This window comes from Rissa tridactyla, chromosome 4 (assembly GCF_028500815.1).
Source record: "Rissa tridactyla isolate bRisTri1 chromosome 4, bRisTri1.patW.cur.20221130, whole genome shotgun sequence".
Taxonomy (NCBI): domain Eukaryota; kingdom Metazoa; phylum Chordata; class Aves; order Charadriiformes; family Laridae; genus Rissa; species Rissa tridactyla.
Genome location: NC_071469.1, coordinates 28,367,946 through 28,474,955, shown reverse-complemented (window position 1 = coordinate 28,474,955; position 107,010 = coordinate 28,367,946). Strand labels below are relative to the sequence as shown.

Sequence of the window (107,010 nt, the reverse complement as noted above, 5' to 3'; positions counted from 1 at the left end):
CAAGAGAAATGAAATGCAGTAGTAACAACCTGTGTTGCAGAGATGTGTATAGCAGCAGACGAAAAGTAATCATGAAAACAAAGGAAGAGGGGCCCAGGAAGAAGGTAAGAGACAGCTTTGGTCCGGGTAGGGATTTAGGCAGTCCTGTCAGGACAAAACCCCTACCTTTTGTTTGCCCTTGTTATATTCAAGAAATAAGGCTTTATGTACCTTCTTTGTAAACAAGAAAAATAAAATAAAATAAAAATATAGCACTTCCTCAGCCTTTTTTTCTTTGAACTAAGAGAACCACACGCATTTGTACCACAGCTACTGGTCTTGACAATCCTGGCTCAGTCCCAAACAGGGACCAGAGTTTGGTGACTTCTATTCCAAGCAGAATAGAGAATAAATGTCCCAGAGGAGTGCATAATCGAACAAGAGCAGCTGCTCTAGGGCATGATGAAAGTGTGGCAACAGAGATGATGAAGGGAGAGGAGCCTCAACTGGAACAGAAGGAAAGGGTAACCTTCCTAACAAGTGAGGCGTATTATGACAGTGTACATGAATGTTCACAGGTAGGGCACATTCAGGCATATTCTCGGCCTGCAGGAGTCTTGGTAAAAGCCAAGACGATGCCCTGTCCACGTTAGTTATGAAATAAGATATGTGAATATGTAATAAAGCAGGTACTCTCAAACCAGGAGGCTTCTGGGTAGCTACAGATTTGGGCATCAGACAAGGAGGTACCCATTCAGTCTCTGGGGGAAAAGAAAAAAATAAAAAATGAATGAGAAGTCTCTGGGCTAGAAGATTTAGAAGATATCAGGCAAAGGGCTATGAGCCACAGAAGTGATGACGAAACTACTGATAAAATGAACTATGCTTTATAAGAATCCAGGGAACAAATGGCTGGAACTGGAACAGAAAAGATAAGGCAAGGACTGTTAGTGTTAATTTCTTTAACTTCAGATTTGCTCTACTGAAAATAGCTAACTAGTAACAGAAACATTATGGTCTCAGGCAGAGTGTCCTCATGGTTGTACACAACCAAATTTTGTCAGTCATGTCTGTATTTACTTGTCTCTCAGTATGGACATATTACAGGCAGGTTTACAGAACTGTATATGCCAATGAAACTCCCTCAGAAGCTCAACTATGATGGGCCCAGTATGATATTAGAGTGGCAGAGAAAAATACCCTTTTCCCTACAGAGAGACCCAGTGAGGAAACAGAGGTCTCTGAAGAACCTGTTGACTGAAAAGGGTACAAATTAGCAGCTCCAGGCCAGCTAAACCTCAATGGATGTAGGAGCAAGAACAACCACTTAGAAGGGAAAATTAGTACGAAGAGAAATGTCAAGGCAAATAGATTTAAAGAAAAGGGCAAAAGGGAAAAACTCGGATCTGAATAATTTTTAAAACCTTGTTGCCTTTCCAAAGGATGACCGCTGAAGGCTAGGAACTCTACATGGGTCTTAACCAGTTGGATCCTCTGGGAAGTATCTTTGATAGACCTGCTAAAAAATAGCATCATATTTACAAACAGATATAGCAGACAATTACTTCAGTGTGGTACCATGTACTAGGGTGAGGTTCTTTGTTCTTTCCCGTTTTTATAAATATATCAACACCAATCACTTGTGATTGACTAATGAATAAAAAGTCTAAAAAAGAAAATGTAGATGCATACAGATTATTGGTTTTCATCTAGCCTCCAAATTAGTTACTCAGCAAAGTAATATTCTCAGCTCTCTACAGCAATCTTCTTGCAAACTAAATGAAGGTGTTTCTACAAAGAAAGAAAAAAAAAAATGCAGACATCTACTGTCCTAATGTCATTTGATCTAGAAGTGCCTTTTTCTTAAGCAGGAAAAGAGCTCCTATCACATTTTATTTCTCTGATCCTCCCTAGAGATCGTCAATTAGTTTTACTTGAATTTGTTCTCATTTGCAAATTATGTTAAAGGAGTGGGACTGTCTTAGGAATCAGAGGCAAAAGAAACATTTTCCTACTTAAATTTTAAGTTTCCTTCTAAACGAGAAGGTTAAGAAGCCCATATGCAAAGGACTCTTTCTCTTCATTCATCCCAATACTCATGCCATGGTTTCTCCTCTCAGTTTAGCTGCCTTATCTTCCACACTTTAGCACAACATGATCAAAGGCTTTTTTTGCCCATCTATCTTAGAGCTTACAGTTAGACTGAGACTACTTGAGCACAGTGACCAAGACTTAGAGAATTCTTTTGGTTTTCCTGTTACGAAGTATGTACATTTTCATGTCGCTCCCCACTCTGGCAAAAAAAAAAAAAAAAAAAAAAAAAAAAAAAAAAATCAGCCTTTCCTTCATTTAGGCACAATAAACTTCCTAATGATGGGAGAAAAACAACTGCCAGATATTCAGTGACCGTGTAGGTGTGCGCCAGGAGGATTCCACATGCCAGCCCATTAACTTCAGTCTCTAGAGGAAAGAGAGGAGCTCCGCTTCAATATGCACTCAACTTTGCTCTGCCCTGACTTTCCTTAGTGAGCGTCACCAGTTCCTCAGGGGAAAACTTCAGCTGCTGAAAATAACAGAAAATTCGCTTGGTTTCCTCTAACCACACCGCCCAGCACAGCAATGCAAGGAAGCAAGGTAGGCTAACCTTCCAATCAAAGCGGTCTCTCTGTTCAACGCAAAGCACTGCAGATTATATGAACAAGATGGTCACTGTATTACAGAATATAAACATGTAGGAAGGTCTTGCTTGTTTTGCCAGCAAACTCCAAACTGTTCTCGAAGGAAAAGAATACAGAGGGCACAACTTGTCAGCTAGCAGCCCATCCAGCTGCCCAAGAAATACCTATGTCACATTTAAGGGGCATTCAGGAATTAACACGCATGCTCTGCCTTTGCCTGCTGTATGAACGTGCACAGCACTTAAATCTGTAGCTTCTCAGAGAACTTGCGCTTGTATTTGGCAACGTGCTCTTCAAGGTACTTGTCAACAAAGGTACACGAATATAGCCTATACTTTTTTAGGAAGTTCAGCAAGTCCCACCAGCTTTCCACAAACATTCCACTGAGACTTGCAGAGGCCTATGGACGTTGATAACCATTCCCAAAACAGCCTCTCTTCAGTCATTTTGAACAGTCCATCCCCAGTTTGAGTTCAAAGCAATGACAGGGGGGAGAAGTAGTCTGCAAGAGCCTTGCAATTTCAAAAATCACAAGATGTTTACTATGGTCCTGTGTGAGATCCCATGTTTTTCAGTACTCACCCAGCCCCAAGGCGCTCACTGTGCTGCACTGTTGCAGTGCCAGCCAGAACAGTAGACAGCCCACTGACACTTGTTGGGTGGGCCTCATTAAATTTTCCAGACCCTCAGTGAAAACTGAGTGGTAGTGGCTCAGAGTACACAAGTATTTGTATCAGCACTTTCAGTCAGCCATTCATTTTCATACTCATCCCCTTTCAAAGGAAGCATGTGCAGGTTAAAAGGATTACTGATACTTTACATCTGGTTCTTTGGAGATATTTAATACAGTATATAATAATTCCTGGCAATAAACAAAAACTCTAGGACAAGAGGAAATGGCCTTAAGCTGCACCAGGGGAGGTTTAGATTTGATATTAGGAAAAATTTCTTCACTGAGAGGTGTCAAACATTGGAACAGGCTGCCCAGGGAAGCGGTTGAGTCACCAGCCCTGAAGGTATTTAAAAGACATGTAGATTTAGGGCTTGGTTGAGTGGTAACTTGACAAGGTTAGGTTAATGGTTGGACTTCATGATCCTAAAGGTCTCTTCCAACCAAAACGATTCTATGACTGAAAAAAAGCAACATTCTTCCTGCCCTACACAACATTAAAGCCAAATACTGCATGGCTGCATCATCCACACTAACCGTTTTCAGCTTAGCCTGCAGACCACCGGGATTCCTCAAAATACTTCCAAGAGAAACACTAAAGACACCTACAAGAAGAAATTCCATTGTCAAGAGGCTTTGTGTCACTATACAGGAGCCCACACATCTATGGAAAAGTGTTTTAGAGGTCCACAAACTTAAAAAAAGGTTGAAAATATCATAAGTGTGGCAAATACTACATAAACAGAAACATTTTAGCTGGACTAATGAACAGGAATCAGTATGCGGACACCGTTACTAGATTTGCTGTGAAAGTTGTTAATGACAATAAGTGAAACGCCTTCTCAGTAAATTCTATTGATTTAAAGGATAATAATAGACATTTACAAAGCATCTGTATTATTTTGTTTCAAAGCATTTCTTATTTTCATAAAAGATGACTAAACTTATTTAGGAAGAAATCACAGTGATATTTCATGTGTTTCTCATTCAAAGTCTTTGTAACAACAGCATATTTTCCAAACAAGAGCATATTTTTCCCTGCTGTTCTGCAGAAACTTAGTATGGATGGCAGCATATTTATCTGTAGGGGAAAATAATGCAATACGGCAACAGAAACTAAGAGATCTGGTTAGAGAGCAGTGATTCACTGGAAAAGCCTTTGGTTGGTGCAGATACCAAATTGTTCAGAAGCAAGCAGGGTCATTTTATTACAAAAGCTGTTTTAATATTTTTTTACAGACACAACTTTTGTGAGACAGATGGGTGACAATAACTCCTCTTTATTCAACTTTAGTAAGAAGGTTTAAGGCTGTATTCAGTACTGGCGCCTTTCATGGCAGAACATGGGAAAAATCGGAGAGAGTCCAAACAAGGCCTCTGAATCTGCTGAAGGGATTAGCTACCATGTTCCAAGCCATCCAGCATGGAATAAAGGCATTGCGGAGCACTTGGAAACAGACCATAACTGTGACCAGGGCAACAGGGGAAAAAAAAGAAGAAGAAAAAAACCGAACAAACCACAAAAAATTGTTGTTAATAGTTCTGGTGGAATGGCTGAAACTGATTTCAAGCAACAACTGCCAGCTGCAAGGTCACCGTACCCAGTGGTCCTCAAATCACATCAGCAGACAGGAGCATCAGGACTAGACCTATGTGCAACTCCTCACCTCTTGCTGAACAGGAGGGAACAGCACAGGAAACTACTGGATATGCTCTGTGGATCTTAGGCGACCAGTGAACCACAGCTGCCTGGCAGGGGGGGCCTGTTGTGATACAGAGGCTTAGCTGAAAGACTGCACCCTGCTCCCGCAGAACCAATGAGCAAACCCGCAGGCTTGAGCGGGATGCAGCAGTAAGCTAACTCAGGCGAGCAGCTCTGAAACATTAACATTAGGATGTAGGACCTCCACCCCTCACCTTCAGGTGGGGAAAAAAAAAAAAAAAAAAAAACAAACAAAAACCAAACGCCTCCTTTAAAGAAGTTTCAAAAGTAAGTTTTGATCACACTTTTTTGTCCACAGCTTGTTAAGATGTGAATTTGAGCCCTGTGGAAGTAGAACCCTTCTGAGGGTTCGTGAAGGCGATGGTAGTGGGTTTCAGAAAGATTATCTCACAGTTCGAACTCGTTAATGAAAGAAATAAATTAACCAAGCTCATTTTTCAGGGAATTCTTGTGTAAACTGGAAATTTTCCAGTCTGTGAGCCCCGCATTGTGCTAACCCATAAATCACAGCAAGCAGGTTGTCTGTATAGTGAGAGCAGCCACGTTTGGAGATGGAGGCGGGGGGAGAAACCAGCATATGTTCATGGAGAAAAAAACCATAAAAGCAAAACAGGAAAAAAGAACACCTCCCTTGCCCACCACTGGAACAAAATAAAAGGCTTGGCCTCAGGCACTGGAACATACGCTGTCTGCAAAGAGCCCCCCAAACCAGGGGAAGGCACCTGAAACAGGTCAGCTTTTAATTGAATACAATATTAATTACCGCGTGCACCATTAACGGTTTGTGGGATTTGACTAATTAATGTAATAGTTTCTGAGTCACGCTCATTAAATATGAAAATTACGCCGGTGAAAGGTATCGGTTTCATTATCAATCTTGTATGGACAGGAGCGGGGGTGGGGAGAGGGTGCAGTGAAAAGATTCCCACCCCTAGTTATTGTGTTATTAGCGCTCTCAGAATAGGTTCAGGTGGGCAGGAGGAAGAGCCAAAGTGAAAAGAAAGAGGCAAGGAGAACAGGAAGCGTTGCCTAGTGTCATGAGCTAGTGGCTACAAGTCAGGACCCAAGAGCATCCAGGTCAGAGTGAACGTACACTTTTTCCTCAGTGGACAGAGCTGGCTGGCCTGCATGTAGCTCCAACTAGTTGTTGTCAGTTCCCACCATAATGCTTAGTTTCCTTCATCCCCCTGGAACAAGCATAATGAGAGAAACCGATGTCACATGGCGTACTTAATTCATTAACCCATGTAAAGCACGTGGCTGCTCCTTAGTGGAAAACTACAGGGAAGGTAATTATCACTGTTAAAAGTCAGCTCCAGAGTATAATTATACACTAAGGATATGTTGAGATTTACTGCCATGGGACACACGCCTCACATGGGGGAAAACTCTTACAGAAGGAGGATCAGAGACGTTACACCTCTCATTCCTATCCAGCAGTCCAGGGTAGGGGCAGCACTAGAGGAAACTGTCGTTGGTCCTGTATGGGAAGAAGAGTTGCCTGCATGCAGGATCTCTGGGGAAAGAAAGGAAAGAGAACATCAGTGCTCCAGGGTCCCCTTCTGCCCTACCCACCACAACAGAGCAAAATGCAGAGGTCACCTTCTAGACTGAAATTTGAGAATAAGTACACAGCTAAGACAGTGGGAGAAGAAAAAAAAAAACCTCAAGAGTGAGATAAGAGTCTAACATCACTTAGGGGGAACATTTTTCCAAGCACCATAGAGGAAGGTAGGATCGCCATCCTGTTAACAACAATGTATATATAAATGCTGCACCAGGAGCCTTAGGAGAATAGGAGAAACAGAGACAATACCAGTGCTATTTTTGTAGCAGCCCTCTTGATTGATTCTTAACATATTTGGCACCTGCTATGGGAGTAAAGAGGGGAAAGGGGATGGCCCTGTGCCAGAGCTGCACACCTTCACATTCATGCTGCAGGTATACGTCAGGCTGGAAGGCCCAGATACAGAGAACAGAAACCAGCAGGTGGGGGAAAAGCAAGAAGAGGACAATAGCACACATGCAAAACCTAACACACAAATTGCTGATTCTTCATAAAAGGCAAGGGAGGGAGAGCAAGCAGTAAACCTCTAAGAAAGAGGAAATCCCATCCACTAACTTAGGGCTTTTATCATTTTGTCTAACAAGTAACGGCTTTCTGATTCATTTCTTTCTTCAAAATAGATGCAGTGTTGTTTCTAAATAGCATCAGCTTGCCAGGAATCTGTGGTTGAGCCTGTCGGGAGCTGGTTACATTGTGAACAGCCTGTTCCTCTTTGGGCTTATAACACACAACCAAGAACAGGCTGCAGGCTCCTGTACTGCATCTAAGGCATTATCCTTTCTCCACTGTACATCTTCAGCCCAGACACTCAGACATAAATGTTCCTTCATACTCCAAGCCTCGTCACTCTGTACTGAGCAAGGAAGGCAGATAGTTACAATCAGTTCTGTTTCATATAGGAATGATGAGTGCCATGGGCTCTGTGAAAACTGTAAAATTTGGAGGGTCCTCAGTAGAATTAAATCCAAACTTTTGATTAAGATGATGGCAGGGCTCTTTGCAATCATATTAACAAGGCTACATTTGCTCTCCATAACAAGACAAGTACTCACTCATTTATGGAGCGAGCACAAGTTCCTCCTGTGATTTGAATCCTATACCAAACAAACAAGAACTCTTCTGGTCTGAAATAGTGCCCCATACAGATGGTATTTTCTGATCCTCCCTTCTTCCAGGTCACAGGGTTTCACTGACCACCTTCCCACCTATTTTAAAGTTGAGCTTTGCATTTTTAATCTGAGTTCATCAAAACAGACAGGGCACTGCCGCCCTACAAGCTACTCTGGAGCTGGCTGAAGGTTTTTTGGTATTTGCACACATGTCAGGGATCAAGAGAGGATTTAATTCATATTGCTCCCCCTCTTGCTTTGCTAAATGTAGTTAAGCCTATGCTTACAAAGGTCTTTGTAAGGACCCTTTATCATAGTAGTTAATATGAAAAATTTGGCTCAGGAAGCTTCTAAACTGCTGGATTACTAAACATTGCTGCTCTTCACAGAAGTATGCAATAGTGACATTATCAAACAGGACACCAAGCTACATAAATTTGTGGTCAGACTTTTACAGCTGCTTCATACTGCCATAATTCCCACAGATTTTTTGTCACAGGACACAGACAGAAAGTTTCACTACCAAACGCAGTTAGGATACTCTCCTCTAGGAAGCATGGTGAAGAACCATGCTCAGCCCCTTGCTTCTCGCTAGCACTGCAACAGCTTTTATCAGCTCACACTTACTTTTAGCTTCACTGACTGTATCCTCTACACACTAATTTGATCCTTTTCAGTTCCTCTCATTCTCCACAGCTTTTTTCATACATCTGTGCTGAAGAAATTGGGAGAAATTTCCAGACTGGAAAAGTAAAGGCTGGGATTCTACTGCAGCAGCCTTATTTGGAAAAAAGAAAACTCACACCCAACACAGAGCAGTTTGTGCTGGGGGAAAGCCTTTTGCAACTGTGAAAATACCCAGGTTACAGCTACATCATCAATATATATCATGGTGTTCTGTATCTCCCGTAACTTATTAATATGAGTTCAGAGTGTTTAATGAATTTAGCAATATATACTGTTGAGATATGCTGTCACTGCCTGTTTTCTCTTTCTATTTCATTTTAAATGTTTCCATAGCTCAAATGTATCTCTGAATGCAAGTCAGCGTTCCCAAGTGAACATGGCATTAGACGCTTTCAACTTCAGTTACAAGAGCACAAAGTGAGAACATGCAAGATAATACTCAGTTAAACTTTAAAGCAGGTGAGCGCAGCTATACTGAAGCTGCAGCAAATTAAGTTATTACTTAAATACCAGTGGGATGAATGCAACAGCACTGCCTTCCAGATCAATAATGTGCCATCAGACATCAGAAAGCGAACTACCAAAGAAAAGGAGGGGTTGATTGTTTTGTTATGTGTTTTTGTTGTTTTAGAGGGTTTTTTTAAAGACATCTCTTCCACTCCATCACACATCACAATTATAGGTATGTGTCAGCACCTGCCAACAAATATATTTAGGAGATAGTACTTAATTGCTGCCAGTACCTAATTTAATTGTTACAACTGCACAGACTTTATTTATGATACCAAGGCAAAGTGGCATTTATCTAAGCAAAGTTGTAAGTACTTTATTCATCACCTCCTTTTTCAGTACCAGACTTGAGTGGATAAATTCAGGCTGCCTTAGATTCCACTCAAAACATCATTCTGTGCCTCTCTGTATTAAACGAGGACAAGAATTGGTCAATGTAACACAGAAAGAAAGTGTGGTAAAGCTAAGGCAATAAACAGAGGTTTTTTTCTTACTGTAAGGACTTTCAGGTTTAAAACAAGCATCAAAGTTCTGCTTTTGTAAGCTTTAAAAGATGGACAGTTTAATTTTTTCCAAACAAAAAGGTATTAAGAAACCAGCAAAGGGATTTTTGAGTTTCTCCTTTATCATTCAGCCTAGCAGTTTTACTCACAGAACATTGCTTAGATGGTTCTTCTTGCTTGAAGACTTTGGAGTGGTTTCAGAAGGAAGTATTGCTGTCCCATCAACACGTACAGCACAGAGACCAATAGCAAGTTCTCCAGGGCACAGGAGTCAGTGACAGAATTAGGAATACAAGCCCACAGCTGTGACATTAAAGCTAAAGCAAGCACATAATTTTGAGCACAGGGATAAAAATAACGCCCTACTGTTGAATGATGCTTCACAAGCAGAAACACATCAAAATTACTGCTCTAGAGAATTTACAGTGCCAGCATCTGTGACAAAATCCCTAAAAGGAACATGTTGATAGACATACGAGGATTCGAGATGTACACGTACCAGGTCTGGTCTCCTACTTGCTTGGGCAAGCTGATTATTGGAATTTCAATATGGAAGGGATGTATCGATCGCATCATGCATTATGATTTATGAACTCACACAAGGAACTGTCTGTCCTAGCAAGACCAGGCAGCAGTGAGTGGAGCAGTATGCTCTATCTAAGCCAGATCTCTGGAGAGAAGCCTTCACGCTGCACAAACATAAGGTGTGAAATGAAATTTAAGACAGGGAAGCAAGCCAAAGCCAGTGGGTCTGCAGTCAGAACAGTTTGCTGTCCCATGCAAGCCAAACAAAGCACCATTTGCCTTTTAGTTGTTAGCAGCATGAGAAAAATGAGAGTTCATTTGTATCCAATAGCTTCCTCTGCTGGTGGGGAAACCTAGAGTAACAGCTCAGTGGAGCTAACACATTAGGAAGAAACTGATGCTTCTTTCAAATGTTTCACTTTTTTTGTAATGTTGTTTTGAATTGCCCAACTCATGTATAACCCTTTCCCTAGTAGTATTGAGTATCTGGGCAGAAAATTAAGAGAGAACGCATTCCTTTCCAAGTTGAAAGTCCTTGCACAGGGCTGACTGGCAGCACTCCCTGAACTTATCATCCAGCAGGAGTAATGAGTTCTCAGAGATTTGGGACATATGTTTCCTACCAAACTGAAAAGACAGATTTAGGGCAAGACTCCAAGAATTAGAGGGTAGCCTCCCTTACCAGGCACAAGGCAGCCCTTTAGTAAACAGAAAGAAGGGCACAAAGGCAGCTTATAACGAAGCCTATTCCCACTCCTGGCAGTAGCTATGTGATGGCCCTCTCATATGGAGCTTTCACTCAAGTCCGCTCTGTATCCCACAGTCTCACAGATAGCCACCTTTGGTGGCTGGGTCTATATGGAATATTTTCAGAGGGGAACAGGTGGGTGAGAGGACATTAAACACTACGCTAGATCTTGTTGCATGTTCCACAATTTTTTCTTCTACAAAATACCTATAGATGATGATGCTGTCTTTACTCCATCATACCAAAATGGGAGGGAAGCACAATGGAACTGACGGGCACTGTGGCACTCTCTCCCGCACACCGCTTCCTTAGCCACTCCTGCTTCATTCATTTCAACAACCCCACCTCCAAATAGCTTCAGACAGCAAATAAGAACATTGCAGATCAGTACAGATATCTGCAGGAACAGGTCTTCACATGTAGAATCCAAATCCAAATCCAAATCCAAAAAGCTCTCATGACAAATAGTTTACAGAGGGCACATAGTTCATCGTTTCTTCCAGCTGCATGTTTTCTAGAGATTTGTCCAGTCTAGTTTTAAATTTATGCCAAGCAGCAGAGATGGTATCACTTGTCTTGAGAAACTGTTTTTCTATCTCTGGTCCAAGATTTGTCTTTAATTCCAGTATCCCTCCCAAGACTTGCCAAAAAGGATCAAATGCTAATGGAAGCGTAAAACATTCAGCCTGTTTGCAGCTTGAATGCACTTGGCTCTCTCTCTCCAGCCCCCTGAACTGTTCTTAGGCTTCTCACTTGGACATACTCAGTTTCTTGATCCAGAAGAGGAAGTGCTGTGTCTACACAAAGACAAGAGGGAGAAATAGTAGCAGCCATTCAGGAAAGCAGTCATATAACGCAGACTCTTGATCCTGGAGACCCAAGGAATACCCCTCTCCCCTGTCCACACAACAATATTATCGTTACAGTAACATATAATAGCACTTTTGCATCCAGACAGGGTTGTTTTGCTTAGGTTCAGTAATCCTGGTCTTGCACACCACTTAAACTGTGAGGGGCAACACTACACGTCAGTACTATTCTGCTAGAGAAATGCCCAAGAATACTCCTCTGCTTTGGCCCCTATTTACTTAATTGCACACTCCACCCCCCAAAATGGCAGCCTCTACCCATCAGGATCCTTTCTGAGAAACAACAAGAGGCTTTACTGACTGTGTGCTGCTATACAAAGATACGTGGATCATTAACACAAGCAAGCCTCCAGCTTCACCATTAATCACTGGCTGGCTCCACGCCTGCATTCTGCAGACAGCCTTCACTGAAGAAAGTTTGCAGCTGGCCCAGCTCTGGCTGAGCTTCCTCATACTCACCAACTATCTCCACTCTCCATTTGTCAATTGTAAGTGATAATTTCTATTCAATCTGATACATATTATAAGAATATAAACAAATGCCTCTGGCTGTATCACGGCTGCAATCATTTCCCTTTATAGCCATCATTTATTACAGGCGGACAGGTGGCCATTTGGTGGAATGCCGAAGAGGCTATCACCTGGACAATCACCAGGAAACACACTCACATTTACATTCTTCCCAAGCAGACAGGCAAAAGAGGCGTGTGATTTCTGGAAAAACTTCACTACGCTCCGAAATTTCTTCCTGTCCCTGTAAGTCACAGGAGCAAGTCTGAATCTTGCCAGCCAAACCTGTCAATAAACACCAGATTTCAAGTTTAAACTTATTTAGGATTTTTGAAAATAGGGAGGGGGTCTGGGGAAGCTTTGCTCCCAGTTGTTTCATTTTTTTGATCTTACAGTTTTGATATAGGATACATGCTTTTTCTAAAGACTGACTGTTTCAGTATTGTATACATATGTATACAAAACACTGAGATGACAGCAGCTTTGTTGCTCAAATAGAGTTTGAAAGAAGGCTTATTATCTACTACTGCTAGGCACGTGTAGTGTTTCATTCCAAAAAAAAAAAAATAAAAAGACCTTGGAATTCATATGTAGGAATCATTTCACCTCCCTTTAAACCACTGTCACCTCTAAAACAGATATATGTCAGGTTACTTCACAACTCAGGCAGCACCAAGTCAGGACAGAAAGAGAACAGTATTGCAGTAACAGCATTTACAGAACATGGAATATAATTACCACATTTATCAAATTCTAGAACAACGATGTTAACATCAGCTCTTGCATCAACACAAAAGGACCTCAGCCTTAAACTCGCTCTGAAAGACTGCAATCTCACAAGCAGAGCACAGTCAGAGATCAGCGCGGGATATTAGTTCAGAACAGACTTGCATAATCACAGGCTGAGCAAGTCCCCACCAGCAATTCTGCGAGCAGGACCTGGGCTGCCCATGTAGGCCCTGGTACTTGTTAACTTGTTAGAACATAGGAAACTGGACTTTTGCACAAAGTGCTGCAAGGAGAGAGCAAGGAAGACTGGAGCAGAAGAGCCGCTGTAGGATCTTGTCATAGCTTATAACATTACTAACTATCTGTCATTTACATTGACTGTCACAGCAAAACGCACATTATCAAGTTCGTAAGAATAGACAAAACAAAGGTCCATCACACCAAATATCCTGTCTCACCAACAGCTAGCACCAGACGTTTGGGAAAGAGTCCACCTTCTCCAGGTACGCACTTCTAAAACCCAGTTCTTTAAGGAGTTCATAAGGCCAAAGGCTGTATTCAAACCATTACATTTATTAGCCATCAATGGATTTAAATACCTAATCTCATTTATGTTCTTGGCCACCCACAACATCCAGTAAGAATAAATTCTACTGCTAAATTCAACTTGATACTTGAGAGTATTTCCTTCTTCTGATCCTCATGTAGCACCCAGTGAAACCTAGAGACTTATTCACTTGTTTGTACAACTTTGTAGGTCTCAATCACCCGTTTCCCATCATGCACACACCTCTCTCCAGTGCTTCCTTCCCAATGGGTACAAATGAGAGTTCCTTTATTATTGCCCAGCACAGTAAAGTTATTATTCAGTGATACCACAGCCTGTCAGCAATGTAGTCACATTTTAGGGCACAAAGGCAGGCACCAGATTTTAGATGTCAGTGCCCAGTGACTCTATTTGCAGACCTGGGCAAATCCCTTCACCTCCTTTTACTTTTACTTCTCTACCTCCGAGCTAGATATAACACTTTCTTACTTTAGGATCATGATCTGGAGTTACACTATAAATGCCTGCAAAGCATTTTATGAACATGAATAAAGGTAATCATAAATATATTAAACGTAACTCCCAGAATTTCCACAGTGTCCTACCAAAGGTCATTTTGATAAGAGACAGGTACAACTGAAAGACGTTAGCTTGCAAAGAGAGAAGAAATACAGCAAACACATTTACCACTTCAGCATATGACCTGGAGATGGAATCAAGTCAGCTTAGAGAACAGCTTCACACAAGCAGATGGCATGTGACTTTCAGCATGATAGACGCCTATGAAGGCACTGTAATAACGTTCCTGTATATAATAACATAGCTGTTCTCAGCATCTTGGGATGATCCTGTGAAACAAGCTCCCAGGATAAGCATGAAGCATGAGTAGGTGCCATCTGTGATCATGTCACTTAGTGGGGAATCATTGCTGCCAGCATGCTCAGCAGAGCCTATTGCACATCAATGCCCATTGCTAAATGGACTTTTTAAAAAGCAGGAGATGCAGAAAGCATACAGTCTGCCCCCAACCTCCTGAGCCACAGAACAAGCTCTAGGCTTGATGCACACATAGTGTTGCTGAAGATACTTTTCCACAGAGGTACGCTATTGGTGTCTGTCGTTTCATCCACCAGCCAACCTGGGATATGCTAAGGAGACTTTCAGTGCATAAATAATAATAAGTCAGTCAGTATCACCCTGCGGAAACAACTCACTGGGTGCTACACCTCCCTTATGCTCAGCAGAGGTATTTGCTTTCACTTAAAACCTGTGTGGGCCACTGGGATCACAAGCTCTTCTGGTAATTCTGTCCTCAGGTCAACTCATGTTTAGTCCTGCCACTACCAGTTCTCTGTCACACAGAACACTCCAAAACAAAGCAAGCTAAGCAGTCATGTACCATCTCTCCTAAATCCTCCTCTGGCAGCACCTCTCTTCCTTCAGAGCTGTGACACGCAGCAGTACCTCCTCATGTTCTCTTTAGCACCCATTTAATGAGCCTGTTGCCCACAAATTTACTTAGTCCCTCTTTGAACATGCTAGTGCTCTCAGGTCCCACAGCTTCCAGCAGCCAGGCACAGAAGCTCTTTCCTTTATCTGCTTTAAACCAACCTCCTTGGAGCACTGCCTTGTTCTAGTATAGTAGAATTCAGCAAGTAATAGTTCTCCATTTTCCTTACCTATTATCTTCTTCCACAAAAGCAATTTACAAAAGCACTTCCACAAAGCATTTTCCATAGCCTACCTTCACTGTGAGAGATCCCTTCCCCCAAATGGCACTTTTTACCACAGGGGCCCTAAGTAGAGTCAGGTGCAGCCAGGAGGGAGAAACAAGCCTCCTCTATTTCCCCTCACTCTGCCGTTCTGTCAGCTGCACACATCAGCCCTTGCCTTGCAAGACTGCTGAATTCCTTTCCCTAGAGGAAGAAGCTGGGACAGTGAAGTTAAGTGTCTTGACTGCACTAGAAGGGATATCTAAAGACACAGGTCCTGGGCTTTCAGTTTAATGCTTAACCCAATAGATGAGGCTGTCCCTTGTGCACGTGGCTGTGTTTGTGACCAAAGGACACTCTAGTTCCTTACCAGAGCTTAGAAAGATGCAGTGATTGTGACTGAGGATGTAGCAGTTGCATGCCAGAGATGAAGGCCCTGCTGACACTGCTCTTACAGTGGTAACTTGCTGAGGCTGTTGTACTACGAAGAACTGGAATCCAAAGGCCAGTTTGCAGCAAACTTTGGAGAAATTAGAGTGGTTTTGGACCCAGCAGTCAGTTAATAGATGTGCAGATATTGCACCAACAATTTCACTACCAAATTAAAGGGTAGGACTCTTCTTTTTCTGCAGAGGCCTTACAAATGAGGAGGCTCCAGCTTTTAAGGCAGCCAGCCAGCAGTGGCACTGTAGGCGAGAGTGGCATGTGGTGCCCAGAGATAAGTGAACAGCTAAGCCTATACTGCTTGTTGAGCAAAGTGCATAGAAGTGTCTCTGAGTAGGGACACACCACATCTAGATTGCTTTAAAAGTACTGGGGAAGCCTTAGGCAATGAAGGCACGTTCATCATGGCTGCTGCTCCATTGGCTGTTTAATAAAGCACTGGTCCAGTGTGCCTTAGTCACAGTTTGAATTTGGATTTTGCAGACAGGAAACAGGGCCAGGATCAGAGCCCTCTTTTGAGGGCAGTGACAACAGGGAATACCCAACTGTAATTAACCTGACTATTGAAAGGAACCTAACTGTCATTAACACAAACCTAACACTGAATAGAAATTAGTACTGGTAATCGATAAACAGTGAGTGGAGTTACCGGGCAGTGATGTGTGGACTCCAACGATGTCTCTGTGTCTCTCCGGGATCCCTGGCACAAGCAGCAATGAAGAATTTTCTCACCTCCTCCCTCGCTCCCACAAGACAGTTTTCAAAGCAGGTGGACTGTGTGTGTGGCTGTATGCTGTCTGCCTGCACGGCTCTCCCCAGCCGACAGAAAGGGGAAGGGAGGCATCCAGAAAAAGCTGGACCGTATGCCAGAAAAGAAAGCCCCTACCAAAACCATCTAGCCCAAATGCTTACAGATCAGGCAGGCTCACAAAAGCATCTCTGAGAGGTCATTGGTTTGGTTGACGGATTCATTGTCAAATTCCCTCTTTACCCATCCGAGCTGTTTTTCCATGCACTACCTGTGAAACGTGTATTTTTAATACACTGTTACAGCGCAGGACAAAGCAATCTAGCTCTGGCTGAGAACCGCTTTCCTAAAAGACAGCAAATGAGAGAAGCCATCCATTACAGCTGAGAACCCCATTTTGTATAGCTGTTTGATTTTCTCTCCAAGGGCTTTGTATCTGCCGCTTTCCAAATGTATTGTTTCCTCACTCTGATGTTTCAAAACACAATAAGAATTAATGTATTATGACAATTATTATTTTACATACTGACAACTGAAAGTTCTTGAAAGCCTTCCCCCAAATTAATTACCTTTGACATAATTACAATTTTGGGGAATGCTTCTGCTTCCTGTGGAAACTTCATATTTTTCATTAAAAAAAAAAAGATCTGCCATGGTGCTCTGTAGTGGTGGTCGAAGTCCTCACCAAAGCTTCTCAGCAGGGCAGTCAAGGTGCATCAAAGGAGACATAATCCACCAAAAAAGCCCAGCCTAGTGATAAGAACAGAAAGAGAAGCATGTGAGCTTTAATTCACAGAAGGAAGCATTTAACAGTTCAAATCTCCGTAGCTGGTAATTTTGGATTTCATTTTGCATGGAAAATTAAACCTTCCCCTCATACTTCCATGCTTTTCTCCAAAGATTTTCCTTCAGATCAAACAGCCTGTTTTTCCAGACATCTCAGTCTGCTACCTAGCTCTGAAATTCTTCTATTTCTGCAGTAATCTGTGACACACATGACTAGAGCTGAACACAATATTCTTAGGCTATCATTCTACCATTTTTGTGTTACCTATAGTCTATACATTTTTGATTCTGTCCTTAAACATGGGCTGGTAAAAAGTTAGGCTCTCTGCATTTCTAGTTGAAAAACTGATACTTAAAGATAAACATTTTAAAGCATGAATTAAAAAGACATGCAGAATTCCAAGATCGTTGAGTTTGTTTGGGCTTTTTTTTTTTTTTTTTTTGTCTGAGGTGATGTTTACAGCACAGAAGATCTGGAGGTGCAATGCCCAGATCTGTAAAGCTTAGGGTCTGTAAAACTGCAAAGCAAAATGGGGAAAAGGTTCGACTCTCCTTGTAACAAATAGCCTTCATTTAGGATAGTCCTAGCGCTGAACATCAAAAAAGGCAAGCTCCAACAGCAATTTGCTACACCGTTTGCCACCACATTGCAGGTTCATTCACAAGTCCACAAACTCTCTCTTATTTACAGGCATTTTCCCCACTAGGGAGAATATGTTGGATGAGAACAAACATATACACTGAGACCTTCATCTAGTTTTCACATATCTAAATGCGCTGTGTTTCACTTTGAACAGGCCACCTGGATTAAATAGAAGTTAATTAAACAATCCCTCATTTTTTGCTGTTTAAAACTTAAGACTTGGTAAAGGAGGGGTAAGACAGGACTTTTTATTACTCTTAGATGGTGCTAAGAGGACCCATAAATACATCTCTTCTTCCTGTGATCCCATTCATCTTGCTGCCTTTGCTACTCCTCTTTGCCAACAATCAGATCCCAGTAAACAACCTCAAGTGAAATTTGCAACTGTCAGATAAACATTAAAAATGCTTCTCTTGTCCTTTCCCATTGATAGTCCCATTAATATTGTAATAGAACAAAAAGTTATGAAAATGAATGCATGCTGGTTTTAGAAGTGAATGATGCAGACAGCTGCTGTGAAATATATACGCTTGAATATGCATAGACAAAGAGATACCGTGCACCCACAAAGAAGTGTGTAAACACTTACATATAATATTTTAAGATACAGGACTCAGTTCCAACCTCATGCTACTGTGCACTGTGAAGCAACTCCATTGACTTTTGTCTGGTGTAAATTCAACACAAGCAAAGTCAGAATTAAACTACCATGGCTTTTTTTTTGAGAAAAAATATCATCTCTACACAATTTTTCTGTGCTGTTATTTTTCTAATCTTTATTTTTGGTCAGAGGCTAGTATTACAATCTGCTTTTGTGTATTTAGTAGTTCCTCGCAGCATGCAAATCTCTGGTCCTATGTCTGCTGCTAATAAAGAAAATCTGTACCTCAAACTTAAGTGAAGGAGTATGAAAAAAAATCATAAACAATAAAGTCAAGCTCTTTTATGCAAATTTGCCTTTAGACACATATTAATTCAAATAGTATGCACTAAAAATCTCTAAAAACGAGCAGTCCAGTTCTGCCAGTCCCGCAATTAAAATGTGTCCTCTGTCCATCTGAACCCTCACTGAGATCACTGACAGTTTTGAAAAATGAGAGACTTTGAATTTGAGTCAGGTTCCAAAATAGTCACAAAACTGTCTTAAAACATTGTGAGGTACTGTTGTCTTTTATATATACATATATACATGTGTGTATATATATACATATGCATATAACATGTATTGGATTTTCCTATCAGGCTTTTACATTTTCTGAGCTTTTAACATTCTACTGTTTCAAGCTTTTCTGTAAAGATAAAAGCTGTGCATGCTTTTAATAAAATGAGAATTCTTCAAGGGAAAGCAGGATTTCAGAGGCTGGAGTTTTAGGAATACTCCCAGGTAGGGAGGCAGCTGTGATGGGTCGGTAACCGTGCAGGGAGGCTCCACAGAGACAAAGTCTGCCTGAGAGGCTTTCACTGCTTGAACAAGACCTTGGCTCTCTGAACAAAAACACGCTGCCAGTCATATTGTTCTAATTCCCAATTTAGTGAAATTTCATTGGGTCATTTCGTAATGTCAGGCTGCATTTATACTCTTCCAGTCATCCATTTCTGAAGTCCCTTAGTGTTACACACCTAGAATTCTCTCTCTTCTGAGCCTTGTACTTTTCAAAGGCAAGTCCTACATGCTTATACTTCCATATGCAAGCCAAAAGATACTAAACTGGGAACACCAACCGGATCTTTAGAACCCATGGTTCGCCACTGTTCAGGTCAACTGTCACTTTGAAATCAGAACAGAAATCAGTTCCTAGTTGACTTATGCTTATATTATGCAAAGGTAAAACAAAACAACAACAAAAAAAGGATGTTAAATTTGTAGTGTTTTCTAACATCATCGAAACAGCCTGTCAACATTCTCAAGTTGCCAACTGTCCTGAAATGTGGTGTAGTTTTACCTGTTAGGAAACACAATTGCAAAAGCAAATATTTTTTTTTACGTTCTCATCAAAGTCACAAAAAGGTCAGTCAGTCTTATCAGATTTCAACTGCTCTAGTGCCTTTTGAACTGAAATTTATTTCATTCATCCACTCTGAAATACTGATTATGGAAAAATTCCACTTCAGACTTCTGCTGTTTTAATCACAGATCACCGAAAAGTAATCAACTTCTGGAATTTATATTAAATTTTCTTCTGAGTGGCAGTCAAGTTAGGTATAAGGACTCCAGTTGGATGAAATTAAAAACTCACATGAGATTGTCTATGTTGCAAACTTTAGTTTAAAGTAGCTGAGGGCAAGGGACTGTACGGCAGTCACAAAATCTGGATAGTCAAGCGGTACTGTGTGTCCTTCCACAGACAACCTGTTCTACTAAGTTAATGTAAATATAATGACTACAGTTGCTCACACTTAAAGATTATTTCCCCAGGTACCTCACAGGAAATGTTCACCATTTTCTTGTCGCTTTTCTTCTTTGTAATTTATTGACAAATAATCTTTGGGCTGATGGTGCACTACCCTTCAAACTAGAACGTGGTCTTACAAACCTTACTGGCTACCTTTCACAAGTCGCCTGAGAGCACTAGATTTCAACAGCAACACTTACTGGAAGAGCATATACAAAGATGTCAAGTTCCCTCACAATTAAATATTTTTTTGGTAACAGTTTGTTCACAAAACAAGTTTCTTGTTCTAATTAATTTTGGTTTTGATTTGTGACAATTTATACAAAGGCTTTGCTCATATTTGTTAATTTAGGGTTTGAATAATAGCTTTTCTCCCTGTACGGTTACCTCCGTTTATTTTGTATACCACGTTACCATTGTTGCAAAAATCTTCTTTTCTGGTAAGGAGAAAGGTTAACTGCTTACTCTGGGGTCTTGCAGTTACCCCACAATTCACTACCAACCAGCTTCAGCTCCAAAATGGCTTTCTGTTCAAATGTTCATTGAAGCAGGTCAGTTGAAGTGTCATGGGGCACAGGATGAAAGAGCTTTCCACCGTCTTGCCCTTGTGCTGTCATTTGCACGAGGGCAGTAGGGCTATAAAGAGTTCCCCTCCTCAAATGGGATTTTATGCCTATATAGCATTGGTACAAATACGGAAAGAGAATGAGACAAATCAGTAGCAGTCTGCCGCTGGACATGCCCAGGAGTAATAACCATGAGACTCTGTCATGGGGGGACTTCGATAAGCAAAGGATTCACCATGCCTTTGTTGAGATGGAAATGCAGCCCACAGCACCAACACAAAGTTCAGGCTGAATCTGACACTCTGTTTGCAGTTCGTTTTTTCTTGAGCCTCAGGGAAACAAGCGTGATAGAGTAGAGACAGAGCGTAGGGCAGAGCTGGAATCCTTCTTCCACTTACCAAAGCACCATCAGAGAGCAAGCATCAAGGAAAATAAGCACTATGATGATCCACGTATTAACTTCCTGCCCTCCAAGGTCAGCATTTCTTAAACCATCCAGGACATTACATTCTCTGCACAGTCTCCAGCCATTTAGCAATGGATGGCAAAGGAATCTAAAGCTCTAATGGGATGAAGTGTCAAAGAGAGCTTTTTATTTAAAGAACTAGAGAAAAGAAAAGAAAAGAAAATGGATATTTTAACTTTTATCTCAGAGTTAGTTAATATTCACACTTAACTGCTGAACTGGCTAAATTCTTTTCTTTTCTTAAGGACCTTTATAAATTTCATCATTAATAAAATCAGACATTCAATTAGCAGGGAATTTCTGATTGCTAACTGAGATTTCCCCCCCAACAGTTTCTCTTTTTCACTCTCTCTAGTCTCTCTCTTTATTTTCCCCTCCTACCCCTGTGTCCCCCCTTCCCTGAAAAACCAGGGGAAAGTGAAAACTGACTCCATTAACCTCTGTCATTACCTAAATCCATCTCTTAATTAATATGAGTTAATATGATTAATCAAAATAATGAGACAAACCTATTAAATTAGGGTGTTTAAATTACAAATGGAAGTGGTAAAGGCAAAGGGGCTGATAACGAATAGCTGCAGTCAGAGATGGAGTTAGCTCTAGAAATGATATGTGACAATCACCAGAGAGAATCAAGAATGAGGGGAAATACGCAAGATCCATGTGAGAAAAATATTCTACATGCACAAAGAATGATGTTGTTCAAATGCCTGGTAGCATTTTGGAGGATCAGCTGTGTTAAGATAATATTTTAATCCCTTTCATGGTGGAATATAATATAGATAACACTATGATCATCAAATCTGTCAGCTTGCAGTTAGCTTCCATTGGGTTGGATGGTACAGATTGTGCCCAGTTAGAGGTTGCCACTAGCAGTTTGTTGGGAACTCTGAAGCATTTGCTAGTCATATTAACACCGCCCCACAGAGACAAGATTGCACAGGTTATACATGTCTATACTGGAGGCACACAGCCTGAGCAAAAGCCTGCAGTCACAATATTCCATCTCCGATACTGACTTTCTTTGTAAGCTGAGGCAAGCGCCATGAACTCCTCTGTCTTGCTTGGCTGATACACCATTCCTAAATGGAGTTCCATATTTTCTCTAAACTAGAATCTTGAAATCTGGCAAGCTCTGTCACTGCAGTCCTCTGAGTGCTGAAGGGAAGTTATGCCAAAAGTGACCTTTCCCCAAGAACTCAACGACAGTCAGAGTTTCTCACTGGACTTCCATGACTCAAATACCTGTTTGAACTACAGTTTTGAAATCTGTTTAACTCCCTTGTTATAGACTACCAATTAAAGTAAAAATAATGTCTTTAACATAGGTCACTGTAACAACAAAAGTGATAGACATTTTGGGAGGTGTTTATGTGGAGTGTGAAATCTTCCCTTCGGAGATATCCATTAGCAGTTTATATTTCAGTTAAAACTACCCACAAAGAAAACATACGTAGCACAGGACTGATGCAGATAGAAAACTGCACTACAAACTGCTGCCAAAACAGGTAAACATCAAACAGAAGGAGGTTAATAAATATTTTCTGTCATAAGGATCCCCTAAAACTAAAAAGAAGTGGGAAGAAAACAACCATGTAGATAGAACATTTCAAGACCAACCCCATATCTTGAGTATATCATTTGTGATCTCTATATAAAGTTGAGAGCACGCTAGAGGCTGTGGGGTTAATAAAACATATAATTGATGAAGATGCCTTGCAATATATGATTTATAGGCCACTTTAACTGCCTTTAAAAGGTTGCAACCGGCCAGGAAGTGCTCCAAATAGCAAAAGAAACCTCTCTCTCCATGGCACTGCACTGAAGTGGCAGCACGAGGACAGTGGAATAAAAACAGGAGAAAAAGAAAGATCCAGCAGGAAGTCAGCAAGGGAGGAATAAGCTCAGAGAAAGCTGTTTAAAGCTGGTTAGACAGGGGAGATGAGAGTAGCAGGAGAAGAAGGCACCAGAACCTTGTATTCGTAGCCCAAACCCGCTCTTTTTTAGCTGGCTTTGGACTGAGTTTTAAAAGGGGTTGGTGAAGTTATGGCTGGCAGCAACATTTTGTGAGCGCTGGTGCCTGACCTTTGGCATCTCAGGAGATGCTATGGAAACCCAAGGAAAAGAGTGCTGAAGCAGCTAAGAAGGAACTTCATTATTAATTATAATCTCATATTGGGCATTCTGCTTTATTTACATTGTCCAACTTTCTAGCTTTGTCACTGAAACAGGCAAAGGTGCAGTCTTTCTTCAGGAGTAAGCACAATTTCTCAAGTCAGCAACACAAACACATATAAAATGGTGGGAAGTTAAAAAAGCGAACAGAGAGTAGTAATAAACTGCAGTTGAGTCATTATTGCCATTTCCTTGTAGAACTTCAACATCCTCCATTAATGACTTCGTAAAAAGGCACGAGTGTTGAGAGTGATCACAAACATCCAAAGGAGCTTGGTAAAGAAGTTTGGAAACAGCATTTCCAGCACACCATGTGGAAAGGCACAAGTATTTGGAGGCTGAGGGGCTGAAAGGCAATAGGATGAAATAAAAGATTATCACAGATACTCCGTGCTTGGAGGAGTTAACGGGAGCTACCAGACTGTATAGTGCAACTGGTGTCAGCCAAACACAAAGTGTTTTTCAATTGCTGAAGTGAACAAATAAGTAATGTTTTGCAAAACACACTTCCACATAATTGAGCTGATGCTCATGTATCACCAGATAATCACCGCCTTCTTCCCAACCCCCTTGAAAGGCAGCACAACCATAGTGACAAGGTGCTATGCCATTTCTATAGCCAATGCCTAGCTTAATAGAAACATAGCTGAAGATTGCAGACACACTAGTTCATATTAAAAAAAAAGTTTTTCATTGCCACACCACACTTTTCTGAACAACAGTGTCCTAGAGCCATACCTGGGCCAGTACCATTTCTCACGCTTTTAAGTAAATTTCTTTTCCACCAAACACAAGTAGGTTAAAATATAGTCTTCTAGCAAGGACAACCTTCTAGACAGAAGGATATAAACAATGTAGATGGCATCTGATGGCTAGACCGTGGGCTAGGACAAAGTTGACATCTACTTCTGGGTGACAGTGGTAGCATGAGGAAAAGAATTAAAGTTCTCTTTACAAAACAAAAGCAGAAAATGAATTTTATTGTCTCTGGGCAGAAAATGTACTAGTGTGTTATTGTCCCTGTTTGGTGGAGGGTTAAATCAAGTTCTTAAAGTACAGTTTGGATGCCAGAGAGATTTAATTGCATCTCTGCATACACATGCCAGCAAGGATTCGAATCCCATAGCCTGTCCTCCCTCCTCGCCCAAAGGAAGCGCTTGGGACAAGACACTTGTCCTCAGGCAGCCTGCGTATTATAAATTGAGGAATAGCCATGTTCCTTCCAGTCCCCTGTCCTCTCCTACACTGTCAGTGCCTGCTGCTTGAACAAAAATCTCCTCAGAGGCACTCTAGCAAGTGCCTATTGCCCACCCTGATGCAGGAAGACTCTTGTTCTTAACATTTATCATTTGTTTATCAATTCATACTTCACACAAGTGTTCTGACCTTGGGTTCCCAATAAATTCTGAGCCTGTTAGGTTTCCCTCTGGATTAGGATTTCTTCATGTTACTGAAACAGTAATAAGCTGCTTAGTTTGTTCAGACTGATTCTGGACTGTGAAATGGTGCTAAGAGAGCACAGGCAGAAGCACTCTGATTTTGAAGAGGAAGGCTAAAAACTCTCCACCCCAAAGCCTCATTCAGGGCCATTCAGATGAAGGCTGTTGCTGACTAGTGACTTTATTTTTCATTACAATTTATCAGATGAGCATCAAGCAAAGGACACAAACACTTCTGGTTTAGCAAGGTCTTCACTAAGAGAAAATATTTAAAGAAAATCCAGCTTCACTTTACAGTGTTAGTTTCAAAATGCTGTACATGTATAGGCACAGCTGTTAATCTTGTTCACTTCCACAGGAGAGCAATAGAGAAGAGGGGAAATGGAAAAGGTTGCTGTTGCTCACTAAAAAATTTGGCAAAATCGAAAAGGTTGAATAAAGATGCTGTGATTAATTCCCACCCGCCTTGTTTCCTTAGAAGAAGAACTTCAATGTCAGATTTTCAGACTTATAAAACCCTCCACTCTTTTGTGCTCAACCTGGTGTACAGAGAAACGAGATCTTAAATTTCAGCTTAAACTTTAGAGTTATAGGATCTAAAGCTGGAGTCCGGAGGTAGGATTACGCTTCCCTTCCCGATATGCTCAAAAGATTTCCAAAAATTTTGCAGTTTCTTTGCAAAAACCACACCATGCAGCTGGCACTGACTAACCTATTATCCAAAAGCCATGAAGAGCAATCTGGAGAAAGAGAAGCCTCATCTAGCTGCCAGTCCTGCCGTCCTGTCTAGACCCTGAGAGTCAAGATACATTCCCTCTGTTTCCTCAACTAGCAATAGAAGACTGTGCAGCGGAAACATTTAACCATTATATGGATGGTGAACAAGCCACAGAAAGATCCAGACCTGTCTCCTATAGGCCTCCTGGCTTTGCAAGCCCCACCAGGAGTACAAAGCAGTTGGTCAGGAAACTCAGCAAAATCTTGCAATACACACAGAGGTGTCTCTCAGAGAAAAGGAAACGTTTTCAGAGACAGTTTTACTCCTTTGGAGTTATTATTTCTAGAATTACAAGAAGACCCTCTGCGTCTATTTCTTTAGGCTCTTTGATTGCAAGTCACTGCAATAGCTTCTAATTATCTAATGGTCTGTTTAAGCCCTGGCTTATTTGCCAAGACTACTGTCAAGGGGGCCAGTCAATGCCAGCCATGATTCTGATCCAGATGTCCACTAGCAATAGACTGGGACAAGCTCACTCCAAAGGCCAAACAGCTATTCAAGAATGCTTTCCAAGGAGTAGTGAAACTGGATGAAAACCAGTGCTGTAGAAGTGACCTTGCACTTACATGAAGCAATACTAAGTGTCTGGAAGGAACAAATCCTTCCAGTTACAAGCAAGTATAACAATAATTCTAGGAAGTGGAAGGTGGTGAATCAAAGATCTACTCAGATCTCTTTTGATAGCACTGATTAGTAGCCTTGTTCCAAGTAAGCAGAGAGGGGAAGTGGCCGTGTGTCTGAAACAAACAGCCCTAGGAGCTGCTCCAAAAAAAGGGCACTGAAAACAGGAAAAGTAGAGCAAATGCAATGGCAGGGCATGCTTACATACAAGCCAAAATCCCAAAGTTCATATCTGCACATGAAAGCACCACATAAATCAATCAGCAGCTCCATTCCTCCTCCACACAGAAAGCGAACAGGCAAAGAAAAGGGTGTGTGGCATTTTGCAGACGTGCGCTGTGTTCAGGAGAGAATGATGCAAACCTGCCAATCCTCCCTATGACTCCAAGTAAAATTCCTTCATTTGCCACACGCTGCAGCCCAAGTACAGAAGACACTTGCAAGAACTCAAAAGAGAGACATGGCTTAAGCAGCTGCCAAAAGTCTGCCCATGTTTGGGCAACTATCTAATTATCTTCCTAACATCTCCCTCTCTATGTACGTGTCAGCACGTAGTCCGTAGAATTGCTCGTGGTGTGGGGTTTTTTTCCTTCTGTTTTTGGCATAACCAGGTTGTTGGGAAATGCTCAATTTGTTGAAATCTACATGTTTTGCAGGAACTCACTGTCCTGAGGAAACCTTCGCTAGAGAAGGCTGCCTAATTTGCATTGGGCCACACAGAAGCCTGCATGTAGAAGGAGACCTACATGGGATATGAGAGAATTAGGCTCAAGTTCCTGGTCTACTTTTCTGGACCTGAGACTTGAACTTGGCTCTTCCCCACCATAGCTAAATGCCTTGATTGGTGTAATTTCTTCTTCTGGGAACAGTCTCTCCTGTTGGAACTTTTTCACTCTGTGCGAATTAATAAGTGCTTCTTTGGCAAGGGCTCAGTCCTACAGCTGCTACAGCACTAGCCTGTGGAAAAGTCCAACTCAGACTTGCTCCAGTAAATATTTGCAGTATCCCACATAAGAATCCTAACCACCTGGGTATTGTCTATCCTACAAGCCAGAGATTTTTCTTTTCCTCTGACAAAGCTTCACAGAGTGCTGATTCAAGCACACATGGAACAGAAAAAATAAATATGAATCACAAAATAATCCATTGGATTTGAGAAAGTGAAACATATCTGAGAAAAAGTCTTGGTCCACAGAGACTCTGGTAGGCTTTGCTTTCTACCACAGACACATCACTTTCCTCGCCAACTGTAAAGTTGCTCTAGGCAGGTTCATTAGCAAACAGCAAGAAAGAGCTGCCATTTCTTCCAGCCAAATTAAGATGAAAGAGGAGGGCCAATGGATGTAGAATGATCTGAGAAAGGCTTAAACATTAATGGTATTAAATCAGTGGTAGTGCCATTACTGAGAAAGACGGCAAGGGTAAAGGGCACAAAGTGGTTGCAAGGGTCACTGACCCTGGCCACAACCACGGTGGGAATGCAGGGGTACTGCCAGGAAAGCAGCACTAGTATTTACAGTAGGATCAGCTGTTGCCTTAACTCAGCAAATCCAACTCCACTGGAAGCACAAAAAAGGTGAAGAGGACACAAGCCCATGTTCATTATGAGAAAGAAAGAGGATGGTGCTGCAGTTCTTTTGTGAGGGGGACACATAAAGCCTCCCGGTTTTCAAAATCACAGTTTTGCTTAGTCTCCTGAAATCTTCTAATAGGAAATCTTACTATAAAGACCTCCCCTCAGCCTCCTCATACTGCTCTTCCTGCTCCCTGTATCTCATATCTTCTTGTGCCTGTTTGGCTGTTTCCCATCTTTGCCTATTAATTTTCATCCAAAGCCTCTAAGTATTTCCAATATTTCCCCTCCCTTGGATCCGCAAACCCATAGGTGCAACAAAAGGGGACACAGAAGAGTTTTTTCCTACTTGGACCTACTGAGACTTCCTTAGCACCCTTTTCATTTCCCACAACTTCCCATATTGACTCCTACCAGTAGCGAAGGCCAGAAATAGCCTACCTGCATTCTAGGTTGAGGAAGAGGGATGTAGGGCAGTATGGACGAATTAAAATCAAGAGCTCTAGGTGTCTGTTGAGGGACCAGAAAAAGAGACTGAGATACAGCAGGCTGGCTGAAGGTGGCAGGTTGGAAATATCATCTAAGCTGTTAACAGAAGGCTGCTTCTGGTGGCCAGAAACACACTCATGGCTTGGCAGCACAAGATGGAAGAACAATGGGTTCTTGCAAGTTATACACATATATATGGAGGGAGTGTATACATATATACAATACATCAACTCGTCATCCGGTTTGTTCTTTTTGAATGCTGGCACAGACAGACACAGCAGGGTTGCATACGACCTCAGTATGACGTGAGGACAAAGACGATGCTTAGTCAACGGGAAACTTTTCAGCATGTTGTTTGCTTCACAGAGTCATACTTAAGGGCAGAAAGACTGTGTGGATGCCCTCCTTTATATTTCAGGCCACAGAATTACACTTTGAGCACAATGGTAATGAGTTAAAATGACTCTTTCATTAAGGCACTGGATAGATGCTGAGAACATGCAAAACAAAATACATCCTTGCTAGTCTTTCCCGTATTCAATCCTTCTTCTATTGAAAGAAACATATCTTATTTTTAATATAAACTACACTTGCAGTTTTAATACAAACTGCTCTAGCTTCCATATGTTGGTTCCTATTGTTGTGAAATAGTCCTCTGACCATGGTGGGGAAAAAAGTGCACCTGGCATTTTTTTCTCCATGAAGGTACTTCTGCACTAAGTCACTTCTCACTGTTTTTGAAACTAAACAAACTGAGCTCTATTTGCTCATTCCATGTCATCTTGGTTCCTATGCTGCGCTCTCTTCAGTTTTTCTACCTTCCTTTAAAAACTCTAGTATAGCGCTATATGCTATATTTTACTATCAGTCTGCCAGTGCCATACATATAGGTTAAAAATCACTCCCACTCCCTGCTCCTGTGGTCAAGTCTAAAGAATGCAATAGCCCTTTTTCAATATATAGCTACAGAATGGAGGACTGCAAGGTACAGTACTTGCTCCCAAGTGTATTACTTTGTATATGAATGCTAATCCATCTTTAGTTAGAATTAGCTTTCCTCATGATACTAATCACTTTATATAAAGTTTTTCTCATTATTTGTTACCCTATCTTGTGACATTGCAAAACTTAAAACTTAGCTACGGTTTATAGTTACTTCCAAATCATGGACAAACCTGTTGAATAGCATTGAACTTGATATCTGTTCTTCCCAAATTCCCCAGACACTCTCTCATTCAGTGATACTTCCCACAAATGATGCCTTTGAGCTCTCTTAGCTAACCAGTTCTTTAATCCATTTAACAGGCACTTTACTGATATCGTGTAATACTAAAATTTTAGCCAGACAATCATGCAGTACCAAGTCAAATGCTTTATGAAAGTATAAATACATCACATCGATACAATTGCCTTTAACAATCCATTCTTTGAGATTACATTCTTGAGATCAAGTTTGTTTGACAAGACCTAGTTTCCATAAAGCTATGTCGACTGGCATTAATTATATCCCTATTCTTTAGCAACTGACTTCCATATCAGATTTTCCATTGCTCCCTTGTTCTTTTTTGACTTCTGGCATACAAAGACAGGCCGGGATATAGTCATAGTATGGTTGGGAATGGGAGAAGCACAGGAGAAGAGATGTATAGTGATGTAGTCACTCCCAAAGGCACCACCAAACAGTACTAATAGGAAATTACAGCCCTCCTAGCTGGCTTCCATTTCACATCCAGGGTGAACCTTCCCCAGGTGATCTCACAGTCCTTGAAACAGTGAAAAAATACCCAAATGGAACAAAAGCTAGTATCAGTAATTCAGAGATTTCCTAAAACCCTTGACTTGCTTATTTAAAAGGGTTTTCTCATTTTGGATGTTGTTTAACACTACCTTGTAGTAACTAATGGACTGGAAAGGCCAATGGATCCTCATGTGATACACAAGCACGTTGTCCTTTTCAGATATAGGGCAAAAATATTTTTTGCACATGTCAGATTCTGCAGAGGTTAAATATACTACACAAGACTCAGCAGGATTTTTGTCTAGCATGTACAGCTTTGGAAGTTGCTTCCCACCATGGGTTACATTATGTGATCTTCTACAAACAGAGAAGCCTGCCCATAAGAGATTAAATTGGTTTCATTAAAAAAGTAAAGGCTAAAATCACAGAGGCAGAGAGCTGAAAAGGGATTTCAGCTCTGAAGCTTTGTAAAACCTTTAAAGTTTTAAGCCAGCAAACAGGAGCTGATAAACCAGTATGACCTTGCAACAATCACGTAACCCAGTTCTATGCCTTGGGGGCCCCTTCAGTCAGTTCAGGACTTAAGACTCTCAACCAGCTTATAGGACAGTGGGACATTTAAAAACATATCTAAATACTTCAGGGTGCTCTGAGAAAGATACAACAGGACTGCAGGGTATTAGGGTTCATGTGCCAGACAGCCAAAGAGCTTGCTGCCAGATTCACGCCCTGAACACAGACCCATGCTCTGGACTCTAACGTCTCACCATGTTTCTCAATTTCCTGGTTTCAACAGGGCCTCAAAACTATTAAAATTGGTGTCATCAGGTGGCACCTGTAGTAAGCCTGAAGCCACAGCCTGCCCTTCCCACCTCTCAACTCTGTTGTCTCTGCAGCTTTTGGCAGTTTCCTGAAGAGATGAAGGAATTCAGGATCTCTATCAAAAAAAGGACTACTCTGCTGCAGCCGAATACTCAGTGGTTTCATGTCCATCTGTTACTATATGGCTATACAGTAAGGGTTCAAGAACAAAACCTTCCACAGAGTCAGAAAGCAAGAAAAATAGCGGGCAGGGCTACTTGGACAAGCTACAGGATGTCATTTGCAACCTTGCTTGGGTTAGCAACTTCTCTGTAAGCACCTATGAGTGCTTGCAGCAAATAGCCACTGCCAAGCTTCTTTCTCACCAACATGCTTTTTACACTCTCCACTAGTGTCCAGGGATGTGTTTTCTCCCAAGTGCCTCCAGATTCCCTCATGAACCACAGAGCAGCTTGGATCTAAGAAGCAAAAGAGTATACAGGGCTAAAGCCAGCTCTGAGCTTAGCCCTTTCCCCAGCACAAGCAGGAAGGACAGTGTTCTGAGCTGCACTATGTGGTCTGAAGATAGAGGATCAGTTACGGAGCCTAAGCACCCAACATTTTTCTCATGTAATGAAAAGCCCTTTTATCAATACATTTTATGTCAGCTTGTCTTCTATATACCCTCCCTCTGGTGGGAAACGAAGGCCTAATCAGTTCCCTACCAGTTACACAGTCAAAGGATCAAACTGTATTGAAGGATTCCCTTGCAAGATTGCCCAACATGATCATCCACCAGTAACTCATCCTGCCTTGCCATGGAGCTAGCTCTTGTAGGCTAAGCTGACGGCAGCAGGCAGACTAGGGCTTCCCTACATCTCTGTTTAGTGAAGCGGTGGCCTTTAATGGAAGCAAATGACAAGACAGTGGTTTTGAAAGGTCTCCACTGCACCTTTCAGTGTGTACTGGTCCCCAGAGTCACCAACATTCATTTGTTCTGTTAAATTTGTTCAGACAGAGTGCAGAATCAGGCTCTCCCAACCGTCTTCCTGCAGAGCTACAGGAGTGACACGGGCCAGACACATATCAGCAACTGGCACATACATTTCTATGAGTCTGTGCAATGATCGACATGGAATAGTTGTGTAGTCGCTTCACCCCCTTGAGAGCCTGGACTGCTCTTCACTCAGCGTCTGCCATTCTCACATGAAAAGGAAGATTGTTTAAAGCTATGACTTTGAAAGGCTCGTCCAGATTTCTAAGGAGTTTTGAGATGCGGCATTAGAACAAGTATGCACAAAAGAAACTAGCAGGAGGCTGCATACCCTGAGGGATGGCAGTGACAAAGGGCAGCATCCAAGTACTGTGGGGGTGACATGAGAAACTTCCCAAGGAAGACACGCAATCTCATTCAGCTTCTCCCCTCCCTGTCTCCAGGTGAGTAACTAAATACAGATGTAAGGCTGCAGCGCTCCTGTGTCGCGGGCTCCGTGGCTGCGACACGACGCTGCAGGGAGCAGGGCAGCATGAGCAGGCGCTGAGCCGCCCTCCCAGGAGGTGACAACCCCCCAGCGCCTGGGCCATCAGTAGCTCCCGATGTTCCCTTCCACCGTCCCTGCCGCTAACCCGCCTCTCCGCAGGGTAACTGAAGCCCCACCGGGGGACAGTCGCTGGGGGAAGCCCCCCCACCCTTCCCGCAGCTCTCCCGCCGAGGGGCAGCGGCCCGGCCCGCCGGGGGTGCGGGGCGAGCGGCGCGGCCGGACCCCCCCGCCCCGCCGGGCCCCACCAACCGTGAGGTTTTGGTGCCCCTCTGTGGCCGCATCCGTGAAGAGCAGGATCCAGCCCGCCCGGCCGCCCGGGGAGAGCTCTTTTGGCCCCGGGAGCCGGCTGTTAGAACAACCGGTTTGGACCCTCTGCGAAGAAGAAAGGGAGACCTCCGGTTCTTCCTCGGGGGCAGAAGTACAGAGCTGTAAGTTTGCTCTGTTTCTAAGCACAGGCGAGAGAACAAATGGCAATACCGAATATCTGTTACTTAGGAGAAAAGGCTTCAACAACTCCGTTTTTTATGAAGGGTGATGAAAGCTCCCTGTCCCTCCTTGACTCCTCCGAGGAGCCCTCCCACAGGAAGCATAGCAAAGGAAACCCGCTTTTTCCCTGGGAGAGGGGAGGGAGAGAGGGGAGGGAGAGAGGGGAGAACATATTTTTGTGAATGGAAGGCATTTATTCATCAGAAAAAGAGCAAGAGCCACCAGCATGATTTCCTTCAAATCCCTCTTTAAACACACATAGGGGAAAAACTTAAGGGAAAGCAGCATGAAGTTGTAAATTCTGCTGACTGAATAGCTGACTGAAAAGAGCTCCAGGAATTAAATGAGACAATTCAAAGGGAATTGGGGGGGGGGGGGAAGACACCAGTGATACATAAGACACTGTCTGGACAAAAGTGGAGGACAGAAGGAAGGAAAAGGGGGGCCACGGTACAATGCAGGCACCCCATGTATAGGGGTACAGATGTTCTAGTGTGAAGCAGAAGGACAACCATCCGTCTGCTGGGATTACTCCATGCATATTCACTGCTGGGACACACTATCAACTGTTTGGCAATACCAATTTTTGAAGAGAGAGAAAATAAAGCTAAATTCAGCCAGTTGAGTTATGACAACGCAAGAGGATGACCTGGCAGGTGACACAAAGCAAAGGAGAATGCAGGCTGCATATTAAGAAAATGTGAGCAGACTCTCCCTTGGTATGAATCAGTTTAATCCCCTTTATGAATGGCTGAAGATAAAGAGCCACTGGAGAAAACAGTCCTGGGCTGGTTTTATAAGCCAGGGTTTTGCACTTTTTATACTATTTATTACCTGAATCCCTGCGCCCTAATTCTAATCTAATTTTTGGCCAAACCAAGACTTTTAATGTGCAATGGGCTTCCTAAATCTATTCTCATGCTCTGCAGGGGAGGAAAAAAAAAAAAAAAGGAGAAGTAGCTTAGAAGAAAACATACTCCCCTCCAGGCAGAAAGAATATAATGAAATTATGAGCACCTACCTTCCAGCAATAGTAGGATGGAGATTACATTTTTACTGTTTTCAGAGTAATATGTATGTAACGTGTAACGTGCTCAGTACCTGCTCCTTGCATCAGCCAAATGCCACTGCTGCTGCCACAGGATGTGTAGAATAACCTGCCAATATCAGCAGTTTAAACTAACATTGGACTGTAAACTAGAGCAGCTGAAGTGCAGAAGTATATTCCCTTTTGGATTTTTAAAAATAATTTCTTTAAAATTCAACTTGAAAAGAGCAAGCAGTATAGTTTCTCAGTCGGCACTTTAAGTCGAACCACTAAATCCATATAACCCACTGTCCAAACTTCTAGATTCATGGCTTTTTAAAACAAGAACCTTATTTTGACAACAGGAGCCTTTTTTCTTAGTACAGGGAGATGTTTTCATTTATTCAACTATTTCAAAGTTCAAAGACTTGTTCACCGAAAGCTGAGAAACCAGCTGGGAGTTGATAAACCAGGAAAGCTCATTTTTCTTTTATAAAACATTAAGAAAAATAAGATGTGAGAGTGTAAATTAAGATAGTTTAAAAGACTGAAGACATGAACAAACAGAAACAATCTGTTCAATTCACTAAGTATAGATGGATTTTGTCAACTCAGATTTCAGTAAAAAATATTTTCTCAAGCTTTAAATGAAACTATCTTCAACAGTCTGGATAGATATTAATAAAAAAATTTAAAGCTATTTGTGCATTGTAATTGATTCCAATTTTAATCCAATTAGATCTTGACGCAAATTAATCTCCTGATAAAAATGAACCCATGATTTTCTAGTATAATAAAATGTAAAAATTAGGAGCTTAATTGTGTGCACATTAAACTATACCATTGCTTGATTCAAACTGGTACAGGTATAGTATATCCTCTTGGTATCATACTTAGCATACCAGCCTGTATGTATTTGCCAAAAAAGAAGGCAATGGTGAACACCAAAATAAAATTAGTATTTCCTTGGCTATTTAAAATGTAAAATTGCATGACAAGATTAAAGTAGATTAAAGATCACATTTCCTGTTTCTCAGTTAAGTCTTCGATCTGAAGCCACACATCCTTGCAAACTCTTGGAGTGGAAATAAAATTGGACAAAGAAACTGGATTTTAGCTACATTTGTTAATCCAAAGAACAAGAGAACGAATCTGATGGGTTACATTAATCCTCCTGGAGTTACATGGTGCTAAACAGTGAGAAAATTCCTGATTTGCAATGGATTTTCAAACTCCTGCTCAGGAAAACAGAAGTTTAGTTAGAAAAGCAAATACGGAGGCCATTTCCTTTTCCTTACTCCAGAAAACTGAGAAATCTTACTAAGTACCAACATTCATCCTCATCCCTGGCACATAGGAAAGACAAGGAAATACTTTTTGGCCCTGGCACTATGCACAAAAACACATTGGAAATTAACTTTCTGCTACCTGACAGGCTAATCTCCTAGATTACTACAGCTAAAAAGGATCCCTTGAAATCAGCTAAATGCACTTTTCAGATAGCTGGCATTTAAAAAGAAATCATGTTATTGCTAAACATTAAAAATACCATCATACCACTCAAAAAGACATGATTTTGATTAAACAAAGAAAAAAACCAATGAGGTACTGCATTTTTCAAATCATTCTGAAAATTTATAAATTATACTCTTCTAAGACTAGAGCAAGATAGAGAGAAGAACTTCCAGCTTCCAAAAATTTCTTGATTCTGAATCCTAAACTGTCAAACCTTTACTAGTCAACACGCTCAGTGCTGCTATTTTTGCTCAGTTCAGGATTTAGTATTTTAGATCATAATGAAAGGTTCAATACCTCATTTACAACCAGATGGAAATAATACTTTCAAAGAATTGTTATTTTTGTGTCCAAACTGTTATCTGTTAGCAGAAATCATTTTCATTTCTCCATAGACTCCAACAACAGTTGAACTTCCTAGCAAACATCCACCCTAACGAAGCTGGGGGATTTTGGGAATCAATTCAAGTAGTGGGCATCTAAGCACTGAAAGTTTGATTGTGTCTGACGGCATCAATCTTTCTAGTTTACTCATCTCGTTCCCTAGTGTGTTGTATCTGCTTTAGAGAAAAAACTGTGTTTTAAATCTGTTGAAATCAGCAAGCGTTAAATCCCCTTACCTTCTTCCGGGCCTGCAGCCTACGCACTGTCAGATAGAGCACAGACCACCACCTTGTGCGATGCCAAGCACCTTCTCATCATGAGGCCATGATCGCAGAAATAACAGAAATCTCTCCTTGAGGTAGTTCTAAGACAAGAGCATCAATGTGCTAGAGAAACAATAGCATACAGTAGCTACTCTTCAGGCATATTGGATTTTATGCCATTCTGTGTCTGAGTTCAATGCATTGGTTTGTGCCAGGCGTTATGGTGTCTCCAGCAGAGAGTGGCCCACCCTGGATTTCATCCCAGCTGAAACTACAGGTGGACATCAGCTCAGAAAATCAGGCAACTTCTTCAGAGCCGAGCAGATTCAAGAACTGACTCCGACTGCCCTGGCTTGCGGGAGCATACCCAAAAATTTTTTACTCGTAAGGATGCCCGATCAAAACAGTTTAGAGATGACTGCTCTATAAAAACGGACACCCAGTATCTCTCATTGGAGCCATTTACCTTTACTGCAGACTGAGATTCTTCACCTAGGGACCCCTTTGTCCATATTATCTACACGCAAACACAAGCCAATGCTTAACAAAAGCCTAAATACATTTGTTGGTGCTACTTTATTAGCAATTGCATCAGGAGTGTGATTGCTGGGAGCCCTTCCCTGTCTTTTCTGAAGACCGATCTTATGTTGTTAGTCTTTAAGACATTCTTCTTTCTTTGATGTTTTGTGTGATTTGAAAAACTGACTAGATGTAGTGATATCCTCGGCTAATATCATCCTTCTAATCTACTGAATAATCTATTGTTTCTTTCCCTTATAACCCTCTTACAGTATAAGAGGTTTATTTTCCTCTGTCTCTTTACCCCAATTCTGTATGTTTACAAGCCTCGTCCTTTCACTACATGTTTCAGCAGCTCTTTCTTAATTTTAGGCCTAAAGTCTTTGAGCAAACTGCTGATGGACATTTTATGCTCCTTTGCACTGTCTTCTCTCAGGACGTGACTGATCCATCCAGTCTTAATTTGACAGGTCTGTAGGATTCTCTTGATTCATTCACAGATGACTTAGTACTTCCTCCCACTGTGTCATCACTACATTTTTTTCAGTCCACATATTTTGATTTCTGTCAACCTGCTCCATTGGACTGATGACAGGAACATTGATGGGTCAAGGAAACACACAAACAGTTAAAGAACAGTAGGGTTTGTCCTGTTGTACAAGCTGGAAGAGGTGCACCTACCCGAGAGAAATTTGTTAGTTATGATGAATTTGAAGTTCAAGAATTGACTTTCCATGATATAGTTAGATTTGTTGAAAGGCCAAAAAGCTTCAGCTATGGTCAGGTCTACTAACATTTTATGGGCTGCCTTTTGTGTGTGCTCTTCTGATTGATGTGCATTTGCTGTTTCCCAGAAAGAACAGATATTCTCTTGGGGTCGTGGTTCTGGCTATAATCCATTTTGGACACCTGCCAGCTGCTACATTGGAGGAATTTTGTCTCTGAGGGTTCAAGCAAGGGAACAGAACATGTATGACAACAAGAAATCATTTTTGTCCCTTATTACAATGCAGGAATCATCAAAGATAGGGCAGTCATTGCAAAAACCCTTCCTGGGACCGATGCAGGCAATGATCTTGGGCTAACATGGCCTTTCCTTAGGTCCTGTGAGGAGAACAGAAAGTCTAACCACCCTGTCATTTCACTGACCATACTTTCCTCTCTGAAACCAAATCAATAATTACAGATAAATGCATTTGCAAACTCCATATTTCAGAATTCAACTTGGGACATGACAGTATTCTCAGATGGCAACATCCCATGGAGAAAACCAAAAATCAATGGATATGACCTTTATGGCCTCTATTAAGGACACTGGCTGGTTACATTCTGCATTTTAAATTTAATTTTGCAATAAAGTTAATATTTTAATGGCATTCCTTCTGAGACTATAGGGAATTATGGGACTGCTTTGCTTATTCTCCCTTGGGAATCTCAGACTGAGCTGTCATGTTCTAAATCATTTCTCACAGTCAGGCCCTATTAATCACCCAGGGTATTTCACAGCTGGGCATTTCACAGCTGGGCATTTTCGCAGCTGGGCAGTGACTGGCTTGAGAGCAGCCCTGAAGAAAAGGACTTGGGGGTGCCAGTAGATGAGAGGCTCAACATGAGCCGTCAGTGTGCACTAGCAGCCCAGAAAGCCAATCGTATCCTGGGCTGCATCAGGAGAAGCATGGCCAGCAGGTTGAGGGAGGTGATTCTCCCCCTTTACTCCACCCTCGTGAGACCCCACCTGGAGTACTGTGTCCAATTCTGGAGCCCCTACTACAAGAAAGATATGGACGTGCTGGAACGTGTCCAGAGAAGGGCCACGAGGATGATCAGAGGGCTGGAGCACCTCTCCTATGAGGACAGACTGAGAGAGTTGGGGTTGTTCAGTCTGGAGAAAAGAAGGCTCCAAGGAGACCTTATAGTGGTCTACCAGTATCTGAAGGGAGCCTACAAGAAAGCTGGTGAGGGACTTTTTGGGATGTCGGGTAATGGTAGGACTAGAGGGAATGGATTAAAACTAGAGATGGGACGATTCAGACTGGACATTAGGAAGAAGTTCTTCACCATGAGGGTGGTGAAACACTGGAACAGGTTGCCCAGAGAGGTGACGGAAGCCCCACACCTGAAAGTTTTTAAGGCCAGGCTGGATGGGGCTCTGAGAAACCTGATCTAGTGGGAGATGTCTCTGCCCATGGCAGGGGGGTTGGAACTAGATGATCTTTAAGGTCCCTTCCAACCCTAACAATTCTATGATTCTATGATTATATACTCCATTGATAATTCCATATATTTTTACAGAGCTGGAAGGATCTTCAAGTGCTTTGAAAACCATGTGACAAATCATCCTTTTCTCATAGCAATCAACTCAGGGTAAGAGTCAGTATCTTCTGTGGTTCTGCAGTGACTGGACCCATGTGGTTATGGCTCATCCCTGTCGTTTCACCTCCTATGCATGAGTAAGTAAATCAAAAGAATAACTAAAACACACACCCTTCCACCTCGCTGGATGTCTATAACCCAACTGGAGGGAGGATGAGGAATTAGCTTCCCTTTCTAAAAACAAGCAGGAAACACAGCTTTTAAAATTGTTTAAAACAGAGGTTGATAGGAATGACAGCAAAGCAAAGGCTCCACAGATCCAATTCATGACTCCAAGACAACTCAGCATCCTTCACATAAAAGACCCACCACCAAGCTCCCCCCTGCCTGCCTTCTGCCTGCTCAACACCAAATTTCCTTGGAATGCATAGTGCCATAACACACAAAGGAGACTTCCATACATTCTCCGCTTCTGGCCTTGTAAGTCATAGATACTACTGAGCCTCAGGAATCAGCTCAGCCCGTGACAGCAGCTGGTGAATGTGGTATGTACTTGATATAGTTGCTGGTTGTAAGCAGCCATATACAGCCATGTTAAGACAAAGCTGTAGCTGTAGCAGCACTGCTAGGGAAGTAGAATGACTTCACATGACCCCATATCTGCCCTTAGGTCTCTCCTCTCTGAGGAGAAAATTGCCTGAAACACCCCATCGCATACTTGAGAGGCAGAAACACTTCCTGATAATTTCTGCATTTCCTTGCCCAGATTTTTCTTTTTCTTTTTGATGAGGAAAAAGAGAAGTACAAAAAAATACATATCTGTTTGTTATATTCTCTTAAAGATGAAGTAGCATGGACCAATAGATAAATGGCAGTATTTCCTACTGGTTAGAAAGGTATAAGCTACCTTCCTTACTGAGGGAATACCAGCTGGTGCCTGCTTTAATTTGGTTGCTAGTTTACAAGGATCTGCACAGATACATCCTGCACATCAGGACATCAATCTCTCTGGCCTCTGACTTAGGAAGGGGTATGTCCAGTTCACGTCCTGTGAAAGAGCTCAGTGCTTCTGTGCTGTCAGTCGGCTGAGGATGCAACGCTAGAGAAACCACACAGCCTTATATGCCACACATGGAACAAAGGAAATCCTCAGTCTTAGGCAGACTAACACCTCTAGGGAACAGCAAAGCAGACTATTTATTACAAGCTCATCACAGTGAATGCACACTTGGAAAGAAGACAAACACTCAAGAGAGATCACAATTTAAAAAAGCAATGCCAATTCTGTAGACATCTTCCAACTATCGGAAAATCAGAAGGGTCAAGCAACAGGAGAATGAGACTTCCATTTCTATTGGACAAGTTATTTCCAAGAAGGCTTGGAAGACAAGACAGTCCAGAGATTATGGATGAGACAGAGTTTTATTTTCAGGTAACCAGCATCAACCTGATCAAAGGCATAACCTTAGATGCCAGTGACTTCTCAACAAATACAACTCTACATGAAGTGAATAGGCAGATTTTAGCACAGAATCAGGAAGGAAGGCAGAGGAAGTCCAAATATCCAGTGCAGTTCGCAGACTGCCAAGAGCCTGATGGATCATGCCAACTGCATTCCTCCATCGCTACAGATGGTATTTCTCCTGCTCAGAGCAGAAATAAAATGGCCGCGTAGTGTGGGTATGCAGGGGTTAGCGTTCTCTGTTCCTGTAGTAAGTGCATTAATAATACATCAGGTGGGTTTCAAGGCTCCATACTCTAGTGTCCTCCACTTGTGTTTAATTTTGTTTAATTTTTTTTAAGAGGGGAAATGCCACATCCTGAACACTGTTGCAGGATGGAAAATTTGTTAAATAATAGTATGCAACTCTAAAATAGCGTAAGAGTTCCCTCTCTGTTTGGGATTCAATATCATTTCCATTGCCCTGTCTATGGAGGTCACCTCCTTGTTATCAGTTCCTGCTAATTAAAAGATTAGGAGATCAGGAAAGTCACCCTGAGGAATCAGTTATTACTAGCACTAACAACAGCTGGCAAAGTAGTACACACGTGACTAAATGTCCTAACCCCCTTCACTTTACACAGCTTTCAAATATATCAGAAACTGCAAGGGACTGGACCCAGTACTTAATATGATCCTTTTTAGTTCTATGGCCTATGAAATTCATTTCCACTCTTCTGGTGAAATTGCCTCTAACGATGTTTCATAAAGAACTGCTTTCCAAATGACTGGTGTATGCAAGCCCGTGTTTCCAGTAACAACCTTTATGCCCACTAAAAAATTTAAAATCTCAGTTCAGTCTTCAGAGCACATACACGTGCACGATAAAGGCCACTTCTATCTAAGTGCTGTGTCACTGCTTGGCAGTAACATGTGACCCCATGACACGTTTTTTTCTTTGCTTTTTCAAGGCAGCCCTAGTTACTATACATTTAGACTCGATGGCTTCAGTATCATGATGGCAATGTTGTCTGTTCCTAGTGCCATAAAAAAGACCTCATGGACTTCCAATTTTTTAACACTTAGTGTTGGAGAGGTCCTGGTCTGCTGATGCTATTGCTCCCTCATACTGAACAGTGCCTCCCCTATCTAGCCTTGCAATCGTTCCATTGATAATATCACAGTTAGGAGCAATAGCCAGGGTTTAGACATATATTAAGAGCTAAGACTCCTGAGGCAAAGCTCAGACCCTTGGAGCAATGAGTACCCCTTGCACTTATAGGCTGTTTAATCATCTGAGGATCTGAGCCTCATCTTTTTCCTAACCAACTTTCCTCTCTGGATTTCCCAGTCACCTTGCCCAATTCAACATCCTACTCTGTGATTTTGTGAGCTTATTCCATGCAAAACAATAGCCCCCATGTTAAAGACTTCTCGCAACATTAACCTTTCTTGAAAGTGCTTTGAGAGCCATGGATAATAAGTACTATGAATTGCAAAATACATTAAGTGTTTTGGAGTCATTTCCACATGACTTAGTTCACAGTGGGCCTTCTCTCAGGCACCTACTGTAAAACACTGTGAGTCACAACCTATCTCAAAACAATTTCCAACATGAAACATCCTGTAATGTTTCATGTTTCTACCACCCTCAGCCACAATTTGAGAAACATTCTAGCAGTGACACATACAGCAAAAGAAAGCCGCTTTCCCTACTACACCATGAGCAATAACTCGTAAAGCTCTCAGTAGCTATGAAGAGACTTCTGAAAACCACTTTCTACATTCCAGGCAATGACTACCTTCAACCAAGAGTCCTGCTTGGCGCTAAAGTTTGTCAGCCTGACACAAGAGGAGTCCTAAGCACTCCAAATGGAACCACTTATAACAAAGCAGACCTGAGCCTGCCCAGACATCTTCTGGGAGGCATGAAACAAGGCAGGATCTTAAAACCTCCGGGCAGCCTGTTGAAATCTTCATCCTTCTGGGAGACTGGAGTCTGGGAGACTGAAATACAGTTTGAAGACCTACACAAAGCAACTTTGACAGCTTGCATATAGCACATGCTCTAAACACTAAATTCTAGTTTTCTTAATCTTAAAGAAATTAAGGAAATGCCTGAAGAATCCTAGTTTATATTCCAGTGATGTCCAAGGTCAGATATGACATTGCATGGTTATTTAATGTAAAGTCTGGACATTATAGGGAATTTTGCCAGTCAGCCAAGAAGATGTGCTGTAGGCTAAGCTCATCTTATAGGTAAGCTCACAGCAGTGGGAAGAAAATTAAAAAGGATGCAAAAAGAATAACGGAAATATGCAGGCACTGCAGAAATAGATGGTGCCGTAGCGCAGGGAGCCTACCTTGAAACAACAGCAATAACAGCGCAACAAAATTGTGAGAGGCCCCAAAATGTTTTCTTCTGAGGAGTTTACCAAAGAGATAAGAAGATGCTCCCATGGCAATTGAAAAATAATGATCAGTCTACAGCAGGTAAGTGTGCCCCTGTCTATATTCGCATAAAGTGAAAACAGAACAGCTTCCACAGGAATTTAAAAAATAAATAATAATTAGAGTTCATAAATCCAAAGACAACTAAACCCTGCCCCTCCATTTTGCTACAAACTATCAGAAACATAAACAGCTTAGCACAATTATTTCTATCACTATCCAGAGTTGTTTTTATTGTTCTCAATTTAAAGTTCTTTGAAACAACCAGACCTAAAGATGGGCAGATTGTTCATTTTCCACAAACTAAGAGGACTGGCTGACAGCCTTCTTCGTAGAAAGACTGGCAGTCTTCCATAATAAAGACTTTATGTCTGGATCCCTAAATTAATAGCTGCAACCACTGACCCAAAAGAATTTTGTTGTAGTAAAAACTGTCAAGCTGATAACTCTGGAGACTGAGGTGTCTCATTTATTCACAGAACAATTAAATTATAGAAGGCACTGGGCAGATTCCTCCCAACTATACCTTTCAGATGTTACTCCAATAAAATCTCTGCTCTGAAGCATCTCTGCTGGGGTGAAGGTGGATTTTTTCATGGCTGTGGATGAACCTGTCAATGGAAAGGGGCAATTAGTACAAATACCTGATTGCAGATGTGCAATGGGAACATCTGTCTCAGCAGAAAATACTGACATTCAAGACGCTTTGCAAAAGCCAGAGAACAGGCAACAGATGGCAGCAATTTTCAGTCACCAGTGACTGGCTTGGACTCCTTTCTGGCTAACAAGTGTGAATGGCTCAATTACCTGACCAGTTCCCTCAGACTTCTACATTTATCTAAAGCTGAGAGAACTGCATACTTGGTGACAGTTGTTTTTAAAATTTCCTAATAAAAACAGAGCTAGTAACAGCACCAAGTTCAGTGGGAGAGAAAGGATGCTTCGTTGCTCACAGGCTCTGACCCTACATCTTGTCCAGTGGCTAGAATGGTGATGTACACGCTCAGTTAAAGGGCCCGGGGTTTTCAGTGGGGTTCTGACTTTCTACCACAGGTCTGCCAGCACTACAAAGAGACCACAACCAGATGATTCAGCCTCCAGCAAAAATGCAGAAAATTCTTGATTCCGCATTTTGTGCGCCTATAATTAGTACCTACTGTATATGGAAACATACAAAAGCACATAAGCATATGAGCTCTCCATCTACCCAATGATAAAACCAACCTACTGCCTGAAGACAGTCCCCCTCCCAAATCCACAGAGCAAGACAAAGAAACATTTCGGATTCCTGGCAACCTACTCATTTCCCAGCACATGCTAAACAAAAACCTGCTATCTAACAGGGAGAGAGGATGAATTAACATAACCACCTCTCCACACAGCAATTAGCAAATGAAATCAAAACAAAGGAAATGTCCTCCATTAATCTTTCCCTGCCAAAGAGCACCCGACTGCCATATAATCCACAGCAATTAGCCAAATAATGGGAGCGCGAGAGATTTATCTTGAAGCAGGAATTAGGGAGGGCACGATTAATGTACTGTACATCACGAGTGCAGGCAAAAGCTGGTGATCTCTCAGTGCAGGGTTGTTTGAGGAAACTGCAAAGCTTAGTAGCCTGGAACTGGGTTGCAACACGTACACCCCAATATCCCCCTTTAACGCATCCTGAATAAGTCTGATTGGCAGTCACTGCACATGGGAGGATCAGAGCTCATACCCAAACTTACAAAAACAAGTCTCAGTGGTACACCTAATGGCTTACCAATATCTTCTGTTAAGATGGGCAATTGGCAGCAGTATTTGAACAAAAATCTGGGGGCATGCAAAAAAGGAAGCAGTAAAACAGTAGAGATATTGAATCTATGCCACAGCTCACAAGCAGGACCCATTCGCTCCATCAGGCATGGTACTATTTACCAGGCAAGATATGAGTCAAAATTTGGGACATGTGGTCCCTTTTTAGAAGACAAAGCAGAGTAACACCAAACACCTCTTGCTTTTATTGCGCATACCTACACTATCTCTTAAAAATCATCCTGCTGCTTTGCATGAAATAATTCTCAGATCTTATTTTTGCCATGAAATAATTCTCAGATCTTATTTTCTAAATGTTGCATGGTCTTGCTTTGGGCTACAGAACAGCTGCTGCATTCTAGCCAGAGCTGACTGCAGGTTATGTACGGCTGTTCCTGAATAGCAGGGGGTTTTGTAAGTTCATTGTGTGAGGAGATTCCAGGAAGCCCAGGAGTTTAGGTGGTATGGCCCACCAGGATGGAAAGATCCAGAGAAGTTCTGAGAGAACTGCCACTGTTAATCAGTATGTTCCCTCAGCTCTGCACACTGTGGGAGCTGAAGCCAGGAAAGCTCTAGAATAGCCTCTCCAAATGATACTGCTTTATGAGTATCTTGATGAGAAAGTGAAATTGCTTACATTCTGAGTATTTTCTTTCCCACTATTTAGACCTTTTGAAATCATGATGTTCTGTTGCTTTACACTTTTTGTTCTCATCTGTTGTTTTTCCTGCCCATTTACCTGGTTATTTTAGTGGAGACCTACCTCAAAAAAACCGCCTGCAAAACAACTGGGAATTTGAGAAGACTGAGTAGTACAAAGCTGGAAAAAATGCAAAGCCTCAGATAGGCAGATCCTCTGCTACAGGCCAGTTACAGGATCAGGTAAGAGAAGTCTCAACATGCAGAATACGTATAACTTGCCATTAGCTGAATATTTGTTAAATTAGAAGACGCATTTTCCTTTCTTCAGTTCCCTTTCTCCAGAGTCACATGAAAACTGAATACCAAATACCGAACAGCTTACAGGGACACCACAAAGCTCTTCCTTACATTTGCAGCAGAAATAGAGAGAGGAGAGAAAAGGAAGAGGGAAAATTAACTATCTGAAGATAAACAATCTTTGTTCTAAGCACTATTATTAGGCAACACAAGCCTAAAGGTCTGCAGTTATTTTAACAAAATGAACAAGTCAGTGAAAGAGCAATACACTTAAACAACAAAACCATTCACATTATGATTAACATAAAGTTTTTCTGTCATCCAACAGGCTGGCACAGAAGAAGAGATTTAAGAAGATTTACAAAGATGAAGACCTCTGCCATAAATATCTGTGCCAAAATTTTACTATGGGACTGTAAACAATTTACAGTCCTGTGACATTAAGTATAATAGGACACAAGGTAGGAACTGGATTCAAGAAAAGGCTTATTTCAAGGATATTTTGCACACTATAGAAAATGAGATTTTAACCAAGTGGAGTAGGAAGAGTCCAGATTCTGCAAACCAATAAAATCAATAAAGAAGTGGTGTGCAAATACCTTCTTTTCATCAACTTAAATATCAACTTACTCGGCAAGCCAACAGAGAATTTGCTTTGGGCAACTTCTCTCACAGGTGTTGCTGTTACTGGGGCTTTTACATACTCAGAGAGCTCAAGAGGAATTTTGAGGGCTCTGTAATGAAATGTATTTCAAGATGATCAGACTTAGCCATAGATAAGAACTTTACTCTACAGAAAGCCTAGTAACATTTAACCTTTCTCCACTGAGAATACATGGCTTCACAGATTCCATCAACTGCCATGCCACTGTACCTTGTCTGCTCCAGAACTATGCCTGATGTATTTTCACACAGCAAATATAATAGAAATAAATAAGGAAATTGAGACAGGGTGAACCCACAAGTCATTCCTGAAGAACCTGGATTGACTCATGTCTAATCTTGCAGCAGACTTTTTTCAATAGAGCAGAGAACTTGCTTCCAAAACCCAAAGTCTGTCCCCTAGTCCCAATGTATCATACTTCCAATCAGAAAAAATAACGTACCTTTCTGCCAAAGAATACTGCTTGTGAGAAAAAAAAATAAATCAGTGTTCATCTAGAGGAGTTACTAAAATTTTGCACAAGGGTTAAGAGCAATTTGAAAGACTCTACTCAGTAATAGTGTTTCTGTTTAGTTTTCTCTTCAATTCCACCTTAGATTTTATTCTTCCTCTTTCTCCCTCCTTTCTTTCCTACCCCCTTCCTGTCTTCCTCTCCAGAAAATCTGAAAATCTTTTCTCTATTATCCTGTCCTTTAAGCTTCACAAGGAGGACATGTTCACTCCTGGAATATACTGTATAGATTTCCTCTATGTGCTTAGCATACTCAAAAGTTAGGGAGTGAGATGCAAAAAGTAACACAAGTAAGAAGCTAGCTCCAGTGAGGTAGTTACAGCTATACAACAACATGAAGCTTCAGCTCTCTTGAAGTTCTCACAGATTTAATCCTTTTCATTTCCCTGGAGTTTCATCAGCTGACCCAACTGGGTCACTTTGCTCTGGTTGTGGCAATCTGAGGTGGTTTCCCACAAAATCATTTGAGCTGTTTCTCTAGCTCATGTAACACTGACTTTACCATTGCTCCCATGGGTCTCTTTCCTTTTTCAAACTGCTCATTTACTGTGCTTCATCAGTATTTTTACAAAGAAATGATAGAACAGAACAGAGGATACCATTTCTGGTCTCCTCTTTCCAGCATATAGCAGTCATTTACCAGGCACTGAAGAGTAATGAATCTGGAACTGTTTGCTACTCTCCAAAAGTGTTAGCGTGTTCTTGCCATCTAACATCAGGGATCTAGTTCTAAATGTGCATCAGAAGACAACAGCAGGTGTCCCTTACTGCTGCCTTCTGGGGAATCCTTAATAGCAGCAACACCAAAAAGTTGCACCAAATCATTCAATTTTTAAGCAGACATTTCCACCTTCTCCCATAGGGTCTGTCTCCTGCACATTACAGTCAATACATTCCCGTGACACAGAGATCAGTAAGGACCTGTCAACACAGCCCAGCACAAGCTACAGCTGCATCTCCATCTACTTACAGCAGTCTTTCTGCCAGCATTTGTTTCAAGGAAAGTAAGGGAGAAAAAAACAGCATTCAGCCAGTTTACCTGCTCCACTGCCTTACAAAATGGAAATGGAGAGCAGAACCTCAGAGACCAGCTGGTCAGGTTAGTGGCTGCATGGCTAGTCTATCCAGCTGTTTTCCTGTTAGTGGACTCATTACAAAGGAGCTACTGTTTGTCATCAATTTTTAGTCACTGGGGTATTAGTAGACTTCTCCCTTGATCCGTTCCTAATTCATATTTTAAATGCCTAATCACCTACACCAGCTAATGCTTTCATTTCCCACGTTGCTGGCTGAAACTCTTCCAACACGAGGGCTCTCATTGTCATCCAAGTATAGGGACGAATTCCTAAATTTCCTTGTTCACATAACGTGAGCAATAAACATGGTGGAATGCTGGCATCCGTAAGAGCATGGCCCAGCAGAATTCAGTCTGAACAGAGCTACAGCCACACAGGGCATTATTGATCGTCCGTACTCCGCCCCTAAGCAGGGACACTGTTGTACATTAATTTGACAGCAAGAAAATAAAGAGTGGTTGAAAAAGAAAGCCATATGTCAAGATTTTCTTCATAACAGACAGATTTGGAAAGAACAAAGTTCTCATTAGACTGACTGTTGAGATTCTCCTTTGTGAAACTGTGACAAATCTAATAGCGCGTGGGGGGGGATATTTTTTAATAGAATCAACAGACAGATGGATGAGGTTTCAGAGAGGCAGAGACAGAAGCGTATCAACTTCAGCCAAATACAAAGAAAGAGAAACTGCCTGGGAAAACGTAAATGAGAGTAACTCAGCATGGCTTGGTATTGGGAGCTGAACTTGCAGCTTTGACAAGGCTGACTTTAAGGCGACCTTCAGTGGAGCTCCTTAACAGTGTATGCTGGGCAATCGCTGGTAAATCTTTATTAATTTTAATTGGCGGCACCCATTTATAAGAACCATTAAAAAGGATAAATTGAGCCCATCCGGCGTAATGTCTTTTGTTAATTAGTTTGTCAGCACTGTTTTAATATCCCCTAATGACTTCATATTTCAGGCCTGACATTAAAGGAGACGCTGTGAGAAAGGAAATGGTCTTATCACCGTGTACATTTTTTTCTTTTTTTGAACAAAAAGTGTCCTTCCAGGCCTGACCAAGGTTAGGTGTCATTTAACGCAGACAGACAGGTACCACAAGACTTGGAAGGGCCCTATCACCATATCCAAACTTCACCTTGCTACTGACCGGCATGCTCTGAGATTTTCTCTCTTTACAGACCCACACAACAGCAGAAGAAATTCAGAGTCATCAGTCACCAAACTCCCACCCTCCATAGCTTGTCGTGGACTTGTCTCCAGTCTCAAAGCACAACCATGTAGGAAAAACATGGGAGAAACTTGAGATACAATTGCAGCAATGCCTCCCTTCAGTTCAAGCAGGTTAAACCTCACAAAGCTGAAGGTCTTTTGATTCACAAGGACATGCACAGCACCGACATCCTAATCTTACCACAATCTTACAGATTCTTTCTTACAGAGAAACTGATAGAGCACCACCAGAATGCTCTGTGTGTGAATCTGGAGAAATTTTTTCTCTAGGTATGATGTTTGGAACAAAGAGGAGTGAGCAAATCTGTGATTTTCGTGTCAACAGTTCTCTCCTTCCTCCCTTGTGCTCATCTTGTATTGCATGGAATAGCACACTCAAACTGCAAGTCTGGAAGATAAGGAACTTGAATTCAGTTACAAATGTTGGAAAAACATGGCTTTTCTACTTCCAATGAGAACAATATTTTAGATCTTTATGTCTCAAATAGTTATGAAGATTTTATATTAGTTAATAAATCTTAGCACAAATATGTAACCCTTTCTCCTGAATATGTGTGCACTTGATCAGTTTTATTCAAGGAGGAAGTGTATGAGGTAAAGGCCAGGAGAAGGATCAACTGTAGCCATCACAGGAGGTAAAGCAACCTATCATTCTCCTAGAGCTCCCTTTATGGGGTTAACCTGGTTTTTTTAGACACGACTGTCTCTGTCCTCACAGTTCTGCCACACATTTGAGCTGATGAACACTGGAATTATTCACTCCGGGAAGCATTTCCTCACTGTGAGCTCTGCAGCAAGTTTTATCCCTGCTCAGTTTCCTACAATGGCTTGATCAATCACAAGTCTGTATTAATGTAGGTCTGAAGTAACGTTAACTTTTTGTCAGTGAAGGGCTTGGTCTTGAGAGCTGGATTTTGTTAGGGTTGTTAACTGAAGATAACAATAGGTAAGCAATATGAAGAAAATAACATCCTCCACCAGTTAATATCACATTTGATGCTTTGGTGTCTAGTGTTAGATTAATTCACACAAGGGTGAAGTGAATAAGTGAGAAACAGCTAATAAGAAAATAAGCTTTTCCTCTGTCTTCCACATCTTTGCAAATCATGAAGAATTCCATTAATTGTAAGGTGTTTGCATTTATGCTGGTAATTGTAGAAGGAAAATTAAATCTTTAGCTGTCAAAATAGCAATTTTTTTCTGAAATTTTAGGGTAACCCATAAATGGCTCTTTATAAGCATCATACCGAGAATTGTAGAGAGGCACGTTCCACTTTGCTAGATCACCTTTCAGCAAAACAGAAACAAGTAATAACTGTAAAGACTGAATCAGTTACTAGTTTTATTACTGAGCAAAATCCTTGCCTCAAAGTCGATGGAAATCTTGCTGTAAAGATCTGGAGAACTAACAGGCTTTACTTTTTCCATTAAAATTTAGGGCTAATGATTTCACCGCGGATTTTTTTTTTTTTGATGGATACACAGTCACAGCACTTGAATATTAAAAGCTGCTCTATGATCTCCCGAAAGCCATCCTACTGTCATTGCAAGATTGTGCCATGTTTCATGCAGATTTAAAATTTTCAGGGGACTGCTAAAACTATGCCCTATGTGAAGCACACAGTAAAAGCATGCCTAGGGTGAAATAGATATTCCCAGCAGGCTGAACACCTCTTCGAATGTACTGCCTTTGCAGCTAATAAAAGTCTAGAGGTTTTTTTTCCCAACAAGCCCGTCTCATGTGCACTGATGTGCTCTACAGAATTCAGACTTTTATAATCAAAGGTCTGCATAACAATGCCAGCATTGCTGGTACTTAGTCTCCATTTTGCAGCTCTGACAAATACAAATTTACATAATAGTCTTTCATTTCTATAAAACAACATTATTCATGACAAGCATATTTCCAGTCCTCACAACAGAACAAAAACTTGTATTTCCATTGTCCTAGTATTTTCAGCTTTTATTGTACAAAAAATTATGCCTTAATTAGTTTCGCTATTGCTAGCTAGGAAGTGAAGAGAGATTATTTTCTTCATATGCATTAACTCAATGACAGTTGAAATTCACCTGGGAACTGAGAAAGGAGGAAACTAATATTCCAGTTTCCAGTCACATGTAAGAGCCAGAGAGAAGAGAATTATATTTACCACTGCCAAAATGTGGCAAACAGGCCTAGGTCTTCCAGTCTGTTCCCATATATATTCCCACACTGTTTTCACCTGTTGATATCTTTCCTACTTTCATATAAAACTTTCTGTCCTCCAGTACGTCATTCTTGCTTCTGGTCTTCAAAATTTAGGTATTCAATAACCACATTTCCAAATACTAATAAAATGCCCGTATTTTAATAACATTTTTGAAGTTTGAAAATGCAAACCCTGTGCCTAATATATTTCAAGTGCTTTAATAAAATTTTAATACTTTATTGTAAAATTTTAATAAATTATAAGTTTTATCCAAAATGCAGCCAAATCCAAAAACCCCTCACATCTTAGCACTTAAGAAATGTGGCACCCATTAAAGTAACCTGACCAGTCTAAAAAAGCCTACTTAATTATTTTTATGAATTTATATGAACAGAACTACAGGCAGGCCCCATCCAACCCATGAGGGTTGGACTAGATGACCTTTAAAGGTCCCTTCCAACCCAACACATTCTACGATATAGACCCTGTACGTGCCAGCCCAAGTTCCCTGACTGATCCTCCAGGCTGATTCTGGCCTCATTATCTGCCAGGAACTTATACATATTTATTTGTGTGCATCATTCGGTATGTTGAAAATTTTCCTTTCCGCAACAGCGTATCAAGTTGGAGTAAGACAGAGATCACAAGCCGTATTTACAAGAACATTTTGTTCTTAGTAAAGCTGTTATTAATAATAAAATCAAGCTGTTCATTTTAATAGCAGATAACTACACGCGATACATCCAGTTCACACAGAACACTCATGCGCATGCCAAGACACTAACTTGTAGTTACCAGATTGGAGCCACAGCTGGGAGGCCAACCCCAGCTGTTTCACCAGAAGCAGAGGATTGTACTGATACAACAAGGGCTTCCAGGCAGGTGTTCAGAAAGTGCTTCAAGTGGTCCCTTGTTTCAACTAGTGTGTATGTATATAGCTGTAGTCCCTGCCTACAGATAGCAGCCACCACCATCAGGGATGCGGTGTGTCACGTATCCCACTGTTGATCCTTGTGTTTGCTGGTGGTCTTCAGCAGATTTGGCTGACTCATATGCTAATATATCTATGCTTGTGGATTCAACAGCTTCACTAACCTCTGGAGCTTATCAGGTTTTGGGAGACTTTCAGACATGACCTCTCAGCACACACTGTTCCTCTCTTTGACATGCTGTCTTCTGGTGTCTATTTCTACCCCCACATCCATAAATACCTATAGAATCTATTCATGCTCACACAGAAGAGGTCTTTACAACACACACACAGGAGATCTGATGCTTCTGGGGAAAAGCAGAGCTTTTAGGTGGTACCACATGAACTGCGCTGTTATGTGCAGTAGCTCAAGGAGACAAGGAGTGCCAACAGACCTGCCAAAATCAGAGTAAAAGCTACAAACTGAATTGTTTACAGTCAACATGAATCTTTTTTTAGGAAAACAACACAGAACTATAAAGGTAAAACAAAGGTAAAGTCAATCAAATGCTTTTTGATTTAGCGTATTACTTGAATAATTGATTAAAACCAAGTTCAAAATCAGGCCTTTAAAAAAGAAACAACTTTGAAAATAACCCAAATTTTTGGTACCTGTTTTGATCATTCATCAAGAGACGACAGGCTAATTCTTCATCAGAATCAGCTTTGTAGCTTATATCTCAGCACTGGAAAAAGCAATTGCCTGAGTTTCCCCCATGGGAAAAAAAAAAAAGGAAATAGAATAAAACACATGAACTTGTATAAAATCACAGATGTCACTATTTGTGACTGTCACATGCTCCTAAATCCCACCATCACTTAGCCAGCAACTTCTTAGTCCTGCATCATGCTGAGCATTCAGCGTCAAAGGAAAGCACTGCTGTGCTACCTTGCATTTACAGTTATAGCTCTCAAACCACCTTACAAAAACTGCCCAATATCCTTATCCTCATTTTGCAGGGAAGAAACTAAACACAAATATAAGTTGTTTGATCTTGGTGGCAGAATCAGGATATGTTTCCTTATATTTTTTCTGGAAGAATACTAAATTTTTTCTTTTCTTTTTTTTTTTTTTTTTATATGAAGGACTAGAAAGTTGAGGCTGCATATTTCTCAGCTCTCCTTTAGCAAGAAAACCATTCATCCTTCTCAAATTCCCTTATTTTTTTCACTATCCCCCCTCCCTCTAACTTTTTCCCAAACCAATTCTTGGTCACAAGTGACAGAAACCTTCAGTACTAATCTTTCTAATGAAAAGTTCCCTCTCTGGCTTCAGACTTGTCACTTATAATCTCACAATTTTCTCTTAGTCCACTGCTTTCCATAACAAAAACAGTCACAACTGTAATAAAAATAATTTCAAAAGTAAAGTGGTTTTATAATGACGTTCATAAAGAAATAAAAACTTACTGAAATCAATTAATAGGAGTTCTGTGGCTCCTGTTCACAGGACTACACTAAAATTTTCTCACAGAACAGAAACTAAGCAAAGTCAAGCAAACATGAAGATAAATTTCTCCTCAGTGAATTGTCTTCAAACATCTGATAGCTCACCCCCATCCCTTGTCATCAACTTTTATTTGCGTAAAATAATCCACTGAATAATTCATGTGAACAGTCTGGATATGGAGCCTATGTACAATGAGTGCCTTACATGTGTTTTGTAAAATACATAATCTTACTTCCATTCTCCAGCCAAAAATAATGTAATTTCGAAATAAATATCTTGCCAAGAAGCTCCAGTTCACTTTGTGGCACCAGTCCAAATTAAACTCACTATTTGCAATGAGATCTTTCAATCAACTTGTTCACAACAACATAGTTTCAAAACCAACAAAAGGACACCAAAGAGACCATTTCATTTCAGATTTTGTCTGAATAATCCTGAGCTACTCTCAGTATTTTACTACCTTTGTGGAGCAACAGCAGCTGGATCCCAGCTCACACCAAGATGAACATTGCTGCTGAGCCCAGCTGAACATTGAGACTGGGCAATGAAGGTAGTGAGTTGCCACCAGATGACAGAGAGCATCCCCACTTTTGATTTTACCTTGGTAGAAAACAGCAGAGAGGCCCTTTGGAAGCAACGAACGTGACAGTCTTTCCCTGCCTTCTCCCCATTACATCATGGATAGGCCTCTCACAACAAGCAGAAGAAAACTGGGCCAGGGACAGGTGAAGTGCCGATAGCCAGGTTTTACGCGCGCAATTTAACAGATTGAGCACTGCATTTGGGGAGAGGGATGGAGAAGATGCTCTCAGTCTAATCTGAAAATTACATTGTGATTTCAAAATAGGACTGTAGCAAAGTGAGTGCAGTCATCTGCTTCACTAGCCACACAGTGAGACCAATGTCAACAGAAGGTGCATCGTGCTTTCTTTGCCAGGAGCTCAGCTTCCCAGTGAGGAGAAAACGTGATTTCTGCTGCATTTCACAGGTTGTGTGGGCTCCCATGGCCTGTCATTGAACCAGTTCTTTGGCCAGGGGTACAACCTGCTGTGCTAAGGCTCCCTGCTTTCCTTCTGACCACCTGTGCTGGCCTAGACATACATGCCGGCTGAGGAAGAAATTTTGTGTTTAAAATTGTTATTTCCATGAAACATTCAGCATACAGACACAAAGTTTGTACAAATAGCCAAAGATATCATAAATCCGTCACCCCAGACTCTACGCCGTGTGTTTTAACAATTTGTGCACTTAAATGCATGAGCTTGATATTCTGCCAGCTGGCCACTATTTAGTCCACTTTAATGGAATCAGAAAGACATGAAGCAACTTTACAACCTTTAAGTAAGCCAAGACTAGCCACCTAGATCTTTTTGTATTATAACATCCTGTTAATCACTGCCCACCCTAGCTTTGCACAGTGTGTTCTGCCCTCACAAGTGAGCTGAGCTTGTGGCCAGGAAGATAACCCTTAAATTCAAAATGTTTTCTGTTCTGCTCAGTTCTGATCTCAGGAAGTAGATTAACTGATTCAGCAGCAAAAGTCTTCTGCCAAGTGAAATTTTCATCCATGGTTTTCTACCTGAACCAGCCAGTGCTTGTTTGTTGTCTTCGTGCTGAAAGTCTCTGCTTTGTCCTGTTGTAGATTGATTATAAGTGCCCTCACAATGATTATTAATGATATGGTGGATCAAATTTATTTGTATGAAGCTCTGTCAAGGTTAAAGGCACCAGGGATGAGTTGGAATGGGTATGTTTCCATTCTGCCTCCAAAGAATTTGGAGGCGCCAGCCCCATATGCCCTTCTTAGCCCAAAAAACCAGCATCTGCAAGAAAGTGGTCGTAGATTATGTCAGACATCTCTTCTGAGAAATGACCTCTCTACCTCTGTTTTTGATACTGAGACAACTTCACTCATGTATTTTCTGTTCCAACAAAAACATGAATTCTGGATGAAGGAGAAGAGTCACAACTTCCCTCTGATGATCCTCCCTGCTGTCCTAGGGCTACATAAACAAAAAGATAAATGAATGACAGAAAGCCTGCTTGAGGAGACCCTTCAGAAACTTAAAGATGGGTTAACTAAAACAAAGACAAATATGCTGAAGTTTTCTAGAGCTGAGAGGAGTTTGGCATCTCAGAAACTCTTGGAGGTGTCAGATGCTCAGGATTAAAATTGGCATGTAAAAAGGAGCCAGGAGGGGCTGGAGACAAAGAAATGCACATTAATACTGGTTCTGGTATTGGTTTTGTTCAGTATCACTCATCAAAGGAAGGCAGATCCCAGGGATCCTGAAGGAGTTTATCACAACTGCAAAAGACTGCTGCAGAATGGGCAAATGCTTAAATAAGAGATGTTGCGAGAAGACAGGAGGGGTTCATCAAGGGTAGATTGCAACAGAAATAGGACAGCTAAAGAAATTAACACATTTCAAGCCAGGAGAAGGATTGAGAAAGGAGCAACAAAGACACAGAGATGAGGGATGGCAACTAATGGCAAATATTAAAGTGCATATGAAGAAGCAATATTTGGTCTCACCTCTCTGCCTGGGAAGATCCTCCTAGAAGCTATGCTAAGGCACATGGAGGACAAGGAGGTGATTCAAGCCAGCCAGCATGCCTTCATGAAGGGCAAGTCTTGCCTGACCAACCTAGTGGCTTCTATGATGGAGTGACTACATCAGTGGACAAGGGAAGAGCTATTGATGTTGTCTGTCTGGACAACTTACTTCTTAGAGAAATAAGGCCTTTAACACAATCCCCTACAACATCCTTCTCTCTAAATTGGAGAGATATGGATTTGATGGATGGGCTGCACCGTGGATGAGGAATTGCTTGGATGGTTGCATCCAGAGGGTAGTGGTCAATGTCCAGATGGAGAACAGTGACAAGTGGCATCCCTTAGGGGTCAGTACTGGGCCAAATACTGCTCATACCTTCATCAATGACATAGTGGGATTGAGTACGCTCTCAGCAAGGGTGGTGCCACCACACAGCTGAGTAGTGCAGTTGACATGTCTGAGGGACAGGGTGCCATCCAGAGGGACCTGGACAAGCTTGATAAGTACGCCCGTGTGAACCTCATGAGGTTCAACAGGATTGTTCAGGACACACTGGAGGGCTTTGCAGTAGTGAGAACCAATCTTTACTTCCAAATTTTATGGCTTCTTGTGGGTTGGACGCATCTGGTGCACACTTGGAACCACAGCTTTTGGTTCCATTTTTTCCAAAGGATTTAATGTGTGGTTCACACACACCAGAATCCCCCTGTAAGATGAACCAGCATGCAGTAAATGAGGGCAACCAGATCTGCTTTAAAAGCACATTACTACTCAGAAACAAAGCACCAAAGCAGATGCAGTCAATGTTTGTTTAAGGCCACTGTCTCTATCTCTACAATAGTTTGTGGATCAATTCTCAACTAAAATGAAGACTGAATATCCATCTTTGAAGCATTCTGAAGGTGTACTCCCTAGGACAATCCAGTTCACAAATACCAGGACAAGGAACTTGCAAGAGTTCACAGTGTTCTTCCTAGGGTGTCTGCCTGGAAACCAGGCTTCAAGAGATCAGGTGATTGCTGCATGACCTTCCAGGAAATGTTGCTTCCCCTTTGAAATACCTTGTCTACCACAGGAATCACATAAACAATACTGACACACTTGTCTATTCTTTAAAAAACAAGTTTTCCTAGAAGGAAAATAACAAGACCAATAAAAGCTTAAAAAAAACCAACCCAAACACAATAACAACAAAAAAACTCCCCCACCACTAAGGGATTATTAACCTATTAGTTCTGTCTATGCTACATAGATGCCAGTGAGGAATTTTATTAACACTATCTATGCTCCATGGAAGATGCTCAAATAGCAGTGAGCTACTTTTACTGTACATGAAAAACTGCAGAAAGCAATGGATGTTTCTATTTTCATTTAAATCAAAAATTTCCTTGTGTATTGTTGCTTCACAAAACAAAAACCCTAGAAAGACTGTATTTAATAAATGCATAAGTGTGATACCTCATGGAATTTGAAATATTTTATAGTTATTTTAGTGTTACAAAATTTTGATTTTTATGCTAAGATTTATAAATATTAAAATGTGATTCTTTTTCACCAGTGTGACTAGGAAATTTGTGTTTTGCAGTTGAAAGCCTGGGGATTCTCAAAATTTCTATTATGCACAAGGAATCAACACCTAACAAAACTGTGTCACAGGAAAAAGAAAGCTGAATGAACACTGCAAGTACAGAGCTTCTGGCATGAGGATTACACAGTAGAGGGAGCAGTTGCCCTGACTCACTTTTTTTCCTTCCAGCATTAGCATTTCTGTAACTGCAAATTATTCTAAAATGAGTTTGTAGACCAGTGTAGTAGTTTTTATTAGACCAAACACGATAGCTGAAAAAAAGGGAAAAAAGCCTTCAAGAACAGAAATTCTTTCTGAGTACATATTGAGAACAAGAACTTTGCATTCACTTAGATAGACATTGATAAAGCATCCAAGAGAAAAAGCAGCTGCTACCTGTGAAGCAGTAACATTGTGTGCTTCTGTTAAGGAAAAAGAAATAGGTAACTGCTAGTGTGAAACAGTGAGAGTTTGTGGGAAGAAAGATTGTCATTCACTGTAAAAACAGTATTTCCACTGAGTCTACTCTTTATGGTAACAATTTTAGTTCCTAAGATAGCTTGCAGGAATTGTTTTGAGAACAAGAGATGAGAGGTCTGGGGTGAACTAACCATGTATGTGTTTGTCCTTCACTAGTTGTTTGTGAGAGTTTATTCTGGTACGTTGTCATTGCCTAGTTTGACCTATGAAGTTTCCAGGACACCATTTGGTGCAAAGGATGAATGAGGTTACATTCTTGGCAGTGAAAATATAGCAGCTAGAGATGTGGCAAATTAAATCTGAGGAGTTGAGAGACAGAAAGACTCTTCTTATTAAGAGACAGGAAGACACTCCAACACAAAATGTATCCAGAAAAGGTGCCGCAGGTTTCCTAACACTGTGTGTATGGAACCTCCAAGAGAAAACATGCCCTATCCTACAGAATTAGTGTCACTGCAAAACAAAGCCGTTGTAGCTCACACTATTCCCACATAAACATGTCAAAATCAGGAAAAAGATGAGCGGATACATTCAGTGATTTTTATTAATATCTGAAAGCAAGAGTCACTCTCATTCCATTTTTTAAATCTTTACTTTTCTAAAAGAAAAAAAAATATAGCAAATTTTCTGTTTGCAGTCTTCTGCTTACCAGACTATATAGACCAGACTACATGTTTAGTTAGACCAAGTGTTAGTCTTAGATATCTTTTCTTTTACACCCTTTAATTCTTACCAATATAATAAAATCAAACACTTCAGCGTTCCCTTCACTATGCAATCAAATCAGCTACAGGACTTAAAACCGAGAAAAGGATATTTGCTCAATATGGGTCCCAAGAAGAGCTACTCAGTCATCTGTGAAAGAAGTAACTCCTCAATTCATGATTAAAAACAATACCTGGATTACTTTCAGTAAACCAGGACAATTTAATCTATAATAAGCTGCCAGAAGTCAAGAATAGTAACATATAAGAACCAGTTTTATCATAACACATGACCTGAAGGTAACCTCCACCCTTTTTAGAGACAAGTGCGGTGACAGATGCTGCCTGCAGCATCAACTTCCTCTAAACATCCGCTTCTCAAGATAAACAGCATCAGTGTCCTGGCCAAAATCAGTGCAATTGTCTCTGAGTGCGGCTGCTACCTGTATCTGCCCTGCAGCTGGCCACATTCTCACCCTGGATATCCTGTCACATACAGCAAGGCTACTAATACCCAGAAGTAAAAAACGACTCTACACATTCAGCACTGAGACAGGCAAGAGTCACCACCAAAAGTACAAAGGGGTGACTGGCCAGCACTGTAACCCAAGTGACCAGAAACTCCACATGCAACTAGTGAGGATGTGGCCCTTTGTAGCAGCTGGTTTCAGGCCAAGGAAAAGCTAGACATCCACAGGGATGGCTGCGAATTGGCCAGTCTCCATCCACAAACACAGAAAGCTGCTGCAGTTCAACCCACAAGTGTTCTTGGAATCTGCTTGCTACAGCTTTAAAAAGGTCAAACAGAAGGTGCTCAAAAAAGTAGTTATGCTGTGATCCCTCTGGCTGCTTCAATTGGGCAGCCAACTCTGCCTTGTGACAGACAGCTGGGAAATGCAACTAGTGAGAGATTGATTTGTATCCACATTTAAGCACTTGCGTTTCATGCAGGCACATGAATTGTACAACAGGAATTTAGGGGATGGAGCAGCTGCATTATGAGGAGAGATTTCTCTCCTTAATGTGGAGACATGCAGGCTGAGGGGGACACAATTGAGAATTACACAATCATGAAGGTGGTGGAGAAAGTGAGAGCAGCACCGTTAATCACCGAACCTTGCAATACTAGAAATATGGGGGCTCACTCAAACTATGTGCAAGATCGGTTTAAAACAGACAAAAACAATAACTTTCCTTTACAAACACAGCATGTAGTGAACTTTGGTCACGTGAGACTGAGGAGACCAAAATTATCAGCAGGCTAGATAAAAAGAGCAGGCCATACAAAGAGGAATAATTTACGGGCAGTAGTTCCAAAACAGGTAAGGGAATGGGCATAAGTGTACCTCCTAACAATCCTAATCCAACAACTGGATGTTGGGAAAGAATGAGGGGAATGCACAACATGAAATGGTGCGGATCGCGTCCTGGTCCCATATAGTATTGTCTGCTGTTACTGCCCGAGGCAGAAATGCTAGTCGAGGTGGGCCATAGATTTGGCACAATAAGGCATTTCTGACACTTCTGTGCACGAAGCCATGGCTGGAGAAAGGCCGTGGACACCATAGGCCTAAGAGGCCTGACTCACTGCAGCAAAAGCAGCTGGTGTGGCTTTACCTGTAATTGCTGTCATATCACATACCATGCTGAAAAATATGTGCAGAAGTTATAAGGCAATAGGCATACATTTTGAAGAAGTTCTGGTACCTGTCAGAGCATTGAAGCTGAACTCAGAATCATTTCTGTCATATCCCAGTAGCTGTAACTACTGAAGTTTTGGGAAAATTCCTTTGCTGTTCTCCCCTACGTGCAGCTCCTGCCTGTAACGCTCCCTGCTCCAGAGGGACTCCATGATGGCACTGGGCTTTGTCCCTGTTGTAGTATGGACTTCTCCACATAACTTACATCCAAACAAGCTCACCATACAGCTTCATAAAGGGGGCATCTAACAGTGACAAGCCTGGCCCTTTCTCACAGTATGAGAGGACAGAGTTTTAAAGGAAAGACCTGCCATTTGCTGGCATTCAAGCACGTGCTGACTTCCTCTGAGCACAACAGACTTCACCTGTTTCCTTCCTTCCCCTTTCAGACCCCACAGCTGTGACGGATACGTTACTAACACACACAGCACATGTGCCACACATCCCTTTATCTTCCCCTCTCCATTTCTGCCCCCCCTGAAGAACTGAAAGGAAACAAAGCTGGGCAGAGTTATCTGGATGTATCTAAGGTCCAATCAAAGACTCCTGCAGCCTGACAGATTGACACAGCTACTGCTCCTCCTAGGTATTAAATGCCACCTCTTTTCCCAGAATTTTCCATAGCTACATATGTATTTATATACTATGCACCCCAAAAGCCTTCTGGGGCACAGAATTTGCTGTATTACTTTAATTACTGGGTTAAATGCAGTGGCCATGACTCTAAACTTGACCCAACAAACTTACCCAACTTCGTGTTATAATGGATGGGTGGGAGGATTTCTGAATACATTTGAGACTTCCCAGGAAGCCAGGTAAGAGAGGGAGTGATCTAATTTCAGCAGAGCCCGCTCCTTTCTCAATTCTGAGGGAAATGTCTGTCTCTATTCTCTCTGAAGCCTGCCAGGCCAGTGGGAAGGTACAACATTTTTCGTTACCGAGATCTAAAAAATATTTCCATGCACTAGCTCATTTCTTGGTATTCCAAATTTAACCTGAAATCATAGCTTTGTATAACACAAGAAGCCAAGCACTGCCCAGGAGCAATAGAGATTTTTACTTAGCTCCTGCGTCAATGGGAACTGAACAACTGGAATTTGTCCGTAAGTATGTGGTAGCAGGATTAGTTACACTGGTCCAGTAGCCTAGATAACAAGCCTTTGGAAATTACAGCAAGAAATAATAATTAAAACTACCCATTTCCTTCACCTAGTATCATGCAGGTGTAATCCATCTGTACCCTTAGACAGAATCCATTCAACAAGGTTGCCTGAGCTAGCAGAGACCTGGGCTGGATGACAGAAGTCTGGTCCAGGACTAGAATCCTTCTCAGTGGAAGTGAACAGTGAACTGTGTCAACTCTTCTGATACTGAGAGCAATAAATGAGAAAGTTAAGTTCTCAGCATGAGAAAACAGTTGATCTTTGCCGAGATCAGTTTCTTTTCAAATAATTTTTCCTCACAACTGAGCTATTAATGAGACTACCTCCCTCCAACATCCTAAAAACAAATAATCATAAAACCATATGATCCTAAGGTGATTCTGGTTGTGGGAAAGGGATAGCCATGTAAAATATTCCTAAAAACAAACAAACCATGAAATGGAAAACAGAAGCAGGAAGACATTAGAATGTGTTAAGAATAACCAGGCCTTGGCATCAGTCATGAAGCAAGAAAGTTACTGCTCACCAGAGGCTGACAGCACACAGAAAAAGTAGCACTGATCAGAAATTATCTCGAAATTTCAAGTTTTATAAATGCTCAATAAATCTCAGGCCATTTATTAGGAATTACTTTACTTTTCATAGTCTGGAGGCGAAAAAGATTAATTATGCGCATTTTCATTACCAACCACTAGATGTCCCTCCTCCCATTTTGTTCTCTTGCTTACACCCACTGTAACATTTTTACCCTAAAAAGTGCTAAGCAATCACTCTACAGAGAAACAGACAAATGATCAAATAGGGCACAAAGCTTTCACAAACACAGCTCTTTTTTTGCAAGCCTGAAGTAAAAAAATCTAGCTTTCATATACTCACCGGTCAAGATGTTTTGGAGCTGAGGCCTAGATTCAGCACCACCTCCAATCAGAGAGGGTGAAAAATACAATCTCTGAAGTTTCAGGAACAGGCTTATTAACTGTCCAATAAATTTCCAATTCAAACACTAACAAAGAGAATAACTTGGGTGAAAAGCAACACCTCTTCAGGCTCTGCAGAGTCCATTATACTCCCAGAGCATGAGCCTTGAGCCCTGCAGTATATTCCTTATATGATATTCTCTTAGAAAACATCTTTTCAGCCCGCATCCAGCTAAAAAAAAAATCAGCTCTTTGTACAACAATTTAACTCTCATGTAAATCCAACTCTACATCCAAAATCTACAGTAACAAATACTCTCCTCTGTGTGAATAGATGGCACTGTGTGGCATCAAGTGTTTTCAATATAATACCTACCAAAAAAATGTAATGCATTAGTGAATGCAAAAGTATCAATACTAGATTAGCAGTTACCAGCAAACCAGGGTAATAGTGAAGAACTGCCTTGTAAAATTCTTTGAGGATAGAGCTGAATTTGTCACAATTTGGATAGGATTCTCTTCAGAATAATTCCTGTGCATTTTCTGGCCCTTGTTTGGCATCCTAACATGCTAGTTTTCCTCTAAGCAAGGGGACGTATACTGGAAGGAAGCAAAGAGGAAAGGCTGAGACATTGATAAAAAAAAAGCAGAGCTGTATTCTAGGCCGCTTTTATACTGGGAAGTGCATTTTCTTTTCTTAAGGCTCTAGATGTTTTATTTCTGGGAAATAAACTGGAGAAAGAAGCCAAGAATAAAGGTACCACTTGTAAATCACTGAGACTGAGCATCTCCAGCTTAAATGGCTAATTTTGTGGCTCTGCATCAACCTGTTTAAATTTAGGTCTTCAAAACTCGGTATTTTTTAACAAACAGGAAGTACACAAACACTCTTGAACCCAACTGGCATGCAAACTAGGACACTAGTGCAGCCTCTTGGGTGCCTTTCTTCTGCCCTGTATAACTCAAGAGTTGGCAGAGGCTTGGAGAAGGTTTGGAGAAGGAAATGCTGCCAAATCCTACAACACTTTTCAAAAAGTTCTGTTCTTTACACAAGCTTTTCCATGTTTCGGCCGGAGAATTTTTCCCCTCTTATGAGAAATTTCAATGGAACTTAATTTAAAAAATTGCATTTGGAGTTTTTCAACCATTCTCTACATTTAGTGTTGATGTTACTACTAAAACAAAAGATGGGATTTTTGCATCAGGAACACTGCAGCTGCACCCACTGTCACTCCAGTTTCCTCACGCTTCCTGTGCTTTCAAAGATGGGATAGAACACTACTGACTAATGCATTGTGCAAACAAGAAAATGCTTCCACACTGCAGACAGCACAAAAAAATAACACCATCTTCAAAATAACCATCTTCACGTTGTTTTCAGTTAATAAACTGGGTATAACAGGACTATGAATTATTAACCAGGTCAGGGAGGAGGGATCAAGAACTAGGAGATTAACACTGGCAAGAAGAATGTACCATTTCTTAATAGAGATACACCCAGTTTTTTAACAAAACATTTTACTAATGTTCTTCTAATACATTCCTCAATGTATAACAATTCCTTCCAGTCTTTGACTTAATAGGGCAGATCAACGCATCCCTACTCTAACTTTAATAAGGAAAAGCAAGATGGACAGTGAAGAACAAACTAAGCGTTTCCTTAGCATAACTAATCCCATTCCAACCTATTCTCTCCAGTCCTCAAGACCCATCTTGTTACAGGAATTAACCCACTTTCCAAAAAATATTGAAGAATTCTTTACAGATGCACAGAAATTTTATTCACTTACAGTTTACATAGCCTAGAAAGAAAATTAAAGAAGGTTGGCTTGCTGCTTAGGAGAAAACCCGCGTTAAGTGGGACTGCTCTGCCAGTGTCTTCCTGTGTAATCTTGGACAAGTCATTCAGGACGAGTTTACAGCCCACAGCAGAGAACAAGGCAGAGCAGAGCTGCGAGTTCCCAAGCCAAGAACCACACGTGGCACAGCACTGCTGTGCTATTACGAACCAGAGTCAGCACGTGGAAGTGGTGCTAAAGGAGTTAGCTGGCTCGCTCCACCAAGCACGCTGCTCTAGGTCAGGGATCACACAGCCTGCTTAGGTGTCTTTTCACCTACAGTAAAAACACGTGCTTAAGTTCTCTATCTCATTTCTCCATTTGCAGAATGAGAAGAGTAGGACTTTCATGTTTTGCAAGGACATTGCAGGCATACAAACAAGAGAACTGGGGAAGCACAGACAAAACAGAGTACCAGAGAGGAGGGAATCCAGCACAGATCTCTAAAGCCCATGGAACACTTGAAAGTTTCTTTGCTGCAGTAACTTTATCCCAGGCTTCAGAAAAAAAACCCCATCTATTAGCACCAAATGACAAAGTTAAAACTGGAAATACTAAGGATCAAGCTGTGAACAGAAAACTGCTCAGGACCTATCTGACTGAGAAAAAAGTTAATCAAAATTTTCTTGAGGAAATATCTTTGCTCTTGGGAAATGTCAGTTTATTGAAACTTCTTGAAGAAAAATAAATTTCTGCTAAGAAAGATTACTCAGGTTCAGGGAGGATTTTCTAATGAAACCGAAAGGGAGAGGCGCCAATTCCAGAATGTACCAACAATCTGCAGAGTCAATGATAAGACAGACTTAAGTTCAAATCGCACACATGATGAGACTTGGCACAGGGAATTGAACCTACGGCTCCAGATAAGTTCCTGACCTGGCTACTTGGGAGTAGTGTGCGTCCTTTGTATACATAATTGAATGCTCACTCTGACCCGTGTAAGAAAGACTCACATTATAGCCCAAGGTCAGCACACCTGTTTGGATCTGAGAAATGTATGCTTAAATTTCTATAAAGCATTGTTGGGACTTGAAAGCAGTTCTTCCAAAAACCTAAATAAATACCCTGCGTGTTGGTGTACTCATTATTGTGGTTCCAGTTAAATCTTTCAGAGGTGTCTGTTCTGTACTGGTGCAGAACAGGAAAAAGGGTTTATGGGATAGGAGCCTGTTTCCTCTCCACCTCTAGAAAAAATATCAGATAGATAGAAAGGAAATTAAGAATTTTATGATAAAAGAACCGTCTAGCTTTATCTAAAAGGTCACTGGAGAAGATAATTAACTTTAAGATCAGGTACATTTATTCACAATTTATGTTCCACCATTTTTTACTACTGTAACTTCAGTTTTTAACTGATCTATGTCTGTTTAGCATTCACATAGAAGAAAGCTCTACTAACTGTTTTGTGACTCCTAAAACTGGAGTTTGCCACTCTCTTCAGAAAAAAAAGCCCCTTTTCCTTAACAGCTAAGTAGAATACTTTATACCTGCTAGCTCTTCAGCTTCTTTCACTGAAGTTTGATGTGAAACCGTATCAGGCTATGGTCTTTCTCTGAAGGAGATAGCTGAACTTACAGCTCTTTCACTTGTCACACACGCATCATGGTGTTTTTTCTGTTCCCTATTTGGATGAATAAATCTTCAGGTGCCAGTTCTGCACGCAATCCAAAACTCTAGCTTTTGGTCTCACACCCTGCCCCTAAGCTGGGGTGGCAGAGAGCACATAAGATGATGGGCTGTTTGCTTCCTTTCTCAACCCTGAAACTCCACACCCAGGCCCTGTCCAAGTCCCTTTCATCAAGCAGAGTTATTATTAAGAACAAATTAGAAACTCCAAATAAAACAGTCCAATTGTAAAGTTCTGATCACCATCTATACTCCTCTCCTCGTTCCAGCAAGGCCTAACCTTTCAGTCTTCTTCAGTCCCAGTGTGAATCTCCACATGACAGATGATGCGTGGCTAGTGTATGAGCCGTGTGACAGACAGGACAGAGAATGCCATGCCACAACGTGCTGGGTTATGGGACAAGGTAATGTCAGTCAGTTGTGTGATAACTCAACTGGCCAACAATAAAGGAAGATAAATGCAGAAGTGTCACAAATATTTGCTGACATTTTATAACTGGATTAGATCTAAATCTCCTCTCTCAGATCTGACCTACACAGGAAAAGTAACCAGTATGACTGCACCTGAATAGGAAAATGCGTGGAGTCACTCTATCAGTCTCTGATTAAGGCATTCTTAGGTGCCCACAGAATAGGACTATTCTGGCACTGCTACGCCAATCAGCCTCCCAGACAGACTAAAGGTTGTGCAATCAAATAACAGATGACTTGCTGTTATCTTCTGAGATAGTCCCGATTAGAACTGAGGTAAGAGCAGAATTAGGGGCAAAGGTAGAATTCCTGCTCTGGGCAAATATCTGGTGCAACATATGCATACTGCCCAACAGTATACTGACCTCATAATGGTTTTCTGCTCAGCAGAGAATTTCATCGCTCATGAAGATCTATGTATGGTCTGGATAAATATGTACATACATATGTATGTATTGGCTAAAACCAGTACAGTTGTGAACTGGAGAAAACTAAACACAGATAGAGGAAACACCACATAAAAAAAAACACTTGAAACATGATTTTCAACCCTCTAACTGAAAACAGGTTAAAACAAAACAAAACAAAAATAAACAAACAGATCAAACACTTAAAAATGGTTGTTCACATAATGTATAAAAAAAGATACTACAAAGACAACTTCCATTAAGCCACTCTGCTCTGATGTTCCACCCTGATACACACTGTTTCTGTCATTTAAGTGCAGTAACTTGAATCCAAGAGGTTGTTTGTATGAGCAAGGATCATTCCTGGAAGCGAGTCGAGCTTACTTCTCTTCAAGAGATCCCTTCAAATCAGCAAAACCTCTCCCCACCTTCAGTGGTCAATACATTAGGCCATAAATTTTCAGACAAAGAAAGGGCCATAAGGGATTTTAACAGGTCATATAGGCCCTTCCCCCTCCTCCCAAAAGCAGGATCAACTCTTAAGGAAATCCTGACTGATGACTGATGAACAATGCTTGAAGCTTTTTAATTACATGGACTCCATATTTTGCTGAGGCCATTTCTTCCAGTCTTTCACTGTCCTTAAGGAAAGGCTTTTTTTCTAATGTATAATCTGAGTCTTTCTCATTACATTTTAAACATGTAATACTTCTTGTGCTATGTACCCTAGGCATACAAGACATGTCACTTACGTATCTAAAGAATGTACCCTCTTAGGCTTCTCTTCCCCTAGACTTAACAAATTCAGGTCTCTCTTATGCCATGCAAAAAAAACAAGTTCATAAAATCATAGAATGGTTTGGGTTGGAAGGGACCTTAAAGATCATCTAGTTCCAACCCCCCTGCCATGGGCAGGGACACCTCCCACTAGACCAGGCTGCTCAAAGCCCCATCCAACCTGGCTTTCAACACTTGCAGGGATGGGGCATCCACAGCTTCTCTGGGCAACCTGTTCCAGTGTCTTACCACACTCACAGTAAATACTTTCTTCCTAATATCTAATCTAAATCTCCCCTCTTTCAGTTTAAAACTGTTACACCTCATCTTATCACTACACTCCCTGATAAAGAGTCCCTCCCCAGCTTTCTTGTAGGCCCCCTTTAGGTACTGGAAGGCCGCTATAAGGTCTCCCCAGAGCCTTCTCTTCTCCAGGCTGACCCCAACTCTTTCAGCTTGTCCTCGTAGGAGAGGTGCTCCAGCCCTCTGATCATCTTTGTGGCCCTCCTCTGGACAGGTCCATGTCCTTCCTGTGCTGAGAGCTCCAGAGCTGGACACAGTACTCTTGGTGGGGTCTCACCAGAGCAAAGCAGAGGGGCAGAATCACCTCCCTCGACCTGCTGACCACACTTCTTTTGATGCAGCCCAGGATATGGTTGGCCTTCTGGGCTGCAAGCACATATTGCCAGCTCATGTTGAGCTTCTCATCCACCAACACCCCCAAGTCCTTCTCCTCAGGGAGTGTGAATTTAAATTAACACCATATCTCACATAATGATTTTGGATAGAAAATTTGTAACTAAAAAGCTACACAGGTTTCCTCCCCCCGCTTCACTGAGCACAGCAGCTCTGCTAACCCGTCAGGCCAAGACCATCCTGGACTCCACCATGACATCGGTCCCAGCCCACTCCTCTCAGCACGGGGACTCAGCTATGACAGTGCGGGGCGCAAGCGCAGTCAGGCAGCTTCTCACCTCCTCTCGGAACTGCCACCAGCAGAGTAAAGCCTGGATGAAAATAGGTGAACCTGCAGGAAGTTTCCTACAGGTGCAAAGGAATCCGTGATACATAGGAATAGAGCTTTCAGGAGAAGAGCCCTCACAAAGCCTGTTGCAAGCTGTCCAGTGTGATATAGAGGCTCTGGGTGAATCAGTTGCAAAGTTCTGAAAATCAGTTTAGACAAACTCCAGGTGCCTTTGAAAGAAGCATTCCAAACACACAGAGAATTAAACAGAATTAATGTGTAAAAAAAAGCACTGAAGGAAATTCAATGGTTTTTGATAATAGCTTCAGAGCTAAATAAACTCTGGGAAATAAATTTGGAAAGAGGGTGATTTGTCACATGCGGCTTTTCACTGAGCTCTTGCAGGAATACAGAAAAGGGAACCCACTCCAAAACAGTTACAAAAAAGGAAGTTAGTGGCACAGAGAAGCTTAGATCACTAAGAGTTAGGCCAAGATGGATAAAGACAGCACAGCCCCTGCTCATGCTCTAAGCAACATTTAGTGTCATATGAAGGGTTCCAGTTCACACTAAGAAAATGTAGGTTAACTAAACCATGGAAATAGTGGCCTAAAATTGTTGTTGAGAACTAGAAATCTCTGGTAAAGGTTTTAATTGCTCCTATGCAAGTTCACAAAGATACTGCTTAAAGAACAGTCATGCTTTTGAAGATTTTTTTTAAAAAAAAAAACAAAATGACAGCATAATAACAAAAGATTGGCAGAAATAAAAAAAAAATGAAATATTAATCAAAATGTAAACAACATTACAAAACAGAAAGTCAACACTATCACTCACTATCCATGTTTACAGAAACAAGTTTTGGACCCCCTCCAATAGAGACAAAACTCCCAATTCACCCTGAAAAACAGAGGAGAAAATTTATTTTTCAAGTGCTCTCTACACCACTTGAACACTTTTATGAAATATTTTATATCTTATGAAAAAAACGTTATTCAAAAAAGTTCAAATAACATTTACCAATGTTATTTATTCTTTCACTAACAGCAAGTCTTAACTCTGTCTTCAGAAAGCTTCACCCGTTTAAACCACTCTCAGGTTTGATTCACACAGAGTCCCTACACACTTCCTCTACAAAGCATAGGTAAATAAAAGCTTTATATTGTTATTAAACAAAAATTGAATGGTCTTCTGGTCACTCATCATCCTAGCCACGATAATCTGCTAGGAGAAATTAGAGGCAGTGTTGCGGTAATGTCCATTACACAGGCTGCACTGCAGGTAATGACATTCGCAGACAAGAAAACACCAGCTGTGCAGAAGAGACAGCGAAGTCTCTGCCCTCTGCTGTCACCTCAGTTATGTTCAGTCCCCACTGCAGGGACTGGCCCACTCACCATGGCTGTGCTCTATTTTTTCCCAGCTAAACCAAGTGTAGTGCCGTTTTATTAGCTTAAAATACTGATCCCCTGCTGCTGCCAAATTATTAAAAGTGGTGGCCAGAAGGAAGGGACACTGACTAATAACTAACTAATGTAAACTGAAGCAAAAATCCCCTGGCAAGCCTTATTTTGAGGCCTGATGATGATTATCAGCTACATTTCCTTCAACTGAGGTTTGAGAATATATTTTAAGTCATTAAATATACAAGGATTGTATTTCACTTCTACTGTAACACATTATTTTCATTTTTAGGAAAGAATAATCCTTAAATGTGCCAAAAATGCCAATTAATCTTTACAAAATCACTGGCTACGAGTCAGGGTTACTGGCATTTCCCTCTTACAGATAGAAAAGCTGAGGTATCGATGGCAATGCAAATTACCAGCCGTGAATTAGTGCCAGAGCTCAAAATTGAAACCAGCATCCTTGCTTCTACGGACAGCTGCGCTTAGTTTCAGCCCAGGGAGGCAATACAGCTCTAATAGAAGCATTTAAAGCCACTCTGTCTTTTTCCCAGTGCTGTTACTGGAAATGTACCTCCCACTCAACCGAAATGCAGATGATGTCCCCCAATATGCCTGTGCACTGCCATCGCATGACTGGCACACTTCCAGTCCTGTGTCTGTAGAAGAACTGGGGACTACTGGGGAAGAAGGGACCACGGACACAGGAGGGTATGAACGATTCTTACAAAAGGTGCCAACTCAGGGTCTGCAGAGTGATTCCTGCCACAGGCTTTGCTGCCTCTTTAGATATAAAAAGTCAACTTCTACCAATCTCCACTTGCTCACAGGTAAAAGGCAAAGACAACCATAACACTAAAAACCTTACTGAAGTGATAAATCAGCACTGCTGGACACCTCCATTCAAGAGAAAATCCTTATTCAGTATTACAGAAGTATTACAGAAGTCAACGTAGGTTGCATGTAGCAAGGCCAGTGGTTTGTTTAGAAAGCAGAAAGAAGCAGCAGGAACACGCATTTAGCTTAATTTTCCTGAAAGGAAATCAACCTTTCAACAATTTGGGCAATGTTGAGTTCGATAGAGTTCCTGTGTTCAAGTATTTCTTCTCAGAAATGATCTCATGTGAACATCAGCCCACAGAGAACTACAGGAAAAGTGGCATTTCTCTCTGAAATCCTCTGCCAGTCTCCATAAAGGTTATACCCAGTTCTCAAGACTATCAAATCCCATGGCAACCAGAGCCGGGATGTATTTCTCTCATTCTCCACAATGGTATTAAACGACAGCCCTTTGTTTGGGGCGCTAAATGCAAGCATTTCAAGATGCCCTTCAGCAGGCTCCTCAACAGCCAACCTGTTACTTTGTACGCATTTCTTTTACTCGGTGCTTAAGTTACAGAACACTTTTCCCCTCACATTAGGGCTTTCAAAACGGATTATTATTATTATTACAGGGTGGGGACAACACAGAGCCAGCAGTCCTGCCCATGGCAGGACATGGCCCAGCTCTTATGGATGAGGACACAACCATTGTGCCTGGAACACACGGGACAAGAACAGGCTTCCACAGCTCCTGCATTCTGTGGAGAACCTCCCATGGCAGACGTGCACATCACCCTACTGCGGGAGGGCTGAAATAGAGGCCCAGACAGCGAGGCCAGAGCAAAGCACACCGTCTTTCACTTGAGGTGCATCTCCAGCCCTCATACAAAGATGCACTTTGTCTCTTTCCAGGCAGAAGAGCCCCGCTGGGGCTCTCCCACGAGCTAGACGCGCTTTGCATCGTGGCACACCCTGAGCTCAGCAATAACCACTTTGGGACCGCTTGATGAGTCAAACCAGCAGCATCCCCATTACCACTGCTGCTACTCGCTGCTTTTCACCTGGGAAATTTATCCCAGCTCTTCTATTCCTCAAGGCCACCTCTATGTGAAAACCCGCCCCCACCTCCAGCGGGGCTTTACCGCCCAGCGGGGTCATCTCCCCGGGCCCCTCTACCCCCCCGGCCCCGCTCCCTCACCCACCTAAGCCCCCGGCACAGACCGCGACCCAGCGGACGCAGCGTACAGCCGCCGGCCGCCCCTCACGGCGACCGTTAAACGGTCGTTTCGTGGCCCGCCCCCCGCGGCTCCGCCCCCAGCCTCCCCCCCACAGCGTCTCGCTCCCGCCCCGCCCCCCTTATCGCCCGGCCGCAGCCGCCCCCCGGCCTTATCGCCCGCGGGCAGAGGCACCCCCGCCAGCAGCAGCCCGGCTGCGGGCGCGGCGTTGGGCGTCCGCCGCCGCCGCCGCCCGGGGCCTGCGAGACCCCGCGCCGCCCGGCCCGGGGCGGAGCAGAGCGGAGGGGAGCGGCGCCCGGCCCGGCCCAGCGCCGCCCCGCCCGCCCCGCCCCGCGCGGGGGCTTTGTTACCCCGCATGCAGCATCCGCCGGGGAGGCGGCTGTCCCCGCCCGCCCCCCCACCCCGCCGAGCGCTCGGGAGGCGGCGCGGCGGGGGCGTCCGGGCGGCAGGCCCGCCCCGCCCGGTGCCCGCCGTCACTGCCGCGGGCGGTTGGGCCGCCGGCGCCTCCCCCCGCCTCCCCGCCGCGGCGGCCTGATGCGGCGCCCGGCGCCGCCCCGCCCGGCTTTTTCTCCCCTCTTTCCCCCAACCCACTCCGCCTCGGTATCTCCGGGGGCGCGGCGGGGGCGGTGACGCCCCGTGCCCGGTGCGCCGGCCATGCGGGGCGCGGCCCCCGGCGGCCCGGCGGCGGGCGGCGGGCGCTGAGCGGCGGCGATGCCGATGCCTGGGGGCGGCGGGGCCGGGGCCGGGGCCGCGGCCGCCGCCAGGCGACCCCCGTCCGGCGAGGCGGCGGCGGCGGCGCGGGACGAGGAGCAGCAGGAGGAGGAGGGCGAGGAGGATCTCCGCGACGGCGGTGTCCCCTTCTTCGTCAACCGCGGCGGGCTGCCGGTGGACGAGCCCACCTGGGAGCGGATGTGGCGGCATGTGGGCAGGATCCACCCCGAGGGGGAGCGGGTGGCGCAGAGGATCCGGGGCGCCGCCGACCTGCCCAAGGTGAGACCCCACACACACCCCGGGGCTCCTGTCGGCGGCAGCGCCCGGCCGGGCCGTCCCCTGCGGGGCGCACGAAAGGGAGAGGGGGAAACGGTGGTATCCCGCTGGGAGGACTCGCTCGTCCGGGCTGCTCAGCTCGGGAGCCGTCCCTCGGGAAAAGGGCCCCCGGCGGTGCGCTTGCGGGAAGCGGAGCCACGCTGTGACTCGGGGTGCGGGAGGGTGCCCGCGGGCCAGCAGCACCCTCTTCTTCTGAGGCCTTGCTGCAAAACGGACTTGAGAGTAGTGTGCGAGTCCCCTGGGAGGGAGATTCTATGAGATGGGTTGCCCTAAAGACTGGATAAATGATGAAAAGATGAGGAGAGTTAGGTTTAGAAGAGTCTGAATACTTGAGGTGGGAGGGTGAGACAGGCAGAGGTAAGCCTTTGAGCCATAAGAAATTAGATTTGGGTAGTCTCCCACACCAAAAGGCATTCTTGCACAGAACAGTGTCTTGTCAGAAAAGGCGCTCCTGCTGCCAAAGAGTTTGAAGAGGAGTTAGCGAACGCTTGCAGAGCTTGTTGCTGGTGTAGGGTCAGATGCTGTGATTTCCAAGCGCGTTCCTGGCCTTGCTGCAGCAAACTCTATGGAAAGAAGAACCAGTGATCATTTCACTTAATCTTGTGCCATACTGAATCATTAGCATGTGAATTCTTGTGATTGTTGCTATCTGTGTTGCACCTCAGCCGGGAGAAAAATCTCCCCCTTTCATTGGCATCCTGTGAACAAAAGAGGCTGCAAACATTTGGTGTTTCACTCCATTGGTGGGTTATGAGAGTATTCCCATCATCCTAACAGAGGAAATTCAAATACAAGAAGATGAAGCTTTTTCTGCTCAGGCTTTTTTAGCAAGGATTTCCCTCCTTGGCATGGTAATTTGAAGTATGCAAGAACATGCTATTATACAGTCCATACTGCTTTCCACAAGGAACTCTGGAGAAGCATGTGATGGAACATCCTTTGTGCAGTGAAGACTTACAGGCATCTGTGGCAGCAACCAGAACAAATTTTGAATCCTGATTACAGTCTCTATTCTAACCCCACTAGACTTTTCCTTCCTTTTCAGATTTCCTTCCTCTCCTCTGACTTTGTCCTGAGCCTGGCTGAAGGCTGAAAACATGTTTCAGATCAATCAGACCATGCACTACTTAATTTTGTAACCAGAAGGGCTGATTTGACCAGAAGAGGTGAGGGAAGTGGAAGAAAGAAGTTCACAAACAAGAGTCTGGTCCACGAGGGGAGAGAAATACAGTGTTCAATCTCTGTTTTTTGTCTTAATGCGAAGTACTTCCACTGTTCCTACTTTATGGTCATGGTGCTAGAGGGTTACTGTTAGGGGACACAAGCAGTATGAGCTCCCCTAGCAATAACAGGTGAAATTGGACTATCCGTTCTTTTTGGTGTTTGCTAGCACCCCTGGGAACAAGATCTATAAACTCCCTTCGGCCCTCTACAATCTGAGATACCATTTCCAAGCTCACCAGGCACCCAGCCGAGAGGATGCTGGGCTGCAGGAAGCAGCAAGGATGGATGGGCTCTGTTTCCCTAGCTCCTTCTCCCCTCCAGGGATGTGTTTGTATCTTGAGGGCTGCTTACATCACCACGTATCTCCGTGCCATCAAGTTTCTCCGAATAGCTGGTGCAACAGATGAGAATTAGGACAATGAGTGTACTCTGCAGGGCTAGCTCCTTTGAAAAGCCAGGTACTCTCCATGTGCTGGAGGGTGAATAGGCCTTTTTAGTTGTTGGGAATGGGTCAGTGGTTTGCCTGCTCCCAGATTTTTGGCTGTCAACAGTAGCTGGTTTTGGGAGAAACAACTCTCAGAAGAGTTGTCCATAAACTAAACTTAATACCATAAAACGATGACTGCAGGAGGCTGTGATCAGACTTTATAAATAAGTTCACAGATCAGCTGCAGAGGCTGTGTCTTTCACTGGGGTGTGAGAGCTTGCAGGTTTCCTCTGGTCTCTGTTTCTTTCACATAGATTTGGGGGTGAGGTGGCATCGAGCGAGCCGTGCCACGCTGGCAGGACACAGCTGATGGGCCATGCAAGCTAGGCTTGAGAGTGCCACCCTCCTGTAGGCTGTTTCCTTTCTAGCAACAGGGTGAGGTATTGCTTTGCTCGGAGCTGCTGGGACCATCAAATGGGTGCACACTGGAAATCAAAAGTTATGTGTGTTTGCCTCATTAAAAAATGATGGATTTTAATTGAGGTGGTTATGAGGGCAAAGACAGGAAGAGTTGCATCTAATGGGTTCATATATTGAGTTTCTTTAGTCAGGCTAACAACTGGGATTGGTATCGCTCCCATGTTGCTTGCAAAAGGAAGATTAGGGAGGGGCTTGGATACATACAAGCACCATAAAAGAAACTGCTGTGAAACTAGGCTGGCCAAAAAAGCACCTCTGTGATATGGATAAGGGTGGAGCTTTGCCTGTGCCTCCATCCCATCTGTCTTGTCTCATGTACAGCATATCCCACTTAGTACATGAAAATCTCTGTTGTTCTTGGAATCCTCTTTCTAAAAGCAGAATCCCAATCCCGTGCATGTAGCCAGCCTGCCGGGGTGCATGAATGTAGGAGTGGGGTGATGCAATCCCTCCACACAAGTGATGAGGGACCAAGGATGTGTTCAGTCAGTCTGCTAAGCCTGGCAGAGGGATGTGCTCTGGGAACTCTGGGCTCTCTTCCTAGCCCTCTCTCCAGCTTTCAGAATAACTAAAGGGAAAGCAAAATAGAGCTGATTTCCTATCTTTTCTGTTACAAATAAATTCTTCTCTGCTTTCTGGAGGATTGTGAAGGCTGCCTAATATTTATAGCCCTTCTGAGATGTGCAGTGGATGATGCTGGGTAAGAACAAAGCGTTAAGAGTCTCCCATCCTGTCAGTGTGGGATTGAGGGATGGAGACCTTATTCCTCTCCTCCTGCTTCTATTACCCCATTAAAATGCTATAGACCTGATGCAAAAGAAACTGTAGCCCAGTCTGGGCTGTAGGCCCAGATCTGAGAAAGAGAGAGCACACTGTACTTTCATCAGTTTAATTACTTGAGGTGCAGGAGGCTCTTCTGCATTAACTAGTCCCCTGCTGAACTGGTTGCCATTACGCTGTCTCAGTGGTGCAGGGTCCTTTGAGGAAAAGGGGATGTGGGGGTCTGTACTAGTAAAAGGAGGAGTAACTACCCAGAATCATCAGTCTGCACTGTCAACATGCACTTACTCTGTCTGTCTCCACTCAAAAAGCATGAAAGTCTCTATGCTGAAGAAATTAAACAAAGTTAAATAGTCAGCCTGTCCTGGTTGTTACCTCTTTCATTGTTTCTGCCTGGAAATGATTTCCTATGACTCAGTGTGTCAGCTCACAGCATCCAAACTGACTCAGCTTGTGCAGTTCCAGAGATGGCTTCATCCCTGTGCCGCTCTCTGGAGCCTTCCCTGCTCCTGCTGCAGCTGAACAAACCCAGTTTCACAGCTGCTCCTGCCGTTCCTGTGCTGTCTCCTGCAAGTGAGCCAGCCGGTGCCTCTTGCCTGCTCCAAGCAGGGTACGGAAATGAGGCCTGGCGATGACAACTGGCGCCTCCAAGAGGTGCTAGGAAAATGGGTACCAATGGCCAAATAGTGCTACTTAGTTTTCAAAAAAAAAAAAAAAAAAAAAAAAAAAGAAAGATCAAAACACATGAGAGAAAATGGATCGAGACTAGTTTAGTTCAGTGTTTACTTGCTAATGGTGTTTGGAGCTAGACTGAAAAACACAGATTACAGTTCCCAGAGGCAGCAACAGCCCATGTCTCAAGGTTAAGCAGTCTCTGGCCCCTGTGCTGTGCAGGCACAAGCAGAGTGCGACCATGTGGCCAACCAGGACAGGGAACTGATCTGACTGAAAACTACTCATGCTCACTGGTTCAGCTTTCAGCTGGTTCAGGTGCCTGACCTGGTTCACTAGTCACTTGTGCCAACCCAGGCCAGAAGAAGGAGGTATGGAAATGAGTGGCCGCAGAAATACATGTAGAGGGTAATGAGTGGCTAAGCAGCGCTGCTGGCTACAAAACCATGGCCAGCAGAGGCAGTTGTGCACAGCAGAGTAGAAGGCCCAAGGGAAGATCTGGTTCTGACTCACCCTTTCTTAGCTGGGGGTAGCTAATTCGGGGAAGTCTGAGGAGGAACTGAAATGCTAAAAAACAAACTGCCATGAAAAGCTGCAGTCTGGTATCAGAGGAGTGTGTGCAAGGCACGAGTTACTCTTCAGAAGGAAAATGCTGGGCTGTTTCTCCAAGCCTGTCAGTCACACCAAATTCATGTCTTCTCCATTATATTTGTGCTGTGGACAGGACCCTTCTCTTTCCTTAGACATATTTTCTCAGCTGCTGACGGGGCTGCAGTTATCCCCTGTGGAGCAAATGGAGAGGAAAATGTGATTGGACCCCCTAAGGCTAAGGTCTCAGAATGAGACAGCAGTCGGAACAGTGAACTTTCAGAAGTCATTCTCTGACCACGTAATTCAAAACAATGGACACTGCAGGAGGGGGAATCGCAATGCTGTCAAGCCTGTGTTCTAGCCAGTGCCAACTCACCGGAGACGCCAGGAGGCAGTGAGGGACCTTTATACCCTTGCTTACAGCACTGTTCCATGCTCTGGTGCTTTTGGGGAAACTCATTCTCTGTTTTTGCCTCTCTCTCTCCCTCTTTTGTTTTGTGCCTTCCAGGTTGCATACTCAAATGAGGACAAGCTCCCTCGGGTGATAGCTTTCCTGGCTCGCATCTTGCCTTGTCAGTTAATTTTATCTAATTCTTACAATATAATGTTGCCTAAATGCAGGACCCCTTCCCACAATTTCTCTTGCAGCTCAGTGGTGGTGCTTCATTCTGAATCCCTTCCCAGGGTGGTCACCAGCCGGTGGTCATCCCTTCCTGGTATGGTCACTTTGGGCTGCTGAAAGGAGCTGCTTTCAGAGGAACATGCTTCCAGCAGCTATGTGCTACTGAGTTCAGCAAGAACTGAGAACTGGAGGGGTTTAGCAGCAGTGATTTATGTTCTGCTTCCCATTTCAGATTCCCATACCAAGTGTGCCTGCGTTCCAGCCGTCCACCCCGATCCCTGAGCGCCTGGAAGCTGTACAGCGCTACATCAGGGAGCTTCAGTATCCTTTATTGTTACCTTAGTCACTGGTGTGATAACCCAGGAAGAGGGAGCAAGAGGACTTCCTTTCCCTGTGAAGAACAGAAAAGCTCATTCTGTTATAGCTGGAGGGGAACTGAATCTTCCTCCCTGAAAACAGGAAGCTGGACTCCGGATGATGGTTTGTTTTACTCCTCTGTTTCTTTTCTGCCCAAGTTACCTTCTGATTCTGTTCACTCCATGTAACAAATGGGCATGTTGTCAAGGGCCTTTCCCCACTACCCACCTTTCTAGGTCAGTGGCTTTACAGTGACATTTCGTTAGGAACATGCATTTCTGAGACCCTGACAGTCAGGTCTCAGGTGGACTATAAACTGTGTCATCTCACGGTTAATGCACAGGTGAGGAAACTGCCTCTCAAACACTCTTCTCTGTAGCTGTCTAGGGGAGAGTCAGACACCCCGCTTTTGTGCATCTGTGGTATCCTGCCCCTTTATATTCAGAGCTGCCTGTGTGACTGGCTCCTGGCAATGAGATTTCTCCATCCTTGTTGTGCTGGACAGCAGGCACGTGCCACGCAAGCACAGCCTCATCTCACTAATGAGATACAGAGCTAGCTCTGGCTTCAGCTCTAAAACAAGGTAAGAAGGCAGACCTTTTGGTACCTCTCACCCATCTATGGTGGTTGTGCTCTGGATTGGGTCCTAGTCAGAATAAGATACCATGAAAGTTTCAATGCTCCGTGCATTTTGTGCAGACCAGAGCACACAGAGATCTATCAAACTTTGTTCTGCCCTGGTAACCGGAAAGCTGAGCAGAGCACGTGCTGTCAGCATGGACCTTTGGGAAATGAAGTGGAAACCTGTGTGTGAGGACGAGAAAGAGAAAAATTGACAATAAGGAAATACAGTGGAAGTAACAAGGGACTAGAAATGGGAGAAATGCAGGAGAGGGAGGTGGGGACTTTCTTGCATTGCTGTTATATTTGTGAGATCTTGACTTTGCTGTGAGAATACTTTGCTGTGAGAATAGTAAGTATCATGAAAGTTCTTCAGACAGGTTTTCTTCAAACCCTACAAGCTGCCAGGCCCTTAACTTCTCGCCTCCAGGTACAATCACACTGGGACACAATTCTTTGAGATTAAGAAGAGCAGACCTCTGACTGGGTAAGTGCTGGCAGCCCCTACAGCATTTAATCTTTGCTTTAAGATGTTGGGGCCTTGCTATACCCACTGCTTTTTCTTCTATCCCCTGGCCAAGGTCTAGGTGGCACTCGGGGCTTTCAGTACTGCAGCTCCATCCTACTTTAGGTGACTTTATTGTCTGTTGCCTGGGGCACGGCTGGGAAGAGCTGTGTCTGGCCTTTCTCAAGGACAAGAGTAGGTTTTGTTGTCATGAATCAGTAAATTCAGTAAAATAACGTAAATGTATTTCAAAGATGTGCAGATTCTGCCTGCTTCTAATTGGAACATAACTATAAGAACTTCTGATAGATTCTGAAATTAGATCCTGCCCTAAACAAGCTTTGTAAAAGCCAAGTCTCTTTACAGGTCTTACTTCATAGCTCCTGTGAGTGCCTTTGCAGAACCTAGGCTCACTAAGCCTCTGGTGTCTCATACTTTGAAGGACAAGGGGGATTCAGATTTTGGGAAGACTGCAGATTTTGGGAAGAGCTGTGCCCCCTAAGTTCCTGGAGATAAGCACATGATGTTTATTGACTCTCTTGGCCAGCATGTTGAGAGTCTCCCAAGACTGGCTTCTAGTCCATAGACTTATGTGACCCCAAAAGTCTTGTGTTGAATCACTGCAATGTCTTCTCCACAGTGTTTGTTAAATGGAGAGTAGGGTTAATGCCAGAGAAGAGGGCTTCACTGTCCTTGAACCTTGTGAGGCAAACATTGCTGACTCTTGGTCCTTTGAGGCTTCTGCTTGTGGTCACATTGGTGTCCATCCAGAACTCGCTGTGCCAAGTGCTGTGGTCTCCCTGAGAACAGAGGTTGGTTTAGTGGGTAGCTTTGCTGTAACTCACTGATGGGAGTTCCTTGTAAGCAGTGACAGCGTGTGGTAGAGACCTGGTTTGGATTCCATATCTTCCTAAAGAAGATATTTTCTCCTGTTCCCTGTCCTCAGTGGGCCACCTTCTCTCCTGGAAACCCACCTTACATATATAGTGCAAAAGGGCTGAACTGGCCATACTGGCATAGCACAAGCCCTCTTAACTGTCCTTGACTTTCCCTTTTTCCACTCTGCAGGCTGATGGACCTGGCCAAAGAAATGACCAAAGAGGCCCTGCCAATAAAATGCCTGGAAGCTGTGATCCTGGGAATGTATCCTTTCCTCTTGGAATTGTGCTTGTCTACCCATCCTTGTGTTTTTTCCTCTGCTCTCTTATGATGCTTTGAGGCTGCTGATAATGTTATCACCAAGCCTGACATGTCTCTCTCTTCCTTCTCCAGTTCTCCCAAAAAAACCTACCAATAAAATCCAAATCCAAGCAATAGTTCTTCAGAGTTGCTCCTCCTTCCCCAAGAAGGGTGGTGCTGCTCTGGACAACTCTACAAGTGAGTAAAAGATAAAGGAAGGATCTAAGGAACATCTAAAGAGGGGCAAAAATAGTAGCTAGAGTTAGGTCAGGAAGTCCTTTGTGGATCACATTGTCCACTTACTGCAATGTTGCCTGCATATGTTCTACATTAAAATAAATTAGGGATCCTCCCCAACTTCTAATTATGGTGTATGTCACTTTACTATTAATGTCTAACATCGCCTGCCAGCTTAGGCAATACCTTTATTAATTCTAGATGTGTGTCGTCTTTAAATACACATCTTTCCTAGCTACCTTCCAGGCTTAGTCTATGTCTCTTGGGCTATAGATTCTTTACGCATGTTGGCAAAGCCACTTGGAGGGGCAGAGATGGCAAGTGAATGGTTCAGAAGTCTGATGAGTATTTTGTCCTGAAGGTTCCTCAGTTCATGTGTGAAATAGTAGCTAGTAAACCAGATTAAAACAAACTGAGGAATAATGCTGCAGCATTAACAGTTTGGGAGCTCTGGAATAAAGTACACTTGAGGTGTTAGCATTGCAACTTCTGCATCACAAAACGGCCTCAAAATTAACTTCCATTTGTTGATTGTCTTGAAGAGGGCAAGTCTGGTTTCCCCACGACCCAGATGAAAGTAGGGCAGCTTGCAGTGAGCTGGACTGTTGATCTGGAGAACAAATCCTGCCTATGTGATGCCTGAATCCCTGGTGAGTCCACTGAGCAGGCTGGGAGGGTTTGGAACAGGAAGGAAGTATCTTGTCAAGAAAATGGTATCACTCGTTGTTTCCTGAACACTGGCTGCTGTCAGTTACCTCACCAACAACATGACCACGCTGGACCGTTTCCCCATCAGCTTCAAAACGCACTTCTCAGGGAACTACTTCCGACACATTGTGCTGGGGGTGAACTTTGGAGGCCGCTATGGGGCACTGGGCATCAGCCGACGTGAGGAGCTCATGTACAAAGCACCCGTCTTCCGCACACTGAGTGAACTCATCTTTGACTTCGAGGAGGCATATCGCCGCTGCTGGCACACTCTCAAAAAGGTGAAGCTGGGACACTGTGTGTCCCACGACCCACACAGCGTGGAGCAGATTGAGTGGAAGCACTCCATCCTGGATCTAGACAAGCTAACCCGGGAAGACTTCCGCAAAGAACTTGAGAGACATGCCCGTGATATGAGGCTGAAGGTAAGCAGCAAGGATGGAGAAGTAGTTCCCTGCTGCATCCGCTGTCTTGCCTGGCTGATGGTGTGCTGGGGGAATGAAGGGGCAGGAGGCTCTCCTAGATGGTGGTGGAGTTGAGGGTGAACTGGAGGCTGAGGGCTCTTTTCCTTTGTATACAGGCTGGTCCCCTAATGGATGCTAGCGCAGTACTACAGTTGTGATTAGCTTGGACTGTATACAGTCCTTGGAACCATGACTGTCACTGTAGCTTGTTTTTTCTGGCTTTTATATTTTTGATGCCCTTACCTTGCCTTTTTGTCTTTTATTCCCATATAATTGTTGTTAGGCTTTGTGTTTTCTGGTTACTGCTCGTATCGGTTTTCTGATCATGTTGCTCTTACTTTAATTTTTCTCGCAGATTGGCAAAGGAACTGGGCCACCATCTCCCACCAAGGACAGAAAGAAAGATGTCTCCTCCCCACAAAGAGGTCAGGCCAGCCCCCATCGGCGCAACAGCCGTGGGGACCGACGGTGAGTGGGGCTGCTGGGCAGGAGACCTATCTATACCATCTCTGTTTTACTCACAGATTCCACCTTGCTGTCTGGTTTTGCATCCTTCTGATGTCTTACTTGGGTTGTTTATAGCAGGGGATACTTCTCTGACCTGCAGTAGCATTCCTCCCTAGTCTGTGCCTTTGTGAGTTTATCATTGCTTGGGGTGTGGGGGCACAGCTGGGGCTTTTTGTTTTGGTAGGGAGGAGGAAGGCAGCTCAAGCAGACAGTGATCTTGGTAGCTGATATTTAAGCTTATGCAGGGGTCTGAGATCTGGTGTCTCACAGACCTGTGCCCCAAAGAGATTCCAAAAATTACACTGCTGTCAATCCTGAAATTGATCTGGATTACCAGAGTGGACTTCCTACTCTTCCTAAGTTGCATTTTCTTCTGTGGAGATCGCTGGGAGAGTTACTGGAGGCTGCAGAATATTGCTGCCCTCAATAGTGTGGGATAAGTCTGAAGCTTTCCTGTCCTTTTCCTGTGCTGCCATCTCTATGTGCAGCACCTCCTGACTGAAAAACAGTTTCTGAATAGTTCTTGCCCTCTTTGCTCACAGGCCATCTGGTGAGAAGAAGCCTGCCGATTCCAAAGCCATGCCAGACCTCAATGGGTACCAGATCCGGGTGTGAAGAGAGCTGTGCCTTGTGTGCCTGGCTCCACAGACTTCTTGCTGGCCACAATTGGGACCTGGATCCACCTGCAGTGATTCTGACAAAGGGGACAGGGGAGCAGGAGCGGAACAGAGTGCTGATCTTCCCAGGTACTTCCTAGTGGGCCAGTCCCAGAGCTGGATCCCATGGGTCCCAGAAGGATTCACCTGCCTGTTTCTGGGAGAGGTGTCCATCTTAATTCACTGAAAGAAGTATTTTTAAAGAAAAAATAAAAAAGATCTGTACATTGGTGGGAGTTTGCTGCAGGAAAAATATGAAGTGAGTGGGGTCAGCAGACTTGCTATCAATTTTTTTGTGTTGACAGCAAGTAGATGAAGCATCTTGTCGACAGTACTTCTTCCCTGTCTGCGCAGAAGTCTTCAACCCATGCAAGGCCGGCAGGGCTGAGGGTGAAGTCACGCTGGAATGGGATGGCCCCCACATCTTGTGCAAAAACTCCTGGTTTTGTCATTATGAACACTTTGTTTAGCATTGCTCTTGTGAATTACAGGGCTGAATTTGCTCAGCCTGATTTATTGATCATACAAGAGCCTCTCATCTGGAGAAACCACATTTTGTATGTTTAGTCCTGCCTATTTCAAAGCATTTCATTGTCTCTAGGGGGCAGGTAGACAGTGGGATGATGATCCTCTTTACCCATTGCAATGATGGTGAGCTGTCGCTGTTAAGTCCTTTTGTGGTTGAGTGGGTCAGGATATGCCTATGCCATTGCCATATGAAAACAGGCATGGAGACCTCAATCATCCCAGCACTGGAAGCAGGGGCAGGCAGGGGCTGGTGGGAAGCCTGAATGTTGACTCATCTCTTCATCAGCCTTCTCTCTGTCAACTTTTAGTGACTGCTACTGTGAAAGCTTGCAGAAGGCACTCCAGTCACTGAGATACGAATTTTGAGAGTAAATAGTTAAAGAAGGTTTTAATGATGTGAACAGGTTTTACAAGCGTTTTTCCTTTCCGCAAGGGTCTTGCTCCTTCCTGACTGTAATGTTAGTGCCAGAGTTACAACCACCTGTTGGTGGGAAGCCCTTCTCAAGGAGATTGCAGCTGCTTTCCTGACAGCTCAGCCTACAGCCTCCTGAAAGCAGCTCCCCACCCCAGTCCCAGAGCTGTGCTTATCTTCTGGCTCTTCCGATAGCTGCAGTATTTAACAGCACCACTTACGCTACAGCCTTCCCCACAGGGCTGGGCTGCGCCTTTCTGCCTGCTTACCTACAGCCTTGACTCTTCCTACAGTTCTTTTCAGGGAGTGTTGTAGTACTGATTAAGCAGTGTGATGCTTGTCAGAAATCTGGAGTGCTCAGACCTCTCTTTGAGGCCTAGGGCCTGGAAACACTGGGGTTGCCAGAACTTAGAACAGCATGGCCTTGAAGCGATCTGGATGCATGGATCTAGGGGATACAAAAACTGAGCTTGGGAGTGGGAGTATCCTTGAGAGAAACTGCGTCATGTTTTATCACTGCACTGACAAGGAGCTAAACTTTCTGAAATAGTACATGTTTCATTTTGTTAGAACTGGGCTTATTCTTTCCTGTGAACTTGTTAGGAACATGATGGAGATTAGCTCTACCAGGTTTTTTGTTGCAGTCTTACTGGGACACATCCTCATGTAAGCAGTGCTATTTTGGCGGCAGAGAATGGGTTCTTATCTCCAAACAAATCAGCTCTTCTGTCCAGTTAAAGCAGTGTTAATCCTTGAAGCACCACCCACAAGCGATTTAACTCAGGCCTTACAGGTTCCTAATTGTACATCCTTAACTGTGATGTAACTTGCAAGGCTCTATATCCATACAGCTGCAGTCTGTCCTTCCCAGCTCTCTTTGTAGCCTGTACTTTTCTATACGACCAGGAGGACAATGCATAGGGAGGTGGCAGAACTTGCTGCTGATCCAAGATAAACTTAATCCAGAAGAGGATGCCAGTTTCCACAGCGCAGTGCAACACCTGTCCCCTACCCTGCACTCCAGCTACATGCAACAATTTGAAATTAGACAGTGTTAGCAAGCCAAGCAGCCATTTGAATGTGTCCTCTGGTCAATTTTGTGTGGCTGTAAATTACATATTTCATGCTCTAACGATGATGTTAGCTGTAAAGGTACAACATGGTACCTGTAAATAATATGGGTCACTTGGAAGCCACAAACTGCCTTTGCATCATGTTTGCTATGCAGCGGATTGAAAGCTCGGGTGCCACTGTGAATCACAGGATAAACAGAAGCAACAGTCAGCAAGGGAGACTGAATGTCAGGTTTTATTAAAGTGGATGAAATCCAGAAAAAAAATTATAAAAGCCACTTAGATAAAACTAGAATGCATCCTTTGGTTGGTTAGTTAATTCAGAGTAACTGGAAAGCTCTCAAGAATAATTAGTAGCTTCATACAGAGCACATTCAATAGCTGGACAGACTTGAGCCTTTTTAGATGGAAAGGAGGGGAAGTGTGTTGAGGGAGGAAGACTTCAAAACAGACAGGGCAAGAGAGAAGTCAGCTGCAAGCTAATGCTGCTTTCTTGAGAGCAGGGCAAAAGGGATGCTCAGCAGTGTTAGATCACTGGGGCAGAATGGCTTAAAACAAAATGCTTTGTTTGACCTGGTAATTAAGCGCTTTCCTGCAGGATGTAACTAAGTCAAATAGCTTAGAAAATCAAAGGAAGTGGATGTTTAAGGAATGAATAACAGGTAGAGTTCAAAGTCTCTTAATCCTCAGCTGTAGCCAGACAAGAATATCGTCTTGGAAGATTTAGTTGCACAATTATGTACGTTAGGAGGCATTTAATTCTTCTTATGTATGTAATGTTGACAGCTTCTCAAGATGGACACAGGAGCAGACATGAGCCCTCTACTAGGGTTACAATTTCACGCCTTCTGCTATGTTTCTCTGTGTGGTAGAATTCCTGTCCCTTACTGGTTTTGTGTCTCCAGTTTAGCAGATGGTGCAAGAAACTGGAAAATGACCAAACAATTCTCCCCTTCTTGCGTTTGCTCCCCCCACCTTTGTAACAGGATGAATCACTTCAATACAAAGCTTACCTTCCTTGCTAACAAACAGGACAGAGGATTAGTGCAACCCAGTTTTATGCCATAAGAAACCTGAGGGTACAATGAAAGATGAGATGAACTTTTGCACTTCCACTTCTTTCCTCCCTCGTCCACCTGCTCTGGCTTCTGGTCTGTCTGCCTTTAACCGTAAGGAAAAAAAAGGCTGGAGATGAGTCTTTTTCACTTCTGCAGTCTTCAGAGCTACAGAAAAGGAATGAAAATAAGCAACTTGACTGTAACTCATACTCCTTAGTGCCTGCAGAACAAAAAAGATGGATCTTGAGGAGTCCTATTATTTAATGTTAAATATTAATATGATTGCTCATGTAGCTCTGGGGTGTAAATTTCACTGTTCAGTAGGTCTCATCTGATGTCTGTTCTGCAGTACAAATCCTTCTGAACTCTGTGGAAGGGAATTGCGTCCATACACTAGGAATGGATAGGCACTGCCTGTGTTGTATGTGAAGTTGAGGTGAGCTTTGTAAGACTTGAACAAATGCTGACCTACTACTAGAAAAACTATTTTAAATCTCATGCAAATCTTGAAATAAGAGTTCCTCTTTATACTTTTATCTAGACAAGTTCCCTTGTATCCCTTGATACCTGGCCAACTGCAATTGTTTTTAATGGATGAATGGATTAGTGAGCAAAACTTTCTGCTACAGTGTCACTCTGACATAAACTTCATATACTAAAGAGGGTTAGGTGTCCATCAGTCTGTGACACACTAGCCTTTTTTTTTAACTCTGATATGATAAGCTAAATGAGTCTTTAGGAACTTAAGGTATGTTAGCAAGTGTTTTAGCTGGGAGTGGAGTGGTTTTTTCAGTTGACTATTTTACCTGTGTGCCGCTGTATGGGGTCAGTACATAGTATGTTTGCATCTACCAGAATAAATGACTCCAGAACTGTGGTTGAAACATAGTTTCTGTTCATGCAGTAGCTGTATTGCTGTTATCAGATCTGCTTAAGATGAAGAAATTTTTCAGTATTTCAGGTGAAAGCCTTAATCAGGTGCCTGCCCCTTAAGGTAGGCTCATGTGTGGTGTTGTATAAACTGAAACATGACTGTCCTTAAAATTGGGGAGTTTAAGAAACCGTAATGAACAGAAGAATGCTCCTGTTGCCAAAGGGCAAGAGTCTGGATTAGATGGGCTTGACCTTGCTCCAGTGGCCCTGGCTAATCACTTCAGGCGGCTGCTTTAGCCGCTTGCTCTTTCTAAGTATTTAAAGTGGTCCTGATGATCAGGCACAAGATATAAGCAGGAGGTACCCTGTGTCCCATGCGTACTGTGTGTGCAAGTCTGCCTGAAATAACACCGCATTTTCCAGTGGTCTTGCACTGTTGTCCTGTCAATATGAAGACCTGCATTATGGATTCATAACTTAACCTAAGAAAGCAAGTGCTATTCTGGCTTGGTGTTTGCTCTGCCAGAGCAAGGTGGAGATGGTCCCTCTACAGCCAAGCTGAGCTCCTTAGGGAATTTAATATTTTTGTCTGTTTCCTGAGCAGGTGTTTACTTGTATCACAGCCACTCTCCAGTGGTGCCCTGGCCCTGTCTGCTCAAGAGCAACTCAACTTAGGCCCAGAAGGCTACTAAATCCCCCGTAATCTCTGCAGAGCAGAGTTTCCCTCCAGGTCAGGGCTGAGATGGTGCTAGTGGGACCAGAGTTGTCCCTTTCCATGCACATCAGTATTCTACTCTAGCACTGATAGGGTGCTCCGAAACCATTTACATCTTTATCACTGGTACAGCTCAGAACTAAGAAATGGAAGGTTTCTTTCTTTAAGAACAATATCATGTGTGTCTTTTTGTAATTAATCAGTGTGGTTCTGTGTTCTTATGTAGCCAACACAGAACTTTAGATTTAGTTTTTACTGCATTTCCCATGGCCCTCATGTTGATACTTCTTCCTGCTTCCTTTGACACTTAGACAATAAAATTCCCTCTGTACTGCTCTCAGCTTGTGCAGAGAAAACAAGATGTCTGTACTGTCTTTCTTTTTGATTTAAACTTTCCTGTCGTCAGTCAGATGGTAAGTCAAAGGCACAGCCTTGAGTGATGGCACCAGACAGATTATGTATAGATACCCTGTACTTACAACACTATGGACACAGAAGAACCCTCATTCTCCTTCAGTCATCTTGAACAGGTGAGCATGGCTGTACAGACAGAGGCAGCTGCCAGAGAGTAAGAAGTATGTACGTGGCTGTGTAGCAAAGGCTAAAACTCGTCTTTACTTTTGAACTGCCATCAGTCAGGCTGGATGGAAAAAAAAAAAGTCAGTGGATGCAGCAACAGAAATTTCAGTCTTGAAACACTACCGTAAGGGTTAACACAAGCCTCTGCTTGCACTGCTCTGCTCTTCAACATATGATCCAGTCTCCCTGCCTGGCCTGAAAAGCAATTCTGCTTAAGGTCTGTAGTTTAGTGGCCTTCCAAACTAATGACCTCACCAGGACTTCTCAAGACAAATGCTGGGTTAATAAAGGACAGTCAGCTGCAAGATTCAGTGCATTCCCCCAGCAAGGGGGATCCAACTTTATTCAGGCTATCATTTTTCAGGCATAACATACCCCTTCTCTCTAGGGAAATGAGTAATAGCTGGGACCAGGGCCAGGATGTAGGCAAGCTTAGAGAGTGTAGAGGAAAGGAATAAACATCCCCTAACCTGTTACTCCAAAAAGAATGGCACATACAATAGTCTCCCTCTGAGCTAAGTTAATTATATGAACAACAACTGTCCTGAGGGGAAGTAACTGCATGGCACCTAGTAGGTGGTATGAATAGAGAAAAGAAGAAAGTAGCCACTTCATAAGCCTGCATGGCCTGTGCTCAAGCCCAAGAGTTGACAGTAGACTTCAGCGGCAGTAGAAGGTTTCTTACTCCCCTATTAAATACTTAATGATTAATAACATTAGCAAAAAAGATTAAAGTGCTGTGACTTTTTTAAACCTTTAGTTCAGATACTTGCTTGAAAATACCCTCTGCCCTATGTCTTACAAATTTTGCTAAAAATCAGGTAACTCCTAAACCCCCTATAGACATATCAGTCAGGGTGACTGCTAGACAATGGAGTGAGAAAGGCAAAACAGTGACTTGGCCACAGCTGAGATTAAAAATAAGACTTCCTGCTCCCTCTTAGATCACGCTTTCCCCCCTGCTGCTGATAGTTCCTTCAGTTCTAGGTTTTTAAATCCATTAGAGATTACGCTACTTGGATCTTAGTGACCAACCTTTGTTGTGGAAAGGATACACAACCCAGCAAACCAGTAATTAAAAAAAAAAATAAAAAAAACCTAGTTAGCTACTATGCTGAGAAGTGCAAGACTGCAAAACTTAAGGCTCTCACGCCTAAAAGCATATAGAAATCTATTCATGAGAGAGTGAGACTGAGCCTTAAGAGCACCATTCATGCCAGATTCACTGCAGGATTATAGAAGGCAAAAACATATGACATGCTGGGGATAGCAGGCCATTACAGATTTCAGTTAACTCAGCTGAGTTGGCTTTCCTGGTTAGTATTTTTATTTTGGCAAAGAACAACTGCCATCCTATCTCCAACCTCACTCTGGGGGAGGAGGGGAGGAGAGGAATAGCTTTAGAATAACTACTGCATTCATCTACTTTCAGTTCAGGAGCAGCTGCTGAAAGCGGCCAATAACTGAATAAACTTAAGACTGCTGTAGAAGGCTTTCCATCCAGAAAGAAAAGACTAAATAATATTGCTAAGGCTTGAAATCAAGGTGGGGTTTTTTTTGTATAAAAGGAAAGATTGGATGGAACAAATGCATCTTTTGTTGTAGCACATGCCAGTGTCTAGCCCAGTCCTTCCACTTGCCACCTCAGCACCTGTGTTTGTCTAACCAAAGTTAGAAAAAATTTTCCAGTTTTACTATACAGCATTCCTATTCCCTTAGAGCACAGGAGTGTGCAGTCTAGATCTGAAATAAAATAAATACATTTTAAAATAAATAAAAGGAAAAAGAGCTTCAAGACTAGAATGACATTTTCAGTGGAAGTTGGAGGATAACTTGCCTTGACAGGAGAAGCCAAACTTGCACAGCTGACAAAAAGAAGGAGCTTGAGGCATGCCAGCTGTTAAATCGGTCATCTTTGTTATCATTATAGCAGGTGAGTTCTCTAGAGAAATTCAGTATCCTACTTTGAAACGCGACACAGTGCATTCAATAGCAGCGATCATGCAGCTTGCGCATTTCAGCATGACTGGCGCTATGGAAAGCACTACAGGCCAGGCAGCTACAGCCTGGTAAGGAGCAGGTCACAGCCAACAATTCAATTAACTCGCACAACGGGAAGCCTACTGAAAGGAGGTGGTATCCCACTAAGGCTTGTGTGCTCCTCCTTTAGATGAGCCACAAAAGGCTCCATCTGCATTTGTATGAACCATGGATGTCTGCAAATTCCTAACAGTACATTCAATAAACGTTCATTAGTGAGGTGGTGGCAATGGGAGGAGAAATTGCACTGTAGCAACACCTTCTGCTTTGCAGACTGTTTGCCAACACCGCTCTCAAGTACCGTTAGGAGCAGGAGACACATACCTTCCTCTGATCTTAAAGAGATTCTCTCTGAGATGCTGAACTGTTCTAAGAGCCTCTAAGAGACTCCTCAGAAAAGACGAACTAAGGTCAATTATATTTCAGAGTTCTCCTGTGCTTCACAAAGCAGGTGGCATAAAGGGCACAAATGATAAATCTTAAACTTTTTTTTTTTGTTTTATATAACAAGAGTTATTCCCACATAAGTGTTGGTTTCAGAGCTTCCACCTCTCCCACTTAACTCTTCAGGGGTGAGGGAACCCACTATCTTATGGCTTGATGCTACTGAAATGTTGAGTTTATAATAAGAGAGCCCTAAAGAATTTCACCCACAGCTTTTAACTGAAGAAATACAGCTGCAGAAAGAAATAAACATCAGTAACTCAGAAAGATAACTGGATACGGCAGTCGTGGGAAAACAGCTGCTGGAGAGATACCTCATAAGGGAAGGGCATGGAGAAAGAAGACCTCAAACAGCAGCCAAGTTTCATTTATTGAGAAAAGGAAAGAAACTAAAGCCATTATATTGTTTACTGCTTCTCCCACCATCCCATGTAATTGGGAAAACTGATTATAAAGGGCATCCTCCTGAAGTGATGAACTTAAAACTCTGAGAAAGTGAAGGATGTCCAACTTCTATCTAAACAGCACAACTAAATACAGCCTAGCAGCTGTGGTGCAATCTAAGCTGTGGTATAGCAAAGATGCTTTGTCAAACGTGTTTGCCTCTACAGCCGCGTGCTCCTGCAGCTTAGGAGACTGGTAACAGGGTATGTACACACACTGCCAGTGGCCTCTGGCATCCCTGCCCCTAAGTACCAGTCTCCCTGAGCTCTACATCACTACTAAGATGATGCAGATGATCCTACCTCTAGGATACCTGCATTCCCTTTCTCAGTATAGCAGATATTCCTGTTGTTTCACTTTGATAACCTTTTACAGACCCCTCTGTAATTCATCAGAAAGTTGTGTTAATGACAACTAGTCATGCATTTCGGTCAGGAAACAGTGTTCAGAGCTACATCTGGAATCTTAGTTCTGCTTCCCACCATGAGTTGCTCATTAGCACAGCCTCTTATTATATCACTGTGTGCTATTCTTAAAGCATCACAGAACACGTTTTCTCCCTACAACTATACACTAGTTGCTATTTTAGTGGTAGGGGCACTTTCTACCCACCCTACCTCCAAACTTCTCCTATAGTCCCCTACAGCTGGAAGCATTCACAGATCTTCAGATCCATTTGATGTTAACTCCAAAGTGCTCTAGAACACGGGGGTTTTTTTTCTTTCCTGAAACAGTTAACTCTGTAGGGGTCTATACCAGAGCTTCAGGGACAGTGGTCAAAACAACCACAGCAATCAACTCTTCAGCTCTGCCTTTGTCTCTCTGTATGCAGTCACTAGCAATGGTCCTGCATTTCTGCAATAGTTTCACCCATGAATGCCCAAGGAAGCATCTGTGAGCCAGGGCTCCAGGAGCTGCAGGTCCCTCAAGGAGCTTTCTAGCCTTCAGAGAGAAGAATCAGAGGACTTGCAGGCATTATCCTGGGGTTTCTCAGCACATGACTCCATATCCAGCGTTCAACAAGTTAACCATTCCGAGTTCATACCACACTATTTCACATATTGAAAGAGGAAACCATTAGCTTGACCCATGGAACATTAGATTTTCCAACAAAATATAGCTGGAACTGAAAAGCTCCCTGAGAGATGCCTTCATGCAAGTTACCCAAAAGAAAAGTCAAGTCTTTGGTTTAAATAAAACAGAAGAAGCACTTGTGATGTTGAAGCACAGCTCCTATGCCTCAGTTACATCACAGGATTGGCAGGCTGCTTCAGTCAGGGCAGGGGCAACCAGTTCATCCGACGGTGTACTGTGCACACCTTATGGGTCCAATAGGTGGGGCAGGGGGGCTGCTTTCACATAAATACGCACCCCCCCCCATCAACTGACGATCAGACCCCACCAGCAATTACAACTAAAGCAGACAGCCAAAGTTGTAAGTGTCAACGCTATGTGTGATAGTGGTTTTTGTTTTGCTTTTGTTGGTTGTTTTTAAACTTTTAGTGTCTTCCAAGTTTCCTATTACAATGTTACCAGCTGGTGGGAGTTACCTGCAACCAGGCTTTCCTGTGTTCAAGCAACCTCTTGAGAGCTTTCCTGGCAGGAAATAAAGCTCTCAGTTCACCAGTCTCCCTCTCCTCCCCTCACTTTACAAATACAACCAATTACAAAATCAGAATAAGAGTACTTTCAGAAATTAGTGCAACTGTCAGATAAACAGAGCCATAAAAATACACAGCTCTGCATTTCTCCCCATGTACAAACACCAGTGCTATGCCAGAACCTTCACCTGTGAAACTAAAGGCAAGGAAAGCTGCAAACTTATTTGGCCCCAGACTGCTGTTCACTTATATGGGATCCTACATGTTATCCCAGCTGGGGTAGCAAAAGCCATCCACACATCACCAGGCAAATAGCACACCATCTGGCAGGGGCAAGAAGGGAACATGCAGCCCTTACACAATCATATGGGCACAGAACATAATCCCCACACCCCGCTCTGTTTCTGTAGAGTTTACAGACGTGAGCTGTAAAGGATCAGCAGTGTTTGCTTTCTTTGGGAGGAGGGGAAGGGTTCCTGAATGCAGAGCATTTTGCAAGACAAGCCCGATGGCAAATAAACCACCACTGGGATTTGGGGATGAGCTGGGAGACAAGAGCTAGGCCCATTCCTTCCCTCTCTTGAACCCTCATCACTACTATCTTGTGTAGCTAATCTGTCCACTCCTCTTTCACATCCCAGCCAGCAAAGCCTTGTTAAGCAAGTCCTTGGAGGGTTCAGCTGCCAGGAGCACAAGGTGCTGCAGTTGTGTTTTTTTCTTAGATTAGAAAAAATTTATTTTTCAATAAAGAAAGTAACATTTAAAATATGAAAGTCCCCCAATATAACCCAGGAAGAGAGAACAGTATGTCAAGCGTCCTCATACCTTCACACAAAAACCTGAGGTGGGACCAGATTTCCCTGCCTTATTTGTGAACAGAAGATTCATGTTTCTGCCAATATTGCTCTCATCTCTCATGTAAAAACTGAGAATCAAATATCAGGCTGAACTGGGGAATCTGCCCTAGCAACAGGTACAGTTCTATTGGTTTTGTACTGGCCAAGACACTGCTGACAAAAGTACACTGATAGGACACCAAAGGTACACTGGGATCCAAGTGTCTGACAATCTGGCTCCAAGTTACACGGCTTTCCCCTCCCACCCAATGCCTGTCAAGAGACAGGAGTCAGTCCTATAGGTTCTACCCACCTAAATGTGGCTGGCTCCAGAGGGCGGCAGTAGCATGAACTTAATTCTGGCGCAGGAGGATGCTTCTGGTTGGCTATCTGACCTCTGGCAGATTGAATGGAATAGGGAGGGCACAGAGAAAGAGTAGGGCAAGTGACAAGTTATCAGCTCTTCCATCTGATGGCTCTGCTGCATTTCACATGCTTTCCACTTTCATGTCTATTTTGGGACCTCCCACAGCTATAGCCTCCTGGGGTTGTCGTGGATTACAGGACAATTTTTTCCACCTGATATTCACTGGGAGGATCGTAAATATTTTTCCAACAAGTGCCAAGCTAGATATCATTCTGAGACTGTTAAAAAGGAAGGAAGCCTTCCCCAAGGCCTCTAGGCTTTTGCTGTTGTGGTGCTCCTGCGGGTGGCTCTAGAACCCCCGACTCCATTCCTAGCAATCCCATTCCCTGGCCCATTAGTCGCAGCAGGCAGCTTCTTGTAGAAACTGTTCAACTACACAAAGCCTTCTGCCAGCAAGGCAGCCCTTAAACATTATTAAGTAAAAGCCATTTCCAAGCAGTTAGCAGAGTCACCACTCTCAAAGGCAACAAAACAACTAGTCCTGGAAGGACCATACTTCATTAACTATCATTGAGAAATTAAAAGAACCATTGTTTTGGTGTGAAAGAATATTGGCGTATGCATGCCCCACTGCTTGGTAGCGATTAACTAACCACAAGTAGGCAGTGTTGCCCCTTTTTTTCCCAGCTCGTTGAAGATCTCACACAGGATCAAATAAACATAGGAGTTAGGCTGGTTCCTGCAGCACTGAAACATCTGCTAAACAAAGCAGTGGAACACGGAACCCTTTAAGAGATGGTAATACCTGAATACAACTGGAAGCCCACTGGGAACACAGCCCAGGTTTGCAGAGACCAACAAAATACCAATGCATAAAGAACTCCAAGTCTCCCATCCCTAATTTTTGTAAGGGCGTGAGGGAAGACCGGGACTTTGAGGGCTTGACAAGGAAAAGAGTTTTCTTGCAAGCAAATTGTGAAATCCAGAGCCTCAACTGCTGTATTTAGAAACGCTTTTCTTTAGGGAAAGGGAACCAACACTAACCCTCTCTGAGGCTGGAGATCTCCAAGCCAAAGCTAGCCAGCAGGCAGAGATGATCAGATGAACAAAAATGATTTGGTAAGCCATTTGCCAGCAACAGAACATCTTCAGAGAGAAGGGAAAGGCGGCCAAGCAGCTTCAGGGCTCCATCCTGGTACAGCCTTCGACCTGACAAAGAAAATGGAAATAAACATCAGCCAGAGACCGGTGCTGTAGGTTAAGTCTATACACTCACAGAGGGATGGCTCATCAATACCTTCCTACTCTTCCCCTGATGAACAAAGACAGCCTGCGCAAACGCTGCATGCACCTTTGAGACTAGATGTGAAAGCAGTGAGCATCCTATAATACTGCTGTTCACTGGTTTCATAAACTTGCAGGTCCAGGAATCAAGTATATACTAAATTCACCAGGCAGTTGCTTACATTCGAAGTTCCTTTCACGGTACTAAGTCCTAGCAATAACTTCAGATTCTTCCCTGAGGAGTTCATCTCTTCATTCATAACCTCCTCCCCAGAGTTGATTCTGACATGATCCGAACCAGCTCAGAGACAGTGCCTGGATGCATTTACACGCAGTCTTTAATCAACACAACTCCTGTTTCAGGTAGCAGAGAGGTGGTGCCATTGTCAGGTAACGAGTCACCACCTTCTAAGGCCAGTGTGTGATCTCACTCAGATCAGAAGTCCAAGCCTTGAACTTAGGACCCCCAGCACTGCCTGTTATCAGAAGCACAAGATATTTACACAAAAGAACAGAATCCATTCTGTTGTAGCTTCCTCAAAAGTCTACATGAACCTAAGCTAAGCGGCTCCAGTTGTTCCAAAGCAAAGATAAACAGTGTCTTCTCATGTTACCCAAGCAAATTTTGCTTATACTTTGTGCATCATTTCGAAGTCACACCCCGTAGCTCCGCTCCAGCTTAACAAAATGCACTGCCCAACACCCAGATGCATTCTGGCACGCCTCACAGCCCTCTGCCAACATCACAGGGATAAGCCCCACATTGCCATACTCACCCCCCTTGTTCCCATTCTGCACCGGCTCTGCTGAGTAGAAGATATAATCCACAGTGGCTCCAAGCCCCATGGGCATCGTTGTGACCTCTGGGCGTCCCCTCTGTGGCAGGAAGTGGCTGTAGACAGAGGTCAGGTTGAGGCCATGCTGGATAACGCCTGAAGACCTGCACATGAACAGCCAGTGTTTACCAAGGAAGGAAAGAGGATGATGCAGTGTTCAGTACTGCAGTCGCAGCTCAAGTTGGATGTTTCCTCGCTGATGCAACTGTCCAAACTATTCCTACTTTGTGAACACACAAAAGACAGTCTTTCAGAATTACTCACTCCACTTACACCAAAGGCAAAGTGGACTATGAACTTTGTCTCTAATACCCAGTCCTGCCTATGCCCTTCATTCTCAACCTCACCAACACAACTGACAGAACAGCACCCAGCTGCTGCAACAACCCTTGGTGAATCTGTCTCTTCCAGAGAGCCCTCCTTACTCTCTTCCACCCTCACATTTATTTCAGTCTTCACTTCAGCCAGAATTTCAGTACTCAGGAAAACGAGTCCAGGCTTGAAGAGTGGGGCCATTGAAGGTGCACCAAATTACCTTGGGACAAATGGCTGGGGATCAGGGTCTTTCACCACAGCAGCAGGCTTCGGCCAGTGTGCAGGGCAGTCTGCAAAGGAGCAAAGAGATTCCAGCCAGACCTACATAGATCCTGGAACAGGTTGCTTATCCCAAGTCTACGAAGCTTCTCCTGACAGCAAACAAATCTTTTTGCCCAAGAAGAGCAGATAACTTCCAGTCACAGGCACCTTAAAGAAAAACATTCAGAGAAAACCCCAGCTCTAAGACTAACAGGAACATCCTGAGAGCAGATCAGTGCAAACAACTGAGAAGTCATATTCTGTCCTGCTAAGGACATGGTCTTAAAGCATTTAGTATTGTCAAAGCTTGGGGTACTTTAACCTTTGCTCGCAAAGAAAGTTTATTTGCCTTAGCCTACAGCTTACTCAAAGGCTGTCTAGAAAGGCAGAACAGAAATGGAGAGAGCAGAACCAGCCATGCCACAAGGCCTAGACGTGAGGCAGTGTCTACCGCGTACTGGCATCCAGAGACATCTATGTTGTGGCATTGTGACATTATAGTCTTCAGGTTTGCTCTCCCCCACCAAAAATCTTGAAGCAGAAAAAAAAGAATTATATATATATATTTCACTTTATAAGAAGTTCCTCGAGGAACACAGTCAGTGTGTATGAGGGTGGTAAGACTGTACTCCTCTGAGCGCTCATGGAACCCATTAGTAATCACACAGCCACAGAAGGCACCCTTCTGCCTTCCCCTTCTCTCAGCAGGCATTAACTCCACCTCACATTTTCATCAAAATCAAGCTAGGAGAGTACCAAGCTGAAAAATCTCCCATTAATACCTGGTTTAGCATCTGTCACACCTTCCAAGAGGACCAGCTGCGGTGGTCGCTCACAGGCAACATCGCAAAAACGAAACTGGAGCAGGAAGTCCCGGCTGTACTTACGTCTGCCTGCAGTGAAAAATACAAGTTAAAAGAAGAAAATAACTGCCACGAAGTCCCATCTACAGGGAACATCTGCATACTCTTTAGACCCTTAGACCTCTTAGCTCTAATTTGAGACAGGTTTTTGTGCCCAAGCACTCTGATATCATGAGAATGGGAATCACTTAAAAACCTAAATGTAGAACAGAACACACGTGTAAATGTAGAAGAACAGAGCACAGTTATTGCCATCCCTTTAGCTAATGCAACAGTCATGGTCAGCACCTTGATGAAACAAATGAAGAATGTGACCTCTGAGACATCACAATTTCAAGGGACTTTTAAGCAGATCAGTTAGTGTGCAACTCAAAGAAATGTCTGCCGAAAAAGAAAAAATTATTCTGGATATCAGGTTAAATACAAGTTCCACATTCAAGATTCCAACAAAAGCTATTTAGTGTGTGCTCCTTTTTTTTAAAAAAAATCCTCTCCAAGGACAGTAGAGAACAGTCATGATTGTAACTGGGCTCTGAGGAATGATTTACTAACAGTGGTGTGCAAATACTGCTCAAAACCATTCCCACAAACACCTGCAGCTGAAAGCTGTGGCTGCTGAACGTGGTTTACAACTGCAGAAAAGCCTAAGTCTGGGAATATGAAAGAGATACATAGAGCAATGGTTACTGGTATGAGAACATTCCACTCCTGACTAGAGAAAGAAAATCATAGAAATTAGGCTATAGCAATAGACTCCAGGAAAAATAAAATGAATTCACATACCAAGGAAATGGATAGAAGAAGAGAATCTTTGCTGAGTGCCTCATGCAACACATGCCCAAGCTACTCAGGGAGACAGCAAGGCCCACAAACTGTCCATCCTCAGCAAACCCATGTTCTCAGTGCACACTGGAGCTCACCTGGTTTTTTTGGCTGGCACAGGGTGACATACTGGCAGTTGTCCGTTACGCCCAGTGAGCTTGGCCACAGTGGGGCCAGCAGTTTCCGTGAATACAACTGTTGGGAAAAGTCTTCCTGACCAGACACCTGCAAGGAGGCCAGAAACAGGAGAGGAAAGACCAGCATCACCCTCTGATCAGAATGATCAGAGGAAAGATCTCCAGTAGCAAGACAGGAGAATGCCCTCACAGAAAGGCATGAACTAAGGTATTCAGAATAAGGCGCAGATATAATAAACCTTCAGCTGTGGGGGGACAGATACAATTAGCTAGAAGTCACCTAACAAGATACTTTGCAGGCATCTCTTATTGAACTTATGATTTGGCTTGAAAGCCAATGATGTATTTGATCACGGACACACAGTAACAGGTAACCACAAGAGACTCTAGCACAGATGGCCATTTCAAACTGTTTTCAGATCAAACATCCACATAAAATTTCAGTAACTCTTGGTGGAGCTGTACTTCCTTATACTTCCAGTCACCCAGGCACAAAAATCCCATAGCAAGGGAGAACCAGGACCTGAAATTAAGTGGTCTATTATCACTGGTCTGCCTCGAGAGAAACCAAAAGAGCAGTGGTGGAAACAACATGCACACATTTGTCCGCATCTTTCCTCAGCAGTGCTGGAGGCATTGGGGAAGACTGATGAATAACTGAATTCCGTATTCAGACTATTTCCTCACAAGAAAAAAGAATGCAGCCACGCATTTCTCTAGCAGCACGCAACAAAGAGCTACCCAATCCCAGTTCTGGCTGGCACCTACCTTCCAGGCTGGCATCCCATGGTAGGAAAGTTCACCATTCCGGATGAATTTGTAGAGAGGAGAATCAGGTACAGAGTTCAGGTCTCCACACAAGATGATAGGATAGTAGCTGCCTTTAGTAGTTTTTGCAATCTTGTCGATCTCTGCTAGGAGCAAGGCCATCTGGGCCAGTTTGATATCTCCCCGCCGGGGATTGAACAAGACATGAGTGTTGGCCACACACAGAGGACTGACTGCCTTCCGATCCAGGCCCTCTGGAAGCAGAGGCTGTAGCAGTAGCACCAAGCCTACATTATCCCGATTGAGGACATCCAGGCCAGGCCGGAAGTATTCTACAGGGCTGAGGGTGATCAGCTGGAACCTGCTGTGCTTATAGCACACTGCACAGCCATCTGTCTTCGTCCCGGTTCTCCGTTTATAGAAGCACGCAAAGCCTGAAAAGAAACCATCACCTATGAAAAGGTTTATCCAGTCACTACCTCAGGCTCTCCTCATCAGCTGGGGAGTTCAGCAAGTCTGTGTAGCAGAAGAGGTTCCTACTACATTTGGGTACAGCATTATACCCAATTCTGTTCCAATAATCACAGTTTATCATTTATCACTGAGGGTATTTTCTCTCTCCTTGTCCTTCTAGGACCCTCTGAGTTTTGTTATTCTGATCTGTGAACTCTGAGAGAGATCACTTACAAAGGAAAGGGTAAAGGTCTAGGCAGATGCTTCAGAAGTAGGGCCAGCAGCCACCCGAAAAACAGGAAGAGCTCTCTCAAGACCGAGTGTTTTGAAGATGTTAAGCAGGAAGCACTGCTTGGCCAGTCCCATGAGCTGGAGGTACACACACAAAAGCAGGACATACCCATCTCCTTGAACGTTGGTTCCAGCTGCTCCCAGTAATGGTTCTCTTGCACCTCCTGGAGACACAGAACCTGGAAGGAAGGCAGAGACCTCACTCGCTCCACCAGTATTTGCTAGTTACCTTGTTTTGGGAAAGGAAGAAATCGGAAAAATGCACTCATGTACCAACCCTGCAAGCAGAAAGATCATCACTGCAACTCTGTCCTGTACTTTCCAGATAGGGAGCAGTAACTTTCTGGGTCACATTAGCTTATCATTCATTGTTACAGTGGTGAGGCAGAAGACTCTTCATCATACAAAGAGGACTCAAGGAACAGAGAAAGTCATTAAGTCCTCTATTATGCAGGTTTCCCTTCCTGTGCTGCCTTATAAACCCGGTCCTTTCCTCCTCAAACACACATTATCTCTTCTTCCTCTACTTCTGCTGTTTAAAGAAGCTAAGCCCTGCTATCAAAGTATAAGTAGTTTCTACAGTAACACAATCAAAGCAAGATAGACACCAAAAAACATATGTATGCACAAGGCCTCAAACACTCTCAGAGGAATCAGTGTTCAGTTACCAAGCAGGTAGTATATTTCTAGGACTTTCCCCAACTATTTTTTTTTTAAATGTCGTTAGATCAAACAAGGAATTCAAATTCTGGTGACACTGATGTGGGAAGGGCTCAGTCATACTCACATCAGGATCCCAGTGCTGGATCTCCTGCAAAAGGTTTGGAAGGCGGTAGTTCCAGTTCAGGATGTCTGGATGACAGTGCAGATAGAGATCAAGGCCCTGCTCCACCAGGTCCTGGGCAAGGATGTTGTAAGACATGACTCGAAATTCAAAGAGAGGAGTGTTTTTCGAGACCTGCTCTAGCATACAGGGCTGGACAGAAAGATCCTCCCAGTCTCTCCAGAAGACCTCTATATGCAAGAAATAAAAAGCCAAGTTACAGCCATAAAGGTTACCCTGCTGATGCTTTTGTTCCCCTGGGTCCCAGAAAATAGCCATTTTCATTCACAGAATCGTTGAATGGTTTGGGTTGGAAAGGACCTTCAAGACCATCTAGTTCCAACCCCCCTGCCATGGGCAGGGACACCTCCCACTAGACCAGGCTGCTCAAAGACCCATCCAGCCTGGCCTTGAACACTGCCAGGGATGAGGCATCTACGATTTCTCTGGGCAACCTGTTCCAGTGTCTCACCACCCCGACAGTAAAGAATTTCTTCCTAATGTCTAATCTAAATTTCCCCTCTTCCAGTTTAAAACCGTTACCCCTCATCCTATCGCTACACTCCCTGATAAAGAGTCCCTCCCCATCCTTCCTGTAGGCCCCCTTTAGGTACTGGAAGGCTGCTATAAGGTCTCCCCAGAGCCTTCTCTTTTCCAGGCTGAACAACCCCAACTCTCTCAGCCTGTCCTCAAAGGAGAGGTGCTCCAGCCCTCTGATCATCTTCATGGCCCTCCTGTGCATAGGGCTCCAGAGCTGGACACAGTACTCCAGGTGGGGTCTCACCCCACCTGGGTAAAGGGAGGAGTAGAGGGGCAGAATCACCTCCCACAACCTGTTGGCCACACTTCTTTTGATGCAGCCCAGGAAACAACTGACTTTCTGTGCTGTAAGCGCACATTGCCGGCTCTAAGCTAGGGTGTTCTAGTCTCTGAGCAAACCCGCCCCCACTCTGGTTTTCAGGTGCTTTTTTCGGATGCCTTTGGATAGTTGTTAGTGGGGATGGCATAACCGAAAACCAGAGTCAAGCATACTGAAACACTTGACCAGCTTTTGGGTGCTTTTCACATTATCAAGCTAGCACTTCGGCACAGTTCCTGGGAAATGCACGTATATTGATGTTCACACCAGATGGTCTAATAGCGCAGAGACTACTAGCTGTGACCAGCCCTCCCTCAGCAAAAAATCACTTTATAGTTTTCACTGACAGATCCTGTCTATTCTGCATGGACAGATACAATCACTGTCTTACTGACAGCAAGCCCAGACACAATAACCTGACCACATTCACTACAAATGGAAATCCCAACCCGACCATTAGATTCGGAGCTATTACTACTGACCATGGTAGGGTACCTCTGCTGGGAGAGGACAAAATTGTACCGCATCCTGAACGGGCCAGGCTGGGGGTTCCGTTGGCACTGCTTCTGCATCACAGGCTAAACTCCAGGCCACCACAGCTGGGTCTTCATTCTGCACTCCTAAATCGATAGCAGCACAGCCAGCTATCTGGTGATCTGTCTGTGGCACCACAGCTGCCCAAGGGGCACTGCCTGCTACAGCCACTGTTTCCTCTACTGGTAATTTTGCCAGTTCAGTCACTGCATGATCTTGTGGTTCTGAAGAAGCCAAGGCGTGTAGCTCTGTGAGCTGCTGACCAGCACACCGGGTGACTTCTGGAGCCGAACTCAGGTCACTGAGGCTAGTCATCAATAGCTCTGAACCTTCTAACCAGTCACTAGTAAGTGTAACTGATACTTTCCCCACTGTTGGAACACTCTCGCTGTCTGGCAAATTCCCTGCTCCTTCCTCCAGCCACTGCTGGAGAAGGGCTTCTTGCTCTTCTGGGACCGACCTTCCTCTGGTTGCAGCAAAGACGCCTTCTATCTGGGTGGACGTGCTCTTCGCCAGAAGCACATTCTTTCGACAGGTAAAGAAAGCATCTGACATTTAAAAACAAACAAAACCAACGTAAGACAGATGGAAATCCTTTCCCACTCACTCTTTTCTTTTTCCTATGCATTTCCTGCAACTCTGCGCAATACAACTATTCAGCATAGCAATGCAACAAATGACTTCTCTGAAGAAAAACAGTTACAGCCTGAAAAACTTATCCCGCCTCTACCTGAACGCTAGGCCACAGTCCAAGACTAGTTGTGTTAGTCAAAGTTGCTGAAACTGTACAGGATGGCAATGGCTTTACCAACTCTAGAGAATGCAATTTACACAACCAGTCAGCCAAGCTAAAAGGCCGCCTTGTGGAAACCATCAGCTCTCAGTAACACATGTAAAGGCACAGTCTGCAGAAGTTAGTTGATGGGGTGCGTGGCCTAAGATGCCAAGCTCTTGTAGATGACCACTTGGAGCAAGTTTCTTTCCAGGGATTGAGTAAGAAAGCATTCCTCAGCTAAAAGGATCAAACGTATCATAAGAACGAAACAGAAAAACTGTTCTGTTGTTAAGAGATGAAAAATAAAGACACAGAGGGACAAACATGCAGTTAAAAGCCTTATTAGAAAGTATACGCACAGAAGTAGACCAGGTAAGAATTACAGATAACCTGATGACTGACATCTGTGGTAAAAAATTAAAAAAAAAACAAACCCTACTGTTAATCTAACACTTGAATATACTAATATTGGTGGGGTAAAGTAAAAAAAGACAGGGAGTCTTTTCACTTGTTTCTATGTAAGAGATGACGGCATTTACGTTTTGCTACGAATTCTGCACAGACACTAGTCCCTCCTGTTGACTAGCAATTACTGTTGTCTACAAATCACTTTTTCTCTGCTATATCCCTGTGACAGTCAGCCAGCCAAAGCTGTAACATACAGGAGTCAGCAACATCCATGTATGCTTTTACTGTATCTTTCATGTCAAAGCTTTCTGTATGTGTCAGAAATGGAGCTTTAAGAACCATACTCCTCTCTGTATGTTTGTAATTAGGTTCATGAACGCCAGAAACACCAATGCACCAAGGTAATATTTTCACACCCCACTGGCCAGGCACAGCTGTTACAAGAGCCTGTTTACTACAGGACAGGAGCCGAATTTGAGAGGAGTCAGTTAGCTGCTCACTATGACCGCAGCATACCGGTGGCTGCTCCAGGCCTGGCGACAGGTTCAGGCAGGAGGGTGGCTCTACATCAGCGCAGTCACCAGGGACTGTGAAGCAGCAGCAGTAGGATCTAGGAAACTAAGTGAACCATTGGTGCATGCAAAGCAAGAGTCCACCCATGAGTCACCAGCAAGTCCTCGGGGAGTCACGGACCTCAGAGCAGCCCATCTCCAAAGACCTTCCCAAACCTGCACGCCGGTCCGGGGCAGGAGGCTGCGGCCTCCAGGCAGACTGCAATGTGCGACTGCAGCACAACAGTCGGCAGCTGTTTGCTCCAAAAACCCAGGCTCCCCGCCGCCCCGAGGGCGAGCAGCCCCGGCCCGGCACAGGTGCCTGCGGCACCTGGGCAGCGGCCCCAGGCCCCGGCCTGCCCGCCTCTCCTGCTGCCCAGGGCGGGGCCCTCGGGGAGCTACGGGGCATCCGGGCCACCCCCGTTCCCCGCCACCGAAGCTGCTCCGGCCGCACCGCCCTCAGGCCGGGGCGGGGGGAGCCAAGGGGGACCCGCCCCCCGCCCCTCCGGGTCCGGGCCCCCGCCGCCACCGGCCACCCCTGGCCCCCGCCGCCGCCCGCCCGGGGCCGGGTTACCTTGGAGGGCCCGGAGAAGCCGCGCCGCCGGCAGCAGCACGTAGCAGAGCACGGTGCCGATCATACCGCCCGGCGCGGCCCGGTCTCCACCACCCCGGGCCCGGCCCCAGCGAAGCGAAGCGAAGCGACGCGACGCGCCGGCCCCGCCTCGGCAACGACCTTACGGCGGCGGCTTCGGCCCGAGCCCCGACGCCGCGCAGGCACTCACCGCGCCGGGCCGGCACCGCGCTGGGCCGCCGCGCCGCAGGGGCTGGAGGCCGGCCGGGGCCTAGCCCTCCTCCTCCGCTGCTCCGGGGCCGCCCGCCTCCGGGAGGCCGCGGGCAAGGCGGTGCCCGCCCCGCTGTAGGGCCGGAGCGCAGCCTGGGCACAGGCCCGGCCCCGCCGGTCGCTGTCACTGCTGTGCCCGAGGGGGTCGGGAGCTGTGACCCTGAGCAGCGCGGCAGCAGCTTTCTGTCCCCGCCGCCTTGAAATCTGTGTTTTCAAACAAAAGTTTTCACACACATACACCCAGTTCTGTGGAAATTCAAACAGAAAGGAAAATTTCTAGGAAATTTTTCCTTTGGAAAGCTGCCGAGCAAATAAAAGTCCCATTTGCTCCAGATGAGTTAATAATTACCCAGACTTTGCAAGCACAGTCGGTGATGGTCAAGGCTTTGCCGTGTGCAGCCTGCGTGTGGGCAAACGCCATTGGGGGTGGGTGAATCTCCCTGGGTGTGCTGCCCATGGGTCCTCACCACGCTGCAAAATCACACCCTCTCGCCAGGCAAACAGATGGAACTGAGCACCGCTACGGCTTTTTACACCAAATACACACAATGTGTGATCTCGGTAGCCTTCTTCCAAACTCTCTAAGATGGGCACTTGCAATGAAGTCAAGACTCGTGTCCTGCCTGGCTTTGGCGCTGACGAGTGCTGCTCAACTGCTCCCTTGATGATTATACTTAGACAAAACACTTTTTGAGGGACAACCTGCCTCTTAACGCTATTTGTGCATGGTGATTAGCACAATGGGTGTCCACGGCTAGGATCTGAGCTGATGTTATAATGTACATAAATAATAATCCCACCAGTCTCATTTTCAAATCCCCCGTTATAAAACACCATGGACCATAGACGCAGTGACTTGTCTCAGATCCCACATATGTCTCTGGCAAAGCACAGAACTGGACTCTGGTCTCTGACCTCCTGCTGCCATAAGCAAACCTCTGGAACCATCATTGGTTTCCAGTCAGAAAATGGAGGGTGTTCTCCAGAGCAAGGATCTGCAACATTAAGGGCTGATGACTGGGGCATTTAAAACAGGGCTGTTCTTTAAAAGGAAAGATCTAAGAAAGTATCTTCAGATCCAAACCACATCAGGATAATCAGACTGAAATCAGAGAAGAATGTTAGCCAGTGCCACAAACAAACAAGTATCCAGACAGCCACAGTTGTTTGGCCAACACTAGAAAAAATATTTACAAACTTTGGCAACAAAATCAAAGCTGACAATGGTCATCTGCTTCAGGGTCAAACCTTCCACAGGCTTTTTCGGCATTTTGTTCTAGATCCAAATATAACCCTACCACGGCCTCTAATGACTGGACTACTTGAGCAGTTTATGTAAAACCTAGGGGAATAAAACTGCCAAAAATACCCTGTCCTTGGGGGAATGGACTTTTTCTTCCTCACTGTATCGCCCATATTACACTGTGTAGGCTACATAAACTTAAAAATCTGTAGGAGCATCACCCATAACGGAAAGATTTCTAAGTCTATGTATTAGTTCTGCTCAACCATTATCAGAACACCTCTTCTGTTACAGTTTTAGTTTTAGCCCCTTAGGAAAGGTCACAAAATCCTCGGTATAAATGATGTAAAATAATAAGCGCTGAACCAATTTTGGCACCAACAGGAGTTGGTGGGATGAATGAGTACTTGATTCGAGGCCCCATTAAGTGCTGACATGTTTACAAGCCACACTTTATTAGCGAATGTACCAGGAATTTGGCAGTAGGGAAGTCTGAATTTGTTCAAGACTAGTAAGCCGAATGCACTCCTTTTAGACTATAATTCTGCAGTCTGGCTTTCTCATATGGAACTGTACAAACTGGAATACGAACTCAAAGCAGAGGAAAACTTTTACCAGCAGCCTTGCATGACTCTGATACGTCTGGCAGGGGTTCACAGCCAAAACCGCAGCTGTTCTCTTCTCAGTTATTGGGAGCCAATGGGCTCCCAACACTCCCAGCCAACAGGCTTTCCAGCGCTGAATGTCACCTCTCGGAATCGGAACGTGCA

At 43.5% G+C, this 107,010-nt stretch overlaps 2 protein-coding genes across 15 annotated transcripts; one reads left to right on the top strand and one right to left on the bottom strand.

Moving 5' to 3' along the window:
* Positions 1–12,243: 12,243 nt before the first annotated feature.
* On the bottom strand, positions 12,244–105,132 carry ANGEL1 (angel homolog 1). 13 transcript variants are annotated; one of them, XR_008466333.1, is made up of 13 exons: positions 104,731–104,908; positions 102,371–102,970; positions 100,994–101,220; positions 100,316–100,385; positions 99,463–99,896; positions 98,656–98,782; positions 97,655–97,765; positions 96,832–96,901; positions 96,237–96,400; positions 95,221–95,385; positions 43,193–43,277; positions 16,828–17,008; positions 12,263–12,363 (listed from the first exon to the last, which is right to left on the bottom strand). XR_008466333.1 is itself a non-coding variant. In XM_054200839.1 (12 exons), exons 1-12 carry the CDS (start codon positions 104,792–104,794, stop codon positions 12,330–12,332), a joined length of 2,151 nt encoding a protein of 716 aa, XP_054056814.1. In that variant the 5' UTR covers positions 104,795–104,908; the 3' UTR covers positions 12,244–12,329. The 13 variants fall into 13 exon arrangements, 11 of the variants coding, with proteins under 11 accessions (XP_054056814.1, XP_054056813.1, XP_054056820.1 ...); XM_054200839.1 differs by lacking the exon at positions 16,828–17,008 and having other exon boundaries at positions 12,244–12,363; XM_054200838.1 differs by lacking the exons at positions 12,263–12,363; positions 16,828–17,008 and adding an exon at positions 20,612–20,753.
* On the top strand, positions 72,826–88,224 carry VASH1 (vasohibin 1). 2 transcript variants are annotated; one of them, XR_008466335.1, is made up of 8 exons: positions 72,826–73,119; positions 78,205–78,293; positions 79,381–79,437; positions 80,524–80,598; positions 81,623–82,004; positions 82,399–82,511; positions 83,093–83,296; positions 83,512–88,224. XR_008466335.1 is itself a non-coding variant. In XM_054200866.1 (7 exons), the coding sequence occupies exons 1-7, from the start codon at positions 72,841–72,843 to the stop codon at positions 83,163–83,165; spliced, it is 1,068 nt and encodes a 355-aa protein (XP_054056841.1). In that variant the 5' UTR covers positions 72,826–72,840; the 3' UTR covers positions 83,166–88,224. The 2 variants fall into 2 exon arrangements, 1 of the variants encoding a protein (XP_054056841.1); XM_054200866.1 differs by having other exon boundaries at positions 83,093–88,224.
* Positions 105,133–107,010: the final 1,878 nt, after the last annotated feature.

Excerpts from the sequence above, each read along its gene's own strand:
- ANGEL1 (XM_054200836.1), bottom strand. The coding sequence starts at position 104,794 with ATGATCGGCACCGTGCTCTGCTACGTGCTGCTGCCGGCGGCGCGGCTT. Across the intron at positions 101,221-102,370 it reads AGCAGAGGTACCCTACCATG|AGGTCTTCTGGAGAGACTGG; the intron begins GTCAGTAGTAAT and ends TCTTGCATATAG. Across the intron at positions 100,386-100,993 it reads TCCAGCACTGGGATCCTGAT|GTTCTGTGTCTCCAGGAGGT; the intron begins GTGAGTATGACT and ends CCTTCCTTCCAG.
- VASH1 (XM_054200866.1), top strand. The coding sequence starts at position 72,841 with ATGCCGATGCCTGGGGGCGGCGGGGCCGGGGCCGGGGCCGCGGCCGCC. Across the intron at positions 79,438-80,523 it reads AAGAGCAGACCTCTGACTGG|GCTGATGGACCTGGCCAAAG; the intron begins GTAAGTGCTGGC and ends TCCACTCTGCAG. Across the intron at positions 82,512-83,092 it reads AACAGCCGTGGGGACCGACG|GCCATCTGGTGAGAAGAAGC; the intron begins GTGAGTGGGGCT and ends CTTTGCTCACAG.